This window comes from Hippopotamus amphibius, chromosome 1 (genome assembly GCF_030028045.1).
Source record: "Hippopotamus amphibius kiboko isolate mHipAmp2 chromosome 1, mHipAmp2.hap2, whole genome shotgun sequence".
Lineage (NCBI taxonomy): Eukaryota > Metazoa > Chordata > Mammalia > Artiodactyla > Hippopotamidae > Hippopotamus > Hippopotamus amphibius.
The window spans coordinates 107,800,499-107,928,482 of NC_080186.1; the positions used below are offsets into that span (position 1 = coordinate 107,800,499).

General features: G+C 42.0%; 1 protein-coding gene and 2 non-coding genes across 3 annotated transcripts; 1 reads left to right on the plus strand and 2 right to left on the minus strand.

Annotated features, from left to right (window-relative positions):
- Positions 1-51,842: 51,842 nt before the first annotated feature.
- On the minus strand, positions 51,843-112,943 carry LOC130834836 (myomegalin-like). Its single transcript, XM_057705815.1, has 10 exons — positions 112,553-112,943; positions 70,104-70,223; positions 68,463-68,652; positions 67,733-67,857; positions 59,009-59,248; positions 57,540-57,656; positions 56,758-56,984; positions 55,479-55,622; positions 54,256-54,394; positions 51,843-51,988 (listed from the first exon to the last, which is right to left on the minus strand). Exons 1-10 carry the CDS (start codon positions 112,941-112,943, stop codon positions 51,843-51,845), a joined length of 1,839 nt encoding a protein of 612 aa, XP_057561798.1.
- On the minus strand, positions 112,886-112,957 carry TRNAQ-CUG (transfer RNA glutamine (anticodon CUG)). The gene has a single exon. It is a non-coding gene; the product is annotated as a tRNA-Gln (tRNA).
- A 1,738-nt stretch (positions 112,958-114,695) lies between these two features.
- Positions 114,696-114,862, plus strand: LOC130842112 (U1 spliceosomal RNA). Its single transcript, XR_009050355.1, has one exon. It is a non-coding gene; the product is annotated as a U1 spliceosomal RNA (small nuclear RNA).
- The last annotated feature ends 13,122 nt before the right edge of the window (positions 114,863-127,984 follow it).

The window sequence follows — 127,984 nt, forward strand, 5'->3', positions numbered from 1 at the left end:
GCTTTTGATTTCTCTGTCAAATCTGAATGAGAGCCTTGCTGGGTAGAGTATTCTTTGTTGTAGGTTTTTCCCTTTCATCACTTTAAATATATCATGCCACTGTTTTCTGGCCTGCAGAGTTTCTGCAGAAATATCAGCTGATCACCTCATGGGGATTCCCTTGTGTGTTATTTCTTGCTTTTCCCTTGCTGCTTTTAATATTTTTCTTTGTATTTAATTTTTGTCATTTTGATTTTTTAATACATTTATTTAGTTAGTTATCGGCTGCATTGGGCCTTCATTGCTGTACATGGGCTTTCTCTAGTTACAGTGAGTGGGGGCTACTCTTCATTGTGGTGTGCAGTTGCCTCATTGCAGTGGCTTCTCTTTGTTGCAGAGCAAGGGCTCTAGGCATGTTGGCTTCAGTAGTTGTGGCATGCAGGCTCAATAGTTGTGGCTCATGGGCTCTAGAGCACAGGCTCAATAGTTGTGGCTCATGGGCTTAGTTGCTCCATGGAATGTGAGATTTTCCTGGAGCAGAGATCAAACCCATGTGCCCTGCACTGGCAAGTAGATTCTTAACCACTGAACCACCAAGGAAGTCCCTGTCATTTTGATTAACGTATATCTTGACATGTTCCTCCTTGGGTTTATCCTGTATGGGACTATATGTTCTTAGTAGATTTGGGTGACTGTTTCCTTTCCCATGTTAGGGAAGTTTTTGGCTATAATCTCTTCAAATATTTTCTCAGGCCCTTTCCCTTTCTCTTCTTTTGGGACCCCTTTAGTGTGAATGTTGGTGCATTTAATGTTGTCCCAGAGGTGTCTGAGACTGTCCTCATTTCTTTTCATTCTTTTTAATTTATTCTGTTCTGTGGAAGTGATTTACACCACTCTGTTTTCCAGGTTACATATTCATTCTTCTGCCTCAGTTATTTAGCTATTGATTCTTTCTAGTGTATTTTTCATTTCAGTTATTCTGTTGTACATCTCCATTTGGTTTTTAAATCTTCTTTCTCTTTGTTAAACATTTTTTATCTTCCCAGTCTGTGCATCCATTCATTTTCTGAGATTTTGAATCATCTTTGCTATCATCACTCTGAATTCTTTTTCAGGCAGATTGCCTATCTCCTCTTCGCTTAGTTCTTGTGGATTTTTATCTTGTTCCTTTTTCTGTAACATATTTCTCTGTCATCTCATTCTGTCTACCTTTCTGTGTTTGTGGTCTCTTTTCCAGAGGCTGCAGGATCATACTTCCCCTTGCTTCTGGTGTCTGAACCTCTGGTGGGTGAGGTTGGTCCCGGGGCTTGTATAGGTGTCCTATTGGGACTGGTGCCTGCCCTCTGGTGGTTGGAACTGGATCTTCTCCCTCTGGTGGGCAGGGCCATGTCAAGGGGTGTATCTTGAGGAGGCTTTGAGCTGAGTAAGACTTTAGATAGCCTGTCTTCTGATGGGTGGGGTTGTGGTCCTATCTTGTTGGTTGTTTGGCCTGAGTCTTTCCAGCACTGGAGCCTACAGGTTGTTGGTGGGGCCAGGTCTTGGTGCCAAAATGCAGACCTCTGGGAGAGCTCACACAGGTCAATATTCCCTGTGGCCTCTCCTACTGGTCTCCTTTACTCCACAGTGAGCTACAGCCAACTTTTGCCTCCCCACAAGACCCTCCAAGACATCTAGGTATGTCTAGCCCAGGTTGCTATGGAGGCACTGCTTTGTGCTGGGTCCCAGTGCACATGAGACCTTGTGTGCACCCTCCAAGAGTAGAGTCTCTGTTTCCTCCAGCCCTGTGGAGCTCCTGTACTCAAGCCCTGCTGGCCTTCAAGGCGGAATGCTCTGGTGGCTCTTTCTCTTGACGCCAGACCCTCAGACTGTCTTGGAGGGCTATTTTTATGTTGGAACATCCCTGTGTAGTCTGTGTAGGTTTAATATTTTTTGCTGCGAGGGCAGTTTTTAGTACAGATGTCTGCCACCTCTTTTCTCAGTGTATACAGGCCATTATCCCGTTGATAGATGTGACTCATGCTGTGATAACCAGAGCCTGTACTGCATATTAAGCAGGCCCTTCCCTTTGCTCTGTGGTTGTCACTGCCTTGTCAGTGGTGGGGGTTGCTCCCTACTTGTTGGAGTGGAGGCCCCGATATCTGTTTCTTAGCTGTGTTTCTGACCTGCTGTGTGAGGTAGGGGGATTGGAGCACACCCACTGTGAGAGAAGCCACTGAGTATTCCTCCTCTGGAGTTGTTCATCCATGGATGTGCTCTATTGTCAACTTTCATCCATTATGTGGGCTCTCAGATTGCACTGCTGTTGGTATTGCTCTCGGCCCCACCTTAACTGTGGTTATGCAGGCAATTGGTCCTGGTGCTTCTCAGGTGTTGTTTTCACCAGACCACCAGTGTAGATCTACTGAAGTCAGGTCCCAGGATTGCAGTAATCATGGATCTGGACCTGCTGTAGGCACTATGAGGGCAGCTCAGACTCTGGTCTGACCCAACCCCATTGTATATGTGCTCACAATGTCCATACACACAAAAGCTAAAGCTAGACCCCACTTGGCTGCTAAAGCTAGACCTGTCTTGACTGTGGGAGCACTCATTGTATGTTCAGATGTTCTACAGGTACTGAGTTTACAAAGCCAGTTGCGAGGGTGTAAATCTGCAGTTTGTGCAGTTGTGAGGAGAGATTTCAGTACTTATTCCTTAGTTGCATGGCCCCTGGGGATCAGCTGTGGTTTCAGCCCTACCTCTGCCTGTGGGCCATCCACAGGTGTCTGCTCCTGAGGCTGCCCTGGAGCACATGAGCCCACCCCGGCAGGGAGGGGGAGTGGAGGCAGTGGCAAGTGGGGGCACAAGAGCTCACCCCTGTGGGGAGGGGATATGGAGGAGGTGGTAGCCAGGGACATGAGAGCCCTTCTTGGTGGGGATGGGGTGTGGAAGAGGTGATAGCTGGGGACACAAGAGCCTGCCGTGGTGGAGAGGGCGCACAGAGGAGGCAGTTTCCTGGGGTGCAAGTGCCCACCCCAGTGGGAGCCCTTCTTAGTGCCAGGGAAGCACAGGCTGGTGCCTGGGGAGAGAGGTCACAATGGTGGCTCTGCCCTTTGTGCATCACTCAGCAATAGTGCTTCACTTCTATGGTGGTCCAGGCTTCCTCCACAAGCAGTTGTGGAGGAAGCCTGGACCACCAGTTGTGGAGCTCCTCACTCCCATCCCCTCATGTTGTCTCCTCATAGCCAACATCAGTCCTCTCCCTGGGCCTGCCCCACGTTCCAGCACACAGCCCCTGACCACACTGGCAGACACATGTCTCAGGCTAGTGCATAATGGGCTGTGGCACAGACCATCTGTGTAGGTCTTACTCTGTCATGCCTGCAGCAGACCATTTGCTCTGCTTTCCTCCAAGCCCATGAAGCTCTCCTTCTGTCTCAGCCAATATCCCCACCAGTGTGGGGACTTCCCAGATGCAGGAACCTCTCCTCTCCTTCAGCTCCCCACACCAGGGATGCAAGTCCCATTCCACTTCCTCTCCTTTTCTTTTTTCCTTCCTACCCAGTTATGCAGGGATCTTTCCTGTCCTTTTATGTGTCCAAGGTCCTCTGCTAGTGTTCGGCAGGTGCTCTGTGAGAATTTTTCCATTGGTAGGTGTATTCTTTTTTCTTTCTTTCTTTCTTTCTTTTTTTTTTTTTTTTTTTTTTGGATTGGGTTTTTTTTTTTTTTTTTTTTTTTTTTTGATATTGAGCAGCATGAGCTGCTTGTATATTTTGGAGATTAAACCTTTGTCGATTGCATTGTTTGCAAATATTTTCTCCCATCCTGAGGGTTTTCTTTTCATCTTGTTTATGGTTTCCTTTGCTGTGCAAAAGCTTTTAAGTTTCATTAGGCCCCACTTGTTTGTTTTTGTTTTTATTTCTGTTACTCTAGGAGGTGGGTCAAAAACGATCTTGCTGTGATTTATGTCAAAGAGTGTTCTGCCTAGGTTTTCCTCTAGGAGTTTAATAGTATCTTGTTTTACATTTAGTTCCTTAATACATTTAGAGTTTATTTTTGTGTATGGTGTTAAAGAATGTTCTAATTTCATTCTTTTACATGTAGCTGTCCAGTTTTCCCAGCACTGCTTATTGAAAAGACTATCTTTTCTCCATGTATAGTCTTGCCTCCTTTGTCATAGATTAATTGACCATAGGTGCATAGATTTACTTCTGGGGTTTCTATTCTGTTCCATTTATCTATATTTCTGGGTTTTTTTTTCAAATACCATACTGTTTTGATTACTGTTGCTTTGTAGTATAGTATAGTCTGAAGTCAAGGAGTCTGTTTCCTCCAGCTTCATTTTTCTTTCTCAAGATTGCTTTGGCTATTCAGGGTCTTTTGTGTTTCCATACAAACTAAAAAAAAAATGTTCAAGTTTTGTGAGAAATGCCATTGTTAATTAGATGGGGATTGCATATAATCTGCAGATTGCCTTGGGTAGTATAGTCATTTTGACAATCCAAGAACATGGTATACCTCCATCTGTGTCATGTTTGATTTCTTTCATCATATAGTTTTCAGAGTACCAGTCTTTTGCCTCCTTTGGTAGGTTTATTCCCACGTATTTTATTCTTTTTGACCTGATGGTAAATGGCATTGTTCCCTTAATTTCTCTTTCTGATTTTTCATTGTTAATGTATAGAAATGTAGGAGATTCTTGTCTATTAATTCTTTTATCCTGTGACTTTACTGAATTAATTGATGAGCTCTAATAGTTTTCTGGTAGTGTCTTTAGGATTTTCTATATATAGTATCATATGATACGAAAAGAGTGATAGTTTTACTTCTTTTCCAATTTAGAATTCTTTTATTTCTTCTGTGATTGCTGTGGCTAGGACTTCCAATACCATGTTAACTAAAAGTGGTGAGAGTGGGCATCCTTGTCTTCTTCCTGATCTTAGAGGAAATGCTTTCAGCTTTTTGACACTGGGCATGATGTTAGCTATGGGTTAGTCATATATGACCTTTATTATGTTGAGGTAGGTTCCCTCTATGCCCACTTTCTAAACAGTTTTTTTAATCATACATAGATGTTGAATTTTAGCAAACATTTTTTCTACATATTGATATGATGATATGGTTTTCATTCTTCAGTTTTTTTAATGTGGTATATCACACGGATTGATTTGTGGATATTGAAAAATCCTTGCATTCCTAGGATAAATCCCACTTGATCATGGTGTGTGATTGTTTAATGTATTGTTGGATTTGGTTTGCTAGTATTTTGTTTAGAATTTTTACATTTATGTTCATGAATTATATTGGCCTATAATTTTCTTTTTTGTGCATGTGTTATCTTTGTGTGGTTTTGGTATCAGGGTTATGGCAGCCTCATAGAATGAGTTTAAAAGTGCTCATTCTTCTGAAATTTTTTTGGAATAGTTTCACGTATGGGTGTTAAGTCTTCTCTAAATGTTTGATAGAATTCACCTGTGAAGTTACCTGGTCCTGGACTTTTGTTTCTTGGGAATTTTTATATTACTGATTCAATTTTAGTACTGCAATTGGTCTGTTCATATTTTCTATTTCTTCCTGGTTCCATCTTGGGAACTGTATATTTCTTAGAGTTGTGCATGTCTTATAGGTTGTCCATTTTATTGGCATATACTTGCTTGTAGTAGTCTCTTATTGTCCTCTGTATTTCTGTGGTGTTTGTTGTCACTTCTAGATTTTCATTTCTAATTTTATTGATTTGAGCCCTCTCCCTTTTTTCTTGTTGAGGCTGACTAAAGGTTTATCAGTTTTGTTTATCCCAATCTACATGTCCATCAACAAATGAATGGATAAAAAGACGTGGTACATATATACAATGGAATATTACTCAGCCATAAAAAGGAATGAAATTGGGTCATTTGTAGAGACATGGATGGCCCTAGAGTCTATCACACAGAGTGAAGTAAGTCAGAAAGAGGAAAACAAATTTTGTATATTAATGCATATATGTGGATTCCAGAAAAATGGTACAGATGAACCTATTTGCAGGGCTGGAATAGAGACATGGACATAGAGAACAAGCATGGACATGGGGGAGGGGTGTTGGATGAATTGGGAGATTGGGGTTGGCATATATACACTGCCATGTGTAAAACAGATAGCTAATGGGAAGCTTCTATATAGCACCTGGAGCTCAGCTCAGTGCTCTGTGGTGACTTAGATGGGTGGGATGGGGGTGGGGTGGGAGGGAGGTCCAAGAAGAAGAGGATATATGTATACATATAACTGATTTACTTTGTTGTATAACAGAAACTAACACAACATTGTAAAGCAACTATATCCCAATTTAAAAAAAGAACCATCTTTTAGTTTCATTGCTCTTTTTTTTAAATTTTATTTATTTATTTATTATTTTGGGGGGGTACACCAAATTCAATCATCTGTTTTTATACACATATCCCCGTATTCCCTCCCTCCCTTGACTCCCCCCCACCATCCCCCGAGTCCCCCCGACCTTCCCCGTCCCAGTCCTCTAAGGCATCTTCCATCCTCAAGTCGAACTCCCTTTGTTATACAACAACTTCCCACTGGCTATCTATTTTACACTTGGTAGTATATATATGTCTGTGCTACTCTCTCGCTTCATCTCAGCTTCCCCTTCACCCCCTGCCCCCTCCCAAACCTCGAGTTCTCCAGTCCATTCTCTGCACCTGCGTCCTTGGTTTTGTCACTGAGTTCATCAGTACCATTTTTAGATTCCATATATGTGAGTTAGCATACAATATTTGTCTTTCTCTTTCTGACTTACTTCACTCTGTATGACAGACTCTAGGTCTATCCACCTCATTACATATAGCTCCATCTCATCCCTTTTTATAGCTGAGTAATATTCCATTGTATATATATGCCACATCTTCTCTATCCATTCGTTTGTTAATGGGCATTTAGGTTGCTTCCATGTCCTGGCTATTGTAAATAGTGCTAAAGTAAACATTATGGTACATGTTTCTTTTGGGATTATGGTTTTCTTTGGGTATATGCCCAGGAGTGGGATGACTGGATCATATGGTAGTTCTATTTGTAGTTTTTAAGGAACCTCCAAATTGTTTTCCATAGTGACTGTACCAACTTACAGTCCCACCAACAGTGCAGGAGATTTCCCTTTTCTCCACACCCTCTCCAACATTTGTTGTTTCCAGATTTTGTGATGATGGCCATTCTGATCGGTGTGAGGTGATACCTCATTGTGGCTTTGACTTGCATTTCTCTGATGATGAGTGATGTTGAGCATCTTTTCATGTGTTTGTTGGCCATCTGTATGTTTTCTTTGGAGAAATGTCTATTTAGGTCTTCTGCCCATTTGTGGATTGGGTTATTTGCTTTTCTGGTATGAAGCTTCATAAGCTGCTTGTATATTTTGGAGGTTAATGCTTTGTCCGTTGTTCCATAGGCAACTATTTTTTCCCATTCTGAGGGTTGCCTTTTAGTCTTGTTTGTGGTTTCTTTCGCTATGCAAAAGCTTTTAAGTTTCATGAGGTCCCATTTGTTTATTCTCGATTTTATTTCCATGATTCTAGGAGGTGGGTCAAAAAGGATGTTGCTTTGATGGATGTCATAGAGTGTTCTGCCTATGTTTTCCTCTAGGAGTTTTATAGTGTCTGGCCTTACATGTAGGTCTTTCATCCATTTGGAGTTGATTTTTGTGTATGGGGTTAGGAAGTGTTCTAATTTCCTTCTTTGACATGTTGCTGTCCAATTTTCCCAGCACCACTTATTGAAGAGGCTGTCTTTTTTCCATTGTATACTTGTGCCTCCTTTGTCAAAGAGATGGTGCCCATATGAGTTTGGGCTTACTTCTGAGTTCTCTATTCTATTCCATTGATCTTCTTTTCTATTTTTGTGCCAGTACCATACTGTCTTGATCACTATGGCCTTGTAGTATAGTTTGAAGTCAGGAAGCCTGATTCCACCAACTCCATTTTTCCTTCTCAAGATTGCTTTGGCTATTCGGGGTCTTTTGCGTTTCCATACAAATCGTAAGATTTCTTGCTCTAGTTCTGTGAAAAATGCCATTGGTAATTTGATCAGGATTGCATTGAATCTGTAAATTGCTTTGGGTAGTCCAGTCATTTTCACGATGTTGATTCTTCCAATCCAGGAACATGGTATGTCCCTCCATCTGTTTGTGTCATCTTTGATTTCTTTCATCAGTGTCTTAAAGTTTTCTGCATACAGATCTTTTGCCTCCTTAGGCAGGTTTATTCCTAGGTATTTTCTTCTTTTGGTTGCAATGGTGAATGGGAGAGTTTCCTTAATTTCTCTTTCTGCTCTTCCGTTGTTTGTGTATAGGAATGCAAGAGATTTCTGTGCATTAATTTTGTATCCTGCTACTTTACTAAACTCATGAATTAGTGCTAGCAGTTTTCTGGTAGAGTCTTTAGGTTTTCTATATATAATATCATGTCATCTGCAAAGAGTGACAATTTTACTTCTTCTTTTCCAATTTGGATTCCTTTGATTTCTTTTTCTTCTCTGATTGCTGTGGCTAACACTTCCAAAACTATGTTGAATAATAATGGTGAGAGTGGACAGCCTTGTCTTGTTCCTGTTCTTAGAGGGAATTCTTCCAGTTTTTCCCCATTGAGAACGATGTTGGCTTTTGGTTTCTCATATATGGCTTTTATTATGTTGAGGTAATTTCCTTCTATGCCCATTTTCTGGGGAGCTTTTATCATAAATGGATGTTGATCTTTGTCAAAAGCTTTTTCTGCATCTATTGAGATTATCATATGGGTTTTATCCTTCAATTTGTTGATAGGATGTATCACATTGATTGATTTGCGTATATTGAAGAATCCTTGCATCCCAGGGATAAACCCCACTTGATCATGGTGTATGATTTTTTTAATGTGCTGTTAGATTCTGTTAGCTAGTATTTTGTTGAGGATTTTTGCATCTATATTCATCAGTGATATTGGTCTGTAATTTTCTTTTTTTGTGACATCTTTGCCTGGTTTTGGTATCAGGGTGATGGTGGCCTCGTAGAATGAGTTTGGGAGTGCTCCTCCTTCTGCAATATTTTGGAAGAGTTTGAGAAGGATAGGTGTTAGCTCTTCTCTAAATGTTTGATAGAATTCGCCCTTGAACCCATCTGGTCCTGGGCTTTTGTGTGTTGGGAGATTTTTAATCACTGCCTCAATTTCCGTACTTGTGATTGGTCTGTTCATGGTTTTATTTCTTCCTGATTTAGTCTTGGAAGATTATATTTTTCTAAGAATGTATCCATTTCTTCCAGGTTATCCAATTGATTGGCATATAGTTGCTTGTAGTAGTCTCTCATGATCTTTTGTATTTCTGAGGTGTCCGTTGTGACTTCTCCTTTTTCATTTCTAATTCTGTTGATTTGCATCTTCTCCCTTTTTTTCTTGATGAGTCTGGCTAATGGTTTATCAATTTTGTTAATCTTCTCAAGGAACCAGCTTTTAGTTTTATTAATTTTTGCTATGGCTTCCTTCCTTTCTTTTTCATTTATTTCTGCTCTGATCTTTATGATTTCTTTCCTTCCGCTCCCTTTGGGGTTTCTTTGTTCTTCTTTTTCTAATTGTTTTAGGTGTAAGGTTAGGTTGTTTATTCGATAATTTTCTTGTTTCTTAAGGTAGGACTGTATTGCTATAAACTTCCCTCTTAGAACTGCTTTTACTGTGTCCCATAGGTTTTGGGTTGTTGTGTTTTCGTTGTCATTTGTTTCTAGATATTTTTGGATTTCCTCTTTGATTTCTTTAGTGATTTCTTGGTTGTTTAATAGTGAATTATTTAGACTCCATGTGTTTGTATTTTTTGCAGATTTTTTTCCTGTAATTGATATCTAGTCTCATGGTGTTGTGGTCAGAGAAGATGCTTGATATGATTTCAATTTTCTTGAATTTGCTGAGGTTTGATTTGTGACCCAAGATGTGATCTATCCTTGAAAATGTTCCATGTGCACTTGAGAAGAAAGTGTATTCTGTCGTTTTTGGATGGGATGTCCTATAAATATCAATGAAGTCGAGATGGTCTAATGTGTCATTTAAAGCTTGTGTGTCCTTATTTATTTTCTGTTTGGATGATCTGTCCATTGATGTAAGTGGGGTGTTCAAATCTCCTACTATTATTGTGTTCCTGTCGATGTCCCCCTTTATAGCTGTTAGCATTTGCCTTATGTATTGAGGTGCTCCTATGTTGGGGGCATGGATATTTACCATTGTGATATGTTCTTCTTGAATGGATCCCTTGATCATTATGTAGTGTCCTTCCTTGTCTCTTGTAATAGTCTTTACTTTCAAGTCTAATTTGTCTGCTATGAGTATTGCTACTCCAGCTTTCTTTTGACTTCCATTTGCATGGACTATCTTTTTCCATCCCTTTCCTTTCAGTCTATATGTATCCCTTGGTCTGAAGTGGGTTTCTTGTAGGCAGCATATAGAAGGGTCTTGTTTTTGTATCCATTCAGCCAGTCTGTGTCTTTTGGTTGGAGCATTTAATCCATTGCCGAGACCAGCTCGGCGACTCGAGGCGAGTGACGGGTGCCGCAAGCTTGAAGAAGACACAGACACAGACTGAAGAGAAAAGTGGGACCGGGGGGCTCAAGACCTCTCGGATCAAGAGCCCTGCTGACTCATCCCAGGTTGCTTTTATTGAGTTCCTCAGCTAACATTCTCAGGTTACACTCATAAACAATCAAAGGCCTCACATGACTGGGGCAATGATCCTTGTTTGCCTCCTGGGTCCGAGCTGAGCAGGTGTGGATTTGAGCTGGGTGTGGAGAGCAAAACAGCCCTGGGGGCAGGAGACCTCTCTCAGATATTGGGGGTCTGTGCCCCATCCGTGTTGGCCCCTCTGAGACTGTGCCTGTCTTAGGTTGTTCCTCCCTTGAGGAATCTTACCCATCTCTGGCTAACCAGTCATCCTCTAGGGCCAAACAGGGTGATACAAGGAAGGCTCTATGCACCACCCCTGTTGGCCCCTCTGCGGCTGTGCCTGTCTTAGGTTGTTCCTCCTCTGAGGAATCTTACCCGTCTTTGGCTAACCAGCCATCCTTCAGGACCAAACAGGGTGATATTAGTCTCCACGCCCCGCACCCTCAGCTCCTCCACTGCTCAAGCAGGACATTCTGAATCCCATCGCTCAGCCCACATACTTCAACATTTTCAAGGTTACAAAAAGGTTCCCGAATGTCTTCCCACAATCCATTTACATTTAAAGTGATTATTGACATGTGTGTTCCAATTACCATTTTCTGAATTGTTTTGGGTTTGTATTTGTAGGTGTTTTCCTTTTCTTGTGTGTCCTACTTAGAGAAGTTCCTTTAGCACTTGTTGTAAGGCTGGTTTGGTGGTGCTGAATTCTCTTAACTTTTGCTTGTCTGTAAAGCTTTTGATTTCTCCATGGAATCTGACTGAGATTCTTGCTGGGTAGAGTATTCTTGGCTGTAGGTTTCTCTCTTTCAGGACTTTCAGTATGTCCTGCCATTCCCTTCTGGCCTGCAGAGTTTCTGTAGAGAGGCCAGCTGTTATCCTTATGGGTTTTCCCTTATATGTTATTTGTTGCTTTTCTCTTGCTGCTTTTAATATTTTTTCTTTGTGTTTAATTGTCATTAGTTTGATTAATATGTGCCTTGGTGTATTTCTCCTTGGGTTTATTCTGTATGAGACTCTCTGTGCTTCTTGGACTTGGTTAATTATTTCCTTTCCCATGTTGGAGAAGTTTTCCACTATAACCTCTTCAAATATTTTCTCAGACCCTTTCTTTGTTTCTTCTTCTTCTGGGATGCCTATGATTCGAATGTTGGTATGCTTAATGTTATCACTGAGGTCTCTGAGACTGTCTTCTATTCTTTTTGTTCTTTTTTCTTTTCCTGCTCTGTGGCATTTATTTCCCCCATTCTATCTTCCAACTCACTTATTCGTTCTTCTGCCTCAGTCATTCTGCTGGTTATAGCATCTAGAGTATTTTTAATTTCGGTTATTTTGTTATCCATTGCTGTTTGTTTTTCTGAGTTCTTATGAACTGTTTCTTGTACTTTCTCTATTTTGTTATCGAGATTTTGTATCATTTTTACTATCATTACTCTGAATTCTTTTTCAGGCACTTTTCCTATGTCCTCCTCATTTATTTGGTCTTGTGGGGTTTTTTTCCTGCCCCTTTGCCTGCATGGTGTTTCTTTGTTTCCTCATGGTTGTCCAAGCTTTTGGGGTTGCTTGTCCTGGCGAAAGAGGTGTTTATAGAAGACTGTCCAAGCCTCAGACTAATGTCCAAGGATTGAATTAAACAAATACTAAGTCTAGGAAACACATACATGTATATGACACACAATTACTGAATCCATTAGGACATAAGGCTCTGGAAAGACCTGACAGAACCCCAGTATGCTATCAGATATTCATAAAGAAACCCAACAGAAATTGACAACTGAAACAGAACAAATCAGAGACAAAAGCAAAAGCAAGCAAACAAACAAATAACACCTTACACATACAAACACTAATCCAGGGAGATTTTGTAAGCTAGGATCAAATATAGAAAAGAGCTAGGGTACCACCAGACAGAATGGAGATTCTCAGAATGAAATTAGACAGTTGTACTAAGAAGTAAGATAAAGACAAAAACCTAATATTAAATACCAAGGTTGTGCATCATCTGGAGAATAGAGCAAGGAGTCTGAGCAAATCGATAGTGTTGCTTATAAGTATGTAAAGAGAAAATAAACTTAAAATGGCTGGAAGAAAGGGAAACAGAAGAGCACAGTGTGGTTGGAAATATGGAAATAAAAAGAAAGGAATAGAAATGTATAAAAGATAGGGATGAAAGGAAAGTATGTGAACTATATTGTCCATACTACCAAAAACTTAGCTAGATACAGAAGTATATAAAAAGGCAAAAAACTGAAAATAGAATAAAAATATCATTAAAAAATTATGTTATAAAACTTGTAGATCCCTTAGGACTAAGATTGTAATTAATAAAGAAAAAAAAAAAGAGAGAGAAGAAAAAAAAAATCCAGAACTGATCCCAGAATGGAACAGTTCAATAGGATCAATACAAATATTTCTGTTTCCTTAGAGTCTCAGCTGTAAGTGTCCTTCTACTCGCCTTGAGTTTTTTTGCATATTCTGTGACCAGCAGAGGTTCCTTTATTGTTGTCTGTAAGCGTCAGTGTGTGGGGAGGGAGAGGGTACAATAGTGGCTCCTTCCCCTGGGAGTGAGTGAGCAGTGGTGCACTGTTGTTTCAGTCGGGCTTGGAGGTGCCTGTTGCAGAGGGACGCCGGTGGCTCAGGTGTAAACAGAAAGTCTTAGAATTGGGCCTCTCTCAGGTTTTTTTTGTTTGTTTGTTTTCTCGGCAGCCTCCGTGCTGCCGGCTTTCCAAGGGGTTTTAATCTAGCCCCGCCCAAGTGCCTGAGGGTGCTTGTTATCTCTGAGCACCTTAGGTGGCCCGCAGGGCGTCTCTCCACTGCCCGCTGCAGAGGTGCCCGAAAGAGAGAGAGAGGCTATGTGTGCGGCTCCTCCCCACCACCTGTGAGCCTGCAGCTTCCAGCCACCATCATGGCCAGGCAGCTCTCAGGGATGGGCACTCCTCGCCGCGGACCTCTTCCCTCCTGTCCTCTCGGCCCATCACCTTATTGGCAACAATATTTCTCACCCTGAACCAGCTCTCCGGTTCCCACGCTCCCTCTCCCGGACCCTCTGTTCAGCTGTAAGTCTATGTCTCAGTCTGGGAACGCTGAACAGCGGTGCGGACCTTCCGTATGTTTCTCACTCCTTCCCATCTGCCACAGCTCTGCCGCTTCACCCTCTTTGAGCCATCGTAGATGCCTCCCTACCAGTTATGTCGGGCTCCTTACAGTCCTTTCTGGTGTCTGAGGCCGTCTGCTGGTGTTCAGCTGGTTGTCTGTGGGAATTATTGCGTCCTTCTGTGCATTCCCAATGCATCTGTGGAGAGGGATGCATTCCACGTCCCTCTACTTCGCCGCCATCTTTTTCCATCCATTGCTCTTTTCCATTGTTTTCTTCATCTCTTTATTTCTGCTCTGATTTTTATGTTTTCTTTCTTTCTACTAACTTTGCATTTGTTTGCTCTTCTTTCTCTAGATGCTTTACATGTAAAGTTAGGTTGTTTATTTGAGATTTTTCTTGTTTACTGAGGTAAGATTGTATCACTATAAACTTCCCTCTTAGAACTGCTTTTGCTATAGGTTTTGGATAATTGTGTTTCTGTTTTCATTTGCCCCTAGGTATTTTTTGATTTCCTCTTTGACTTCTTCAATTATCCATTGGCAGTTTAGAAGCATATTGTTTAGCCTCCATGGGTTTGTGTGTGTGTGTGTGTGTGTGTTTTGTTTTTGTTTGTTTGTTTGTTTTGCAATTTTTTCTTGTAGTTTATTTCTAATCTCATAGTGTTGTGGTCAGAAAAGATGCTTGATATGATTTCAATTTTCTTAAATGGACCAAGGCTTCCTTTGTGGCCCAGCATGTGATCTATCCTGGAGAATGTTCCATGTGCACTTGAAAAGAATGTGTATTCTGCTTTTGGATGGAATGGTCTAAAAATATCAATGAAGTCCATCTGCTCTAATGTATCATTTAAGGCCTGTGTTTCCCTACTGATTTTCTGTCTGGATGACTGTCCATTGATGTAAGTGGGGTGTTAAAATCCGCAATATTGTGTTACTGTCAATTTCTCCTTTTACGCCTGTTAAAATTTGCCTTATATATTGAGGTGCTTCTATGTTGGGTGCATATATATTTACAGTTGTTATATCTTCTTCTTGGATTGATCCCTTGATCATGATATAGTATTTTTCTTTGTCCCCTCTAAAGTCTTTATAAATTTATTTACTTATTTGCTTATTTATTTATTTATTGGCTGCATTGGGTCTTTGTTGCCTCACACAGGCTTTCTCTAGTTGCAGTGAGTGGGGGCTACTCTTCATTGTGGTGCATGGGCTTCTCATTGCAGTGGATTCTCTTGTTGTGTAGCATGGGCTCTATGTGCATGGGCTTCAGTAGTTGTGGCACACAGGCTCAATAGTTATGGCTTGCAGGCTCTAGAGCACAGGCCTAATAGTTGTGGCACATGGGCTTAGCTGCTCTGCAGCATGTGGGATTTTCCTGGAGCAGGGCTTGAACCTGTGTCCAATGCATTGGCAGGTGGGTTCTTAACCACTGTGCCACCTAGGAAGTCCCCTGAAGTCTGTATTTTAAAGTCTATTTTGTCTAATATGAGTATTACTACTCCAGCTTTCTTTTGATTTCCATTTGCATACAATACCTTTTTCCATCCCATCATTTTTGGTCTGTATGTTTCTCTAGATCTAAAGTGGGTCTCTTGTAGGCAGTGTATATATGGGTCTTTTTTTTTTTAATTCATTCAGCCAGTCTATGTCTTTTGGTTGGAGTATTTAACCTGTTTGCATTTAAGGTAATTATCCATATGTATGTTCTTATTGCCATTTTATTAAATGTTTTGGATTTGTTTTTGTTTGTCTTTTTTCTTTTCCTCTTCTGTTCTCTTCTCTTATGATTTGAATACTATCTTTAGTGTTGTTTGGATTCCTTTTTCTTTTCTGTGTGCATATCTATTATAGATTTTGGGGTTTTGGTACCATGAGAGTTTGTTTGTTTGTTTATTTTGCCATACCATGCAGCTTGTGGGATCTGTTCCATGACCAGGATTGATCCCAGGCCAAGGCAGTGAAAACCTAGAATCCTAACCACTAGGCCACCAAGGAACTCCTTACCATAAGGTTTTGATATAGCAATCTATATATATACAACATTGTTTTAAATTGCTGATTTCTTACTTTCAAATGCATTTCAAATATCCAGCATTTGTACTCTCCTTTGTTGATTACTGGTTTTGATATATTTGTGTGTGAATGATTTCCTACCTTTATTGGTTGTTTGCATTTACCAGTGAGCTTTCTTATTTTGTAATTTTTTTGTTTCTAGTTGTGGCCTTTTCTTTTCTGCTTAGAAAAGCTCCTTTAGCATTTGTTGTAAAGCTGTGTTGTGGTCCTGAGTTCCCTTAGCTTTTGCTTTTCTGTAAAGCTTTTGATTTCTTCATCAGATCTGAATGAGAGCCTTGCTGGGTACAGTATTCTTGGTGTAGGTTTTTTCCATTTCATCACTTTAAATATATCATGCCACTCCCTTCTGGTTTGCAGAGTTTCTACTGAAAAATCAGCACTTAACCTTATGGGGATTCCCTGTAGATTATTCGTTGCTTTTTCCCTTGTTGCTTTTAATATTTTCTCATTATCTTTAATTTTTCAATTTGATTACTGTGTGTCTTATTGTATTCCTCCTTGGGTTAATCCTGGATGGGACTGTCTGCACTTCTTGGATTTAGATGACTGTTTCCTTTCTCACGTTAGGGAAGTTTTTGGCTATCACTTCTTCAAATATTTACTCAGGCTTTTTCTTTCTCTCTTCTCCTTCTGGGACCCCTATAATGTGAATGTTGGTGCATTTGATTTTGTCCCAGCAGTCTTTTAAACTGTCCTCATTTCATTTTAATCTTTTCTTTATTCTGTTCCATGGCAGTGGTTTCCACCATTCTGTCTTCCAGCTTACTTATTCGTTCTTCAGCCTCATATTCTGCTATTGACTTCTAGAGTATTTTTCATTTCAGTTACTGTATTCTTCAACTGTGTTTAGTTGTTTCTTTATGTTTTCTAACTCTTTGTTTAAAAAAAATCTTGTAACTTCTCACTCTGTAATCCATTCTTTTCCTGAGGTCTTGGATTATCTTTAAGATCATTACTCTAAACTCTTTCTTAGGTTGATTTTCTTATCTCCACTTCACTTTGTTGTTCTTCTGGGGTTTTATCTTGTTCCTTCGTCTGGAACATATTCCTCTGCCATCTCATTTTGTCTAAATTTCTATTTGTATTTTTATGTGTATGGAAGGTTAGTTATGTTTTCAGCTTTGGAGAAGTGGCTCTTTGTAGGGATGTCCTGTGTGTCCCAGAAGTACACTCCCCTCTTGTCACCCAAGGATCAGGGGCCAGCTGTTCCCAGGGTAATGTCTGGACTGTGTTTGCAGACTCAGTTCTGCAGGCCTCAGGCTTGTAGTTTTCTTCTGGTGTTTTACCCTTGGTGGGTGAGGCTGGTCTAGAGGCTTGTGCAGGCTTCCTGATGGGAGAAGCTAGTGCCTGTCCACTGAGGGGTGGAGCTGGATCTTGGCCATCTGGTGGGCAGTGCTGTGTCAAGGGGTGTGTCTAGAGGTGGCTGCAGGCTCAGAAAGTCTTTGGCAGCCTGTCTGCTGATAGGTGTGGTGGTGTCTCCACCCTATTGGTTATCTGGCCTGAGGCATACCAGCACTGGAGCCTACAGGCTGATGGGTGGGACTAGGTCTTGGTGCCAAAATGTCAGCCTCCAGGAAGGCTCACAGCAATGCATACCATTCTAGTGCCTCCACCACCAGTGTCCTTGTCCCCAGAGTGAGCCATAGCCACCCTCTGACTCCTCAGGACACCCTCCAAGACAAGCAGGTCGATCTGGTCCAGGCTCCTATGAAGTCCCTGCCTTTGCCGTGGCTCATGGTGCACACAAGACCTTGTGTACACCCTCCAAGAGTGGAGTCTCTGTTTCTTCCAGTCCTGTGAACTTCCTGCAATCAAGCCCTGCTGGCCTTCAAAGCCACATGCTCTGGAGTCTCTTCCTCCAGACCCCACATCAGGCTCCCAGAATTCTCACTCCTGTGGGAGAACTTCATCCATATAAATGTTCTCCAGTTTGTGGGTCACCCACCCAGTGGGTACAGGATTTAATTATATTGCAAGTGCACCCCTCCTACCATCTTGTGGTTTCTTCTTTATGTCTTTGAAAATAGACTATCTTTTTTGGTAGGTTCCAGTCTTTTTAGTTGATGGTTGTTCAGTAGTTAGTTTTTTGGTGTGCTCATGAGAGGAGGTAAGCTCAAGGTCCTTCTACTCTGCTATCTTGTCCCGGAAGTCTTGAGTGAGATGTTTAATGATCCCTCCCACTTTATTATTGTTTCCATTTGTATGAAATATCTTTTTCCGTCCCCTCACTTTTAATCTATATGTATCTTTTGCCCTAAAGTCTGTCTCTTGTAGGCAGCATACTGTAGGTTCTTTTTTTTTTTTTTTAATCCAATCTGCTACTCTGTGTCTTTTGATTGGAACATTTAGTTTTTTGATCTTTAAAGTAGTTATTGACACATTTGTATTTATTGCCACTTTAAACCTTGTTTTCCAGTTGGTTTTGTAGTTCTTCTTTGTTCTTTTCTTTTTTCTTTGTTTTTCCTCCTGTGGTTTGATGGTTTTCTTTTGCATTATGCTTTGGTTCCTTTCTTTTCATTTTTTGTAAATCTATTGTATATTTTTGATTTGTGGTTACTGTGTTTTTCAAGTATCTACTTGCCTTAGACTGATGGTCATATAAGTCCAAACATTTTCTAATGATTCTACATTTCCTTACTCCCCTTTCCCACATTTTGTGATTCTGAAGTTCTATTTTACATCTCACTTTCATCCTTTTGCTGTTCACTGTAGTTACAATTACATTCACAAGTTTAAAAAAAAGTTTTTAAAATCTGTATACTGGATTACTTAAGCAATCTTCAGTCCTTTTATGTGTTTTCCTTTCCTATTGTGTTTTCCACTTTCTATAGATTCTTGCTCCTTTATTTAGAGAAGACTTTTCAATACTTCTTTTAGGTTAGGTTCAGTGTTGCTGTGTTCTTTTAGTTTTTGCTTGTCTAAGAAATTCTTAGTTTCTCCCTTGATTCTAAAGGATAATCTAAAGGATAACCTAGACTAGTCTAGGTTGTAGGTTTTTCCCTTTCAGGACTTTGAATATATCATACCACTCCCCTCTGGCCTGCTATGTTTCTGTGGAGAAATCATATGATAGCCTTGTGGGGGTTGCCTTGTAATTGACTCTGTTTTTCTCTTGCTACCCTTAGAATCCTCTTTTTATCTTTAACTTTTGCCATTTTAATTATGATATGTCTTGGTTAGGTCTGTTTCAGCTCATCTTGTGTCAGACTCTCTGTGCTTCCTGTATCTGAATATGTGTTTCCTTCTTTAGGTTTGGAAAGTTTTAAGCCACAATTTTTTCAAATACATTTTTAATACCCCTTTCTCTTCCTTCTCCTTCTGAAATCGCTATCACACATAGGTTGCCATACTTTACATTATCTCATAGGCCTTTTGTGTAGTTTTCTGGGTTTTTTTTTTTTTTGTCTTTTTAAATTGAAGTACAGTTGATTTACAGTGCTGTGTTCATTTCCAGTGTATAGCAAAGTGTGTTTGTGTGTGTTTGTGTGTGTGTGTGTGTGTGTGTGTGTGTGTGTGTGTGTGTGTATGATATTATGGTCTATTACAGGATATTGAAAATAGTTCTATGTGTTATACAGTGGGACCTTGTTATTTCATTTGTCTTTCTGTCTGGTAATCTGCTTTGGTGATTTCTATTATTCTATCTTCCAGATCACTTATTTGTTCTTCTGCATTATTTAGTCTGCTATTTATTGCCTTTAGTTCAATTTTTATCTCAGCAGTTGAATTGTCTAATTTTGATTGATTCTTCTTCATAGTTTCTAGTTCCTTGTTACAGAGATCTGCATTTCTGTAGATAGTCTTTCTTAATTCAGTTAGATTTTTATTATCTCTTTTTTGAACTCAGGGTCTGGTAGACTGGAGATGTCTGTTTCATTGTTTGTTCTTTGGGGAATTTCTCTTGTTCTTTTAATTGGGAGTAGATCCTCTGCTTTTTTATTTTAGTTAAATGTTTGTGACTTTATGAATTTAGGAGAAACAGTTATCTACTGTGGTCCTGAAGGGCTGTTTTTATATGGGAGTATTCCTGTGTAGACTGTGTGAGTCCAGTATTTTTGGTGCACAGGCTGTTTTTGGTATGGGTGGATGCCTATCATGTCTTTCCTGAGAGCTGCTTGCTGTTGTGCCCTGATAGGAGGTGTGTTTCATGTTGTGGTGAGCAGAGCCTGCACTGGATGTTGGGCAGGCCCCCTTTTTGCTCTGTGGCTGTCACAGCCCTGTTGGGGGTAGGGACTGCTCCCCAGTTGTTGGAATAGAAGCCCCCAGATCCAGTTCTCAGCTGTGGTATGAGGTAGGTGGGACTGGAGTGCTACTGATGGGAAAAGTTGCCATGTATTCCTTCCCAGGGGCTGTCTGCCAGGAAGTTGGACTCTGATGCTGCCTGCCAACCAAAGTGTGCACCCACAAAGTACGCTGCTGCTGGCACTACCCCTAGGCCCACCCCCATTGCAGGAACTCCAATAATCAGCTTTAATGTCAGGTCCATGTTTATGCTATCAAAGCCCACCAGGGATGGAGCTATGCCCCAACCTTGGGCACATTGACAGTGGAGCTTCTATGGCAGACCTGTGCTCTGTTCTGTGTGCACACTTAATGGTGGCCTGGACCACACTGCAGGCCCTTTGGGCTGTCTCCGTGAAGCCAAACAGTCCTTTCCCCAGGTCTGTCTGCTGAGGCTTGAGTTTCAGCACCTAGCCACTCCATGCACCAGCAGCATATGGCTTGGGCTGGGAAGTGTGGCAACATCGCAGCCGTCAGTGCCAGTCCATCTCTACTCTGCCTGGCAGCAAGCCAGCACCCACACATTTCTCTTAAACAAATTCCCGGCCATTCCAGCTTCCTAAGAGTTGCAGTGGACCTTCCAACCAGTGCAGGAGGTTCCCAGGGTGAGGGGACCTTTCCTCTTTTACAGCTCCCTCTCAGGGGTGCAGGTCCCATCCTGATCCTTTTTTTTTTCTCCCCCCCCCCCCTTTTTCCTACCTGGTTATGTGGAAATCCTTCTTGCAGCTTTGGTTGTGTGAAAGATCGTCCAGCTTTCAGTTGATATTATGTGAGAATTGTTCCACAGGTAGATGCGTTTTTGATGTGTTGTGGGGGGGGGGGGGAAGGTGAGCTCAATGGTGTTCTACTCCACCATCTTGATCTCCTTCTCACCTGACCTCTTTAAACCATTGTTTCATTTCATCTCATCTGCACGGACTTGGAGAAAATTGGGTCGCTGATAAGATGCCTAATGCAGCTCTTCTCCATCTCTCCCAATAGAAGAAGCAGTAACCCTTGTTTTTAAGAAAACATTCTTCCCCTGAATACTGACAACCTCCAGCACTAAGAGGAAAAGGGATAAGCTGAAGCTGGACTGAAAGAACTAAAGGCTCAGTTTGAAGAATCTACTCTGGACCCTTGAGGTAGGTCCAGCTTCCCTGAAGGGGGGAATCTTCTTGTGAAATGCCATAAGGGACAAAGGACTACAACTGATGAGTCCTTCTGCCTTGTTTGGTGTCATGTATAGGTCTTTACTTTCAGATGACATTCACTACAAATGCACACATTTAAAATATACAGTTCACACAATGACTTTCATGGGCCCTAGCCACTTTTGACTTCATGGGTCCCTTCATTCATAAAATATTTTAAAAGTACATTTTTGCCACACTCAGAAAGAATGTATTAGTGTTATGTTAAAACATTTTGTTTACCTAAAAGAAAATTAACTTCTTATCTTAAAATGAATTAAAACCTTTTCCTGTGCTTCCTGGCCCCCTATGTGCCATGATGAGATAGAGGAGAAAGGGAAGGTGGATGGAGATGCAAGACTTGGGAGGAGTACGGGGGGCAGAGGAGGAGGGAGAACTGAATACCAAGGTGGTTTTATTCCCTGGCCCCAGAATGGCAGCCCATCTCTGCAACTCCCCCGTACCTGATGCTGCACAAACACATCCTGCCCTGGTCCCTTATCCTCCAGCTGCCTTTCTTCCCATATAAACAGCCTCTCATTCCTCCTCCCATGCCCTGCTTCTGGGGATTCTTTTCTTTTCCACTAGGTCTCTCCAATCTTAGGCCCAAATTCCTCACCCATAGCAGACTTGTCCCCACTAAACCCTCACCTGCACAGACGTTCATTGCTACCCTTGTCTTGTGGTTCTGGAGAGCCCAAAGCATAAATATCTCCCAAGAGAAAAGGAAGTGAAGCCAGATCTTCTCATGGAGTCATAGGGTCTCCCTGCTGTATTGACACAAGCAGTCCCAGGACATTCAGGTGGATTTCTGAAGATGTCAAACTTTAGTGGAGTGGGAAGTATGTACACAGTAAAGACATTGACTAGAGCTTTAATATGTAACCTTGAATCTATATATCCAACATATCACATACATTCAGTTTTGTTTTTTGATGTTCATATGAATTATATAGCCTGCATACTTTGCTTCATAGGTTTTTTTAACCTCAGAAAGGCTTGGATAGGCATAACACAGGACCTCAAAATTCCACTCCATGTTCTGTAATCTACTGTGTCCAGGACACTTGCACAAGTAGAGCCATATCTTTCTCTGTAAAAGAGCCCCAAGTTGGAAACAACTCAAATGTCTATCATTAATGGAATGGATAACTAAATAACTAAATTCTGGTATATTTAATTAGAAACAAAAAGGGAGGAATCACTGATGACTATTGAATCTATAATTTTTTAGTGAAAAAGCCAGGTATAAGAGCGTATATACTGTATGATTACAAGTTAATACACAGAACTGGTTGAGGAGTGTATAGTAAACAAAATTATGACATAGAAAACAAACCAGGGGTTACCAGTGGAAAGAGGGGAGAGGAGAGGGACATAGGTGTAGGGGATTAAGAGATACAGACTACTATGTACAAAATAAACTACAAGGACATATTGCACAGCACAGGGAATATAGCCAATATCTTATAATAACTGTAAATGGAGTATAACCTTTAAAAATTGTGAATCACTATGTTGTATACCAGAAACGTATATAACATTGTAAATCAACTATACCACAACTAAAAACAGAAGAAAAAAACCCACGAATTTGTTTTCTGTATCTGTGACTATATTTCCTTTTTGCTATATATTTTTTAGATTCCACACGTAAGTGATATCACACAGTATTTGTCTTTCTCTGACTTATTTCACTAAGCAAAATATTCTCTGGGTACAGACACATTGCTGCAAATGGCAGAATTCCATCCTTTTCGTGGCTGAGTAATATTCCATTGTGTATGTGTATATACCACATCTTTATTGCTTCATCTGTTGATGGACACTTGGGTTGCTTCCATTTTTGGCTATTATAAATGGTACTGATATGAGCATTGGGGTCCATGTATCTCTTTGGATTACTGTTTTTGGTGATTTTTATATATGCACCCAAGAGTGAAAATGCTGGGTAATATGATAGTTGTGTTTTTAGGGTTTTTTTTGGGGGGAGGGGTGAGCTCCATATTGTTTTCTGTAACGACCACATGAATTTGCATTCTCACTGGCATTGTACAAAGGTTCCCTTTTCTCCATATCTTCACCAACATTTGTTGTTTGTAAACATTTTGATGATAACCATTCTGATAGGTGTGAGATGATGTCTTGTGGTTTTGATATGCATTTCTTAGAGATGTTATTGGTGTTGTTGAAAATGGTTTCACGTGCCTGTTGAAAACCTATATGTTGTCTTTGGAAAAATATCTATTCAGGTCTTCAGTCTATTTTTAGATCAGGTTCTTTGTTTCTTTTGATAGTGAGTTATATGAGCTGTTTTTATATTTTGGATATTAACATCTTGTCAGCCATATTTGCAAGTTTTTTTTCCCCATTCCATAGGTTGTGTTTTCATTTTGTAGATGGTTTCCTTTGCTGTGCAAAAATTTTAAGTTTAATTTATTTTTGCCTTTATTTCTTTTGTTTTAGGAGACAGATACAAAGAAATATTTCTATGATTTATGTCAAAGAGTATGTTGTCTTCTAAGAGTTTTATGGTTTCAGGTCTTACATTTAGGTGTTTAATCCATCTTGAGTTTATTTTGTATATGGTGTGAGGAAATGTTCTAATCTCACTTGTTTACATGTAGTTGTCCACTTTTCCCAGCACCCTTTATTAAAAACTGTGTTTCCTCCATTTTTGCCTCCTATGTTGTAGATTAATTGACCATTGGTGTGTGGATTTTTTTCTGGGCTCTCTATTCTGTGCCATTGATCTATGTGTCTGTTTTTATGCCAGTATCATGCTGTTGTGATTACTGTATAGTGCAATCTGGGAGTGTTATACCTCAGCTTTATTCTTTTATTCTCAGGATTGCTTTGGCAATTTTGGTCTTTTGTGGTTCCATATCCATTTTAGGATTATTTGTGCTAGTTATGTGAAACATGTCCTGGGTATTTTGACAGGGATTCCCTTATATCTATAGATTGCTTTGGGTAGTATGGCCATTAATATTAATTTTCCAACCCAAGAGCATGGCATATCTTTCTATTTCTTTGTATCATCTTCAACTTCCTTCATCAATGTTTATAGTTTTCAGCATATAGACCTTTCACCTCCTTGGTTAAGTTTATTTCTAATTATTCTATTCTTTTTGATGTGATTTTAAATGGGATTGTTTTTAAATTTCTGATAGTTCATTATTGTATAGAAAAGCAACAAATTTCTATATATTAATCCTGTTTTCTTCAATTTTACTAATTTCATTTATTAGTTCTAAGTTTTTTGGTGGATATCTTAGGGTTTTCTTTTTTGTTTGTTTGTTTATTTATTTATTGACTGTGTTGGGTCTTCATTGCCGCATTTCTCTAGTTGCGGCGCGTGGGGACTACTCTTTGTTGTGGTGTGCAGGCTCCTCATTGCCATGGCTTGTGTTGTTGTGGAGCATGGGCTCTAGGCATGTGGGCTTCAGTAGTTGCGGCACATGGGCTCAATAGTTGTGGATCCTGGGTTCTAAAGCACAGGCTCAATAGTTGTGGCACATGGATTTAGTTGTTCCACGGCATGCGGGATCTTCCTAGAGCAGGGATTGAACCCGTGTCCCCTGCATTGGCAGGCAGATTCTTAACCACAGAGCTACCTAGAAAGCTAGGTTTTTCTATATAAAGTATCATGTCATCTGCAAATGAGACAATTTTAATTCTTCCCTTCCAATCTGGATGTCGTTTATTTCTTTTTCTTGTCTAATTACTATGGCTAGGACTGCCAATACTATGTTAAATGGAAATGATGAGAGTGGGCATGCTTGACTTGTTCTGGAATTTAGGGGCAAGGCTTTCAGCTTTTCACTGCTGAGTATGATGTTATCTGTAAGTTTGTCATAAATAGCCTTTATTATGTTGAGATATGTTCTATCTGTACCCACTTTGATGAGAATTTTTAACATAAATGGATGTTGAATTTTGTCAAATGCTTTTTTTTTTGGTGTCTCTTGACATGATCATGTGGTTTTTATCCTCCCTTTTGTTAATGTGGTGTATCATATTGATCAACTTTTGCCTGTGTTGAACCATCCTTGCATCTCTGGAATAAATCCAACTTGATTTTGGTATATGATCCTTTTAATGTGTTATTGGGTTCTATTTGCTAATATTTTATTAAGGCTTTTTCATCTATATTAATCAAAAGTACTGCCCTGTAATTTTCTTTTTTGTAGTGTCTCTGTCTGGTTTTGGTATCAGGGTAGTGGTGATACCTTAAACAATGAATTTAGGAATGTCCCATCCTCTTCAATTATTTGGAATAGTTTGAGAAGGCTAGATGTTGGCTCTTTTTTTTATAGATTTGGTAGAATTCCCCTGTGAAGATGTCTGGTCCTGGACTTTTGATTGGTGTGAGTTTATTTATTATAAGCTCAATTACACAACTAGTGATCAGTCTGTTCAAATTATCCATATCTTCTTGATTCAATATTGACAGGTTGTGTGTTTTTAGAAATTTGTCCATTTCTTCTAGATGGTCCAATTTGTTGGCACATAGCTTTTCATATTAATGTCATGATTTTTTGTATCTTTGTGGTATCAGTTGTTATTTCTCCTCTTTCATTTATTTTGTTGTTTGGGTCCTCTCTCTTTTCATTTTGGTGAGCCTGGCTAAAGGTTTACCAATTTTGTTTTTCTTTTCAAAAAGTCACCTCTTGGTTTCATTGAACTTTTCTATTTTTTACTGCTTTTTTATTTATTATCTTTCTGATCATTGTTATTTTTTTTTTCCTTCTGCTAACTTTGGGCTTGGTTTGTTCTTTTTCTTTCTTTTATAATATTTATTTATTTATTTATTTATTTATTTATTTATTTATTTATGGCTCTGTTGGGTCTTAGTTGTGGCATGTGAGATCTTTTGTTGTGGCACTTGGGGTTCTCTGTAGTTGTGGCATGCAGGTTCCAGAGCATACAGGCACAGTAGATGTGGTGTGTGGGTTTAGTTGCCCCAAGGCATGTGGGATCTTATTTCCCTGACCAGGGATCAAACCTATATCCCCTACATTGGAAGGCATATTCTTAACCACTGGACCACCAAGTCCCCTGTTCTTCTTTTTCTAATTCCTTTAGGTGGTAGGTTAGTATGTTTATTTGAGATTTTTCTTGTTTCTTGAGGAAGACCTGTAATGGTCTACATTTCCACCTGAGAACTACTTTTGCTGCATACCATGGGTTTTGGAGTGTAGTTTCCACTTTCGTTTGTCCCAAGGTATTTTCTGATTTCCTCTTTGATTTCTTCGTTGAACCATTGGCTTTTTAGTAGCATGTTGTTAGTCTCCATGTGTTTGTTCTTTTCCAACTTTTCTCTCAGCAATTAATTTCTAGTTTCATACAGTTATGGTTGGAAAAACTGCTTGATATAATTTCTGTCCTCTTAAATTTGTTGAGATTTGTTTTGTGGTCAGCATGAAATCTATCCTGGAGAATATCCTATGTGCACTTGATAAGATTGTGTATTCTGCTGTTTTTGGATGTAATGTCTTAGTATCTGTTAAGTCCAGCTGCTCTATTGTATCATTTAAGACTACTATGGAGTTATTAATTTTCTGTCTGGATGGTCTGTCCATTGATGCAAGTGGGGGGCTCAAATTCCCTTACTATTATTGTATTTTTTTGACATACAATAAACTGCATATATCTAAGGTGTACAATTTGATTTTTTTTTCTTTAGTCCATGAGAGGTTTGGTTTGTAACAATAAAGAGACATTATTTCAACACCTGCAATTTTCTTCGTAGTGTCCTACATGTTACAAGGGCTTAAAAACAGTCACATGAAGGTGAGCACAAGCTTTTTCCTGTGATTCTTTGAATTTTTTGTTTGTTTGTTTTGGTGGGGGGTTCTTTGTTTTGTTTTGCTTTACAGGGACTTGCATACATATTTCTAAAAATGAAAAAATCAGGAGAGTAGAGATAAGCATCTGAATTAGTCCCTATCACTGCATATTAGCAGATTACAAAGCGTGTTTAATGCAATGCACATTTGTTATCAATGTTCTATAGAGCAAAAGTCTGGAATGGCGTGGCTGTGTTCTCTGCTCACACAATTGGCCAGTATGTCCTACCCACCTGAATAGGGCTGATATTGACCAGGTTGTGGTGTCACCATCTCCCACGAGGCGCTGCCCTCATGGTCTCGTGCTCCTCTGGGATCCTCTTTATTGACCTGAATTCTATCCCCCACAATTTCTTGCAGCTCACCTGAAAGAAAGTGGCTTAGGAGAAAGCCTGGAACTGTTGAGGCCCAGAACTGATCTCTGCCATCTCTTTCTCCAAGAAGAGAATAAAATAACAGAGGTCTTCATAAAACATGACCCATATAAGGGCTGAGATGCCCCAGTGATTAGAGCAAGGGAGAAAAATCTAAAAGACAGTGGAGGCACTAAAAGCCCAGACTGGGGAATCAAGGTCCTCTTTATTTTTCATCACAGGTGGGGATACATCTTGGGAAAGGGGACATTTCCTCTTGAGAGGCCACCATGACCAGGGACTTGTTTTGATCCAGCTGAATCATTCTTATTTCCACTAGGCTTTTGGGATCTACATTCTAGACTTTATTTAATGGTCAGGCTTTTTCTTTGCATGAGAATCTCCCTGGAATTTTAGCCTGAGATGCAGTTTCTTGGGCCTCATCCCCAAAAGTTTTTAACAGGCCCTGTAGTGACTGTGATGTAAGTGTTCTTTAGTTGTGCAGCCAGTTCCCAAGGATTGGAACCCTGTCTGCTGCATGATACCACAGTTACTTATACAAGGTTAATGCTGCCTTCTCTGTTTTACATGATACATTCTTCTCTATTATACATGAGTTCAATATGTTCAAAAAGGGTAATGAAATCATCACATGATGCATAAGTGGTACTTGGTGGAGTTGGTGTTTACATTTTGGACGGCTTTTCCTAGGACTGTGTTTTTATTGCTTTAGCACCGACCTAGGATAAAATCTGAATGGAAATATGGTTGGGACTAGAAGACATTGGTAAAAGTTAGTTACTCTTGGTACCTGGTATTTACCTGCTTGACAAATATTTAATGAATGTTCTATCTGGCAGGCTCTTGAGGAGGCACTGGGGAGGAGGGGTCAACAAGGCACACAGAGCACCTGCTCTCAGGAAGATGACCTCTAGCACAGGAGCCAGATGTTTTACAGAGAATCACATATATATTTTAATAATGACTGTGATGTATTTAATACTTGTGTATTCCTTAGTTCTATTGTGTCAGGAGGATTGAACACTGAGTATAAATATGGGACTGTTGAACAGTGATTAAAAAAATTATTTTTATAAATCGTCCTTAGATATTTTTGTTTTAATGGTGGAAATACACATTTTGATCTAGTGTCCACTGAAACTCAACCATTGTTGGTTCGTGGCGCTCATGGATAGAAAAGCCTGTGGCCGAGACTTACTTGTGTGGTGGCTCTGCTGCCACCAAGTGGTGTGGGAACGTGGGAATCTGCATATCTCTCTGGGCATTATTTTCCTCATCAGTAAGAGAAGGCTGTTATTCAAAATTTCCAAAGTCCCTTCCTGTTCAGCTTTTTTTTTTTTTTTTTTTTACTTCTGAGTGGATGAAGGACTGAGATGTGTGTGAAATGTGCCTAGGAACTGCAGGCAGTTCCTTGTTTGTGTGTCTCCTGAAGGAGGCTGAACTGAGTCCATACACTGAAAACACAGAACTGAGGCAGGAGATGTAAGAAAGAAAATCAGCAGGTTTGGAAGATAAGAAAAACCCAAAGGAAAGAAAGGTAATGGTGGAGGAGGTAGTTGCCAAGGAAGGTGAGAATAAGGACCAGTTGAGTTCAGAAAAGTCAAGAGAAAATGAAGAATGCACACAGCATCATCCAGATCCTCAAGGAGCAGCCTGAGCTGAGCGGGTAAGCCTGGGGGAGTAACTCCACAGTGGACTTGTGTATATGCCAGGGAGATCCACAGGATGGATGAGGGTTGGTCTATACTGCTGGGAAGCACCAGTTCCAAGAGGAGGGGGATACACCATGAGGCTCTACCCTAGACACCACAGTCTCGAATTGGATCTGCCCTCACGTGGATGCCCACCAAGTAAGTGTGGGCTAAGATGGACAAATGATGTTTGGAGAAGAGTCGGAGATGTTCATTCTTACTCTAAATAAAGGGCCAGGCTAATGGGACCCTTCCATCTGAAACAGAGATAGTAATAATATTCTGCATTTACGGTTTGGAAGGCTTTACATACAATATCTCTTAAATATATGGAGAGCGCTTAATTTGCCTTATGCTGTGTTAAGTACATGGAGTTCAGTTATCAGTAAGATTTCCCTGAGGAAATCAAAGCACTGAGAACAAATACAAATTGACAGTTTTAACAAAATGTGGTGGCCCTCCTCAGTGGGGGTGTTGTGGCAGCCCAGAGGATGCGAGGGTAGGCTGAGGACATCTCTTCCTAATGACAGTGAACCATTGAGAGGAATCCCTGAGAACAATTGTGTCTTCATCAGAGTTACTACAGGTGAGTGTCATAGGACAAGGATAACGTAGGCAGTCTTCTCCCTAAGGAAAGGGATTGCTACATCTGGGAGTAATCAGAGCATCCCCGACAGGACAGTTGGACAGGAATGTAGTTGAGATGATTGGAGATTTGCAGCCACTTTTATTCAATCAGTGAACTAATGTAGCTGAGAACCTGCACAGTTCTTGACTCAGTGACAGGAGTCATAAACATAGAGGAATAAAATATGATCCCAAATTTTCATGGACCTCTCCATCTAGTAACAGGGAAATCATGAGAGATATAGTGGTGGTGGGTTCAGCTAGGCATGATCTGCTAGGCATGATCTCTTGGATGGTCTTGGTCTTCCTTCTGTTTTCCCAACAGCTATATGGTCTCTCGTGGTCCAAGAACCCTGGTCCTCAGTTAGCTTTGAGCCTCTCAGGATACAGCTAACACCTGTGCTCCAAGTTAGCTTAAATCAGTCAACACTGCCAAGGTCTCCAGAGAAAACTGCTAATATCAGTAGCTACTGACTATGTCCTGGCCAGTTGGAGAAATAACAAGGCAAGTTTAGTATGTCTTAAAGTTTTATACTTGCCATAATGATTAGTGATTAACTGTTTTCTCCCTGAGAAGTTAAATGCTTTCTAGACTTCAAGATTCTCTTAATATCAAAAATAATTTAAATATTGACCATATTCCTAGCATTGAAGAACGTGATGTTTTAACCCCAATTTTTAGGTCAAATGACTAAAATAAAAAAGGAGTAAAGCAAACTCCTGGGACTAAACTCCTGGCTTTCAATATTCAAGTGGTTGAAAAACCCACTGACTTGTGTTCTCTTGATAAGAATAACCTAACACTTCCTAATTCCCTCCATTTCTTATTCTATCAAGTTCTATAAAATATAACATTTCTGCTTATCTAGATAACTTGGATTCTAAATTAATTGAGCTCCAACGAAAGCATTTACTGAGCCCTTGTGGGTAAATCATTGCTAATTCCACTGGGGGATACAGAAAGAGGGTATATAAATCTTTACTGAAAAGAGTTTAAAGGTGATGGTTCTCAGCTCAGCCTGGGTGTCTGTAGGTGAGAATGTCAATAGCAGATACCAATAGGCTCCTCCTGATCAAAGGGAAGATACGGCGAGGAGAAATGACAGTGCCTAGCTTTCTACCTCCTGAAGAGTCTGGTCAAAAGCATCTAGAGAATCTCCTGCAGTAAGTGTCCTGGGTGCCAACTGTCATCCTTGACTGTCATGAATTCTTAATATGGGCTCCCTCCTTGTGTTTCATTTCATAGATTCTATTTAGATTTTAGCAAATTCAAGAGAAAAGGCAGAGGGATAGGCTTGAATGAATAATGCATGATTGGGCAATGATGAAAAATTAGGATCACACTTAGTAAGTGAGGTTTTAGGGAATACAATGCATCAGGGGAGTTTAGTGTCATGTATTGAGAAGAAATTTACTGTATTTAGCAGTATCTAATGACTTGTGAAGGCAACAAGTTCCTCAAGTGAACCAAATGATGGCCCTATCTACCAAATAAGGCAGAGAGCAACTCACTTCCATTGGTTTTATGGAAAGAAGAGGCCCTTTAATGCACTTAGATAAGTCAGAAGTCTCTGGACATGGACAGCTAACATCTGGTCCACAGGATCCCAGACATGTTATCTTGACACCTGCTTCTTTACAAGGCAAGTTCCAAGAGAAGGACCACAGTATGCTCTCGTGGCTTCCTGGGGGAGGCACACAAGGATCCCTTTGTTCATGCTAGGGTAGGTCTGAGAAAACCATCCCATATGTCACATTCAGACCAATTGAAAGTTCAAAGTCATAAGTTACTGGGGTCCCAAGTACACTGACTCTGCTGCGAGCTTCACATCCTCCGTCACATGCTCTTTGTCTTGCATGAGATTTCTACCATTATAGGTTTTTGAGAGGGAAAAAAAGCCACATCTGGAAAAAAGAAAACAACATAATCTAAAGAGACTAGTACTTGTGCAATTTTGTGGACATCAAGGGAGGACTTCTAGGGTTTTACTTTGGCTTTGTCTTGATTTGCTGTTCTAGATTGTGCCTTTTGTTAGTGTCTTAATTTTACTAAACTTTGTTGACCTTAGAAAAGGTGTTTGTTTATTTCTTTTGTTTTTTGTTCCAGTATTAGTTGGCACCTAATTTAATAGTATTGTGACCAGCAGAATTGTGGCCTCCCAGGATATCCCTGTTGCAATTCATGGAACTTGTGAGTATATCACATCACATAGCAAAGGAGACTTTGCAGATGTGATTAGACCTTGAGATGAGGAAATTCTCCTGGACTGTTCAGGTGGGCCCCATGTAATTACATGAGGCCTTAAAAGTGGGAGGTAGAAAAGAAAGTCAGAATGATGTGTAATGAGAAGAACTCTATCTGCTGTTGCTAGTATTGAAGATGGAGGAAGGGGCCATAAGCCAAAGAATGTGGGAGGCCGCTAAAATTTTTTTAGAAAAAGCAAGGAAACAGATTATTCCCTAGAGCCTCCAGAAGTTAAGGCAGCTCTGTTGATCATTTGATTTTAGTCCAGTGAGATCTTTGCTGGACTTCTAAACTATAGCACTGAAATATAATAAATGTGTGTTCTCTTAAGCCACTAAACTTGTGATTACTTGTTACAGCAGCAATAGAAAACCAATTCAAGTATCTCTTTCATTCACATTAGCAGTATGAAACGCTGTATACATTCTTCAGCTTGTTTGTCTGTCTTAGATTCACAGATCAAGAGATATTTGTACACGTTTAAAGCATTATATTAGGTAACTGCCATCTTCTTTCCTTTCCATTTTTTTCTAGGGGATTCTCACTCTATTTTCTGCACAGGATCCAACATAGTTCTTATTTGAATTAATGGCAAATCTGAAGACACAGGTAGCCACACAGGTTGATTTCTTTTGTTTTTCAGAATGGGCTCTTTCTCTGACACATGGAAGGAAAGAATATAATTTATGAAAAGTTAAATATTGGAGAATCATCCATTTAAAAGATATATTTTTAGCAACTTTTTTTTTTTAGAGTGAAGTACTACTTTTCAAAGAGTGAAACACCAGTATGGCTTTTAAGACTTTCCCCCCGAATAATTTGTGACCAGATCCTGACAAGGTCTGAGATTTATATGATTAAATGCTGTTGCTTTCATAAATGTTATGTCCATCCAATGAAGTTCTTAGAAGTAATATTTGAGTTCTCCATTGATTACTGATCATATCATCAATGCCTTCCAGCCTTGGAGGCACAGGGATGAGGGAAGAATTGCTGGGATGCTTGAATAACTGCAGGGCAAGAGGCACTCAAATTTGCCTACTTTGTCTTTAAGTAATACTTCATAGTTTGGCTGACTTTTCATCCATTCTGCTGATTCTTCCAATGAGTTCCTCTGTATTGACAGCCAGGGGCGCTCATGGAAAATACTTAAAAAGACCAAGTCTAAAAGCAGAAGTCGAGGTCACTCCATCTACTGTGAAAGTGGAGCATGTGTCTACCTCAGGGCTGAGTCTACTGATGAATCTTATTGTTATTGTTGGTGGTGGTTGTGATGTTCATGGTTGAGTTTTTTGTTCGTGTTGTTGCTTTAATTTATTACTGCCTCTAGGATATAAATGCAGGGTGATAGTTTTATTTTAATTCTGGAAGGCAAAAGAACATAACTGAGAACTTTTTCCCAAGGAATGTTTTAAGATCTCTATGTCAATATTTATGGTGTGACTTATACACTTTTCAATTAAAGTTTCTTAATGAAAGGAAAATGTATTTATTTATAGTTTTGTTTCAGTGTGATAGAATTATATGTTTTAGACTATGGTCTGCAGCCCACCTGCATCAGAATCACCTGGGGAACCTCCAGACTGTTTTCCATAGAAGCTGCATCATTTTACATTTCCTTCAATAGTTTAGGAGGGTTGCCTTTTCTCCACACCCACTGCAGCATTTATTATTTGTACGCTTTTTTTAAAGCTCTTTATTGGAATATAATTGCTTTACACTCTTGTACCAGCTTTTAAGGTACACCAAAGTGAATCAGCTGTATTTATACATATATCCCCATATCCCCTCCCTCCCACGACTCCTTCCCACCCTCCCTGTCCCGGCCCTCTGAGGCAACACCCATCATCAAGTTGATCTCCCTTTGTTATACAGCAACTTCCCACTAGCTATCTATTTTACAGTTGGTAGTGTATATAGGTCTATACTACTCTCTCACTTCGTCCCAGCTTCCCCTTTGCTCCCCACCCCCTTAACCCCGTGTCCTCCAGTCCATTCTCTGCATCTGCATCCTTATTCTTGCCCTGCCACTGGGTTCATCAGTACCTTTTTCTTTTATCTTTTTTGATTCTGTATATATGAGTAAGCATACAGTATCTGTTGTTCTCTTTCTGGCTTACTTCACTCTGTATGACAGACTCTAGGTCTATCCACCTCATGACATATAGCTCCATCTCATTCCTTTTTATAGCTGAGTAATATTCCATTGTATATATGTGCCACATCTTCTTTATCCATTCATCTGTCGATGGGCATTTAGGTTGCTTCCATGTCCTGGCTATTGTAAATAGTGCTGCAATAAACATTATGGTACATGTTTCTTTTTGGATTATGGTTTTCTCTGGGTATATGCCCAGTAGTGGGATTACGGGATCATATGGTAGTTCTATTTGTAGTTTTTTAAGGAACCTCCAAACTGTTTTCCATAGTGGCTGTACCAACTTACATTCCCACCAACAGTGCAGGAGAGTTCCCTTTTCTCCACACCCTCTCTAACACTTATTGTTTCTAGATTTTTGGATGATGGCCATTCTGACCAGTGTGAGGTGATACCTCATTGTGGCTTTGACTTGCATTTCTCTAATGATGAGTGATGTTGAGCATCTTTTCATGTGTTTGTTGGCCACCTGCATGTCTTCTTTGGAGAAATGTCTATTTAGGTCTTCTGCCCTTTTGTGGATTGGGTTATTTGCTTTTTTGGTGTTAAGCTGCATGAGCTGCTTGTACATTTTGGAGAATAATCCTTTGTCTGTTGCTTCATTGGCAAGTATTTTCTCCCATTCTGAGGGTTGTCTTCTTGTCTTGTTTATGGTTTCTTTTGCTGTGCAAAAGCCTATAAGTTTCATTAGGTCCCATTTGTTTATTCTTGATTTTATTCCCATGATTCTAGGAGGTGGGTCCAAAAGGATCTTACTTTGATGGTTGTTATAGAGTGTTCTGCCTATGTTTTCCTCTAGGAGTTTTATAGTGTCTGGCCTTCCATGTAGGTCTTTAATCCATTTTGAGTTTATTTCTGTGTATGGTGTTAGGAAGTGTTCTAATTTCCTTCTTTTACATGTAGCTGTCCAGTTTTCCCAGCACCACTTATTAAAGAGGCTGTCTTTTCTCCATTGTATATCCTTGCCTCCTTTGTCATAGATTTGTTGACCACAGTTTATCTCTGAGCTTTCTATCCTGTTCCATTGACCTTTATTTCTGTTTTGGTGCCATACCATATTGTCTTGATTACTGTAGCTTTGTAGTATAGTCTGAAGTCGGGGAGTCTGATTCCTCCAGCTCTGCTTTTTTCCCTCAAGATTGCTTTGGCTATTCCGGGTCTTTTGTGTCCCCATACAAATTTTAGGATTTTTTGTTCTAGTTCTGTAAAAATGCCATTGGTAATTTGATAGGGATTGTGTTGAATCTGTAGATTGCTTTGGGTAGTATAGTCATTTTCACAATGTTGATTCCTCTGATCCAAGAATATGGTATATCTCTCCTCTGTTTGTGTCATCTTTGATTTCTTTCATTAGTGTCTTGTAGTTTTCTGAGTACAGGTCTTTTACCTCCTTAGTTAGGGTTATTCCTAGGTATTTTATTTCTTTTGTTGCAATGGTGAATGGGATTGTTTCCTTAATTTCTCTTTCTGATCTTTCATTGTTAGTGTATAGAAATGCAAGACATTTCTGTGTGTTAATTTTGTATCCTGCAACTTTACCAAATTCATTGACTAGCTCAAGTAGTTTTCTGGTGGCATCTTTAGGATTTTCAGTGTATAGTATCATGTCATCTGTGAACAGTGACAGTTTTACTTCTTTTCCAATTTGGATTCCTTTTATTTCTTTTTCTTCTCTGATTTCTGTGGCTAAAACTTCCAAAACTATGTTGAATACTAGTGGTCAAGTGGACATCCTTGTCTTGTTCCTGATCTTAGAGGCAATGCTTTCAGTTTTTTCATCATTGAGAATGATATTGGCTGTTGGTTTGTTATATATGGCCTTTATTATGTTGAGGTAGGTTCCCTCTATGTCCACTTTCTGGAGAGGTTTTTTGTTTGTTTGTTTGGTTTTTTTTGTTTTGTTTTGTTTTTTTTTTGTTTGTTTGTTTTTTTACCATAAATGAGTGTTGAATTTTGTTGAACGTTTTTGCTGCATTGAGATGATCATATGGCTTTTTTTGTTTTTCCTATAGGCAAGAAGTTTAGTTTCTTTGGGGACTTCCCTTAAGATCATATGGTTTTTATCCTTCAATTTGTTAACATGATGTATCACATTGATTGATTTGCATATATTGAAGAATCCTGCATTCCTGGGATAAACCCCAGTTGATCATGGTGGATGATCCTTTTAATGTGCCATTGGATTCTGTTTGCTAGTATTTTGTTGAGGATGTTTGCATCTATGTTCAGCAGTGATATTGGCTTGTGACTTTCTTTTTTTGCAACATCTTTGTCTGGTTTTGGTATCAGGGTGATGATGGCCTCATAGAATGAGTTTGGGAGTGTTCCCCTCTGCTATATTTTGGAAGAGTTTGAGAAAGATAGGTGTTAGCACTTCTCTAGATGTTTGATAGAATTTGCCTGTGAAGCCATCTGGCCCTGGGCTTTTGTTTGTTCGAAGGTTTTTAATCACAGTTTCAATTTTAGTGCTTGTAATTGGTCTATTCATATTTTCGATTTCTTCCTGGTTCAGTCTTGGAAGGTTGTACTTTTCCTAGAATTTGTCCCTTTCTTCCAGGTTGTCCATTTTATTGGCATGTAGTTGCTTGTAGTAGTCTCTCATGATTGTTTATATTTTTGTGGTGTCAGTTGTTAATTTCTTTTTCACTTCTAATTCTGCTGATTTTAGTCTTCTTTCTTTATTCCCGGATGAGTCTGGCTAGTGATTTATCAATTATGTTTATCTTCTTAAAGAACCAGCTTTTAGTTTTATTGGTCTTTGCTATTATTTCCTTCATTTCTTTTTCTTTTATTTCTGATCTAATCTTTACGATTTCTTTCCTTCTGCTAACTTTGGAGGTTTTTTGTTCTTCTTTCACTGATAGCTTAGGTGTAAAGTTAGGTTTTTTATTTGAGATTTTTCTTGTTTCTTGAAATAGGATTGTATTTCTAAAAAGTTCCCTATTAGAACTGCTTTTGCTCAATCCCATAGGTTTTGGGTCATGATGTTTTCATTGTCATTTTTTTCTAGATATTTTTTGATTTCCTCTTTGATTTCTTCAGTGATCTCTTGGTTGTTTAGTAGCATATTGTTTAGCCTCCATGTGTTTGTAATTTTTACAGCTTTTCTTCCCTGTAATTGATATGTAGTATCACAGCATTGTGGTTGGAAAAGATGCTTGGTACAATTTCAGTTTTCTTAAATTTACCAAGTCTTGATTTGTGACACTAGATGTGATCTATCCTGGAGAATGTTCTGTGTGCACTTGAGAAGAAAGTGTATTCTGTTATTTTTGGATAGAATAACCTATAAATATTGTTTAAGTCCATCTTGTCTAATGTATCATTTAAAGCTTGTGTTTCCTTATTTATTTTCTGTTTGGATGACATGTCCATTGGTATAAGCGGGGTGTTAAAGTCCCCTACTATTATTGTGTTACTGTCAATTTTCCCTTTTATGGCTGTTAGCATTTGCTTTGTGTATTGAGGTGCTCCTATGTTGGGTGCATACATATTTACAATTGTTATATCTTGTTGGATTGATCCCTTGATCATTATGTAGTGTCCTTCCTGTCTCTTGTAGCATTCTTTATTTTAAAATCTATTTTTTCTGATATGAGTATTGCTACTCCAGCTTTCTTTTGATTTCCATTAGCATGGCATATCTTTTTCCATCCCCTCACTTTGAGTCTGTATGTGTCCCTAGGTCTGAAGTGGGTCTCTTGTAGACAGCATATATATGGGTCTTGTTTTTGTATCCATTCAGCCAGTCTGTGTTGTTTGCTTGGAGCATTTAATCCATTTACATTTAGGGTAATTATTGATTTGTATGTTCATGTTACCAATTTCTTAACTGTTTTGGGTTTGTTTTTGTGGGTCTTTTCCTTCTCTTGTGTTTTCTGCCTAGAGAAGTTCCTTTAGCATTTGTTGTAAAGCTGATTTGGTGGTGCTGAATTCTCTTAGCTGTTGCTTGTCTGTAAAGCTTTTGGTTTCTCCTGAAAATCTGAATAAGATCCTTGCTGGGTAGAGTAATCTTGATTGTAGGTTTTTCCCCTTCATCACTTTAAATATATCCTGCCACTCCCTTCTGGCCTGCAGAGTTTCTGCTGAAAGATCAGCTATTAACCTTGTGGGGATTTCCTTGTCTGGTATTTGTTGCTTTTCCCCTGCTGCTTTTAATATTTTTCTTTGTGTTTAATTTTTTTTAGTTTGATTAATATGTGTCTCACCATGTTCCTCCTTGGTTTTATCCTGTATGGGACTCTCTGTGCTTCCTGGACTTGATTAACTATTTCCTTTCCTATGTTGGGGAAGTTTTTGACTATAGTCTCTTTAAATATTTTCTCAGACCCTTTCTTTTTTCTTCTTCTTCTGGGGTACCTATAATTCAAATGTTAGTTCACTTAATGTTGTCCCAGAGGTCTCTGAGACTGTTTTCAATTCTTTTCATTCTTTTTTCTTTATTCTGTTCCATGTGAGTTACTTCCAGTATTCTATCTTCCAGCTCACTTATCCATTCTTCTGCCTCAGTTATTCTGCTATTTATTCCATCTGGAGTGTTTTTAATTTCAGTTATTGTGTTGTTCATCACTGTTTGTTTGCTCTTTAGTTCTTCTAGGTCCTTGTTAAACATTTCCTTGTATTTTCTCCATTCTACTTCTGAGATTTTGGATCTTTAATATCATTACTCTGAATACTTTTTCGGGTAGTTTGCCTGTTTCATCTTCATTTATTTGGTCTTGTGGGGTTTTATCTTAGTCCTTTGTCTACAAGATATTTCTGTGTCTTCTTGTCTAATTTATAGTATTTGAGATCTCCTTTCCCTAGGCTGCAGGGTCGTAGTTCCTCTTGCTTCTGTTCTCTGGCCCCAGTGGTGAGATTGGTCCAGTGGCTTGCATAGGCTTCTTGATGGGAGGAACTGGTGCCTGTGTTCTGGTGTGTGGGGGTGAGTCTTTTCTCTCTGATGATCAGGGCCATGTCAGGGGTTGTGTTTTGGAGTGTTTGTGAGCTTAGGGTGACTCTAGGTAGTCTGTGCTGATGGGTGGGTTTGTGTTCCTGTCTTGTTTGTTGTTTGGTGTGAGGTGTCCAGCACTGACAGTTGGGTGGAGCCAGATCTTGGATTCAGATAAAGGCCTCTTGAGATCTCTTGGTGATTAATATTCCCTGGGGCTAGGAATTTTCTAGTGGTCCAGCATCCTGTACTCAGTGCTTCCCCCCCCCAGAGCTTCAAGCCTGATATCTGGTCAGGGAACCAAGGCCCCTCAAGTCACTCATCACAGCAATAAAGGGGATTAAAATTAAAAAGGCTAAGAAAACCCTAGACAAATGATAAACAGTAAAATCAAACAAACAAAAACAGAAACAAGGAAACATGCACATACACAAAAGAAACAAAAATAGAAACAAATAAAGCCAAAAGAGAACAATCAGAGAAACAAAAGAACCCAAGAATGAAATCAAACGATTAAAAAGAAAACTAAGGAAAACACAAAAACAAAATACAAAAGCAAAGTGCCAACTGAAGAATAAAGCAAAGAAACAAACCAACAAAAATGATTTAAAAAAAAAATCAAAGAAAAAGGGGAAAGAAAACAGAACAAGACAAACGCAACATAGAAATATTAAGAAAATTTTAAATATACTAATAAAAAGGGAAAAACACAGAAAAGCAAAGTAGAAATGGGAATATTAAAAAAATAAAATATATATTAAAGAAAGCAAGAAGAAAAAATAAGGGAAAAGAACACAGAACAACAGAGAAACAAATTAAAAATAGAAATACATTTAAAAAAAATGTTAATAAACATGAAGATCCCAAAAGCCTAAATTAAAAAAAAAATACTAAAACAACAACAAAAAGCCCCAAACCAGCAACATAATAAATCAGAACATAATAAAAATATTAGTAATATTTATATTTCCCTGAGGTCTCAGCTATAAGTGTCCTTGCATATGCCATGATCCACAATCCACCTCTGCCTCCCCAAGAGGCCCTCCTCTGTCTCTGGGCTGGTCCCTGGACCTACTGTGGACCCTGTGGGGACCACTGAGACTCTCATCTGGCCCAATTCCTGTGTGTGCTTGCCCCTAAAGTTCACAGCTGCCAGAGCTAGACCATTTTCATTTGTGGGAACACTCATTGTTTACTCAGATATTCCATAGACACAAGGTCTACCTAGCTGATCATGAGGACTTAGTCTGCAGCTTGTGCAGCTGATGGAAAGATTTTCAATCCTCTTCCTTAGTCGCCCCATCACTGGGGTTCAGCTTTGGTTTTATCTCCACCTTTGCATGTGATCCACCCACAGGAGCCTGGTCCTGAGGCTGCCCTGGAGCTCTTGGGTCTGCCCCAGTAAGGACAGGGTGCAGAGGTGATATGACTGCTTGGATCACAGGAGCTCCAGTGGCACCAAATGTGCAGGAAGCCAGTGGCCACAGGCGCAAAAGATATGGCCCTAATGAGGACCTTTTCTGGTGTAAGGCATGTGAGGGCCAGCCCTGGCTGGGCTTTTTCTGGAGCCTGGAAGCAGGCTTGTGAAGGCTATCCCTGAGAGGGCTTCTTTTATTGTCTGTCAGCAGACATTGGCATGTCAGGGGAGAGAGAGGCTACAGTAGTGGCTTCACCCCTGCATGTGACTCAGCAGTATCACCCTGCTTCCATGGCAGTCTGGTCTTCCTCTGAAGGCATTCCATGCTGTGGTTTTCCTCCCTCCCAACCCCTCAGTCCGTCTCCCCACAGCCAACAGCAATTCTCACTCCAGGCTTGTTCTCCAATACCCACACTCCGGCTCCCATCCCCCTCCCACACCTGTGAACACATGTCCAGTCCAGGGAACGTAGGGCCATGGAACGGACCATCTGTGTAGTTCTCACTCTGCTTCATCTGCCACAGATTGGCCACTTCATCCTCCTCTGACAGCCTCAAATGCTTCCCTTATGTCCCAATCAATCCCCCTGTTGGAACAGGCATTTCCCCAGATTCAGGACTCGCTCTTCTGCTTCAGCTCCCCCACCCTGGTGTGCAGGTCCCATCCTGCTTCCTTTCCTCCTCCTTCTCCCTTCTTTTTTTCATTCTACTGTTTTGAAGGGATATTTCCAGTCCTTTCTGGTGTCCAAAGTCTTCTGCTACTGTTCAGCTAGTGTTCTATGAGAATTGTCGCATCTATAGATGCATTCCTGATGTCCCCCTACTCCTCCATGTCCCCCTACTCCTCCACCATCTTCCTTTGTTGAAGATAGACTGTAGGTGTGTGGGTTTATTTCTGGGTTCTCTGTTCTGTTCCACCGATCTATGTGTTTGTTTATGTGTTAATACCATGCCCATTTTGATTACTATCACTTTGTAGTATTGTCTGAAGTCTGGGAAGTTTATGTATCCAGTTTTGTTCTTTTTCCTCAGAATTTTGGCAATTCTGGGCCTTTTGTGGTTCCACATAAATTTTAGGATTATTCTAGTTCTGTTAAAATTATCATAAGTATTTTGATAGGGATTGCATTAAATCTGTACAGTTGCTTTGGGTAGCATGGTGATTTTAATAATATTAATCTAATGCAAGATCAGGAGCTATCTTTCCATTTCTTTGAATCATATTGTTTCCTTAATAATGTTTACAGTTTTCAGTGTATAAGTCTTTCACCACCTTGATTAAGTTTATTCATAGTTTGTCGGGTTTTGTTTTTTGTTTTTGGACAGGATTTTATTTTATTTTTTTAAGCTCTTCACTGGAATATAATTGCTTTACACTGTTGTGCCAATTTTTGAGGTACACCAAAGTGAATCAGCTGTATTTATACATATATCCTCATATCCCTACCCTCCCATGACTCCCTTCCACCCTCCCTATCCTGGCCCTCTAAGTCATCACCCATCATCGAGTTTATCTCCTTATGTTATGCAGGAACTTCCCACGAGCCATCTGTTTTACATTTGGTGGTGTATATATGTCAATGCTACTCTCTCACTTCACTTCATCCCAGCTTCCCCTTTGCATCCCCACCACCCGTGTCCTCAAGTCCGTTCTCTACATCTGCATCTTTATTCTTGCCCTGTTAGACAGGATTTTAAATGAGACATTTTTTTTTACTTTCTCTTTCTGATATTTCATTGTTAGTGTAAAGAAATGCAACAAATTTCTGTATATTAATCTTGTATCCTGCTGCCTTACTAAATTCATCTTTTAGTCCTAATCATTTGTTTGTGGAGTCTTTCAGGATCTCTATATAAATATCTACAAATACTGACAGTTTTACCTCTTCCCTTCCAATGTGGATACATTTTATCTCTTTTTCTTGTCTGATTGCTGTGGCTAGGACTTCCAATACTATGTTGAATAGAAGTGGTGAGTGTGGGCATCTTTGTCTTGTTCCTGAATTTAGTGGGAAGGTTTTCAGCTTTTCCCCATTTGGTATTATGTTGGCTGTGGTTTGACATAAATGGTTTTTATTATGTTGAGGTGTGTTCCTTCTATACCTACTTTGGTGAGTTTTTATCATAAATGGATGCTGAATTTTGTCAAATGATTTTTCTGAATCTATTGAGATGATCATTTGTTTTTGTCTTTTGTTTTTGTGGTGTATCACATTGATTTGTGTGTGTTAAACCATCCTTGCAACACTGGAATAAATCCAAATTGATTCTGGTGTATGATCCTTTTTATGTATTGTTGGACTCAGTTTGCTAATACTTTGTTGAGGATTTTTGTATCTATATTTATTAAAGATATTGGCCTGCAATTTTTTTCCCCACATTGCATGCCTTGTGGGATCTTAGTTCCCCAATCAAAGATTGAACCCATGCCCTTGGCAGTGAAAGCATGGAGTCCTAACTACTGGATCACTAGGGAATTCCCAGTAATTTTCTTTTTTGTAATGTCTTTATCTGGTTTTCGTATCAGGGTGATAGTGTCTTCCTAGAATGAATGTGAGAGTGTTTCCTTGTCTTTAATGTTTTGGAATAATTTCAGAAGGATATTTATAAGTTTTTCTTTGTATGTTTGGTAGAATACCCAGTAAAGCTGTTCGATCATGGACTTCTGTTTGCAGGGAGTTTTTAAATTTTATTTTATTTTATTGGGGTATAGTTGTTTTACAATGTTGTGTTACTTTATACTGTACAGTGGAGTTCTCTGTGCTATACATCAAGTTCTCATTAGTTATCTATTTTATACATATTTGTATATATGTGTAAATCCCATTCTCTCAATTCATCCCACCTCACCCCTTTCCCCACTTAGTGTCCATACATCTATTCTCTACATCTCTGTCTCTATTTCTGCCTTGCAAACCAGTTCCTATGTACCATTTTTCTAAATTCCACATATATGCATTAATATTATTTGCTTTTCTCTTTTTGACTTGCTTCACTCTGTATGACAGTCTTTATATCCATCAACAGACAAATGGGTAAAGAAGATGTGGTACATATATACAATGGAATATTACTCAGCCATAAAAAGGAAAAAAATTAGGTCATTTGTAGAGATGTGGGTTTTTTTTTTTTAATTACAGATTCCACTTTACTTCTAGTGATATGTGTCTTCAAATTATGTTTGTTCTTGATTCAGTTTTGGCAGGCCATGCACTTCTAGAATCTTGTCCATTTCTTCTAGGTTGTCCAATTTGTTAGCATACAACTGTTCATAGTATTCTCTTAATATTTTTTGTTTTTATGTGCTATCACTTATTATTTCTCCTCTTTCATTTCTTATTTTTTTATTTGAGTCCTTTCTCTTTTCTCCTTGGTGAACCTGGCTAGAGGTTTGTCAATTTTTGTTTATCTTTTCAAAGAACCAACTCTTGGTTTTATAGATTTTTTTCTTTTTTAATCTCCATTTATTTCCTCTCTGATCTTTATTATTTCCTTCCTTCTGCTGACTTTGGATTTTGTTTGTCCTTCTTTTGCTAACTCTTTTAGGTGTTAGGTTATGCTGCTTGAGATTTTCTTTTTTAATGTTTCTTCAGTGAGCCTGTATCATTATGAATTTCCCTCTTAGAAGAAGAGGGAAATTTCTATCTTAGGATGCTTTTGCTGCATCCCATAGAGTTTTTTAAGCTCTTTATTGGAATATAATGGCTTTATACTCTTGTACCAGCTTTTTGAGGTACACCAAAGTGAATCAGCTGTATTTATACATATATCCCCATATCCCCTCCTTCCTGTGACTCCCCCTCACCCTCCCCATCCCGGCCCTCTAAGGCATCACCCATCATCAAGTTGATCTCCCTTTGTTATACAGCAACTTCCCACTCGCTATCTATTTTACAGTTGGTAGTGTAAATATGTCTATGCTGCTCTCTCACGTAGTCCCAGCTTCCCCTTTGCCCCTCGCCCCAAAGCCTCATGTCCTCCAGTCCATTCTCTGCATCTGCATCCTTATTCTTGTCTTGTCACTGGGTTCATCAGTACTATTTTTTTTTTTTTATTTTTAGATTCCGTATATATGAGTTAGCATACAATATTTGTTTTTCTCTTTCTGGCTTACTTCACTCTGTATGACAGACTCTAGGTCTATCCACCTCATTACATATAGCTCCATTTTATTCCTTTTTATAGCTGAGTAATATTCCATTGTATATATATGCCACATCTTCTTTATCCATTCATTTGTTGATGGGCATTTAGGTTGCTTCCATGTCCTGGCTATTGTAAATTGTGCTACAATGAACATTATGGTACATGTTTCTTTTTGGATTATGGTTTTCTCTGGTTATATGCCCAGTAGTTGCATCCCATAGATTTTTGAAAGGTTTTGTTCTCATTTTCATTTGTTTCAAGGTATTTTCTGATTTCTTCTTTTGATTTCATCATTCACCCATTGGGTTTTTAGTAGCATGTTGTTTAGTCTCCATGTATTTATCCTTTTCCCATTTTTCTTTCTGTGATTGATTTCTAATTTCATACCATTGTGGTCAGAAGAGATGCTTGAAATAATTTCTATCCTCTTAAATTTGTTGAGGATTCTTTTGTGACCTAGTATGTGATCTATCCCAGAGACTATTCCTCATGAAATTGAAAAGAATGTGTATTCTGGTTTGTGGGTATTTTTTGTTTTTATTTTTTTGGTTTTCTGGATGTAGCGTCCTGTAGATATCAATTAACGCCAACTGGTCTGTTGTGTCATTTAGGACCTCTGTTGTCTTATCGATTTTCTGTCTGGAAGATCTGTCCATTGATGTTAGTGGGGTGTTAAAGTCTTCTACTCTTATTGTATTCCTGTCAATTTCTCCCTTTATGTCTTTTAGTATTTGTTTTATGTCTTCAGGAGCACCTATATTGGGTGCATATATGTTAGTGAGTGTAATATCTTCTAGTATTGATCCCATTATCATCATATTGTGTACTTCTTTGTCTTTCTTTATGGACTTTGTTTTAAAGTTTATTGTGTCTGGTGTGTGTTTTGCTACCCCCACTTTCTTGTATCCATTTGCATGGAAATATCTTTTTCCATTCCCTTACTTTTAGTCTGTGTGTCTTTCACCCTGAAGTGTCTTTTGTAGGCAGAATATTGTGGGGTTTTTTTTAATCCAATCTCCCACTCTGTCTTTTGATTGGAGCTGTTAGCCCATTCACAAAGTAATTATTGATAGGTATGTACTTATTGCCATTTAAATCCATATTTTCCAGTTGTTTTGTAGTTCTTTGTTCATTTCTTCTTTTTTGTTTTTCTTTTGTAGTTTGATGATTTCCTTTTATAGTATGCTTAAGTTCCTTTCTTACTGATTTTTGTGAATCTATTATGTATTTTTTATTTGTGGTTACCCTGGTTTTCAAGTATGTTGACCCATAACTATATCTACTTGCTTTAAACTGGAAGTCATACTAGTTCAAACACATTATAAAAGATCTACATTTTTACAATCCCCTCCCCCACATTTTGTGACTTTGATGTCCTATTTCATATCTTTGTGCTTATCTTCTTACTGTTACTTGTATTTATAATTGCCTTCATCATGCTTTTTTATTGTTTAAAATCTCTACTGGCTTATTTAAATGATCTTCAGTCCTTTTATGTATACCTTTCATATTGTGATTTTCATTTTCTATAGATTCTTGCTTCTTTTCTATTTAGAGAAGACCCTTCAATATTTCTTTTGGGGGAGGTTTAATATTGCTGAATTCTTTTAGTTTTCACTTGCCTGGGAAACTCTCTCTCTCTATCTATCCTAAGTGATAATTTTGCTGGGTATAGTATCCTAGGTTGAAGGTTTTTCCCTTTCTGAACTTTGAATATATTATGCCACTCCTTTTGGCCTGCAAAGTTTCTGCAGAGAATTAGCTGATAGTATTATAGATGCTCCCTTGTAACTGACTCTCCATTTTTCTCTTGCTGCTTTTAGAATCCTCTCTTAAATTTTGCCATTTTCAATATGATATGTCTTGGTGTGAATCTGTTTGGGTTCCTCTTGTTTGGGATCCTCAGTGCTTCTTGTATCTGGAGTTCTGTCTCTTTCTTAGGTTTGGAAAGTTTCAAGCCATAATTTCTTCAAATACATTTTCAATCCCCTTTTCTCTTTCTTCTCCTTCTGGAATCCCTATTATGTGAAGGTTGGCACGTTTCCTATTGTCCCATAGATCTTGTATGTTGCCTTCGTTTTTAAAAAATGTGTCTTTCTGTCTCCTCTTCTGATTGGTTGATTTCCATTAGTCTATCTTCCAGATCACTTATTCATTCTTCTGTATCATTTAGTCTGGTATTCATTGCTTCTAGGTTGGATTTTTATCTTGGCAATTGAATTGTACATTTTTGACTGGTTCATTTTTATAGTTTCTAGATCCTTGTTACACTGACCTGCATTTCTGTTGATAATTTTTCTTAATTCAGTTAGCATTTTTATTACCTCCTTTTTTACTGAAGTATAATTGATTTGCAATGTGTTAATTACTGCTGTACAGCAAAGTGATTCAGTTACACATTTATATACATTCTTTATATATTCTTTTCCATTATGGCATATAATAGGATATTGAATATAGTTCTCTGGGCTATATAGTAGGACTTTGTTGTTTATCCATTCTACATATAAAAGCTTACATCTGCTAACCCTAAACTTCCATTCCATACCTCCACCAACACCCTCCCCCTTGGCAACCAAGAGTCTGTTCTCTGTGTCTGTGAGTCTGTTCCATAGGTAGGTTCATTTGTGTCATATTTTAGATTCCACATATGTGATATCATATGGTATTTGTCTTTCTCCTTCTGACTTCACTTAGTATGATCATCTCTAGCTGAATCCATGTTGCTGCAAATGGCATTATTTTGTTCTTTTTTATGGCTGAATAGTGTTCCATTGTGTGTGTGTGTGTGTGTGTCTGTCTGTCTGTCTGTGTATGTATCTCACATTTTCTGTATCATATCTTATGTATCCATCCATCTATTGATGGACATGGACATTTAGGTTGTTTCCATATCTTGGCTACTATGAATAGTGCTGCTATGAACATAGGGGTGAATGTATCTTTTTGAATTATAGTTTTATCCAGATATATGCCCAGGAGTGAAATTGCTGGGTAACATGGTAATCCTATTTTTAGTTTTCTGAGGAACATCCATACTGTTTTCCACAGTGGCTGCACCAACTTAAACTTCCACCAACACTATAGCAGGGTACCGTTTTCTCCACACCCTCTCCAGCATTTGTTATTGGTAGACTTTTTAATGATGGCCATTCTGACTGGTGTGAGGTGGTACCTCATTGTAGTTTTGATTTGCATTTCTCTAACAATTAGCAATGTTGAGCTTTTTTTCACATGCCTATTGGCCATCTGTTTGTCTTCTTAGGAGAAATGTCTATTTAGGTCTTCTGCCCATTTTTTGATTGGGTTGTTTGTTGCTGTTTTTGTTATTGAATGTAGGAGCTCTTTGTATATTTTGGAGATTGAGGTCTTGTCAGTCGCATCATTTGCAAATATCTTCTCCCATTCTGTAGGTTGTCTTTTCATTTTGTATGTGGTTTCCTTTGTTGTGCAAAAGCTTGTAAGTTTGATTAGGTCCTATTTGTTTATTTTTGCCTTTATTTCTATTAAAAGACTGACCTAAGAAAACATAGGTATGATTTATGTCAGAGAATGTTTTGCCTATGTTCTCTTCTAGGAGTTTTATGGTGTCATGTCTTATGTTTAAGTCTTTAAGCCATTTTGAGTTTATTTTTGTGTATAGTGAGAGGGTGTGTTCTAACTTCATTGATTTATGTGCAGCTGTCCAACGTTCCCAACATCACTTGCTGAAGAGACTGTCTTTTCCCATTGTATTTTCTTGCCTTTTTTGTCAAATATTAATTGACCATGGGTGTGTGGGTTTATTTCTGGGCTCTCAATTTTGTTCCATTGATCCAGATGTCTGTTTTTGTGCCAATATCATGCAGTTTTGATTACTATTGGTTTGTAGTATTGTCTGAAGTCTGGGAGGGTTATGCCTCCAGCTTTGTTCTTTTTCCTCAGAGTTGCTTTGGCAATTCTGGGTCTTTTATGGTTCCATATAAATGGTAGGATTATTTGCCTACTTATGTAAAAAATGTCATGGGTAAATTGATAGGGATCACATTAAATCTGCAGATTGCATTGAGTAGTATGGCCATTTTAACAATATTAATTCATCTAATCTGAGAGCATGGGATAGCTTTCCATTTCTTTGCATCATCTTCAGTTTTCTTTATTAATGTTTTATAGTTCTCAGCAAAGAAGTCTTTCACCTCTTTGGTGAGGTTTATTCCTAAGTAGTGTATTTTGGCGGTTGTAATTTTAGAAGGTATCATTTTCTTACATTCCATTTCTGATAATTCATTGTTGGTGTGAAGAAATGCAACCAATTTCTGTATGTTAATCTTGTATCCTGCTAACTTGCTGAATTTGTTTATCAGTTCTAGTAGCTTTTGCGTGGAGTCTTTAGGGTTTTCTATATATAGTATCATGTTATCTGCATATAATGACAATATTACATCTTCCCTTCCAATTTGAATACCATTTCTTTTTCTTGTCTGATCACTGTGGCTAGCACTTCTAATACTATGTTGAATAGAAGAGGTGAGCATGGGCATCCTTGTCTTGTTCCAGATTTTAGCAGGAAGTCTTTTGAGTAGTATATTGGCTGTGGGTTTGTCATAAATAGCTTTTATTATCTTGAGTTTATTACCTCCTTTTTGAACTCCAGGTCTAGTAGACTTGTGAGGTCTGTTTCATTATTTTTTCTTTCAGGGGATTTCTCTTATTCTTCTAATTGGGAGTAGATCCTCTTCCTTTTCATTTTACTTAAATTTCTCCGTCTCTATGATTTTAGGAGAAATATTTATCTGCTATGGGAGTGTCCCTGTGTAGCCTCCATAAGTCTAATATTTTTGGTGTGAGAGCTGGTTTCAGTAGGGATGCCAGCCATGCCTTTCCTCTGTGTGTGCTGACCATTATCCCCTTGTTAGCAGGGTGTGATGGGTGGTGTAGTATCTATAGCCTGTGCTGGATGTGAGGTGGAGCTTCCTCTCTGCACCATGTCATGGCCTGGTCAGGGGCCGGGTGTGCTCTCCAGTTGTTGAAGTAGAAGCCTTGAGGGCTGAGTTTGATCAGACTCTGTTGCACTTGGGTACATGCCCTGCCCCAAAGGAGGTGAGTGCTGAAGCAAGTGAGGCCTGTGTGGTCACAGAGGACCTATTCTCCACCTGTGTAGGCATCTACAGCTCCACTCAGAGGCAGCCCAAGATGGTGTGCTTATTGTGTTTGTTCCACATCTAGTGTAAGACTGTGGTGTGGAGTGAGCTGGGGCTGGAAGTTGGGGGGTTGTGACTGTAGGGATTGAGGTGGCTGCACTGCCACCTGAGATCTAGGCTGCCTCTCTGGCAGACTTCACCCAGGACCTGTCTGCCCCAGATCTAGTGCAAAGCTGGAAGCCCAACCACTGTGTACTCCTGAGTGTGCTCACAATGGCTGTTGCAGCCCCAACTGGACCACACCCCAGGCCCTCTGGGCTGTCTCTGCCTAGCTAGATCATGTCTTCTCCCAGGGCCTGTCTGCTCAAGATTCATTGGTTGGCCCTTGCACACTCCTGTTTTGCCACCTCCCACACTAATGTTCACCACGTCTACACCTGTCACCCTGAGCCCTTGCTGACTATGGCATCTGAGGCCACACTTGGGTCACACCCCATGTATCCTGGTCTGTCTCTGTACAGCTAGATTGAGTCACTGCCAAGATCTTGTGCCAGGTTGTAGCACGGAGTGAGTGGGGCCAGGGTGTTTGCCCCTTCGGATTGGGAAGTACAGCAAGGAAGGTGCTCCTGATGCAAGACTCTCTGCCCTGATTGTTGACAAAGCCAGCATGTACTCTTGGTGAGTAGAGTCTAGCCTTCTCCAAACCTTCTGTCTCAGCAGATGTCCCAAGAGGCAAGGGGGCCTGGCCAATCCATATAGGATCCCATGACTGGGATACCCAGATTGTGATTCTACCTGCTCACTCCCCAGAGCCAGGGTCTACACTTGTGAACCCTTTCCTCCTTGCAGATGCCTCCCAGGGACCCAGGTCCTGACCTGATTCTTCTCTTTTTTTCCTTCTGTCCTACCCAGTTACAAGCAGATCTTTCTTGCAGCATTAGTTTACAGGAGTTCTTCTGCCAGTTTTCAGTGAGAAGTGCTCTACATGTCAATGTATTTTTTGATGTGTTTGTGGGGGATGGGAGCGCCACATCCACCTCCTCCACCATTTTGATTCTGTTTCAGATGGTGAGCTTTTAAATGACAGTTTGTCTTTTCTATTTCTACACTTTCGCCCTGAGGACTGGTATAGAAATTAGAAACTAAGCAGGTAAAGAAAACTTTATTTCTTTATACACATTTTGCTTTAATAGCCACCAAAAAGACTGTTTCATTTCCTTTCACTGACCCTGTCCACCAGTTATGCTAGCCTTCAACATATCGCTATAGCAACATATATAAATATATATCATACATTTATACACACATACACACATTCGAAAGCACTGTGGAGACACAGACTAGGCTTTAGCACAACTGGGGGCCCCTCACATGTCACTTAAAAATGATCACTGGTTTGCTTTACACAAGACGTTCAGTGGGCTTGGTGTGGCCATCAGTCCCCAGTTTGCAGAGAAAATTTGGGATGACAAAATTGGACAGCATATTTAGAGTAAGGTCAGTACACTTTTTGGAGATCATAATAGAATAGAAATAGGAGATCTAGGCTAAGCATGAGATGGCATCTGGAAGTCATCCCTTTCACCATGTGGATTCAAAGCTCTCAGGTGCTGCCGTGTAGACGGACCCCCAGTGTAACTGTGACCCAGCTGTACTGACCCAGGTCAGGTCATCAGGGCCCTGCCAACACTGTCCTGCAGGGCACTGCTGCTCAGTCCTGTGCTTTTAGATCTGCCGTGGCGCTCCAGTGTCGGGACCACATGCTCCACTGCTGGGGAGCAGGTCCCATTTCCCCTGAGTTGACCTTCTGAGGATAGATGATGAGGGGTGAGAAATGTACTATTCCTGGTTCCCATGCCCCTTGGGTGTTCAAAGCAGTGTCACAAGGTCCTTACAAACTGTGCCTGTTTTGCTTAGTGCTGGGCCCAGTGGTCCTTGGCTGGTTATTCCTCAACTGCAGAAAAGCCCCTCTGCCTTTCACCCTGCACCACCAGGCCACATCTGTGACTCCTTCCAGACCCTCCAGCAGGTGAGGAGTGGGGCCCAGATCCTCCTCAGCAGACAGGGAGCTGTGAAAAAGGGGGGCAGGCCCATCCTTCCTGCTGTTTGGAGGACCTCTGGTGGCTTCGCTTCTTGCTTGGCTCCTGGAAGGCAAGGGTCACAGGACTGGAGTGCATGGAAGAGCCCTTAGGGATTTCACCTGGAGGCCAAAAGAACACAATCAAATTGAGTCCATTATCAGGCCTTGCTGGTGGCTAACTGAGGCTGGAGCGAGCGCTGAGTGGTGACAGAAGCCAAAAGCATGGTGAGAGCCTGTCAAGAGGATGAGCTGAGGGGTGGGCTGAGGTCTGGAGGAGCAACTGGTGCCACCAGGTTAGAGGACAAGCTTCCCACCACCTCCTGTGGTCATATCTCTGCTCAAAGCCACTGCACACCGGGTGGCCAGATCCTACCACCCCCTCTTCAGGTTCCAGTTCACTCTCCAATTCACTTTGGAGCAAAAGGATGGCTTTTGTGATTGCTCAGGAAAAGACGTGCTTAGTATGAAACAGGCACATATAGACAGCCTGTTGTAGGGAGGAGAGGATATTTTGCATGGAGGTCCCCCTGTTACATTCACGTTCTGTTTACTTGATGAGGAGAGGGAGGGGCCAGGTCAGCAGGGACCTCAGAGTTCATCTAAGTCTAGTGCCCCGTCTTACAGATGAGGGTCAGTGGGCTCATAGAGATTGGGTCTCTGTGAGAGACCACAAAGCCACACAGGCAGTTAGTGAGAAGCCTGGGATTAGAACCCAGGCTTCGGGATCTTTCCAATGGCCTAGGGGAAGTGGGAAGGATACTTCCAAACTGGGGAAGCCAGCGGGTAAGAGAAGCTGTTGGGTTACCTTTGCTGGGACAGGAATAAGGCTCTACAGAGGCAATCTTGTAAGTATTCTTCTAGAAAGGCTCAGGAAAGAAAGGAATCTACAGAGAAAAACAGAAGAAATTAGAAAAAAAAATCCAAACCAAAACAAACAAACAAAAAAACAGAGTTAAATTATGTCCCAAACTATTTTCACACTGTGGGGTCAACATTCCCTTAGGTTACAATTTACGAACATTCCTAGGAATACACTCAATTGCTTATGGTAAAGCTTTAAAGTCCAAGGTAAAAGGTTTAATTTTGATTTCTAAGCCATTTCTAAGACCTCAAGTTTTTCTTCAAAGTGGTTGCTAAAGAATATGTTAGTGTTTTAAATGAATGTAGAGAAATGTCTACCATATAGATAATATCTTTCCCTTTAAGTTTCAGTGTTTACTTATTACCAAATTCTCTTTTAGATCACTAAAACCCAACGATTTTCTTTTGTGTTGTTGCTTAAAGAAAAATATGTCAACATTAAATTGCTGTTTTCAGCCCAATAGTGTGCAGTGAAATCAACTTATTAGGTTGCATCTTTCCATGATTTTTTCACATAGTGGTTTAGGAAACCCCAGAACACATGAGTGCCCTCAGGATCCCTTTACTGAAAGCTCACAGGGCAGACTCCATATGTCCTCTGACCTCGATAATCAACTGAACTGCATTTCTCCCCACTCCTGACCTGGCATAAAAGAAAGAGAATTGGGATAAAGAGAGAAGATTATGGCAAAGTGAGAGTCAACTGAGAGGTCAGGGGAGATTGCCGATTGGAGTGGGAGGGCTGATGGGGATGGAATCTAGAGGGATGCTCACTGAGGACCTGTGCTCCTACAGATGGACCAGCAATCTCCTCCTGGAAGGTCAGAGCAGGTCAAGGATCGCCTGCACACTCTGATGACACATGGTGATAAGTTTGGGGTGGGCTCTATGGCTCTGACTGTTGCAATGGTTTCCTTACCTCCAGATTAGTCCTTGCCTTCTTTAAAACATCATGTGTCCTGGTCACTGAAACAACAAAACAGCCCCCAAAGGCAAAATTACCAGCATGGCCTATACTTGCCTTATGTGTTCTAAAGCCTGTATTTTTTTTTTTTTAATAATTTTTTTGGGGGTACACCAAGTTCAATCATCTGTTTTTATACACATATCCCCGTATTCCCTCCCTCCCTTGACTCCCCCTCCACCCTCCCTCGAGTCCCCACCACCCTCCCCGTCCCAGTCCTCTAAGGCATCTTCCATCCTCGAGTTGAACTCCCTTTGTTATACAACAACTTCCCACTGGCTATCTATTTTACAGTTGGTAGTATATATATGTCGGTGCTACTCTCTCGTAAAGCCTGTCTTACTGGCCACTCAGCTCGGGGTCTCCTGCCGCCTGCCCCCTTTCAACTGCCCGCATCCCCTCCTCTGCCTCCATGATTACTGATGGCACAGGAGGTTCAGGGACATCATATCAGTCTCCCCCATCCCCTAGGCTCTCTGGTCACTGTCCATTCACAGCACAAGTGGGGAGCCTGGAAGGGTCCCCTCATTCCCTGCCCCATTCCCTGGCTGGGAGCACCCACACTGGCTGAAGATGAACTGCTCCAAGCTCTCCTTCTGCTGGTTGGCGGTCTTCAGATGCTCAGCTGTGCTCTGAAGGAGACTCTCCTGTCTGGATAGTTTGGTTCTCAGTTCCAGAAGCTCCCTTTTCATGGACTCTCCCTGGGAAGAAAAACAGGCTCTCTGTCAGAAGGCATAAGCACCCTGTGTTTCGTGGCTCTTTACAACTCTAAATAGGGTTCTACAATCTTCTTAACTATTTCTGGATCAGATTCCCCTCGTTAAAGCCTCTCAAACCCTCCAGCTGGTGATGGCTCTGGATGGGCCATGAGGTGGGAACACTGAGGACCTGGAATCCCCCATGCAGATTAGCACAGGCTACACGCCTGTTGCTGCAGAGAACCTGACTCCAGGCCACACTGAAACCCAGCTGTGAACAAGAGCTCCGATTTAGTGCTGACATGGTTATATCACTTGGGCATCACAAGTAAGACTTGATCATTAGGAATATTATGCCTGAGAGACAGGTCTGACCTGAGAGAGTCAGCAAGTTTGTAAATGTATCTGGGAACCTCAAGATGGGAAAACACTCCCTCCTTGGACTTAGCATAAATGAGTCCCCTAAAGTGTCAGTGATTTTAGTCTGGAGTTAGAACCCCTGGGAGGGATTCTCAAACCTGCCTATCTAAGTTCACCAACCAGAGAGCTGCCTGAGGTCTGAGAGCACCTTGGGGAGGCTGGCTCTCCCCAGGCCTGACCCAGAGATGCAGATTTAAGTGATTTTCTGGGATTCCAGTGGGGGGCTGAAAGAGGCTGGGCAACTGCTGGTGACATTTTGTGATCCTGCCTGACGATGTGGACCTGGGGGTGGGGGTGGGGTTAGGTTGGGAAAGGGAATGTTGATGTTTTAACATGGCCCTGAAGTTCAGCTCAGCGAGACTTCAGAAAGTTAAAGAGATGGAACATTTATGGGTTACCAGGGCTCTCATGTCTCTGCCTCCTCCATGTCCTTTCCTTTTCCTCTTTGATTACTTCTCCTGGGGGTCAGAGGTGGGGGAGAGGGGATGTAGTCAGAGCTGCACTGAAAGCAGCCACCACAGAGGAGAGGTCTCCCTCCCTCCAGGGACACTCTCTTCAAGTGCCCTTTGTTCCAACTGACCATTTGGCTCCTTATCTTCAAGATCTGCCGACCAAGGAGGCAGGGGATATTTGGGGGCAGATCCAGTAGAGAATGCTGGCTTCTTACCACTTTGCCACCCAGCGCAGGGCCATGGGAGCTTGGCAAGGCTGCTCGCCAGAACATGGTGAGGAGGGAGGCGGACTCCTCCAGCCGGTGGTGCAGGGCGTTGGCACTGCTCCTGAGCTCATGGATGGCTTCACTGCCCATCACCTGGGAAAAGAGGGTGGTAGCCATGGGCATCCCTGCAGCTGAGAGATCACTTTTTTTTTTTTTTTTTTGCTGAGCCCAGGCCTCAGCTTCCTTTGTGAGTGAGGTATGGACATGGGCCTGCTTGAACCTGTGAAATCCTTTCCTAACCTGGAAGCCAAGGTTCTTTGACCTCAGGAGGGACCACCCAACTTGCAAGAATTCATTTGATTCCAGCTTCCCGCACACTATTTAGCTTCTAGTCCTGCTTCATGCTCAAGAGTCTATGGTCCCTATTTTTGCACTGGTCCCCCTTACCCTTCCCTGAATCACACCTTATGCTTCAAATGGGCTGCACCATTTGTGGTTCAAAGGACTGAGGTGCTGCTCGCTTTACCTGGCATGTTCTCCTTCCCAGAGAACCTGAACATTCCCTAGTGGCACCCCCCACCCCATGAACCTGTTACTTTCCTTGCCTGGGATAATAGCTGATTCTGGGTTCATGCCCTCATACCCAGGGCACTTCTAACACTGCCTGGAGCTCCTTGTTGTATGGTGTGGGGCTCCCTCTCTAGTGTGGGGGCTCCAGGGGGCAGGGCTGTCCCTGCATGCCTGTGCATCTCCAGTAGCTCAGATAGCAAAGCAGCTGGTACCTGGATCTCTCCCTGGGAAAGGGCTCTGAGAAACCTTGCTGCCTGCTCTCCTCCCCTCCTCAGTCTGCCACACTCCTCACCCCTTCTACACATCTGCCCATATGGATGCAGATTCTCCATTTCCAGCCAACTAAGTGATTTTATGCTGCCCACAGATGGTCATATGCCAGCGTGACTTTAGCAGATAATAAGCTACCAAAGGGTACTGGGTGCAGCATTGTATGTATGTTGATGCTTAATGTGCTCTACTGATGAGGATGGCAATGCTGCACCTGCTATTCTGTGGTTCTGAGGGGAAATATCAAGTCAGCTGCATCTGGAACCAGAACAGAGCTTGTAGTGAAATTAGCAGATGGAGATGAAAGGCCTAGCTAGATTAAATGGAAAATGTATCCTCAGTTGGTAGGAGATGTGGAGCAGGCAAAAAAATAGTGGGAGAAGGAGCTAAAATCAGAAGAAGAAATGGCCTAAGGAAAAGGTGCACCTAAGAGCTCAAACGTGATTACCTCTGTGCCTAGAGCTTCAAGGCCAAGGAAGTTGCAGGTTGATCTCATGAGGGATGCTACCTTCTTGACCAGCAGTATGCCCTCTTCAATCTGCTGTCTTAGGGCACTATAGTCATCAACGTGGCCAATGACATGGCGGCCATGCTTATTGGCAAAGGAGCCATCAGTAGCATCACCCTCCAGCTTGGGAGGGTTCTTCATTACTGGAGAAGCATCCAAACCCAGCTCTGAAGATAAAACCACAATAACACAGAATACACTGTTATTTATAGTCATCCTTAGTTCAATCCAAAAGGGACATCAGATAGTGAAAGAGGCCACAGACAAGAATGACAGTCTTGGAAAGTACAAGGGTGAAGTCCATAGATATTCTGGGTTCTAGATTTTTATAATCTTTCTTACATCATCTCATAATGATAAAATTGCCAGGAGGCAAATTTTATCCTTATTGACAAATGAAATATTCAGGACAGATATTTAAAAATTTTAAATTTGGGGGTTGAGAAGACACAGACAAGGAAATTAAGCTGGATACAGAGAGCACTTTCAAGAAGGAAGAGATTATAGTGCAATGAAACAATACCAGAGCAATAGGAAAACCACAGGAAGAAGAAAAATGACCAAAAAGGCAGCCACAGAAGGTGGAATGAGTAGGGCTAAAGGCCTTGGGACATGTGGAGAAAAATCTCTAAATTCAGATAATGTGCCTATAGAGAACCAAAAGTTACTTGCAGTGTCACTTTCCATCATTAGACCCTGAATCCCATAGTTGCCCTATTTACCATTTTTCCTGTTGAAGGTTGTGGTCCCTGAGCCAGAAGCAGCAGAAGAGGAGCTGGGGAGGACCAGAACTGGAGAATTCATGCCCACATCCCGAACTGGAGGGGAGGCAACTGAATCTAGGGAGTACAAATAACCACAACTTTAGAAACCCTGGAACACACTGCTCCCCAAACACATGCACAGCCTGTTTTCACCACTGGGGTCTACAGCAACATGACTCTCCTCTTACAAAATCATCACCCATGTACCACAATCAAAACCAATAGCAAACAAATCACTTAGTTTGGATCAAGTTCCTATAGTTGAGGGCTGTTCCATGAGAAAGCAACTTCTAGTTTGAAACATTATTAGGTATATTTTTCTAACCCCAGATTTGAATATAATATTGTATGTAGTATGTCTAATACAATGCTTTGTAATTAAATATAAATATGCATAAATATATGCAGTATACATGTTAAAAATATTTGATCAAAGAATGAATGGATTTATGGGCAGATTAAACTCAGCACTCTAATCACCATTCTGGTGAGTCAGTACTAGAAAATATGTAGTAGTATAAGAAGGGAGACATACTAGAAGGCATGTAGTAGTATAAGAAGAATAGGAGACATAAGCCTTGGTGGATTTGAGGTGCCCTATTGGAGACCAGACAGCAATCCTCCAGGGGAGTAATTGGAAAATATCTGAAGAGACAGAAATAATCCTGCTCAGGCAAATGTGACTTAGAACCTGCTTTCCAGCTCAGGCCTCTGTGCTGTAGGATGGGGAGGAGGAGTGACTGAGCCAGTGGGGATGAGTCCTGGCTGGTGTTGCGCAGAGGCACTGAGAAGGGAAAGCCTGAGAGGGAGCAGAAGCAATACCAAGACAGAGCATAGGGAGGCAGAAGGAACAGACAGGAAATCAAAACCTCTGCTTCGAATCCTGGGTTGGCCTCTTAACTCCTTAGCACGTCAGTTAATTGTCTCAATGCCTAAGTTTTCTCATGTGAAATACAGAGATAGTAAATCCTCCCCTAGCTCTGATGAAATTATTTGAAAAATTATCTGAAAACATGGTAAATTTTAAAGCACTCTGCAAATATAAGGAATAAGCATTAACATATATAGCTGTTAATTGTTGAGTACTTATTGTGACAGGCAGTTGTAAATTATTTCATTTAATGCTCCATATAACTATGCACAGTATATATTATACATATCTTCATGTTAAAGATGAGGAAACTAAGGCTTAAATGCCTGAGGAGTTTAAACACTTTTCCCAAGGCAAACAGCATGTAAGTGGCAAACTCAGAATCTGGAGCCAGATCTGACCCTAAATCCCATCATCTCAGGCACTGTATCAAAGCATCTTCGATTTCACCATGATCTTAAGGAGTGTGGAAGAAGTAAGATTGTCCCTTCCACCACAGACATCCTGGGGACCTCCTCATTGGCTGAGGGCTTGCTGATTTCCTTTTCCTTCCTACCTTGGAAGAGCAGCTGCTTGTTTCCAGGGTCAGTGTTGTTGGGGAATTTCTGGTTAACAGAGGAGGGGCTGAGGCTGGCTTTGCTGGCACCACCATCCAACTGCTGTTCAAGCTGCAGTCGCAGACAGTTGTTCACCTGAATGCTCTGCTCCAGCTGCCCTCTCAAAGCTCGGATCTCTGCCACCAGGCGGCTCAAGTCACTGCCCAAAGGGACTTGGTGACAGGCATCCCAGGTGTAAGCTGAAAGTAGAGAGAGGAGGGAGTCTGGTGGCACTGAACCAAATATTTCCAAGCATTTGTCAGAACACTCCTCTCTGACATTCCTTCCTACCAAGGTCCCAGGAACACACCTATGACAGATGTCACTTTTCCTGTGTGGGGTCTGGCACACACAGAAATGGCATACACTCCAGCATGGAGTTTCCTTGAGGCTCAAATGACCCTTGTGCATCTAGAGAGCATTTGATTGGCAGATGAAGTCAAGCCTATTATTTCATCTCCTTATTAACCTTAGTCTTGCAGGCTAGAGAGCAGGGTCTTCTAGGGCAGGAGATCAATACCGAACTAGAGAAGGGAACGGGCTGAAGGAGAAGGAGATGGATGACCTCCACATTTAGGAATCAAAAGGACAGGAGGAAGACATCAGGCCTTTGGGCAGCAAATAATAATGGGAGTGGGGTACCACAGAGCAGGGATCATAACTAATTGGACTTCTCAAGTTCTTTTTACCTTCACTCACCACTCATAGCCTGTTTCTATGTACTGGGGGAAAAAGAGATCTAAGAAATATTTTACAAGACCATAAGTGCTCATCTAAAAATGTTGAAGTCAAATGTATTTAAAAAGGTAAAATTTGTTTTGGTTTTTAGCAAGGCAGTAGGATGCATATACCACATAATACATGTACCCAGTTGTATCAGGGCCACAGGCCTTAACCAAACACATCAATATTTCTGCAATGAGCTATGTGAATATTCCCACTAAATGGGATAAATGAAGAGGAGTGCAGGACAAGATGGCAGAGTAGAAGGACCTGAGCTCACCTCTTCTCATGAAAACACCAAATTCACAACTAACTGCTGAATGACCATCAACAAAAAAAAATCTGGAACCTACCAAAAAAGATATTCTGCATCAAAGACAAAGCCACAACGAGATGGTAGGAGGGGTGCTTTCATGATATAATCAAACCCCATATCAGGTGGGTGGGAGACCTGCAAACTGGAAAACAATTATATTATTTTATATATTATAATATATAATTATTTTATATATTATAATATAATTAAAATAATTATAGGAGTGAGAGTTCTGAGCCCCATGTCAGGCTCCCCAGCCTAAGGGTCTGTAATAGGAAGGAGGAGATATCAGAGCATTTGGCAAGTGGGGCTTCAGTGTAGGATCGCCACAGGACTGAGGGAAACAGAGACTCCAGTCTTAGAGAGGGCACACAAGGTTTCATGAGCACTGTGACCCAGGGCAAAGCAGTGACTTTATAGGAACCTGGGCCAGACCTACCTCCAGGTCTTGGAGGGTCTCCAGGGGAGGCAGGGGTTGGCTGTGGCTCACTGCGAGGACATAGACACAGGTGGCAGAAGCCCCAGGCAATAGTCAACAGCGTGAGCTCTCCTGGAGATTGCCATTTTGGCACTGAGACCTGGTCCCACCCAACAGCCTACAGGCCCCAATGCTGGGTTGCCTCAGGTTAAACAACCAAGGGGATGGGAACAAAGGACCACCCATCAGCAGACAGGCTCCATAAAGTTGTCTGGAGTCCAGTGCTGCCTCTAAACATACCCCTTTACCTGGCCCTTTCCACCAAAGGGACAAGACCCAACTGCACTGACTAGTCAGCAGGCACCAGTCACTCCCAAGAGGAAGCCTGCACAAGCCCCTAGACCAACCTCACCCACCAGGAGTCAGACATCAGAAGCAAGAAGAAATAAAATCCTGCAGCCTGCAGAAAGAAGACCACAAACACAGAAAGTTAGAAAAAATGAGACAGCAGAGAAATATGTTCCAGATGAAGGAACAAGATAAAACCCCAGAAGAACAACTAAATGAAGTGGAAATAGGCAATCTACCTGAAAATGAATTCAGAGTAATGACAGTAAAGATGACTTGAAATCTTGGAAAAAAGAATGGCGACACAGATTGGGAAGATACAAGAAATGTTTAACAAAGAGCTAGAAGATACAAAGAACAGAGTTGAATAATACAAGAACTGAAATGAAAAATACACTAGAAGGAATCAATACCAGAATAAATGAGGCAGAAGAATGGATAAGTGAGCTGGAAGACAGAATGGTGGAAATCACTGCCATGGAACAGGATAAAGAAAAAAGAATGACAATAAATGAGGACAGTTTAAGAGATCTCTGGGACAACATTAAATGCACCAACATTCGCATGATAGGGGTCCCAGAAGGAGGAGAGAGAGAGAGAGAGAAAGGGCCTGAGAAAATATTTGAAGAGATAACAGCTGAAAACTTCCCTAACATGAGAAAGAAAATTATCACCCAAGTCCAGAAAGCACAGACAGTCCCATATAGGATAAACTCAAGGAGGAACATACTAAGACACATAGTAATCAAACTGACAAAAATTAAAGACAGAGAAAATATCAAAAGAAACAAGGGAAAAGCAACAAATAACATATAAGGAAATCACCATAAGGTTATCAGCTGATTTTTGAGCAGAAACTCTGCAGGCCAGAAGGGAGTGGCACAATATATATAAAGTGATGAAAGGGAAGAAACTACAACCAAGAATACTCTACCCAGCAAGGCTCTCATTCAGATTTGACAAAGAAATCAAAAGCTTTACAGAGAAGTAAAAGCTAAGAGAATTCAGCACCACAGACCAGCTTTACAACAAATGCTAAAGGAATTTCTCTAGTCAGAAAAGAAAAGGCCACAACTAGAAACAAGAAAATTATGAATGGGAAAGCTCACTGGTAAGGCAAGCATACTGTAAAGGTAGGAAATCATCTGCACACAAATATGATATCAAAACCAGCAATTGTGAGGAGAGTACAAATGCAGGATATTGGAAATGCATTTGAAAGTAAGAGACCAGCAACTTAAAACAATCTTTATATATATAAAGATTTTTATATGTATATAAATTTAATTTTTGTCAATTTGATTACAATCTTTATATATATATATATATATATATATATATATATATATATATATATATAGACTGCTATCTCAAAACCTCATGGTAACTGCAAATCAAAAATCTACAATTAATATACAAACACACAAAAGGAAAAATCAACCCAAACACAACACTAAAAACAATCATCAAGTCACAAGAGAAGAGAACGAAAGAGGAAGGGAAGAAAAAAGACCTACAAAAACAAATCCAAAACAATTACCAAAACAGCAAGGAGAATATACATATCAATAAGTACCTTAAATGTAAATGGATTAAATGTTTCAACCAAAAGACACAGACTGGCAGAATGGATACAAAAACAAGACCCATATATATGCTGTCTACAAGGGACTCACTTCAGATCTAGGGACACATTCTTACTGAAAGTGAGGGGATGGAAAAAGATACTCCATGCAAATGGAAATCAAAAGAAAGCTGCAATAGTAATACTCATATCAGACAAAAGAGACATTAAAATAAAAATTGTCATAGGAAACAAAGAAAAATACTACATAACGGTCGAGGGATCAATCCAAGAAGAATATATAACAATTGTAAATATATATGCACCCAAAATAGAAGCACCTCAATGTATAAGGCAGATGTTAACAGATATAAAAGGAGAAATCAACAGTAACACAATAACAGTGGGGCACACTCCACTTACATCAATGGACAGGTCATCCAGACAGAAAATCAATAAGTAAACAGAGGCCTTCAATGACACATTAGACCAGATGGAATTAATTGATATTTATAGAGCAATTCCATCCAAAAGTAGCAGAATATACATTCTTCTCAATTGCATACAGAACATTGTCCAGGATTGACCACAGGCTAGGCCAGAAAGTAAGCCTTGAAATATTTAAGAAAATTGAAATCATATCAGGCATCTTTTCTGATTACAACACTATGAGATTAGAAATCAGCTATACAGAAAAAAAAAACTGTAAAAAACACAAACACGTGGAGGCAAAACAATATGCTTCTAACCAACCAATGGATCACTGAAGAAATCAAAGAGGAAGTAAAAAAAAAGAAACCAAGAAACAAATGAAAACAAAATTACAATGATTCGAAACCTATGGGACACAGCAAAAGCAGTTTTAAGAGGGAAGTTTATAGCAATACAGTCTTACCTCAGCAAAGAAGAAAAAGCTCAAATAAACAACCTAAACTTACACATAAATTTATTTATTTCTCCTCTGAAAAATAAATAAAATAGAGATAAAGAAAACAGTAGAAAAGGTCAATTAAACTAAAAGCTGGTTCTTTGAACAGATAAACGAAATTAATAAACTTTAGCCAGACTCACCAAGAAGAAAAGGGAAAAGGCTCAAATCAATAAAATTAGAAATGAAAAAGAAGTTACAATGGACACCACAGAAATATAAAGATACATAAGAGACTACTGCAAGAAACTATATGCCAATAAAATGGACAACCTAGAAGAAATGGGCAAATTCTTAGAAAGGTACAATCTCCCAGAACTGAACCTGGAAAAAATAGAAAATATGAATAGACCAATCACAATTACTAAAATTGAAACTATGATTAAAACAATTCCAGCAAACAAAAGCCCAGGACCAGATGGTGTCACAGGCAAATTCTATCAAACATTCAGAGAAGAGTTAACACCTATCCTTCTGAAAATATTGCAAAATATTGCAGAGGAAGGGACACTCCCAAACTCGTTCTATGAGGCCACCATTACTGTGATACCAAAACCAGACAAAGATACCACAAAAAAGAAAATTACAAGCCACTATCACTGATGAATATAGATACAAAAATACGCAAGGAAATACTAGCAAACCAAATCCAACAATACATTAAAAAGGTCACACACCAGGATCGAGTGGGATTTATCCTAGGGATGCAAGGATTTTTCAATATCCATAAATCAATCAGTGTGATAAACCACATTAACAAATTGAAGGATGAAAACGATATGATCATCTCAATAGATGCAGAGAAAGCTTTTGACAAAATCCAATGCCATTTATGATAAAAACTCTCCAGAAAGTGGGCATAGAGGGAACCTACCTCAACAAAATAAAGGCCATATATGACAAACCCACAGCTAACATCATACTCAATGGTGAAAAGCTGAAAGCATTTCCTCTAAGATCAGGAACAACACAAGGATGTCCACTCTCACTGCTTTTATTCAACATAGTTTTGGAAGTCCTAGGCATGGCAATCAGAGAAGATAAAGAAATAAAAGGAAACCAAATTGAAAAAGAAGATGTAAAACTGTCACTGTTTGCAGATGACATGATACTATACACAGAAAATCCTAAAGATGCTACCAGAAAACTATGAGAGCTCATCAATGAATTTGGTAAAGTTGAAGGATACAAAATTAATGCACAGAAATCTCTTGCATTTCTATACTCTAATGACAAAAGATCAGAAAAAGAAATTCAAGAAACAATCCCATTTATCATCACATCAAAAAGAATAAACTACCTAGGTATAAACCTACCTAAGGATGCAAAAGACCTGTACTCTGAAAACTATAAGATGCTGATAAATAGAAGATGACACAAACAGATCAAAAGATATACCATGTTTTTGGATTGGAAGAATTAATATTGTCAAAATGACTATACCACCCAAGGCAATCTACAGATTTGATGCAGTCCCTATCCAATTACCAATGGCATTTTTTGCAGATCTAGAACAAAAAATCTTAAAATTCATATGTAGTTACAAAAGACCCCAAATAGCCAAAGCAATCTTGAGAGAGAAAAATGGAACTGGAGGAATTGGGCTCCCTGACTTCAGACTATACTACAAAGTTACAGTAATCAAAGCAGTATGGTATTGGCACAAAGACAGACTTATAGATCAATGGAACAGGATAGAAATCCCACAAATAAACCCATACATCTATGGTTAATTAATCAACAACAAAGGAGGCGAGATTATACAATGGATAAAAGATAGTCTCTTCCATTAGTGGTGCTGGGAAAACTGGACAGCTACATGTAAATGAATGAAATTAGAACATTCTAACACTATACACAAAAAATAAACTCAAAATGGATTAAAGATCTAAATGTAAGACCAGATACTATGAAACTCTTAAAGGAAAACATAGGCAGAACACTCTTTGTCATAGGCTGCAGTAATATCTTTTTGGATCCATCTCCTAGAGTAATGAAACAAAAACCAAAATAAATAAAAGGGACCTAATTAAACTTAAAAGCTTTTGCACAGCAAGAGAAACCATCAACAAAATGAAAAGACAACGCACAGATTGGGAGAAAATATTTGCAATCAATGTGACCAACAAGGGATTAATCTCCAAAATACACAAACAGCAAATGCAGCTCAATATTGAAAAAAATAAACCACCCAATCAAAAAATGGGCAGAATATCTAAATAGACATTTCTCCAAAGAAGACATACAGATGACCAAAAAGCACATGAAAAGATACTCAACATTGCTAATTATTAGAGAAATACAAATAAAACCACAATGAGGTCAGAATGTCCATCATCTAAAAATTTACAAACAATAGATGTTGGATATGATGTAGAGAAAAGGGAACCCTTCTATACTGTTGGTGGGAATGTAAATTGGTACAGCCACTATGGAGAACAGTATGGAGGTTCCTTAAAAAATTAAAAGTAGAGCTACCATATGATCCAGCAATCCCACTCCTGAGCATATATCCGGAGGAAATCATACTTCAAAAAGGTACTTGCACCCCAATGTTCACCTCAGCACTATTTACAATAGCCAAGACATGGAAGCAACCTAAATGTCCATCAACAGATGAATGGATAAAGAAGATATGGTACATATATACAATGGAATATTACTTAGCCATAAGAACAAAATAATGCCATTTGCAGCAGCATGGATGGACCTACAGATTATCATACTAAGTGAAGTAAGTCAGAGAAACACAAATATCATGATATCACTTATATGTGGAATCTTAAAAAATGATACAAACGAACTTATTTACAAAACAGAAACTGACTCATGAACTTAGAAAACACAAACTTACGGTTACTGAAGGGGAAAGGAGGTGGGAGAGGGATAAATTAGGAGGCTGGGATTAACATATATACATTCTAATATAAAATAGATAATCGACAAGGTCCTACTGTATAGCACAGGGAACTCTACTTAATACTCTGTAATAACCTATATGGGAAAAGATTCGGAAAAACATAGATATATGTATATGTATAACTAAATCACTTTTCTGTACATCTGAAATGAACACAACATTGTAAATCAAATATACTCCAATATAAAAAATAAATTTTAAAAAATTTTTAAAAGAGAAAAAAAAATAAAAAGAGAAAAAAGTGTGAAGACTTAACCTGATTTCAAAATTTACTATAAAACTAACAATGAAGACAGTTTGGTACTGGTGTAAGAATAGGCATATTAATTAACGGAACAGAATGGAGAATTCAGAAGTAGACTCACATATATTGGCTAGTAATTTTTTTTTTTTGCCTTGGCAATTGTTTTTCAATAGAGATGCCAATCAATGTCATGGTGATGAAAAATCAATTGTGTTTCTATATCTTAGCAAAAAATTTTATTTGGCAATTGAAATAAAAATGTTATCCCACACACATGTATCCCACACATGAGAAATATTTATATATAAATTAAAATAAGAATGATGAGTATACCAAAAATTACAAAATCCTACTAACAGCAGTTATGGTCAACTGATTGTCAACAAAGCTGCCAAGGTAATTCAATGGGAAAAGGGTAGTCTTTGTAACAAATGGTGCTGGAAAAACTGGATATCAATATGGGACAAAAAGAACTTTAACCTTTTTCTCACATCATATGCAAAATTAACTCAAAATGAAATGTACGCCTAAACATAAGAGCAAAAGCTATAAAACTGCAAGAAGAAAAATACAAGGAAATCTTTATGATCTTGAGATAAAGATTTTTTAGCTACAACATGAAGAAAAGCATAAATGATAGAAAAAAATTGATTAATTAACCTTCAACAAAATTTAAATGTTTTGCCTTTCAAAGACACTAAAAAGACTTGGAGAAAATATCTGCAAATTATTTTTCTGGTTAATTATATCCAGAATAAAAATTTCTTTAAAAAATCTTTGAATTTTCTCACTGGGGAAAGGTCAGGGTGGGAGCAGGTTGCCTGCAACATTGGCTGCATGGGTGATCAGAATTCACAACATTTGAGACGTCTTCAAATGATGATACCATCAGGACAGTTCTTTGTATTTTTTTTTTTTTTTGAATCATTGTATAATCTGGACTTTGATTAACTTGTCTCAGACCATCCAGGTGGGTGAAGTTTGACTCTTGTGGCCTATTTTTAAGGATGTCTAGGCTGTATCTTGCTCATGTCACCAACCTCTGGGCTTTGTGTGTGAGAGCGCCCCTCTCTTCTTATTGGGACCCTCAATGACTGAGGTTTTTTTCTGAGACAGAACAAGGTAGGTTTCCAAGATCTCCACAACTCCCAAGGTAAAGAATTCATCAGGATCCTTAGCGAGAGCAGGGAAGCTCATAGGGTGGGGAAGAGGGGAAAACATACCTTTCAGCCCCTTCTTGGAATTGCCATTAAGTGCCTCGTGGATCTGCAGCTCTGACTGGAGGGACTGGAAGAGCTGCTGTTTCTCTTCACACTGTTGCTGCAAGAGGGCCAGCTTATGCTGCAGCCTGTCAGGGGAGAAGCAAGGGACCACTGAGCTGGTAGGGCCCCACCAGGGCAAGAGGCTATGAGCCAACTTTGGCATCATAGAATTTCAGCCCTAGATGTCAACTCAGGGGTCATGAAAACCATTGCTTTTAATTTACGGATGTGGCAACAGAGGCTCAGGAAGGTAAAGTAACTTTGCTTGGAGTCATGCCATTAGCTACCATACCTAGGACACACTACCTGGTATTCTTACTGCCCCACAGTGCTCTTTTCATGTTGTCAAGAAGTTACAAGGTTTATGCTGGGGACTACCATTATGGCTGGTGTAGAAGCTTCCTAGGTTATGGAGGGACTAACATCCTAAAACTAACTGGAAGCACAAGAATGTACTTTCTGTAGAATCTGATATGCTGAAGGCTTCCATAACAGGGTTTTACTGTCTCAACTTTGGAGTGAAAAAGGCATTCCCAGAGAAGTCCTTCCTTCTGTTCAAAGTTACCCATAAATCCAGATTAGCAGAGGGGATATTGAGGTTTCCAAAAAGGACCATTAACTGTCTTGCCAATATCCCTTTTTCTAAATCCGAAAATGGGGCCACCTTCCTTATCAATGGGCTCCCTCTAACCTGGAGTCTTTCTCCTGGAGAGATAGCCGTTCCTCCTGGAAATGCAAGATCTCCTGTTGCTTCTCCTTCAAGTCTTCCAAAAGCTGCTGTCGTTCCACCTTTTGGTGCTCTAGCTCCATTTCCAGCTCTTGAAGTTGGGACCGAGAGGTCAGCAGAGCCTCCCTCAGACATTCTGTTTCCTGGGAGTGCTCTGGTGAGCAGAACACAGGAGTACTTATATTGTAGGGCCAAAGGTCACAGGAAGATGAGCCCAAGCATATCCATCATGACAATCAGAACTAAGGCAAAAGGAAGGCCAGCTTATGCTGCCAGGGGAGGCAAAGTGACTGTCTGACTGTCCACACACTCAGGGGAATGGGAACCTCTTTCTCTGCAATGCCCTTCGATCCCCTGATTTAATACGGCCCACCATGCTTTTAGAGAAAACACTCTGCTTCCTAACGCTCTTTATTTTCTAACCGCTCACGTACCTACTGTGCAATAATCCATTCTTGAGTTTTTCCAGGGATCAACATAAAAATTTCTTGACTACAGTTTTTAGTATATAGTATTTTCATCATATTGAAAAGAGAGCCATCTGTTCTTTCCTGGTCTGGCAGCATCTCTCTGATCTTCAGGATTTCTCAAAGGCTATTGACAGGGACTCTGAGAACAGGGCTCTGGTGCTGTCAGTCATCTGGGGTGGAATCACCTGGGCCTGGCAGACTGAGCTCATTTAAATCTTCCTGTCTTCTCACCTGTGAGGTCTGTTCTGGTCTTTCCAGGCACACAGTGGTAGTTTAGTAGTTCTACCTTCTCCCTTATCTATGGCTTTTGTTATCTTCCCAAATGGTGACCTTTCCTCTCACATCTCTTGCTCCGAGGAGGCTAACTTGGCAATATCTCTTGATGTCTTTTTCCTTTCCACAAGCATTCTTTCATTCTGGGCTTCATCCTCTTAGCCACTATTCTTTGTCTGTTATGGCTATTCAATAAATATTTGTAAATAAAAATAATTTGTGATTGAAAACATTGATTTCATTAAGTCAACTAACACTAAGGTCAGCTGTCCCCCAGGCCACACAGGAAATGATGCCCACACGTGGATGCCCACTGAATAGTGTTGGGAACGCTCTGGAGGACGTTTTGGTAGCACCTCCAGACACAGAGTCATGAGGACTAGGGACCAAAGAGGAGCCCTGGGTATATGAGTAGGGAGGTGGTGAGGAGACATGGGGATAGCAGATCAGCACTGGGAGGGACACAGAGAGCTGCAGCAAAGTCTGGAGAAACCTGAGAGAGCACATAGGCTTCATGTTCCTTCCTTTCCTGGGTCCAAACTAGCTGTGAGTTGTGTGCAGGTAGAACAGGCACTAACTGGTATCCAGTTTGATAGCTAATGACCGAATGTGGGTTGCACAGAAGTGGTGGGTTTACTAGAGCTCCTCATCCTTGGAGCCTAGGAGTCTAAGGACCCATGGGTGGGAATTGTCAGGAAGCAGCCCTTTCTAGGCTGATAATAGCTCTGGGAGTTGGGGTTGGTGGGTCTGGGTAGCTCAGTTCTCTCTTTCTTGTCTCTTTGCTTCTCCAGTTGCTGACTGGTGTGGCCAGGGAAAAAAGGGACCCAAGAGTGACCACAGTTTGTGGCTTTTGACCACTCACCTCTGGAAAGATGACTGAGCTGAGCCTGAAGGCTCCGGTTTTCTTCCCTAAGGACTCTGTTCTCACTGCAGAGCTGAGGCGTGGACTCCAGGCTTGGATTGTAGAAGTTAGAGGTGGGTCCTGTCTCGGGAAGTGCAAGCAGGCAAGTCACACAGTTGGGTATCAGAGCCTCCCTGTGTTGCTCACTCTGTGTCTCCAAACACACTGTCTCAACCCAGCAGAAAACCCTGAGGACTTGAGTCCTGGGCCTAAAGCCTGTTGGGCCGAATGCCTGGCTTTCGAGGGGCTCCTCTGTGGGTTCTTTGCATGCATTTCGCATGCCCTGGCTGCAGCTGTTCAGGAGGCTCTCCTCCCTAAATAGCGGCTGCTGCGGTGTGGGCAGGACAAGGGCGTGTGGAATGGACAGCCTCCAAGTGTCAGCAGCCTGGGGGAGAGTGCGGGGAGGAAGGCCACCTCGGGAAGCGGCTGGGGGAGGCCCTGCAGACCTGGCTCTACCACTTGCCAATCACAGGACCAGGGCACAGAAGTCAGCAGGCAGCATGTGAGCAGGTTAAGGATGGATGAGAGAGAGGATTCTGGGGACCATAGCTGGTTAGATGTGCAGTGAGGAAAGCTACTCTCTGAGCTCAGATGCAGCTGCAAAGGGAGGAGAATAGTACTTACCCCCCTGCCTTGTTGACTGTAAGGAGCAAGTGGAGGGAAGCAGACCAAGGTGCTTTGAAAATTTTGAAGCTCTGCCCAAGGGCAACTTTCATATTCTCCCTAATTTATGACCAGAAATAGGAAGCCGAGGGCCTCTCCTTCCGCTTCCGTGGGCAGCGGAGCTGAGCCTGTGTTCCAGCCGCTCCCCCAGGCAGTCGTTAATGCAGATGGACTCCTCCAGGCGCTGGCGCAGGTTCTGGATTTCACCAAGATGCTCATGTAGCAGGTCAGTCCCTGCAGCCACCCAGCAGGGCAGGAGGAGGTTGGAGATGAGAAGCTGGCCCCCTGCCTTTGGAGCCCACGTTAGGGGCTGGGGCTCTGCCAGCAAGATCCCTAAACATCACTGTCCTCTCACAGGGGCATCTAGAAGCTCAGGTGACTGGTTTAAAGAGTCAGTTGGCTTCAAACACAGGACAGCTGATGCTAACCAAGCCCCATGGGCCTCCTCCATACAGGGGTGTGTGTAAGGGAGTTGTAAGTGCACATGTACAGTTACTAGGGTAGGTGCTAAGTGTCAGGGGTTTCACATGGTTTAAAAAAAAATCACTGAAGGGACTCTCTTGGTGGCACAGTGGTTAAGAATCCCCCTGCCAGTTCGGGGACATGGGTTCGATCCCTGGTCTGGGAAGATCCCACATGCAACTAAGCCCATGCACCACAACTACTGAGCCCATGTGCCACAAGTACTGAAGCCCATACGCATAGAGCCCCTGCTCTGCAACATGAGAAGCCACCACGATGAGAAGCCCACGTGCAGTAACAAAGACCCAATGCAGCCAATAAATAAATACATTAATAAATAAATTTTTAAAAAATCACTGAAGGCTGTGGAAGTCGGCCTAGCACTTGCTAAACGTCTGGCCATCTCCTGAGCTAAGTTTGCACGTAATGAGGCAGGCCTCTCCTCTGCCCTACTACCTTTCCTCTTACGACCCTTGACTGAACATTTGTTAGCAAGGGACAAAGCCCTTCCTCCACCCTTAGAGAGAAGGCTTAAGGTAAAAGTTAGGTCCTCACGTCAGCTCATCCTATGTGGTTAATGACTACTACTCAATGCTTCCCTCAAATTACTTTTAACGTGAAAGAAAGAAAGCCCACTTAACTGTTTCCACAGGGACATGTCAGGTGGTGTCCACTGCAGAGGAGCTGGAGTGATTGTACTACTGCCTTCCCTTAGTGTTTCAACGAACCGTTCCATTGCCTCATCAAGGCCAGTGCCTTTGGTGGCTGAAGTTTTCAATACTTGCCATTCTTAGTCCTCCAAGCTGGTAACCCAAGTGAATATGCCATCTCCAAGGGAGACATGGCCTGGCCCATGTCTTTTTTACTAGCAAACAGCACTAAAATGGCTTTTCTCTGCTCTTCTTCCTCCAACACAGAAACTAACTCTGATTTAGAAAAGCCAGTTAGGTCTCGGTCACAACTGTCCACCACACGAATGGCTGCATCTGTGTTTGCCTAATAACATCTCCAGTAGGGCCTGCTCCTTGTCAGTATGGCACCAATCCAGGGGTCTGAAAGCTGATTAGAGAGTTGGGAGAAACACCCCCAAGAAAAGAAAAAGGATGCAGAAAAGAGCAGTGGGGGGGTGCTCATGACAGACTACGTCAACTGCCTCATTTTGCTTTAGACACAGCCTTTTTCTGAAGATCACAGTTCTCTTGCTGTTGGCACTGAGCTGCATCCCAGCGTTCTCCCGTACAGCTACACCTGTCCAGGTGGTGAGATGCCTCTTGGACCTGACCAGGGGAGCTAGGAGTGAGAGGGAGAGTTTGAATTGGGTTTTCTCCACAATACATGTTTATGGGGTGGGGATCTGTGTAGAAACGCCTCCCTTTCTGTACAACTCCTGACTGATGGAAGAATATTCTGTGACTGTTGGTGCCTGGCATTCTGGAAGGGTCTGAGAGTGGGCTGCGAGGGGCCCAGGCTGCAGGGACAGAGAAGGACATGAATGTGAGAGCACAGAGGTCTCCGCGGACTTGCTCCTACCCCTGCTCAGCACCGAGGCCCTGGGCAGGGAGGATAACGGATGCACTCAGGAAGGACTAAGCACTGAAAGGGCCCTTTCCTTTTATCCCCACGCCGTGAGCCAGACACCAGGGGAGAAATGGAAGAGCCACCCAGGTAGGAAAGGGGTGGCTCCTCAACGAGATTTCACTTCACAGGCTGAGCTGCTCTGCTTTGTGCTTTACCTGTGGGTTTGGATCTGGGCTGATACCCGCAGGAGCCCGGGGAGAGGTCCCCACATATGCTCTCTGCAGGAAGCCACATCCTGTCCCATGGCCACTGCTGACCAGCGCTGTGCTGCCCCTGGAGGAGAGTGGGGCTGGGCGGGGTTGGGCCCCCATCCTGGGAAAGGAGACATTTCTCCTTGAGAGGCCACCTTGCCAAGGGACGTGCTGTACTTAAGCTGCGTCATCCTTGTTGCCACTGGGGATTCCTAGGCTGTTTCTGTAATGGTTCGGCCTTTCCTCGCGTGAGAATCTCCTTCAGATTTTTGTCTGAAATGCAGTTTCTTGTGCCGTCTCCCCAGAAGTTTTTAACAGTCCCATAGTGACCGTGACGTAGTGTTCTATAGGGTGCATCTAGTGCCCAGGGATTGGAGCCTGTCTGCTGCATGATATCACAGTTACTCATCCAAGGTTAATACTATTTTCTCTCTTTTACATTGTACAGTGTTCTCTATTAAACTTGCGATCCATATGTTCCAAGGGGGTAATGAAATCACCATGTAAAGCAAGCTAGGTGCCTGGTGGAGTTGGTATTTGCATCTTGGACTGCTTTTCCTAGGACTGTGCTTTCATTGCTTTTGCACAGACCTAGGGTAGAAACTGATCGGAATTAGGGTAGAGAGTAGATGACACTGGTAAAAGTTAGTAACTCCTGGTAACTAGCAGTACATAAATACTGCTTGACAAGTATTTACTGAATGTTCTATGTGGCAGGCTCTTGAGCAGGCACTGGGGAGGAGGGGGGAACAAGGCACGCAGAGCACCTGCTCTCAGGAAGATGACCCATAACACAGGAGCCAGATGTTTGTAGAGAATCACATACATATTGATATATTTTTTAAATTAATGACGATGATGTATTTAATACTCATGGGTACCTTGGTCCCATTGTGTCAGCCAGGATTGATAACTGAGTATCAACAGAAGACTATTGAACAGCAATAAAATTATTTTTGGAGAATGTCCTTCAGTTTTTTTTTTTTTTAATTACTTGACATTTTTTGGCTGCATTGGGTCTTTGTTGCTACTTATGGGCTTTATTTCTAGTTGTGGCTAGTGGGGCTACTTCATTGCAGTGTGCAGGCTTCCCATTGCGGTGGCTTCTCTTGCCGCAGAGCACAGGCTCTAGACGTATGGGCTTCAGTAGATGTGGCTCGAGGGCTCTAGAGCACAGCCTTAGGAGTTGTGGCGCACCGGCTTAGTTGCTCTGCAGCATGTGGTATCTTCCCCGCCCAGGGATCGAACCCGTGTTTCCTGCATTGGCAGGTGGATTCGTAACCACTGTGTAACCAGGGAAGTCCCCCTTCAGATATTTTTGTCTTACTAATGGAAATACGTATGTTTGATCTAATGTCCCCTGAAATTCAACCATGGGTTCCTGGTGCTTTTGGACAGAAAGGCTTATGGTCAAGGTTTGTGTGGTGACTCTGCTGCCATCAAGTGGTATGGGCATGTAGGGAACATCTCCATACAGATCTCAGCTTCCTGGTCAGTAAGATAAGGTTATTCAGGTTCTCCAAACTCCCTTCTTGCTGAATTTTTTTCCGAGGGCACGAGAGACTGAGATGCATGTTAAATGTGCGCTGGGACCCGCAGCCAAGAGCTGACCTTGGTCCCTTCTCTGTGTGTCCCCTACAGGAGCCTCAACTGAGCTCACACTCCAAAAACACAGAAATGAGGGAGGAGATGGAAGAAAGAAAATCAACTGGTCTGAAGGATGAGAAAAATCCAGAGAAAAACAAGGTAATGGTATGGGAGGTGGTTGCCAAGGGAGGTGAGACGAAGGACAAGCTGAGTCCAGAAACATCAAGGGATAGTGGGACGTGCACAGAGCATCGTCCAGGTCCTCAAGGAGCACCTCAGCTGAGCAGGGAGGACTGGGAGAGTAAGTTACTCCACAGTGAACTTGTGCACCTGCCGAGGAGATCCACAGGATGGTTCAGGGTTGGCTTATACTTCTGGGAAGCACCAACTCCAGGGGGAAGAGGATGGGACCTTGATGCTCTGTCCTAGACCCCCCAAACTCAAACTTGGACCTTCCCAGTGGTGGATGCCCTCCCAAGTAAGTGTTCACTAAGACGGATAACTAATGTGTGGAGAAGAATTCGAGATATTCATTCTTCCCAGGGACCAAGCTAATGGGACCCTTGTTTCTGAAGCAGAGATAGTAATAATATTCTTCTGCATTTACCGTTTCAAAGGCTTTACATACAACATCTCTGAACTATATGTTGAGTGCTTAATTTGCCTTATGTTGTGTTAACAATTTGGAGTTCCTATATGAGTAATATTTCCATGAGGAGATTAAAGCAGTGAGAGGAAGAATACAAGTGCATAGTTTCAACAAAACGTGGTGGCCCTCAGTTGGGATTTTGTGGCAGCCCAGAGGATGGGAGGGGAGGCCAAGGACTTCTCTTCCTAATGACAGAGTGAACCATTGAGAGGAATCCCTGAGGACAGTTGTGTCTTCATCAGAGTCACCACAGGCAGGTGTCCTAGGATGAGGATAGCGTAGGGAAGGCTCCTATTAAGGAAAGGGATGCTACATCCTGGGAGAAAGCAGAGCATCCCTGACAGGACAGTTGGACAGAAATGTCGTTAAGATGAGTGGAGACTTGCAAGCATGTTTATTCAGTCAGTGAACAAATATTGCCGAGAGCCTCCTCGGTTCTTGACTCAGTGCCAGGAGTCATGCACACAGACGAATCAAATGTTGTCCCAAACTTCATGGAGCTCTCCATCGAGTAACAACAAAATCATGAGAGGTGTAGTGGTGGTGGGCTCATTGGAAGAGATGATCAGCGCTGCTTAGGGATGACCTCATGGGTGGTCCTGGTCCCCCTTCTCTTTTTTCCAACAGCTACATGGTCTCTCCTGGCCCAAGAACCTGGTTCTCAGCCAGATTTCAGCTTCTCAGGATACAACTCACACCTGGGCTCCATGTTGGCTCAAGGCATTCAACACTGTCACGGTCTTCAGAGATAACTGCTAATATCTGTAGCTACTGACTATGTCCTGGGCAGCTGGAGAGACAACGAGGCAAGTTTGATTTGTCTTATAGGTTCATCCTTGTCATCATGATGCGTGATTAGCTGTTTCCTCTCAAAGTTAAATACTCTCCAGTCTTCAAGATTCTCTCTCCATATCAAAAATCATTTAAATATCAGCCATATTTCTAGACTTGTAGAATTTGGTGTTTTATCTCTAATTGTAGATCAAATAACTAAAGTGAAAAGGAGTAAAGCAAACTCCAAGTTTGCAGTGAGATGTAGGATGGTCTGGGATTGAAATCCTGGCTTTTGCTATTCAGATGGTTGATAAACCCAATGACTTTTGTTTTCTTAAAAACGGAATTATCTAACACTCCCGAATTCCCTCCTCTTCTTTGTCCTATCAAGTTCTATGAAATATAACATTTCTGCTCGTCTAGATAACTTGGATTCTCAGTTAGTGGAGCTGCATGAAGACATTACTGAGCCCTTGTGAGTAAATCACTATGGTCATTCCACTGGAGGATACAAAAGGAGGATACATAAATCTTTACTGAAAGAAGTTGAAAGGTGATGGTGCCCAGCTCAGCCTGGGTGTCTGTAGGTGAGAACATCAATAGCAGACAGCAATAGCCTCATCCTGATCAAAGGGAAGATGTGAACAGGAGCAATGACAGCACCTGGCTTTCTCCCTCCTGAAGAGTCAGGTCACAAAGCACCTAGAGAGTCTCCTCCAGAAAGTGTCCTGGGTACCAACTGTCATATTTGACTGTCACAAATTCTTGGCATGGGCTCCCTCACTGTGTTTCCTTTCCCAGATTCTGTTTAGATGGTAGCAAATTCAAGAGAAAAAGCAGAGGGTTGGACTTGAAAAGAATGAATAATGTGTGGTTGGGCAATGAATCTTTAAAAGATCAAGATCCCATTCAGGAAGTGAGGTTTTAGGGAATGCAGTGCATGGGTGGGGTTTAGTGTCATGCAGTGAGAGAAAATTTATTACCTTTAGAGGCATCTAATGACTTGTGAAGGCAGCACATTCCTCAAATAACCCAAATGATAACCCTTCCTACCAAATGACAAAGAGAGCCTTTCACTTCCACTGGTCTTATGGAAACAAGGGGCCCTTAATGCACTTAAATTAGATAAGCTTGAAAATGGCTCTTCCTCTAGGGCCATGGAATGAAACAGATCCCATGGTCGGTGACCTAGGAAGAGGCAGAGCAGGTTTTATGACAATAGCCACAGGTGGTGGCGAAAAATGTCTTGAGCTTTTGGAGCTGCAAATGAGTTCACTCAGAAGAACCTTCCATGTAACTAAAACATGTTTAGCAAAATTTTGTATCCCATGGACACTAACTGTTTAGCCCATTATCTGCAATCATCCTGTACATAATTAATCTGTATTGTCTTGGACCACCAAGGACCTTTGAGAGGAGTTCAGGAACCTGCACATCAGCACACATACCTGAAATGGAAATGGCATATTTTTTTCACAAGCTAAAAATAATAAAGTTCTTTCTCATTTTCAAATTATAGTCTTTGACCTAACTGAAGAGCTGACTACCAAAATATTAACGGGTAATCATGCTCACTAATATGCAGCTTTACACACAGCTTATGATGATTTTGATAAACAACAATGTATAGCAATTGTTTGTACAGATTGCCACAATGTCATCCTGGAATGTCAGTGGAAGTAGTGAGTGACATTATACCACCTGTCAGACCCCCCACAGGAAACAGGTAAAAAGGACGGGGTCAGCCAGCTCACTGTATACAATGGTATGTAATGTACATAACTCTTAAATTGGTTGATCATAAACCACTGAGAGTAAATCTATGTTTATACTGAGTTTTGGGTCCAGTCAAATAGGCAGAACATTCAGAAACAACTGTTTGGACTGTGAAAAGAATGGAAATAAATTCTTTGCTCATGAGTTAGAAGACTCACTATTTTTGAGGTGTCAATTTTCCCCAGTTTGATTCAGTGCAATCCAACTAATAAACACAGTGAGCACCTTTGATGGTAACTGATCAGCTGATTTTAAAATGAATTTGTAAATGCACAAGACATAGCAGAGTCAAAACACTTTCTATAAAATGAGGAACAAAGTTGGATGGCTAACTCTACCTGGTTTCAAGAACTATTTTCAAGTTGTAGTAATCAAATCACTATGGTATTCTGTAGTGGTCAGTCAACAGATTAATGGAAGAGAATAAAGAGTCCCCAAATAAACCCATATTTATAAAGAGCCTGACCTTTTTTGACCAATGAAAAAAGGTAATCCAGAAAAGACACTCTTTTCAACAAATGGTGAAGAAATCTTTCAAATGGTGATGATCTCTTTCAACCTTTTCAGCTAGTGGATATCTATATCCATATGAAAAGTAGTTAACTAAATGAGCAGAATCCATATCTCACACCATGTACAATAAGTAACTCAAGATAGATCATAGATCTAAATATAAACCTGAAAACTGTAAAACTTGTAGAAGAAAACATCGAGGAAAGTAGTTGTGACTTCAGCTTAGACAGAGATTTCTTAGCTCAATACCAAAGATATAATCAATAGAACAATACGTTGATAAAAAAGACTTCATAACCATTGAAAACTTTTGGTCTTTAAAAGGCACTAGGGGGCTTCTCTGGTGGCCCAGTGGTAAAGAATCTGCCTTCCAATGCATGGGACACAAGTTCAATCCCTGGTCCGGGAACTAAGATCCCACATACCATGGGACAAAGAAGCCCACGAGCTGCAACTACTGAGCATGCAAGCCACAACTAGAGAGCCAGTGTGCCACAACTACAGAGCCCACGTGCCGTAACTACTGAGCCCACACACCACAACTAGAGAGAGAAGCCCACATGCCACAACAAAGAACCTGTGCGCCACAACAAAAGATCCTGTATGCCACAGTAAAGATCCCGTATGCCCCAGCTAAGATCCAGTGCAGCTAAATCAATATATACTTAAAAGGCACTGGTAAGTAATGGCAAGTCAAGCCACAGTTAGTAAAAAATATTTATAAATTGCATATCTGATAGAGGACTTATACCCAGACTATACAGAAACTCTTAAAACTGAAAAAGAAGACAAAGAGATCAACTTTACATTGGGGAAAAGATTTGTATAGTAATTCTGGAAACAGGCAATGTAAGTCATCCACCTAAATCTTCTCTTGTAAAACTGCTTTGATGAATCAAGAACATTCAAATTTCTATATATCTTTTAGATTAGCTTATAAATGTCTACCAAAATATCTTCTGGAAGTTTGGTTGGGTTTGTAGAGATCTGTTGATTAATTTGGTGAGAATTGACATTTAAAACATTGAGTCATCTAATCTACAAGTTTCCCATTTATTTATTCTCCATTTATTCAGTTCTTTAATTTGTCAAAGTAATGTTCTGGGTTTTCATTGTACTGTTCTTACACATGTTTTGTATGATAAGACAGTGCAATAAAAAAATTGGTCGGGGGTTGGGGTGGGATGAATTGGAAGATTGAGATTGCCATATATACATTACTAATAAGAAAATAATTATCAAATTGTACACTTTAAATATATGCAGTTTATTGTGTGTCTATTGTACTTCAATAAATGTTCTAAAAAAATTAAAAATATTAAAATAAATAAATAAATAAATAAATTAAAAAAAAAAAAAGAATTGGTCAAAAGACCTGATGAAATATGAAGTTTTTGCAGAGTCTCGACAGTGTGGGCAGAAATGTGCAGATGTGCATTGTCATGCAAGATTACCATGCCCTTGGATAGCAGTCCTCTGCATTTAATCTGAAGTTTAGGCTTCAGCTCTTCAATAAACATCTCACTGTAACGAGCACTGTTGATTGTTGAACATTTTTCCTGGCAATGTTCCAATATTGGCCCTTGGGAATCGCAGGAAATTGTAAGCATCAATTTTCCTGATGATGGTTGAGTTTTGAACTTTTTCTTGGTCAGTGGTTGAGGATGTTTCCATTCCATCCTCTTCCATTTACTCTGAAGCTCGTAGTGATGAATCCACAGCTCATCACCAGTAATGATTCTCTTTAAGAAACTTTCACCTTCCTTAGAGTATGGCTCCAAATTTTCTTTGCAGATATCCAAGCACTTCTGTTTATGCTGTTCCATGAGTTGTTTTGGGTGCCCATCTCACAGACACTTTTTGAAACCTAAGTCTATCATGGATTACTTTTTTTGAGGTGTTAAAGTGGCCTCCCTATAGTTCTGATCTTGCTCCATTGAACTTTCACCTGTTTGGTCCCCTGAAAACATCCCTATGAGGACGAAGATTCACTTCTGATGAAGAAGTGAAGACAGTGGTGCATTCGTGGCTCGCAGCTCAGCCTAAAACATTTTTTAATGAGGGAAAATGAAAGTTTTTTAACACACGGACAAAGTGTATTGAAAAGCAAGGAGATTATGTTGGAAAATGATGTATTTGTCTTTTCTAAAAGTTAAACTAAATTCTACAGCCAGAACGTGGATAATTTTTGACTCACCTTCTTGATGAGTCTACAAAGCTACAGTAGTCAAGACAGTATGGTACTGGCACAAAAACAGAAATATAGATCAATGGACCAGGATAGAAAGCCCAGAGGTAAATGCACGCACATACGGGCACCTTATCTTTGACAAAGGAGGCAAGAATATGCAATGGAGAAAAGAGAGCCTCTTCAATAAGTGGTGCTGGGAAAACTGGACAGCTACATGTAAAAGAATGAAATGAGAACACCAAACACAGAAATAAATTTGAAATAGACTAAAGACCTAAATATGAGGCCAGACACTATAAAACTCTTAGAGGAAAACATAGGCAGAACACTCTATGACATAAATGACAGGAAGATCCTTTTTGACCCACCTCCTAAGAGGAATGGAAATAAAAACAAAAATAAACAAATGGGACCTAATGAAACTTGAAAGTCAAGAAGATGAAAAGACAACCCTCAGAATGGGAGAAAAAATTTGCAAATGAAGCAACTAACAAAGGATTAACCTCCAAAATATACAAGCAGCTCATGCAGCTCAATATCAGAAAAACAAACAACCCAATCCAAAAATGGGCAGAAGACCTAAATAGACATTTCTCCAAAGAAGACCTACAGATAGCCAAGAGGCACATGAAAAGATGCCCATCACTTATCGATAGAGAAATGCAAATCAAACCTATGTATCACCTCACACTGGTCAGAATAGCCATCATCAAAAACCCTAGGAACAACACATGCTGGAGAGGGTGTGGAGAAAAGGGAAAGTAAACTGTTGGTGGGAATATAAATAAATACAGCTACTGTGGAAAGCAGTATGGAGATTCCTTAAAAAACTAAAAATAGAACTACCATATGACCCAGCAATCCCATTACTGGGCATATACCCTGAGAAAACCATAATTCAAAAAGATACATGTACCACAGTGTTCACTGCAGTAGTGTTTACAATAGCCAGTACGTGGAAACATTAGCACTGTTTACAATAGCCAGGACATGTGTCATGTCTATCGACACATGAATGGATAAAGAAGATGTGGCACATATACACAATGGAATATTACTCAGCCATAAAACGGAATGAAATTGAGTTATTTGTAGTGAGGTGGATGGACCTAGAGACTGTCATACAGAGTGAAGTAAGTCACAAAGAGAGAAACAAATACCATATGCTAACGTACATATATGGAATCTAGAAAAATAATACTGGCGAATAGCATGGCAGAGTGGGAATAAAGATGCAGGTGTAGAGACCAGACTAGAGAACACAGAAGGAAAAGGGAAAAATGAGGTGTAGTGAGAGAGTAGCATTGACATATATACACTACCAAAGGTAAAATAGATAGCTGGTGGGAAGCTACTGCATACACAGGGAGATAAGCTCGGTCCTCTGTGACAATCGAGAGGGATGGGATAGGGAGGGTGGGAGGGAGGCTGAAGAGGGAGGAGATATGGGAATATATGTATACATATAGCTGAGTCACTTAGTTGTATAGCAGAATTTAGCACAACATTGTAAAGCAATTATACTCCAATAAAGGTGTATAAACAATAACCAATAAAAAGAAAAGATGCATGTATAAACAGAGCTGATATATTCATACAAATGGAATACTACTTAGCAATAAAAAGAACGCACTGTTGATGCATATAATAAGATGGATATACTTTAATCATTATGCTGCATGAAGGAAAGCAGACAGAAAAGAGTATGTATATGGATCCACTTATATAAAGTTGTTAAAATGGCAGATTCATCTATTCTGGCAGTGGTTGCCTGTGGCTGAGAGTTGAGGGAGTGCTGGACTGCAAAGGGGCACAGGAAAGTTGTGACAGAAGGGAAATACCCTGGATCTTGATTGTAGCTGTGGTTTTAATAGTATATACATCTATCAAAATGCGTTGAATTGTATACTTTATTTTTTTCAGCATCTACCCAGAAGTGAAGCATGCCACTTCCACGCATATTGCTTTGGCCAAAGTAAGTCACAGAGCTATTCCTAACTCTTTTTTTTGGCAAAAAATTATTTATTTATTTATTTATTTATTTACTTACTTACTACCTTACTTACTTACTTATTGGTTGTGTTGGGTCTTCGTTGCTGCACACAGGCTTTCTGTAGTTTTGGTGTGTGGGGGATACTCTTCATTGTGGTGTGCAGGCTCCTCATTGTGGTGGCTTCTCTTGCTGAGGAGCACAGCTCTAGGTGTGCAGGCTTCAGTAATTGTGGGACACAGGCTCAACAGTTGTGTTGTACAGGCTTAGTTGTTCCACAGTATGTGGGATGTCATTGGGACAGGGATCGAACCCGTGTCCCATGCAATGGCAGGCAGATTTGTCACCACTGCACCACCTATGAAGTCCCTTATTGTATACTTTAAAGTGGTGCAGTCTCTTCTACCTGTATCATATCTCAAGAGGATCCATATAAAAATCCACTGCAAATCTTTCTTCATACTAGCAGTGTTTAGAAAATAAAATTCAGTGAAACATAATAGAGATTCACATCCATAATCATTAAATGCTTAAGAACACATATACTGAAGACTCCTGAAAACCATTGCTGAGAGAAATTAAAGACCTAAATAAATGGAAACATATGTCATATACATAAATTAGATGAGTCAATATTTTTAGAATGTCAAATCAATGTTATTCCGAATAATATTGCAGCAGGCATTTTGTGGGGGAATTTGCAGGCTAATTATGAAATGTATATGAAGTCAAAGTATGTAGATTGGCCAAGACACACTGAAGAAAAATTAAGTTGGAAGACTTACTCTACTGGATTTCAAAATTCAGGTGAAAACTATAGTAATTAAGACACTATACTATTGGTGTATGTAAACACAACACAATTATATCAATGTGAAAGAGTAGTAGAGAGTAAAAAAGTTACCCACATCCGTATGCAATTATTTGATTTTTTAAATAAAGTCACCAATATGCATAGCAGAGTAATGAAAAGCTTTTCTGCAAAATATGATAAAACAAATGACTATTCATTTAGAAATAATTTAATATTAAAAATCACTTCTTTATAAAAACAGATGATTGAACTTGGTGTACCCCCCCAAAAAAAAAAAAAAAAAGAATTCCAGCCAACACATGGGACAGGATAACAGAAAAAAAAAAAAATCACTTCTCTCCATATACTAAAGTTAATTGGAGATGTTCTTTTTAAAATTGCAATGCTTTTTAAAGAATGATGGAATGTTTTCTTGACTAAGGCATAGACAAAAATTTCTTATACAAAATGCCAAGGCACTCACCACAGATTAAAAAATTGAATAAACTGGATTTCATACATTATTGAATCTTTAACTTACCATAATTTCCATTTAAAAAGTGAAAAGGCAACCCATAGACCCGCAGTTATTCCTTGCAATACATATATCTGACAAGAGACTTCTGTAAAATATATAAAGAACTTTTATATATCACAAAGAAAATTACTAACAATGTAGTGTATTTTTGAGCAGGAGATTTGAAGCAGCATTTCTCAGTAGAAGATAGCCAAATGACCAATCAGCTTTTGGAAACCGAAATGGGAAGCCACTATAGACATCAGAATGGCTAAAATTTAAAAGACTGAATATATAAAGTATGTGGGAACATACAGAAACTGGAACAGCTCTATATTGGGGGGAGAAATGTAAAATGACGCAACTATTTTGCAACCTCTGTGTCAGTTTCCATTCATTGACCAAGCAATTCTCTTCTTAGGTGTATGTACCTAGGAGAAACACGTGGATGTGTGGACAAAATAATTTGTGCACCATTATTCATACTTACTTTGTGCAGAGTAGCCAAAAACAAATCTGTTTATTACCTGAAAAATGGATAGTCCAATTGTGCTATAATCATAAAACAGAATATTTCTTAGCATAAAAATAAAGCCAAATTATCGACGTGGCCAATTAAGATTGAACCTCAAAACCAGATATCGTGTGAAAGAACCCAGGAAAAAGAGAACATACTGCATCATGCCATTCATATGAAGTGCAAGAGTAAACAAAATTATCTATGATGAGGAGATCAAAACATGTTTGTCTTTGGCAGAAGGGGATGGTCTGGCAAGTAACGCAACAGAACTTTGGGGAACGGTGGGGAATGTTCTATACCTTGATCTGGATGGTGATGATACAATGCATCCGTATGTTAAATTCACTGATCTGTACTTCTAGGTTTGGTGCATTTTGTTCTAGGCAAATTACACCTCAATGTAGAACTGAAGGCATTGAAAAGAGGGATGACAAAGGGTAAAACAAGTGATAAACGACAGAAAATAGATGAGATATTCAACATATAAATAACAGGCTCCCTTGAGAAGAAACCCAAAGCAATGGAACAAAACAAGCACTAAAAAGTATACTTAATGAGAAAAGTAATAAAATTTAAAAGTCCAAATGATATTAAAATGACACACTGCCCCCTTGGGAAAAATCACCCTAGAACAACTAATGCAGATGTAGTCTTGTAAAAGTACTGCCATTCAGTTTAATGTAAAGGTACAGGGTTGCCTTTGAAGGACAAATTGAAATGGTTTCTAATGATCAAAGCTCTCCTTGCCAAATTTTGATGTCAGGAAGTTTTATAACCATTCTGAGCTTTTGTGTCATGAGGAAAAGAACAACACCTGACTTATAAGATTGTTCAGAGGATTAAATATGATCACTTGAACTATAACAAGTGCTAAGAACATACTTGACTTTGTTCTCCTTTATTCACCTTAAACTGATAGAATGCAATTGGCAGAGAACACATAATGTGTCCTAAAATAAGTATTTTCCCACCATTTCTAGAAAGAAGTCCTGTTAATAGTAGAAAGAATTGGAGAGGGACAAGAGCCTTTTGAACAGCCATCCTTCAACCCTGGAGCATGGCTAGTTTCCTTCTAAAAGAGAGATGAAAGTCTTGACCAGGGCTCACCCCTGCAGTCTTCCCTGTCTGGAATGAAATGAGGAAGTCCACTATAGCTTTAGAACAACCTTGACTCCCAAGTGTTCCTCAGAAAAACAATCAGTTGTTCCACTCTAAAGATACTGAACAATTTTTGAAACCAGGAGGGGTCAAGGCTAAACTGAACCACATCACCAGAACTCTCACTTGAATCACAGCCAGGATATTAATACGGTTTCCCAGATCGCTGTTATAGCACATGAAGGCTCCACTGCAGTGGGTGACAAGCCTGTGGATATCAATCAGGTCTGTCACTGTATATATACAATGTATATATATTCATTGATAGGAAACAAAATTCAAACATGTCCCCCATCCTAAAAACCCAAGGAAGTTCTCATTCGAAGCAATGCGTTGGAAAACACCCAGGCATAATCTTTGTGATCTTTGATGAGGTAATGATTTCTTAGATGGCATCTTAAGCAAAAACAACAGTGAATAAATAGATCAAAGGATTTCATCAAAATTAAAATCTTTTGTGCTTCATGGTGTCTTAACCCTGTGAGCTACCGAGGGGAGTGGTATGATTTGTCAATAAGAACGCTGACCAATACAAGGTCTTTATTTTCCAGCCCTGACAAGTTTCTTCAGCCTCCCTCTTGGCCCTTTCCCCACGTGCTTCATGCTATGATCTGACTGATTAAAAATATCTGAAGTCACCAAACACTTCATTCTTTCTCTGGCTCCTGGGTTTTTCTACATGATGTTCCCTGTGTCTGAGACATTCTTACCTGCCCTTTATTTACCTATTTATTACTCTTATTCAGTTTTCAGGGTCTATCTTGTTGTCACTTTGCCTGGAAATTCTTTCCTGACTCTCAAGCCTGTGTGAAAGGTCCCTTTCTGACCGGTACTTCCTGAACTGCAACCCATAAACTATTGCATTTTCATAGACTATTAACTCATTTATATCTACCTCTGGATTATGAGAAAATAACATGTTTATATGATTCATCCTTTGCAATGAACACCTATTGTTCTGCCTGCCCATACTTGCTCTTATTCTGGAAAATATTCTGTTTAATTCAGAATGGGACTGCTATCTTCTTACTGATTCCAACCTCCCTGGTAATTAGTAGGGTGGAAACCTGATGCAAGCTGGGCCATTCAGAGCCCTCTGTTAGGATTTTTGAACAAGAGAGGTGACAAAGTGGCCTTCAGATCCATTCAAGTTCCAAATTTTGAGATGCGGGTCTGGGGATTTTAGAGGCCATACCTCTTGTGTTATTTATCTATTGTACAACAAAATACCACAAACCAAAACACATTAAAACAGCACACATTTATAAAAAAAAAAATTAAAATCTTTTGTGCTTCAGTGGATACGAATAAGGAAGTGAAAAGACAATCCACACAAGCAGAGAAAATTGTTGCAAAACTTATATCTGACAAAGTGTCTAGTATCCACAAGATGTAAAGAACTCTTACAATTCAAGAGGAAAAGGAGAAAAAACCGAATATATTAATGCAAAAGGGATTTGAACAATCATTCTCCTTAGAAGACTTAAAAATGGCCAGTAAGCATGTGAAAAGATGCTCAACACCATTAGTCATTAAGCAAATGGAAATGAAACCCACAATAAGGTACCACTTCACCCCCGCTAGTATGACTGTGATAAAAACATACACAGGGAGATGTGAAAGGTGTGCAGAAACTGGAATCCTCTTACACTGCTAGCGGGAATATAAAATGTTGCAATTGTCTTGGAAACAGCTATCAGTTTCTCAAATTCAATATAGAGTTGACACTGACATACTGGGAGCAGTTCCACTCCCAGGTTTGTACCCAAGAGAATTGAAAACATATGGTCACAAACTTGCACCTGAATACTCAAAGCAGCATTATTCATAGACGTCAAAAGTAGAAACAACACCAAATGTCCACCAACTGAGGAATGAATAAACACAATGCAGTAGAGTCATAAAGTGAAATATTATTTAGGTGTAAAAAAAAATAAAATAATGAGACATGCAAAAACATGGATGAACCATGAAAACGTTAGGGTAATGAAGAAGCCAAATACAAAAGGCCATATGTCTGATGATTGCATTTTGAAGATATGCCCAGAAAAGGCAAATCCATACAGAGAGAAAGGAGATTAGTGGTTTCCAAGGGCTGGAAGAAGGAGGGAATAGGGAGTGACTGCTAATAGGACCAAGGATTATTTGGGACGTAATGCAGTTGTTCTGGAATTAGATAGTGGTGGTGGTTTCAAACCTTGTAAACAGACTGAAAATCACTGACTTGTACACAACATGAATGTTATGGTGCATGAATTATGCCGCCATCATCATCATCATCAACAAGGCATCTTTGCAGGTTCCATGCCCTGTAGTTTCATTAACCAGTGTCTCAAATTAATAGCCAGTGACCAGAATGTGATGTTGTTAGCCTGTTGAGAAGAAAGATATCAGAAAAAAAAACAAAAAGTAAATTTAGACAGTTTTTGGTAGAAATGCAGTATAGGTGAAGGAAGCACCTACTTGGAAAGATCTGACAAAAGATTGAACTGGACAATGTGGGATGGGATTTTGGGGTGGAGGGGCACTCTACCTGGGTTCTGGCTCCAGCACTTACAGCAAGGGGGCCTTGGCCAGTGACAGACTCTCTCTCTGCCTCCGTTTCTCCATCTGCAAAGCAGCAGAGAGTAATGATCTCTGCACAAGTCAATTGTGAAGACTAGAATTACTCATATATATGATATACTCATGCCCACAAATCATGAGGAAGGTCACTGAAATCAGTGGGTAAATCTAACTGCACATCTGAGTAACTTTATCAAATAGATTCCAGGTCCCACCTCAGCCCAATGAATCAGGATTGCTACAGATGAGGACTGTGAACTTGTATGGGTACTAACTCTCCCAGGTGATTCTTACAGGGATCAACTTGAGGGCAGAACCGACCGAGCTGCATAAAATTTACCCAAAACACAGAAGTAGGACAGAGCAGAAGAACAAAGATATTTCCAATCCAGTGACTAAAGCAGACGAGAGCTATTGGAGGACTCTAGAATTGAAGGGACCTGGCCTATCTGACCCCATTTTACCCTTGTCCAGTTTACAGCGGAGACATAAGCCCTTGGGGACACATGGCTGAGGCACCTGACCACCCACCTTGAGAAAAGTGAGAGCCCTAATTTCAAATTCAGGCTGGTTTCCAGTGAAAGTTCAGTTTACCTTTTCTTTTTCCTTATTGATGGGACCAGTCTTCTTCAAGCTGCCACTTTATACAAATAAATCATATTGCTATAAATGCAACCTTTTCCAAAGATGTTTGTTAGAAAACCTTATAAATATTCTAGCCACCTAACAAGAAACCAGAACGTTAGCAGGTGCATTCAGTTTCAGCACAGGTCAGCCCAATAGACCACAGTCCCTGAGATTTGAGACTCCCAAGTTAAAGGGAGATGATCCCTTTCTGTCATGGGACATCATGTCAACTTCAAGGAGGTGGGAAAGCAGCCATTCTAAAAGATGGGCTGCTTTTGCCTCCAGACTTTGGTGTCCTGACACCTGTAACCACTTCAGGGAGCCTTTGCAAGGGCCCAGCCATCACTTCTGCATTGGACTGTGTATAGAAATGGTTTCGTAAGACAAAAGTAGGGGTCTGGGAACAAAGCCAGGTTACAGAGGAAAAGAGGAGAACTAAGTGGCACAAATGAAGGATAAAGACGAAAGCAAGTTTCCTTTACTTACAAAACACAAAGCAATAGCTTACTTGCTTTGGTAAATAAAAAGCATTTTCTTCAATTCTTAATTTGGCCAGATAGATTATTTAATGTCCTCTTCTGTACGTTTCTTATTATTTACTTAGCACAATCATATTACCTTAGATGATTATACGGAAAATAAAATATCATAATCACAGGATTATACAAATTGCCTGACCCCAATATCAGTCAATGAACTAGAACTGTTGTGATAACTTTTATTAGCACTGTAAAAGCTAATCCGTGTTTGACTTCAAGTACATCAGGTACCTTTTGTGAGCCTTCCATTCCATGATTATTTGAATGAAGGAATGTGATACATTTTTCTTTCCCCCACAAAATGTCAGGCCCACAGACACCAGAAAATAGATTTCCTTAATGCATTTGCTTAATCTCACAAACCAGTCTCATTAAGAAGGGTAGGGGACTTCCCTGGTGGTGCAGTGGTTAAGAATCCGCCTACCAGTGCAGTGGACATGGGTTTGATCTCCATAAGATCCCACATGCCTCAGAGCAACTAAGCCCATTTGCCACAACTACTGAGCCCAGATGCCACAACTACTGAAGCCCATGTGCCTAGAGCCCATGCTCCACAACAAGAGAAGCCACCACAATGAGAAGTCTGTGCACTTCAACCAAAAGTAGCCCCCACTCACCTCAACTAGAGAAAGCCCGTGCACAGCAAATGAAGACCCAACACAGCCAAAAAGATATAAATAAATATGTTTTGTAAAAAGGTGAGAATTAAAAACAAAAAAAAGGAAGGATAGTTGGAGTATGGCTTGGGGTGCGGGGACGAGGAACTTTCATAACTGGTTGATCCAGTCCTCCATCTTTTACCTTGACACATATGACCCCTGCTCACATCCATTTCACCCTCAATCCAGGTTAGACCAGCAGCTAAACTGAAGAGACGGATGTTGCAAAGGGGTCTCCCAAGTCACAGGCTCACAAGACCCGGCTAGGAGCAGATGCTGAAGAAGTGTGGAGTTGGTTCAGAACATAACTCCCTTCGGGCCTGCCTGTCCCTCTCTCCTCAACCTCAGCTTTTATGTCACTGAACACATCCATATGTTCCCTGTGGATCATCAGCCATCCCTGACCCAAGATCTTGAACTTAACCATATGCTGTTTTGGGAGTACAACCACAGGTCAATGGCAGGAGGACAACTCAAAGAGATCTATCAAGCAGTGTCCCATAAACTCCGCCCTGGATCCCTGGTCTGTTCATGATGTGGGTGAATTTAATCAACACAGATCAATAGCCTCAGGCTCCCAAGTCTTTCCTAAACAGATGGTCATGCCAGGTAGCCAAGGATATACATGTAAACTCTTTTAATCACTTTGACAGCTTGGAAAGAGCTCTTCTGGGACTACAAGGAAATCCATAAGCGAAAGTATGAACTGTCCTGTTTAGTGACATTTAAAAAAAACCACACGTAGAGCAACCCACATACAGAGGAGGAGCTTAGAAGGTAGGGATGTCAAACTTAAGTTTATTCTAAAGCCATCATGCTGCCCAGGGAAGATAAGAATCTGATACAACACTGTGATGCAGCAAAAGAATATTACATTGGGACAGAAAACAGTTTAAGAAATTAAGTATGCATTCACATAGCATTATACTCTGCTTTTTGTCCTACAGATTTCAGGATATAGACAAACCTGGAGAAGACCCAGTGAAGAACTTCATGACAGTCTCAAAGTTTGACATCTCTCACTTGTGGAAAAACCTTAAGATCCATGTAAAGAGAAGGTGGGATGGCTTCATGACAGCCCTATGGAAATTAAGACTTGTTGGCAAACTATTTCTCTCATGAATTTTTTTTATGCACAGAAGAATGAACAGGGAGAACTCAGCTTAGATATGTTTTGGAAGGAGACGGGTAAGTGGTATCAGGACATGTGTGGACAACTGAAGAGTGGCTGCTGAGGGGTTGGGTGCTATCCAGGGTGACCTTCACAGGACCCCAGGCAGCCTTGTGTACCAGCATGGCCAAGGCAACTGGAAGGCAGGGGCCCCCAAGATTCCGTGACCCGCCCCCACCTACCAGTTCTGTTATTGCAACTCCAGATGGTTACCTGGCACACTGGGTCCCCTTCCGTCACTGCTGTCTGAGTCTGAGCTACAGGCAGTACCTCTGGCTCTGAGCTCTGGCATCTTGAACCTTATTTTTGCAGTTGTGAACCCTCCGTTGTTCCCAACAGTAAGTTAAGAACGCCAGTTTTTGTCGTCCCTCAGTCCTGAGTAAACCTATGTGATTTCACCTGATTTTAATCCAACATATGTTTGGCTTTCTTTTCCCCAGCCCCTGGCTCTACCCCTTCTACCACACATCACCATGGCAGTATCTCTTGGCCCTTTATCTGATCCGAGGGCAGAACTTACACTGACGGAAATCAACCGGGAGCTTCAGTTGCAGCTGGCAAAGAACAAGCAGGACTTCCGAGACCTCACGGAGAAATTCCTTGTATCCCAAGCAACTGCCTACTCCCTGGCCAACCAGCTGCAGAAATACAGTAAGTCCTAGGGGTCACGGTCACCAAAGTGATGAATGATCACCGTCTTCCCTCCAAGAAACTAAACTCTCTAGACTTTATCTCCTATTTCCTTTGTCATTTTGAATTTCATTCTGACCACAATCCAGGAAAGGTAGAAGTGGCTGTTTTACCCTCAGTTGCCTGAGGATGGGAAAACTGAGGTACAAAGAGTGTAGTCCCTTTTCCAAGTTTGCGGTGCGTTGTAGGGTGAGAATCAAGTTACAATTCTAGACATTGATTCCTGATGCAGTCACAGAACCGCCTGTTTCTCTCAGCAACAAGCTAAAGTGTGTCAACTGGAATCTTTTCTGTGCTGTATCTGATCCTGCATCACTGTTGGCTGAACGTCTGGCACTAATGAACTGCATCAGTCCCAGCTCCCCTGAGGTCCCACTGGCAAAGCCCCGTGCTTGTTACGCTGGGGTCACGTGGTGGTTACACACTGGGGAAAGCAGAGGATAGTATCTGCTTTAAAGGAGCTTAAGGGTGAGGTTGCTCCTCACTGAAACTGTGGGCTACTTGTTTCAGTTGTAATGAATAATGAAGAAATTCTGTCAAAGCTGTGAAAATAGTGCCTGTCACAGTGTAAGCACAGTACATTCACACTATACGATTTCTAATCACAAAAGCTTTCATAGTGTTTGGGCACATTTTTTTCTAGGTCCTTATACTTTCGCATATTCTATTTCACACAAGTGTATCCAGGTGAGTTTTTACTCAAAGGTGAAAACCTTTGAGACACTTGTTCATTAGTAAATCCCAGCAGAAGGGAACCATCAGGCCTATAGTTGCATGGACCCCATCAGGGGTCTTCCCGACCACACAGCAATCGCCACCTCATGGCCCTGTTCCGCGTGTCACCCAAGAGGCTGCAGGTCTTGGTAAAGTGGCCCAGGATTCAGAGGCAGTCTCAGGGGATGTGAATTCTGACTTTGCCAAATGCCAGTTCATCTTGTCTAGTTACTTTCTGGGCCTTGGAGCTTCTCTTTCCTCAGTTCTCAAACAAGAAGTAACCGAAGGCCACGCAGTTGGGAGGCTGAGGGATCAGATGTGGAGATCGCTGCATAGAGCCTGGTATTGGAGTTACATCTGCCCCTGGGGTGGACCCTGCCTCCTCCCTTGAAGGCCGTGACCACAGCAGCAGGTCCAGCTTTCCCCTGAGGCAGCGTCTCTCTTTCCTCAGAGTGTGAAGCCTGTAAGGACATCATTGAATCCGTGTTGGGGGAGAAGCTGTCGTTTGAGGCGCTGAGGCTGGCAGAGAAGCTGGCAGAGAAGCCAACGCTCGATGAGAGGCTGAGGTAAGGAGGTCAGAGATGTGCGTGGCAGGCACATGGGCACAATATTTATCAACCAGGTGGAGGACACCAACTGGTGAATTATGGACTCTGATTTTATTCAGGGCTCCAGTTAGTCTGCTTTGAAAAACACTATTAATTTGAAATCACATATCATGCATGAAATTCACCAAATTCAAGTGAACAAGTCAACTCAGTGGCATTTGGTACCTTCACAGTGTTGTTCAATCAGTACCTCATTGACCTTTAAATCACAATGTCCTCCTGACTGACTACAGCTTGTCATCCTTTTTTGACCCTGTTATTCTCTTGTTCTTTCCAACTCACACCTGCTGTACCTGTCCACGCTATATGTGGCTGTGTGTCATCCACTGTACCATGCCCTCTGTCTATTTTTATATGGAAATGGGCATGGCTGAGTGAGGAAATGAAGAGACATCTTCATGTAGGTTTAGAAAGACCCTAGGTTTTGTTTACAGAACAAGATGAATGGGCAATCTTATAGGAGCACACCCTGTCTCAGGGGAGTCCTTTGTTGTCCCTCTTTCTCTTTGGCACAGGCTGGCCACCAGATATGGGCCACAATGCTGCTTCGATGGCTCCTTGAGGATGTTCTCACAGGAATCCCTCGCAGTCATCATGCAACTCTTTGCATTTTAAAATTATCTTCTGTCCCACCTTAGGACGTGTGATATCCTAATTCGAAGTCAGGCCCGAGAGCTGACCCAGTTACGGCAGACATTACGGGAAGGGAAAGATGACTCTGTTCTACTCAAGCAGCACCTCAAGGACCTCGTCACCCACAATGACCTTGACAACCACCAGGGGCAGGGCTTCCGAGAGCAGCTGACTGAGGGACATAGGCTGGCAGAGCGCCTTGCCCGCAAGCTCAGCCCAGGTAAGGGGCCCACAGAACCTGATAGCACTGAGCCACTCACAAGAGACTGTGCACCTCGACTAGGATGTGGTTTTCTTTTTTCTCAGCTTTCCTGTTTCATGGCCCATTTGGGGCTCTGATAGGAGCAGGACTGGCTGAGTGGGAGGACGGGGAGTAATGCACAGGGTAGAGGGCATAGTATTGCAACTGATTCCTTCCTGATGGACCATGGCCTTTGGGGCAGGAGGCAGCATCCGCCCAGTGTTAAAGCACAGAAAGGACGATGTGACAGGAGGCAGCTTGTGAGAGTGGAAAGAGCCCTGGACTAAGCATGCAAGTTTCCAGGTTTAGCCTGAGTGCTGCCTTCAGTAACAGCGAGCGAGTGACTGACTTTTCCTCTCTTAGCGTCTGTTTCCTCCTCTGTAAAATAGATCAAATAATCTGTTGATGGTAGCTCTAGTGATAAAATGAGGAAATATGTATGAATGCACAGCAGAAAAAGAAGCCCTTCACTGTGTGGTGTCCGATAAGGTACTTGATATAGTCAGCCTTGGTGCTGGGAATGTTGTTTAGACTGGACCCCTTTCCATAGAGAGACTTTCCCTTGATAACACACAGAAGCCACCTTGAAGAGCCCAGGATGTTCCCAGGTGGAGGGATGCGGGACGTGGTTGCTCTCCTCAGAGGAAGGAAGGGATCTTGGGAGAGCTGAGAAGGTTTAGAGAGCCTGTGTCTTTGGCAGAATTTGTGGCAGGATGGATGATGCAGATGTAGAGGTCGAGATGGAAGGTGGACAAGTGTGCAGCGATATAAGGAAGAAAAGACCTTTTAAATGTCTGCCCAGTGGCAGGCAGAAGGTGCCACAATGGTGATCCTCTGGTCTAGAGTCAGACGTCCTGATGGGTCAGAAATCCATGCTGGGGGCGGGGTGTGTAAAGACAAGGCACCAGAACTTCCGCACAGTACCAGTTCACACACAGACAGTCATGACTCTACGACCATACGGGTTGCTGTGTTTGTCGTGGGTGAAGTGGCAAGAAGCTGACTGGATATTTCTGAATTTGCTTGTAGAAACTGATGAAGATGAGGAAGGTGAACCAGCAGAAGAAACACTCACGCCCAGGTACCAATGAACCGTCAGGAGCAGGTAATGTGTAGGTAACATATGGACAGGGTCACAGAAAGAGTAAGTGAGGTCAAGAGAGTCACAGATGCCAGATGCAAGCATAAGCAAACCTGCAGGCTGTACTGAGTTACTTCACTCAACCCACCTGGAGATGGCCTGGTAACTTGGTTGTCTGTGATCTCTTGTGCTACTTGTACATGTGACCCAAGCTGAACGCACCATCCCTAGGATTTCCTGCACACACAGAGGATAGCTGTTCTCTCCTAAAGGAGCTCCAAGGGGAGATGCATATCTATTCCTACACAGTTGTTTTAGGTCCTTGGGAGGAAGGTACCTAGCAAAGGAATTATCAGAGAAGTAACTAGAGAAACTAAAGATCAGGAAAACTATCTAGACAAAACATTGGTTGCTATTTCACAAGAGTAAGAGAAAGAGGCCTTGGAGGCCTTTCTATTCCTAAAAAGAAGGCCTAACGTCTCTGAGAGTGTATACTGCCTTAATAGCAGTATTCACTTGACTACTTGATCTTACATTGAACATGGCGTAGGACCAGGGGGTAGCACCTGGCGTGGAAGCTGATTTGTGCTTCATGTTCCTGAAGGTACCATCCTGGGAGGGTTGAGTCTCATTCCTCATCAGAGGGTACGTGGCCAGTGCACGGAGCACCTGCTGGTCTCCGTCTCCCACCCCATGGCAGCCACACTCCACTTCACATAAGCAGGATAGTTCCTTCCCTCTCTAAGGGGACTGCCCTTTTGCTTTCTGTGACCACTCCCTAGGCCTCCCATCAAAACCAACCAGGACGGCAAGGGGTCGGATCCTTTTTGTTTACTTCTCTGTCATCCCTCTCCCACTTGACACAGCTTGGAGCTGCAGGAGGTTGCAAAGGAGGCAGTGCGTCAGGAATCCCAGGATGAGTGTGTTTTGACTCCTTCGCGTCTCCCAGGAAGTTCTGACTGCAGCCAGCCTTGCAGGGATGGCAAATTCGCATGTGATGCCTGGGAGGTGGGCCCTGCTCTGGACGGAGCCTGTGGTTGCTCCCATGCTGCAGAGGATGGAATGCCAACCGATCTGCCAGGTAGCCTCCATGTTCTTTGTTCCCCTCAACCTGTGTAGACTGAGGAAACTCGTCTCTGAAGACAGGCCCTATAGACACATCTTGATTTAAACCAGGGAAAAGGATCTATTAAGACACACAGACATCGGGTGGACCAGGGAGCCTTCACCCCTTTCTAGGCCCTGGTCATGCCTCTGTCACCCTGGCCCCAGTGTCAGGCATTTGGACCCAAATCAGTGTGACAACTCTCACCCACCTCGGGTGGACATCCACAGGAGGTGTCTATTAGACTTGCTTTAGATCAGATATGCCTTGTCACCTGCAATGATCTAACTTTGTTTTTGTAAATGTCCCTGGCCTTTCTCTTCTGATCCAAACACAACGGCAGACTGGCTTATACCTTAGGAGAGGTGATTTCTCTTTTTGGTATCACTGCTCTCAGCCGCAGTCTCCATCTTCTCTATGTTGGCTTCTCTTAGCTAAGCAGTCATCTGAAAACCAGGACAGAAACAACTGTACCATTGTCTTGCCTGGATGTTTCCATGAAGCAAGGCTGGCCTCTGGCAGTCCCTCCAGCCTTGAATGGCCATGGTTTCTTTGTAGCACCAAAGATTCTTTTTAGTTTGAGGGTTTGTAAAATTCATCCATCACTCTAGTGTTAAGGATAAATTTCTCTAAAGTATCAACAGCAACAAAATCTGATGGGCCTAACCAATATTGTAGAAACAATTCTAGAAAATAATTCAGCTCACTTTCTAGGATCACTGGGGAAAATTAACTATTTCCACAGACTCAGAACAAAGGATATTGGGAGAGCACTCCTGAGGATTTCCCTGATGGGTCTGGAAGTGGTCCCCCCTGATTCTAGGAGTTAAGTGTCCTGGAATATCGTATTATGTTCTTGCACTGAGAGTATGAATGTCCTTGTGGTAAATGTGTTCACTGAGTTGGTACGTGTGCAGTGTAATTTGTTTCTTGTGACCCACTGTGTCTGAATTTCTTACTAGACAATCAGCATGATCATGTGCAAGTGGATGGACAAGAGCCAGTGTCCCCCAGGTAATTCTGAAGATCTGTGGGCTGTGAATGTCAACAGTGACATCAGGAGACCTCAGATCCAGGGGGGAAAAATTACTAAATATAACTCTTTCATCCACTCAGTCAACAGCGAAATATCCCTTTTAAGAATGTTGTCTATTTTCACTTCAGAAGTTGTGTGTGTTTCAATTTCTTAATCCTTCAAGTACAGTGAGGTACAGTGAGTTGACCCAGGTGGAACAGGCAAACTTGGGAGCTCCTGTAATCAAGTGTTCTTCCCCGTGTGGTTAACAGTAGGGCGAGAGTCAGCTACTTTGTGCCTGTTTGGCGTCAGCATGTTGGTAAATACTTGACTGCAAGTGAAGAAGCTAGAAAAAAATTCATGTTATAACAAAATATTGAGAAAATAGTTACTGAAGGGAGAATATCTAGAGTCTGTAATTCCTCAAAAGCTGTATCACTTTGACACTGCAAGTACAGATCAATACAAAGCATGCAAAAGAGTTGGAACCACTGTCTGAGTTCTCCGTGTGGGCTGGGGGTCATGACTAGAGCGTGCAGGGAGCATTCATTCTCCTCCTTCAACAGCCGGTTGTGTGGCCAGTGCACTTAGGATCTGCTGCTCTCTCCCTCTCCCACCCCATGGAAGCCACACTCCACTGCACACACAGAAGGATAGTCATTTCCGTCTTTAAGACCACTTCGCCTTTGCTTTCTGTGACCACTCCCTTTGCCTCCCATCAAAACCAGCCAGGATGGCTTGGTGTCTGATCCTCTTCATTTAATCTTCTGTCACCCCTCTCCCACCTGACACAGAGTGGAGCTGCAGGAGGTTGAAAAGAAGGAAGTGCTCCAGGAATCCCAAGATGAATGTGTTTTGGCTCCTTCAAGTGTCCAGGAAGGTGTTAACTGCTACCAGCCTTACAGTGATGGAAAATGTGCATTTGATGAAGGGAAAGTGGGGTCTGCTCTGGAAGGAGCCTGTGGTTGCTCCCATGCTAAAGAGGATAAAATTCCAACTGGTCTTCCAGGTAATCTGCATCCTCTTTGTTAGTCTACTTGAGAGAATGAATCTCCTTAGATAGACAGTATACGAACATACTGAAGTTCAAACCAGGCACTACAATGGCATTTAAAACAAGACATTCCACAGGTTAGTGAAGTTTTCTCAGTTGCTAGTCATGCACGACCCTGTGGCAAATCACTGGACCCAAGGTGGTCCTGCCAGACTCACATGTACCACTACAATTGTGGCACAGGAAGTACCTTTCAGGCCTCCTAATTTTGAATGAATCTTTTATATCACATGAAATGCTCTAATCTTCATTCCTGAGCAATGTCCCTGAGTTCCCTTACCTGTTCGAGGCTGTTGGCAGTCTTGTTTATATCTATGGAGTTGCCACTCCTTGGTTTCACTTCTGTCAACCCATATTCCAGCTCCTTTCATTTGTATTACCTTGTCCAGAGTTTTCTGAAACCAGAACGTAAGCCCCACTGTCATCTTTGGTATGTTTCTCTGAAGCAAGGCAGGGCCCTGGAACGTCCCAACCTGACAAATGGCCACTGTTTCTTTGCAGCTTTGAAGATTCTTTTGACTTGATGGTGTATGGATTCCACTCCCACCTAATCTCAAAGTATAATTCTTCTAACCCATTAACAAACAGCATTTCAGATAGAAAAAGCCTGAATGTTACAGCAGTGCTCTAGGTAGCTCGGTAGTTCCGCAGGATCTGTAGGGAAAGGATTTGTTTAGCTGTTTGCACAGACTCAGGACATAGGATACTGTGCTGATGACCTGTCATATCAAGCAGATTTGTCCAATGGCTCAAGAAGGAAACCCAGCGCCTTCTTATGAGGCTCCATCTGGGGTCTCTTAGGATATTTCCCTCAAAGCCTGTTAGGACAGTGTGAAGGTTGGCATCGAATTGGGCTTTTGTGAAAGGGTTTTGCCCCATGTAATTGTCCTGTTAATTTATTTGCAGAAAACCAAAGTGATCAGGATGACCTTGAAGGACCAGAGGCTATTGCCCCCAGGTAGTTATGAATATCTGTGGGCTGTTCATACAATGATGACATCTGCAGACCTCTGATCCAGGGGAAAGCAGAAAGTGCTGAATATTTTGTATCATCAGTTTTGCCAACCATGAATTATCCTTTATCATAATGTCTTCTGCTTTCATTGTGATACTTACACTGTTTTCCATTTCTTTGTAACATCTCAAGTTCATAATCCAAGTCGGTTGACCCAGGTGAACTAAATGAGAGTGATTTTCTTGCATAGACTTGTTATCTCCAGGATGGTTTAGAGAGTGAGTGCATAGCTCTTTTCTGCCTGTTTGGTATTAGCACGTTGACAACATGTATGTCACAGTAAGAAAAGTGAATAGATAATAATATTACTATATAATGCTACAATATTTAGAGAGGCCTTGGTGGCATGAGATGTCTGGGATAGCAGAATGCCCCAAAAGCTGTATGCTCGTGGCCCCTGCATGTGACACTCACTGCAATGTAAACGAGAAGGTGAAAGGCACTGTTACGTGACCCTATATGTTGTGAGTCATGGCTGTACCATCTGGAGATAACTCAGTCTCTTTCTTCACCAGCTTGTTATTTGGCCAGAGCACTGAGCACCTGCTGTCCTTTCTAGCTCCTGCCCCTGTAGAAACACACTCTGTCCCACACCCAAAAGGGAGTTGCTCCATCTTTAGTGGATCAGGTCCTTGGCTTGCTTCACCACTCCCGTAAACATGCCATCAGAACCAGATAGGACTCTAGGATAGCTGATCCCTCTTGGGTTAATCGTCAGTCCTCCCTCCCCCACCAGGCTCAGCGGGGAGCTGCCGCAGATGGGAGAGAATGGTGTCCCACGGGACTCACTGGATGAATACCACTTGACTTACTCAGTGCTTCCTGGTCAGTCAGACTCCTTCTGGCCTTATAGGAGCACCGCCATCTTCTCATGTGAGGAAGTGGATGTCCCCTATGCTCCAGATGTAAGCAGTGAGTATTCTCTTGCCGATGTGATAAAACTCCAACTGGACTCCCAGGTACACTCTGAATTCCTTGTACCCCACGCCTCAGGTGGTGCTGAGATTTTTCCCCACTGTGTACAAGCTCCGTAGACAGAGTGATCTGAATCAGGCTTTGTGGTAGAGTTTTAAGCACAGACATCAGGTGGGTCAGGGAGCAGCGTCTCTTCTTCATCCTGGCCGAGCCTGTGGGTCAGGCCCTGTGTTAGATCACTGGACCCGAGGTAGGTGTGACAAACTCACTCAGTTGCAAATGTGCAAGTGCGCAGAGATGACTGTCTTCTTTCCTGATACCCATGAAATGTCTCTTCTTACCCCAAATGCTCCCATTTCCATACCCCCAAACATCCCTGGATGTCTGTGCCTTTCCAGCGATGTTGACAGCCTTAACTCCATCTTTGGATCTGTTGTTTCCCTGGTGTCACTGCTGTCATCCCCAGTGTCTGTCTCCTCTAAGTTGGTCCTCTTAGCAAAACCGTCATCTGGATATGAGGATACGAAGACCCCTACCCTCACCTTGCTTGTATGTTTCCGTGAACCAAGGCAGAGCCCTGGCATTCCCCCCACCCACCCACCCATGAATGGCCAAAGATTCAATGGAGCAACAAAGATTCATTTTCATGTGAGGTTTTGTAGATTCCAATCATCATTCAGCTAAACCAGCCAGCATATGATGAGAAAAGCCTGAATATGATTCTGTTAGAAGGCAGGTGGACTGTTCCCCAGCATCTGTCTAGTTTTTACTGAGACTTGGAAGGGGATGCTGTGGTGGGGATCTGCCAGGTCAGGGTCTGAGTTTCAATGAGGAGGATGAGTGATGCTCAGACACAGGTCTCACGAGTGAGATGTGTGTGATGTGGCCCAGCCCTGCCAGGCCCTCATTCAGAACGGCCCCGGAGAGGCCAAGTCACCCACACAGATGGGCTGAGAGGAATGAGTGGAACATCTAAATAATCCACGGATCCATCCTGTGTCTGGGTTCTGATGATAACCTGAGAACAGTGTGGATATAAGAGTGTGGACAGCTGTGATGCAGCGGTGTGGGCACAGGTGGTCGCGTCTGCCCCACCCTCTCTCTGTATAAGGAGAAACCCTGTGGAAACAGTGCAAACACTATATTTTTAAATTACAACATGAGCTTTTCTTAGGGCCTCTTCCCATCATGCCAAACTAATAATATGAGGCAATAGTGTCGATGTTTGATGAAATGTTTGTCTTTTTCCCATGCAAATGCAAAGAATGTTCAAAGCATAAATTTAATAAAGCCCACTAGTCTGCAGAAGAGGGTAAGGAGTGATCACTGAAAACAATCCTAGGGACTTCCCAGGTGGCTCAGTGGTTAAGAATCTACCTGCCAATGCAGGGCACAGGGGTCTAATCCCTGGTCCAGGAAGATCCCGATGCTGTGGAGCAACTAAGCCCGTGCACCACAACTACTGAGCCCATGCGCAGCAACTACTGAAGCCCTCACACCCAGAGCCTGTGCTTCGCAACAAGAGAAGCCACTGCAACGAGAAGCCTGCACACCACAAGGAAGAGTAGCCCCCACTCGCCACAACTAGAGAAAGCCTGCGCACAGCAATGAAGACCCAACAAAGCCGAAAAAGAAAAAAAAAAACCCTTCAAAACTACAACTACAACAACAAACAATCCTAGACCTTGATTGAAAATCACATTGGAGAATGGGGATACCTGGTTTTGATACATCTTTCACCCACCTAATTTGTTAAATTAAAAGGTTTGACCCATATGAACTGTGAATTACCATATGATCTGATGAAGTGTCCTAACATTGATGATTAATGATTAAAATACTCTGCCTGGAGGAAATATGAAGGGCACACCAGGCTAAGAGAAGTGCTTGTGAAAAAAGCCCTGGAGGCTCAAAGAGGCTCCTGGTGCAGGGCTGGGGTCAGGGAGGGGCCCGCCTGAGTCTGGGAGGATTTGTAGAAGGGAGATGTGGGAAATGATTTTGCAGAAGAGAGAGGAGCCAGATGACAGGAGGACTACAAAGGCGTGAGGAGTGCAGAGCTCGTGTAGTAGAGAAGGGAGGATGAATTTCCATAAGCCAAGGAGTGTGCGATGAAACAGGATTTGGGGGTAATAAGACAGGTGACCTTTGCCAGTGTGGAGAGGCCAGAATCAGAGAAAGCAAATAGAAGGAGATTGGATGAATCATTGTTGAGAGTCAGACATAGATGCTCTCTGGAAGACTCAGTGGTAACAGATACATGAGAGACACTTTAAAGAAACAGTTAAACAAACCTTGTTGAGGATGCGGATGTATAGGAGAGAGGCCAGACGGGAGCCTCACAGCAATGTGGAGCAGGTCCTGTGGGGCACAACCCCACCTGAGCCTGACCTGGACTGGATGAGGGTACTTGATATCTTTGCTTAGCCCACGTTCTGAGAATATGTATTCATTTCACAGGAGAAATAGCAACACATTTGCTTAGGGGCACTGCCCAGACCCCACTGGAGGGGAGTGTAATATAAGGATTGTGCATTGTGTTACATTGTCCCTAAAGAAGCAAACACTCTGATTCTGTAGCCCTTCTGCACCTAAGCTTCCAATAAGGGATTCGGGCCTCTGCTACAACTGCTTCTATCTGCTGATACCATCCACGCCCACTCTGCCCCATGTGGCAATAGAATATATATATGTATGGGTGAGTGGAAAGGTAGACAAAAATTACAAGTAAGGAAGTTAAAAGGTTCCAGAACTGTGAAGCATTCTCTTAACTTGGTTCATATACTGTCGTTACCCAACTCACTTTTCTAGTGGTACCTGAAGCCTTTAGGCCATACTTCTTCCCCTGTTCTTTTATTCTTGTGGGTAGATATCAACAACTCTTTCTCCTCCATGCCTTGAGGCCTGCCTAGAGCTTTGTCTGTAAGCTACAGGATTAAGTTTAGTAATAATTTAGTAACAGATGGGACCACATCTGCCATCCAAAACCCTCTAGACTCAAGTGGGTAATTTTTCATTTCAAGGATGTTGCAGCCTAGCAACTGCCATCCCAGCATCTGCCCAGCCAGAAACATGACCTCTTCTTCATGGACACGATTTCTGCCTTTATTGTTGGGTCACTGGATGGTCTCACTGATAGGAAGGCACATCCGTTCTGGGAGGGATTAGCAAAGGAAAACTTGGATTGGTCCTACTGCACACTCTTTCCCTTTCAGGTGACACATGGGAGGACTGTCACCGAGGGCCTGTGAATTTCCAAGGGTCAGAGGTGCAAACTTCACAAGCACAGTTGCAGAAAAGCACCCAGGATACCAATTATCTGCAAGTACGGCTGGACCAGGATTTCGATTGTGGTGACAGCAAAGCCTCGCTCAGTCTTTCCTTCACCATTGGGGGCTTTAACACCGACACTGATTATGTAAACCAGGGACCACTCTTCCTAGGTAAGAAAAAAACAAGGATTAGAAGCTCTAGTCAGCAGAGGGTTGTGGGTGGAGGAGGCAATGGGGCCTCTTCCACACCTGCTGTAGGTCAAGTTGAAATCTGTGATGCTCTAACAGAGTGAGTGAGCAAGAACCTGGGATTTAGGACCAGCTCTGCCTCAGGTCCTGGGTTTGCAAATGCCTGGTATTTAACTGGTGTCTCCACCTCACATCTCTCATCTGAACTCTTGAAGAATTCTATCTTCATTCCATGGTTGTTGAGAATATTAAGCAACGTAATGTCTAGAGTGCATGATTCAGTAAAAATGGCTTCAGAATTACTATGAATATATAATCCCTAACCATTAGGTCTTTCTGGTGCTTAGCACTTAGTAAATGCTTGCACGTGCATTGTTTCTCCTGCGGTAGCATAGTTTTTATGATCTCCATTTTCTCTGGACCCCATCTACCTTTGCTTTTTCAGAAAGGCATGTTGGCCAATATTTTTCTCTCCCTTCAACATCTATGCTCAAGCCAACTTTTCCCTGCTAGATGCTCTCAGTAACAGTGTATTAGTAACATTCTGTAGCAATGTAAACAGGGCCCCATAACTCAGTCTCCTGTTTGCTTTTCATATCCAGGTTATTTTCCTCTTGTTTTCCTCTCCTTTTAAAATAAAGGGCCACCCTCATCCTTGAAGTGCACTGATCAGTCTCTTTGACGACACTCCCTGTGATTCACCCTCTTCACTCAGCTCTGTGGCCGTGTCCTCAGTTTTCTTCTCCCCAGGATCCACCACTGCTCAGATTGTCTTAAAAGAGCTTTGAAACCCTCACATCCATTTCACCTGGGACGAATGTATCCTTACCCTCCACCTCTCTCCACATCTGCACCGGAGCCTGGGGCTGCGTGGGGCTTATCCCTCAGGTGATGGCCTCATCTGAGAAATGAGGAGAGCCCCACATCCTCGGTGGGGGTGAGATAAAAAGGAGCGCCCCTGTGGCACCAGGGAGAGTCTCATAGAAGGTGCTCAGGGAGTGCAGGGATGCACAGCCCTGCCACCTGCCAGTAGGTCTTGTGGTATTTAGTTGTCTCCTCTTCCCTCTAGTCTCTCCTTTTCTTGTCCTTGGCTTCCCACATTTCCAGCCAAGACCTAACCCCGCTGGCTCAGTCACTGTCTCCTACTCAATTTCCCCAGAGGACTCAGCATAAATCCAGGCTTTGCATCAGACTTTGCAGCAAAGGATAATCTTCGTGGACTTTATGTTCATCCTCCTCCACCCTGGGATCCCTGCCCCCCCATATATAACAGTTCATGTTTCCCACCAGAGCTTCATTTTTTCATTCTTCTTATTTTCCTCCTTGCTTTTTCAAACTCAGCTCATCAGGAGGCCGTTAGAATGATCCAGTCGATATCTCATCACCCTCATGCATTCGTTCCTTTATACACACACACTTGTGAGTGTTGTTGCATTGTATCATATCTTCCATGCCTTATTTAGATTGACTATGTATAAATATTACACATAGTATGTGTGCATATATATGTGAAATATATATTGATGTATATTTTTAAATTTTCCAGTTTGAGACTTCCTGCATTCTCTTCTATCTCAAGGTTTTCCTTCAACTGTGACTTTGCCTGATCTCTACACTCTCTTTCCTCCAGAGAGTACAATCTGTATCTGGAATGATTTCCTTGCCTTTACCTTTTCTAGCTAGGGACTTTTTATCAATTCTATTTTTCTTGACTTTTTTTTATTATTTGGGAGCATGTTTGCCTACTGGCAGTCTTACCATTTATGGGTAGTGTAAGGAATATCAAGAAAAAAGAAAATACTCGTGTCGCCATTGGCTTCACCTGACCATGGCCTTTCAGGTGGCCTTTCTTGTTCCTGGACACTTTCCTTACTTGCTGTCCCTCTTGGGTGGGGGAATAAGTCATAGGAAGGTCATGAGTAACAATGGATCCTGTTGTCTGTGGTTTTATGTCAGAGCTGGGTTTGGATGCCTCCATCGGAATGAAGACCCCTCCCAAGCTGGAGGGTGAGGGCTCAGCTGCCAGCAAGCATGAGTGTCTGGTCTGCAGCAAGATTCATGCCTTAAGTGTCCTGAAACAGAAGATTATCAGAAGAAAACTGCTGTTCAGCACCTGGAGACTAGCATGCAGATTCCCTGGCCTTCAAGCTTAGGGTACAGAGGTAAGCACACCTGAGGCTCTTCCATGCACTCCTGCCTTTTACTCTTCACTTAAGGTTACAGCTCAGTCTCACACTAATTTTCCTCTTCCTCCTTTGTGCCCTCAACAGCTGATGCTACCTCGTCTGGTCTTTGCTCTGTTTCCCATGGGGGCTGCCTCCCTGCCAGGCCCTTCCATCTCCTTCTCCTGTTTGCACTCTGAACCCTGTTCAGTCTCTGTAACTGCTCTCCTGATATTCCCTCTGACCGTTCCTTTCAGCCATAGGGAGGCTCAGATCCATGGTCCTCCATCAGAAGAGCATCATTTAAGACACTGAAGACATGATGCTTCGCCTGATACCACATATTGGTTTCTTCAGCTTCCTTTCCTTGCCCATCCCCCCCAAATCCACTGCCTCTTCCTTCCAGGATCGCGACTGAATGAATTACTTGCATGTGGGTTGGCTTTTGGAGGACCCAACCTCGGACAGCCCTTAACCCTCAACTTCTCCACCTGAATAAGAAATGCTGAAACTGAGGAAAAGAGCCCTGATTATAAAAACTAAATAAGAACCTGGGTCATAGGTGAGAGTCCTGGACTGGCCTGGAGTCAGGGCTCTCCTCGGCTCCAGGTGGGCAGTTCTGTGCTGATGTGCATGGGGCTTCCAGGGACTCAATGGAGCTGGCAGTAGTTGGAGGACAGTAGATGGAGGACAGTAGATGGCACGCTAAAGGGACAGTGGCCAAAAGGAGATGCAGAGGCCAGGTTTTCAAAATGCATAGACGTGAGGTGCATAGGCATTCAGACCTCTCCCTTTTTGCAAATGACTGCTTCTACATGTTCAGTAAGAATCCAGAAAAATGAACTGAGTTGGAATCTGAGGCCAGGGAATGGAGGAGAGCATTGGAGTGAATTACCTTTGGGCCAGATGTATGAAGACCCAGTTAGATACACAAGAATATAAGATAATCATTGCTTCAGACAAATCTAATTGAGAAGGCAAGTTATTTATATGGGAGTGTCGGAGAAAGGCCAAAAAATCTTTAGGGCCAGTGGAAAAGGAGTCCATGGTGGACTAGATGGAGAGAAGAAAAAGAATGGTATGAAACAGTGTAGGTCTAGTGAGTAGTTCTCAATCATGCAATTAGAAAACAAGAAGTGGGTGAGTTTTGATCTAACTTGAATGCCTTAACCCAATCTCTTCAAATTCTGATTGTAAAGTTCTGTGGTGAGGTTTGGGTATCAGTATTTTTAAAAGCTCTGCTAATATGCGTCTAGGGATTAGAAGGACTATGGATCTGGTAGGACATCAGTAACCAGTATGGCAGTGTCCATCGTGTGGCTACTTCATAGAAAAGCTGAAGATCAGCCTTTAAGGGAATTAGCATTCTTCTCTCAACAGAACTATTTGTATAGCTCAGAGCAAAGAGAAAAAAGATAGATACGTAGGTTCGATATATAATCTCTCTGTTTGGATCCAATGTTTTTTACAATTTTTATAGTACAAGATAGAATAAAAAATACACATTACATAGAAACCCACAGTATAAAATAGTACCTCCCCTTACCACAATAATGAACTGGAGTGTTTTCATTTCTACTGTAAAATGCAACTTGCAGTTCACTATTTACTAAATGGATTTCACAGCCTACTAATTGGCTCAGAACTGCAGATTCAACAAATGCGTTTTTTAATTAAATTCTTTCTTTATGCAAAAGCCCCATAATGAATCTTAGGCCTCATTCTCCTATGTGTATCCTTTTTCATGCCCGTCTATACACTAATGTAAAATACTAGGAGAGACTCTTTCTTTGGGCAAAGTTAGAGAAAACAGTGATGAGAATCTAGTATAACTAAAACTAATGCTTTTTCCCTTTCACTTCAGAGTTGTGTTTGTCTAGAGGTTGAGAACGTTTCTAGCAATGCTCTCGGGGGATCCAGCATGAAATCACCTTCATAGACTGTTGGTGTCCATGGGATGCAAAGGGGTTGGGCTGCCTTTACACTCCCTGCTCTCATTTTGCTAATTTCATTTTGAGTTCTCCCTGTTTCCATTCTTTCCTCAGCCCCTCTGGAGCAGGATTTCTCTGTAGAGCCTGATCCCTGTCCAGGAGGGTGACCAAACAGCCTCTATTAATTGCTGGCACCTCCACATGGGAGCCTCTCCTCTCTGTTCCCCCAAGTGTATGGAAAGGGCCTGTGGCCTGGGTCCTAGACCAGGGTTGGCAACCACAGGCCACGTGGTTTTAGTTAGTCCTTAGTTCCTTGGCACCAGAGCTCCTCATCTGTAAAAGGTGGAACTGGACTTGGATACCTTCTGAGGTCCCTGTTGGCTCTCATACTGCAGGGCTCTCCCTGTAGCCGGTCCCTCCTCCTCAGAAGGCAGGGATGTAGAGGTAGAAGAGAGTGTATTTCTCCAGCAAGCATCTCTGCTCCCATAGCAGTCCGTTTCTGAATGTGTACGAGGGATGCTAAGTACATCCATCCCTGGTACATGTGAGAATGTCATCATTCGATTCAGATGAAGGGGTTCAAGAGTAAAGTGGCTGCTGCGGATTGGGTGGTAGGAAGCTGGCTAAGGCTCTGCAGCAGCTTGAGCTGCAATATGACCAAGCACTGGTGGGGTGAGGACAGGGGTCCCTAGATTCTGCTCCACAGGCTGGATGAAAATCTCAGGAGCTATTTCTGCTAACTTATGCATCTCACTTTCCCCTTCAGCCAGCCTGTGGCTCCCCCTTCAGCTCCTCCTGTCAACAGGAGCTCAGCCTGCCCGGGCCTCTGTCATCATGTAGCCATCCCTCCAGGCTCAGGTATCAGCAGGACCTAGGAAAACTCCCGTGTCATCTCTCTCTCTCCCTCTGTCTTTTGCAGATACCAGTTTCCCTAGGAACTAAGAAAAGATATTGCCAGTTTGGATGAATCCATATTATAAAATGTACCCTTTCCATTTGATGAAAAAAATCTACAACAGCAAGTCAAGTTCAAGCCTCAACAGAATATTGGAGGGATCCTTTCCTGAGAATCGACATCCCAACCAACAACCACTTTCCACACTCCAAAAGACAGATTTGATGGAAGAAATCCCAGCCATCAGCCTCCAAGTGTGATCAGTCAATAAGGAGACCAATGCTTTGATGGACACACAGTTTGGAGAGACCTTAACTCTTGTTCCTCTCAATACGCCTCCTCCACACACCAGCATCAGGAGCAACTGGAAGAAGGCAACATGTCAACCTGGTCATTCTTTGCCACTAGATGGACTGGACCAGGAGTAGATGGCATTAACTATGCAGTGTTCTTGCTGAAAATGTTTAGCCTGAGTTTCATTACAAGGTAGTGATCAGACAACTGCAGAATTTAGGCCACTGAGCAAGACAGCTGGCCAGTCTTTCTTCAAACAGTCAAGGTCTCCACAACTAAGACCACAAAAAGGAGAAGAGATGTTTTGGGTTCCAAAGGCCTAAAAAGATTGTGCTGCTATATTTCTTTAGTCCTTGGGAACCTCAAGCCTCTCCTCACCTTTTGGTAGCTGTCTTCAATGGTGGTGGCATTGACTTGTTTGCAGAGGACAGGTCAGTTGTCTGGCTCAAAGGCCTACAGTTTGCCATTGTCTGAGCATTTCCTCATGATTAAATTCAGGGGAAACCTTTTTGCCTAGAACACCACCTAGTGCATGCTGTGTGCTTCCTAGCGCAGCCCCTTTGGAGGCTGAGAGTGTCCACTTTGCCTGTCACCACTATTGTCATTTTAGCATTGGACACTGTTGTGCAGGGCTTCATGAGATCCATTCATTGGAAAGACATGTTTGCTGTCTATAATCAGTAATTTGATTAGTGGTGCTTTGAGAGTGTATGAATATCTTATTCTATGATGCTTTCTCTAAAATTTTACCAGCCCTTATCGATCCCTGATGTGTGTCAATTATCTTTGTGCTCCTCTATGTGCAGAGTCTTTGCCGGTTCCTCTACTTCTGTGTGGCTCCCACACCTGGCTAAATACAAACCAACTGGAGTCCACGGTGTCCTCTGGCCCTTGGTTGGGGCAGGGTTATGACTGGTGTCCTTGACTCTCTCTGTTAGTCCCTAGCCCTCTGAAATGCACGTGGAGAGTTCCTGCTGCCATTATCCTAGGTGGACCTGTGCTCTCCTATCATTCTTTTTCAAATGCAGGTTTTCAATAGTACACAAAATAGAATTATATAAGAACATCCCCATCTTTGTTAGCCACGACCAACAAATATCAGCTTATGGCTGCCCTTGTTTTACTACAAGCCACCCACTTACCTTTCCCTATATTCTGTAAAGCAAATCTCAGATATCATATTTCGTCTGTCATTTTGCCAGTATGTTTCCGTAAATGAGGACTCTTTTTGAAAGTATTCTCATCATAGCATTATAATTGTTCATAAATTAATTCAGCATCTTTAATGTCATAAAAGAGTGCTCAAATTTCCCATTATTGTTTTTAAGTTATTCTTTCTTGGGACCCAAAGAAAATGCACAAACTGTAATTAGTAGGATATGTGTTGAAGTCTTTACACACATATTTACTCTGGGTTTCTTCCTCCCTCCCTCCCTTCCTTTCTTCCCCTGCCTCTTCCTTCCTCCCTCCCGTTGTCCCTCCCCCCCTTCTTTCCTTGCTTCCTTCCCTCTCACTCTTGCTCCAGCTCTCTTGGTCTCTTGCTGTCCTTTTCTTTTCCTTTCCTAAATCATTCATTTGTTGAAGAAATGGAGTTGTTTGTTCTGTAGCATTCCCACAATGTAAATTGTATAACTGGGTGTACTTTAATAAATTCTTCCGTCCTCCATACTTTCTTTTTGGTGGTAGAATCTAAAGCAGTGCTGGAATATAATGAAATTGCAAACCACATATGTAATTTCAATTTTCCGAGTAACCACATTGAAAACTGAAAAGTATAAGCACACAATGATACAAATATTATCTTCTACACAGCTAATTAATGCTGCACATTAAGGGAAACATAATTCCACCAAAGCTTTAAAGTTGTGTTTAATAGAAAAATGTTGTGCATATCTTCAGCTTTTAAGTTTACATTCACATGAATTATAAATTAAATATAATTAAAATCCAGTTCCTTAGTCGTCCTAGCCACATTCTAGGTATTCAATAGCCATATGTGTCTAGTGGCCCCTATTTTGGACACAGTAGATACAGAGGCAGAGGAGATTGTGTTTGGTATCCTGGCAAGGGCACCTCAGAAGTGGTGTGTGCTCTCTGATCAGGAGGCACATCAACTCCTGTGTGTTTCCTCAAATAGTGTTAGCAGCCCTTGGAGTTCAAGGCCTAGATCCGTGAACTAGTTATGTGGAGCAAAATGGTGATATTCCATGGCCATGTGTTATCTAGCTGGTACACTTGCATAAAAAAAAAACTTCCCCTTAGTACTAAATACTGTTTAGTTACTTAGTGGTTCCCTCTGTAAAGAAAACTGCAGCTTAATGAGCAATTCCCCAAGCATCCTCCATGGTCACCAACTAGTTTCTTTTATTTCTTTTTTTTCCCCCTGTGCTAATATGAAATCAAAGTTTCAAACACATTGAAGTATTTCAATTCATTGCAATAGAGTCCTTACTGATACTCCAATGATCCTCTCTTTCAGCAGTGAATGTGCCTTTAAGCTGGCTCCTTTCTCCTTTTCGTAAGATTTTAACAGTCTTTGAGACCTTTGTAGATATCACTATGACAAGGTGCTTCTGTCGCATCTGCCCCTGACCGGGACTCAGTCATATCTCTCAAAATCTCTGATTCCTTTCTGTGAAAAACATTATTCCCAAATCAAATTGTGTAACCTAAAGACACTCAATGGAAGTGGTTGAATTCTAGACCCTTCCAGTGGACAGAGCTAGCAAATACATACTCATATTTGTATGTGTTCATGCATTCACATATATTCACATTCATAATTCAAACTCAGAACTACAGGCTTTGATTGAATGTCTGTCTTTCAGCTGAGACTCTTTTCTCTAATACCACTAGTTTTGTTTTTAAGGGCACTGGGAGTAATAGAAATACAACACCTTATACCGCCTCCTTTGCTTTTCCCCACACTATATTGACAAAAGAATAAAGAAATACCCAACAATGCCAATCATAACACAACTGACGAAAGCAGGTTTTAAAATTTTGTCACTGTTCTGGGGTACACATAAATTATTGTTTTATACTCTCTTCGGCTAGTTCTTATCCATGTGGCTGTTCCACAGAAGGCCTTGCACAAAAGGTTTATGTGTTACATTGTGTTTTCCATATCCAGAGGCAACATTTGAAAAAGGAATTTAAGTTTATAATGATAAAAAAATAAATCTGGTTTCCACCCAAATCTAACCAAAGTATATTCGCTACAGGCTAGCCTTGATGATAAGCTCTGCAAGTGTCTCAAAGGCCTTGGGTGGAGAGGGGTCAGGGAGCCCTGGTCTCCCCAGACGCTGGAATCCTTGGCCTTTCTCCTCTTTCTGGCTGAGCTTGGGATGAAAGCACGGGACTTCCTGGGGTCAAGATTGAAATCTCAGCCTAACAGCGGCTTTTCGTGTCCAATGGAGACTTAGGAGCTAGAAATTCTGAATAAAATCGGAACACAGTGGAATAGGATCAATCAAACTTCAGAATAGAATAGGCACCTCAATACAGCACTACCCATTCGGGTCTGGAACCATAAGAGGCTGTCACCCTGTCTGACCAGCGACATCACAGCCCCCCACAGCGACCCCTGACTCACAGGGACAAGCGCGCAGTTACGCCTGCGGTGTGACGCCCCCTCGCGGGGCAGGACTCAGGCGGCGCAGCCTCTGCCTTTTACCCCCGAGACCCAGGGGGCCCCGACGGCGGGGTGGCACTGGCTCGGTCGCTGCGCCGCTTGGCGGCGGGGCCGGGCCTCCGATGGCCAGAGACGGGCTGACCGCCCGGGGCCAGCGGGGACAGCCCGGGCTCGTCCCCCACCTGCGCGCCACCTGCCCATGTGGACCGCGCAGGTCGGAGAAGCCGGTTTTCTTGAGAAGGAGCCGGCAGAGGTCAGGGACGCGGCTGCCAGGTGCCTGCGGTGGCAGGAACAGGAGCCGGAGGAACGCGGGCTTCGGCAGGAGACTGAGTTCTGGCTGCGGGAGTAAAAGACGCCGGCGCGGCCTAAAGGGAAAGGTCCCACCGAGACTCGAACTCGGATCGCTGGATTCAGAGTCCAGAGTGCTCACCATGACACCATGGAACCGCCGCAGGCCCGCCCCTCCCGCCGCGGAGCCAGGCCGCGCGCAGCCCCGCGGGCCCAGCACCCGCCTCCCGCCGGGCGCTCTCGTCCCCCCGCCCCGAGCCCGCTTCCTCCGCGACGCCAGGAGGCGCCTGACTCGCCTGCCCTCAGGTTTGTACGTCGTGGAAAGACACGAAGTCCATTCGGGAGGAGCGACAGGGGAGGGCTTGGCGGCCTCCCCCAAATGCGCCTGCTCTGCCGGCATTTCTAGAGTTTTCTGCCCTGAGGTAAAATTCCCGCCGGAAAAAAAAAACCCAAACGCCAAAAAACCCCCAAACTTCCTTTCCCCTTCTTTGCAGTTGTCCTCTCGCCGCTGCCCTGGGACCTCTGAACATCCTCAGGACAGGGCTAGGCACGTCGTGGGGTGTCCCCTCCCTGGGACCCAGGTGCAAGGGTAGACGCGCGGGGCGCTGCCGGCTTCGTCGGGGGACGGCGCGTCCTCTCTCTGTTGGGAACCGGATGGGAGCCGAAGCGGCCGCGGCCCCACCCGTCGCACCGCGAGCACCCAGGCCGCTGGCGCCCTGAGGGGTGAGGTCGGGTGTGAGCAGCTGACAGTGTTTCTTCTGGGCTCTTTCCTCCCTCCCCTTCGTGCTCCTCCTCCGCTTTCCGGGTTCACCCCCTCTCCGCCCACCCGCGTCCCCGAGACTGAGGCGGCCGCTGGGTCCTGGGAGCGGAGCTCAGCGCGGCCCACGGGCTCCCCGTCGACGTTTCCAGCCTCCGGACGTTTATATGGCTCAGCGGCCAGTTTTAAAGTTTTGAACGTCGGCCACTTTTGAAAGCCTGTCCCAGCCTCCCATTCGGCGGAGGGGGACGCGCAGGGAAGAGGGGCACAGGGCGGGCTGCAGCCCCAGAGGCTGTGGCGGTCCCCTGTCACCTGAGCGGAGGCTCCCGAGGCGGCGAGGCGCAGGCGGCCTGGCCCATTCCCTGGTATCAAGGCCCTCATGTGCCCCATGTGAGAACAGCGTGTCCTGAGTGGCCAGTCTGAGTGTGTTTTCAGAACCGGAGGGAGGGGTTGGGGGGCACGTTCTCACCCCGTGGCAACAGCAGAAGAGTGTGTAATGCGGCTCTGTGAGTACAGTATGCGAGCGTGCTGTTACCTGGAAGACTGGTGGCTCAAGCCACCACGGAACATGCGAGTCGTACTTCAACTCATTTTCCTGCTTCCCATTCTCAAAATTGACCAAAGCCTCCTGAGCTGCTTTTATCTTTCAGGCAGCGACCTCATCCGGTAGCTCTCAGTTCCTGTCCTCCCTGTCCTTTGCTCTGTGGCCGCGGGTGGGGCAGCTGCTGAATCTGAGTCGTCCTGGATCTTCACCGACCTCGGCCCTCCGATGGTTTCTCCCCGCCGTCACCACATTCCAGTGTTCTCTCTGCACCATATGGAGCTCTGCGGCCACCTTGACCTACATGTTTCCACAGCCAGATTCCAGGGGAACTGCCAGGCTGCAGAGGCTGATGGCATAGGCCTGGTCAGACTCCAGGTTGGTGCACCTCAAGGGCTAGTATTAACTATGCAGTTATAGGATGCCAGCAACACTTTGATTTGAGGGTGTTGCATCATTACATTTTTTAAAAAATTTATGACATTACTTGTAAGAACAGTTTTAGGTTTACAGACAAATTGAGCAGATAGAGAGTTCTCACATATGCTCTGTTCTCTCTCACACAATTTCTTCTATTATTGGTATCTTGCATTGTTGTGGTACAGGCGCCGGGGAGATCCCATGATCAGGAAGATGGTTTTCCAAAAAAAAAAAAAAGGCTTATCCATTGCACTCCGGATGTACTGAGCCCTTTGATTTCTCCAAATTTAGGAAACTCGACTGCACAATTTGTGGTAATGGGGGACAGTGTTTGCATACTCTCCTGACAGGTAATGGTTAATAACAGACCACTGTAAATATATTCAGTAGTTTGGGCAAATTCTTGGGGAGCATTTCCTAGATACATTTTCCTGGAAGATAAACCTTCCTACTCCCCTTCTAAGTTTGTTTTGGGGAAAAATGGTGTATTCCTTTCCAGGGCCAGACTGAATTGACAACCATCATAGTTGATGAGGATTAAGGCCCTAATCAGCCAATGAAGAACACTTTATTTCAGACCAGTCCCATTCCCCATTTTCTGCTGGAAAGAAAGTGGACCAGCTTATTCCTTTACTGCAGAACCACCACCAGAGGTCTTAAACTCAGGGAGACCTGTGTGGCCAGGTGACTGCCTCTTGCAGCCCTGGGAGGACAGATATTTCTAATACCTCACCTAGCTTTCCCGTCTTTCTTTTCTTTTGTATAACTGGCATGGCAATACACCCAAGAAACAGTAGTATCTAGCGCTGTGTCCCCTGCTTAGCAAATAAGGCACAGGGTCATTTTATACCACCAAGAGGAGGAAGATCCTGTGAGTGGAGGACTTTGTGGGGTCTCTTTTGGAGCAACCGATGAGGTTTCTGAGAGAAGGTCTGGGAATCTCTGCCCCTCTTTCAGTGCCTGGGTTGTAGCCCACCAATTTGAAATGTTTGGTGTCTCTCCCTGGTTCCTCAGGGAACATAAGTCAGCCTGGAAGCAGTGTTTCCTAAGAGATACTCCACGAAAGCCCCAAAGCTGGAACTTTCCATTGGGCCACTTTGTAGTCACGTTCACCCTTCCTTTGAAGGACCTTTTGGAGAATAGGAATAATCAAGGGTGACATGCTTTTAAAGAGGCATCTCCACTCACAAAGGACTGGTTTTCACCACAGACCTCAAGGGAACATTCCCTCAGCCTTTGGGCAAGGGGCTATGGGGTTTGCAATCCCCAACATAGAGTCAGGCCAGCATTGTCCTTAAAACGGGTATGGTGCTTTTAAAATACACTTTTTTTTTTTTTGGTCGTAGAGTTGATATACATTATTATATAATTTACACATGTACAATATAGTGATTCACAACTTAAAGGTTATATTCCATTTATATGTATTATAACCTATTGAGTATCTTCCCGGTGTTGAATAATATACCCTTGTAGCTTATTTTATTCATAATAGTTTGTACCTCTTCATCCCGATCCCTAGGTTGCCCCTCCCCCTCCCCTTCCCCACTCCCCTCTGGTAACCGCTAGTTTGTTCTCTATATCTGTGAGTCTGTTTCTGTTTAGTTTTATTCACTAGTTTGTGGTATTTTTGAGGATTCCACATATAAGTGATGTCTGACTTATTACACTTGGCACAGTACTCTTCAAGTCCATCCATACTGTTGCAAATGGCAAAACTTCATTGATTTTTTTAAGACTGAGAAGTATTCCATTTACTACATATACCTCATATTCTGTATCCATTCATCTGTTGATGGACACATAGATTGCCTCCCTATCTTGACAATTCTAAATAACCCTGCTATGAAAACTGGGGTGCATGTATCTTTTCAAATTAGTGTTTTGGGGTTTTTTTGGATGCATACCCAGCACTGGAATTGTTGGGTTATGTGATAATTCTGTGCCCACTAACCATGTGTCAAGGTTCCCTTTTCTCCCCATCCTGGCCAGTGTTTGTTATTTGTGTTCTTTTCGATGACAGCCATTCTGATAGGTGTGAGGTGACATCACACTGTGATTTTGATTTGCATTTCCCTGATGATAGTTGATGTTGAGCTTTTTTCCTGTTGGCCATCTGTATGTCCTCTTTGGGAAAACGTCTGCTCAGGTTTTCTGCCCATTTGTTAATTGGGTTGTTTGGGGTTTGTTGATGTTGAGTCCTACAAACTGTTTATATATTTGGATATTAGCTCCTTATCAGTCAAGTTTAAGGGTTTTCCTTCGTTCACAGTCTTACCCTGGTTGTGACTGTGCTTTTTATTTTGTAAAAGTTTCTTTTCAGGATCTTGATAGATATTTTCCAACTGTGATTTTATAAAGGGGGTGCCGCACGAATACACACTAACAGAAACTGGATTTACTCTCCCACTTGAAACAGCAAAAGAAAGCAACAACAATAAACTGGACAAAATAGATGAGACAGAGATTTTCAAAAGACTGGCCATCAGGCAGTAAAGGTCAGTGAGTGATCCTGAGAGATGAGAAACAAGCAGATGAGCCTACATTTGCTCCAGTTTACCACCTGGAGAGAGTTTCCAAGCAAGGCAAGGGAGAGGAAACTGAAAACAAGCCAGTGGACTTCATTGAGTTGAGGACACTGAGCTGAGTCATTGCACCTCATCCTCATCTTCCCTTTCAGCAGGTGGAACCTATTGGTGTCTGCTGTTGTTATTCTACCTACAGAGAGATACCTAGGCTGAGCTGGGAACAGTCATCTTCACACTTTCTTCAGTAAGGAATGTGTACCCTCATTCGTATCCCACAGTAGAATTAGCACAGTGCTTTACCCACAGGGGCTTTGTAAATGCATTCGTGGAACTCAGCTAATTTAGGATCCAAGTCATCTAGATGAGCAGAGATATTATATTTTGTACAACATGATGGGATAGAGGAGTGACTCAAGGAGTGTTAGATTATTCTGTTTCTAAGAGCACTAAAGAGATATCAGGCACGTGAAAGCCAGGATTTTACTGCTAGACCCCACTACATTCTCACTGCAAACTTGGAAGTTGCTTTACTCCTTTACTTTGCTTACTGGATCTGAAATGTAAGGGTAAAGCACCAAGTTCTAAAATTCTAGGAATATGACCAATATTTAAATTGTCTTTGAAATGGGGAGAGAATTTGAAGTCTAGAAGGTATTGCCTTTTGTAAGAGAAGACAGATAGTCCCTGATTGTTATGACATGATGAAACTATAAGACTTATTCAATTTGTCTGTTCCTTTCTCCTACTGACCAGGACATAGACAGTAGAGACAGACATCAGCAGTTTCCTCTGGAAACGCTGGCAGTGTTGGCTACTTTGAGCCAACATAGATTGCAGATGTTAGTTGTATCATGAGAGGATGAAATCTGGCTGAGAGCCACAGCTGTTGGACCTGGATTGGTCACCAGCTGTTGATAAAGAAAGAAGGGCGGCCACGAGAAACACTGAGGTCATCCCTAGGCAGCACGGGTCACTTCCTCCAGTGAATCCACCCCCATTACACTTCTCATGACTTTTTGGTCGCTGGACTGAGAGCTCCAGGAAAGTTGGAATACCCTTTTAATCATCTCTGTGTTCATGTCTCCTGGCACCGAATCAAGCTGCGAGTAGGGTCTCAGTGACATTTGTTCACTGATTGAATAAAAGTGGTTGCAAATCTTCCACCTTTTCAACTACATTCCTTCCCAAATGTGCTCTCAGAGATACTCTGCTTTCTCCCAAGATGTAGCAAATCCCCTTCCTTAAGGACGTGCCCGCCCTACATTATCCACGCCCTTTGATCCAGACCTCTGGTGACGCTGAGGAAGACCCACCTCTCCACAGTGATTCCTCTCAGGGGTTCACTGTCATTAGGAAGAGATGTCCTTGGCCTCCCCTCCCATCCTCTGGTCTGCCACAACACCTAATTGAGAAGAGCCCCACACTTTGTTGAAAGTATCCACTTGGATTCTTCTTCCCACTGCTTTGATGTCCTCAGGTAAATCTTACTGATAGCTGAACTCCAAGTTGTTCACAAAGCATGAGGAAAAATAAACCCTCACAAATACTTAAGAAATACTGGGTGTAAAGTCTTTCCAAGTGTAAATGTGGAAGAATATTACTAGTACCTCTGCTTCAAATGGAAGGGTCCCCTTACCCTGCCCCCTCCTGACCTCAGGGCAAAACTGGTGAAGGAAAGAATGGACATCTCCATCCCTTCTCCAAACATTCTTTCTCCCTCTAAGCTCACGCTTACTTGGGGCATCTGCTGTGGGGGCAGCTGCGGGTGCAAACAGCAGGGTCCAGCACAGAGCCTCAGGGTCTCCTCCTCCTCCTTTTGGAATTGGTGCTCCCAGCAGTGCAAACGAACCCTGATCCATGCTGTGGATCTCCTCGGCAGGTGCACAGGTTCACTGTGGAGTAAGTTACTCTCTCAGTCCTCCCTGCTCAGCTCAGGCTGCTCCTTGAGGACGTGGATAATGCTGTGTGCACTCTTCACTTTCCCTTGATTCTTGTGAACTCAGCTTGTCCTTCTTTTCATCTCTGCTGGCAGCCAACTGCTCTACCATTTCTTTACCCTTCTTTGTGTTATTCTCGTTCTTCCAAGCTGCTGATTTTCTTTCTTCCATCGCCTCTATCATTTATGTCTTTTCAGGGTTTGGGCTTGGCTTAGGCTCCTGCATGAGACACACAGAGAAGATACCAAGGTCTGCTCTTGGCTGCAGTTCCCAGGTCCCATTTAATATGCATCTCAGTCTCTTATGCATTCAGAGAAATGTGAACTGAAAGGGACTTTGGAGGACTTGAATAACAACTTTTTTTTACTGATAAAGAAACTGATTCCCAAAGAGAACAGGAGATTTTCAAAACCCTGGGAACAACTTAGTGACGGTAGAACCATCACACAGGTTTGGACACAGGCTACGCTGTCCGAAGCGGACAACACACTGTCCAGGAACCTACAGCTGAAATTCAGAGGACATTGTGTCAAACATCAGTATTTCTACTGGTAAAATAAAGTCTGATTATTTATACTCAGTCAATTTTCAATCCCTGCTGACAAAATGGGAGCAAGGAACATGTGTATGAAATACACCACGGTCATCCTTAAAAAACATATATGTGATTCTCTGTAAAACACCTGGCTCTGGTGCTAGAGGTCATCTTCCTGAGAGCAGGTGCTCTGTGTGCCTTGTTCACCCCTCCTCCCCAGTGCCTGCTCCAGAGCCTGCCAGATAGAACATTCGGTAAATATTTGTCAAGCAGGTAAATATAGGTAACAAGGAGAAACTAACTTTTACTGATGTGTTCTAGTGCTACCGTATTTCCAGTCCAATCCTATCCTAGGACTGTGCTGTAGCAACGAGAGCACAGCCCTAGGAATAGCTGTCCAAGATGCAAATACCAGCTCCACCGCGTACCAAGTTTGCTGTACATGGTGATTTCATTACCGTCTTTGAGCATATGGTTCTCATGTATAATGGAGAAGAATGTATAATGTAAAACAGAGAAAGTAGTATTAACCTTGGATGAGTAACTATGATATCATGCGGCTGACAGGCCCCAATCCCTGGGCCCTAGCTGCACAGCTAAAGAATACCTACATCAGGGTCATTGTGCTGCTTCTTAAAGGCCCAAGAAACTGCATTTCAGACAGAAATTCCCAGGAGATTTTCATGAAAGGAAGAAGCCACACCTTCAAACAAGCACTTTAGAATGGAGACCCCAAAAGCCTAGTGGCAACAAGAATGACCCAGTGGGATCAAACCAAGTCCGTTGTCCAAGGTGCTTTGCCAAGGGGAAATGTCTTCTTTTCCAGGAAGGGCACCTACCTGAAGTGGAACACAAAGAGGACCCTACTTCTTCATTCGGGGCTTTTAGTGCCTCCATTGTCTTTTAGATTTTCTCCCCTGCTCTAATCGCTGGGGATCTCAGCCCTCATATGGGTCCTGTTTTATGAAGACCTCTGTTATTTTATTCTCCTCTTGGAGAAGGACATGGCAGAGATCAGTTCTGGGCCTCCACATTCCAGGCTTTCTCCTAAGCCTCTTTCTTTCAGGTGAGCTGCAAGAAATCATGGGGGTTAGAATTCAGGTCAACAAAGAGGATCCCAGAGGAACACGAGACCACGAGGGCAGCCCCTCATGGGAGATGGTCACACCACGACGTGGTCAATATCAGCCCTATTCAGGTGGGGAGGACATAGTGGCCAATTGTGTGGGCAGAGGACCCAGCTACATCTTTCCAAACCTCTAATCAACAAGATTCTGAGATAACAAAAATGGATTGCTTTAAACTACTGTTTTTGTAACCTGTTAATAGGCAGAAATAGGGAACTAATTCAGATGCTTATCTCTACTTACCTGATGTTCTGACTTTTCAGAAAAATGTATGCTAAACTTGTATGCAAAAAAAAAAAAAAAATCAAAGAATCACAGTAAAAATCTTGTGCTCACCTTCATGTGGCTGTTTCCAAGCCCTTGTAACATGAAGGACACTATGAAGGGCATTTCTGGTGGTAGAGGAATGTGTCATTAATGTTACCAAACAACCTCGAAAAGAATAAAGAGGGTACAACACTTAACTCCACATAATATTATCCAAGAATTTATCATATATCTCTGTGTCCTGTGGCAGATTTGTTTTTAGATCCTTGTTTTCCTGGGCTCTTCAGACAAGGCTTATGTGAAGTATCAGTTACCAGCATAGGCGAACCAATTCCAGGAGAGCAATACATCAGCCACTGTTATTAAGTTCCCCAAACAAAGTCCTTTGAATGCAGTCTTGTGGGAAGACATTCAGGAGCCTTTCTGAAACCTTGAAAATGTTTAAGTATGTGGGCCGAGCGATGGGATTCAGAAGGTCCCGCTTGAGCAGTGGAGGAGCTGAGGGTGCGGGGCGTGGAGACTGTGGGGGCGTAGGCAGAGGGTTGGCCGTCTCTAGGGGCACAGCCCCTTTCTCACTTGCACACCTCATATCACCCTGTTTGGCCCTGGAGGATGGCTGGTTAGCCAAAGACGGGTAAGATTCCTCAGGGGAGGAACAACCTAAGACAGGCACAGCCGCAGAGGAGCCAACAGGGGTAGGGCACAGACCCTTCCTCATATCACCCTGTTTGGCCCTGGAGGATGACTGGTTAGCCAAAGACACATAAGATTCCTCAGGGGAGGAACAACCTAAGACAGGCACAGTCGCAGAGGGGCCAACAGGGGTGGGGCACAGACCCCTAATATCTGAGAGAGGTCTCCTGCCCCCAGGGCTGTTTTGCTCTCCACGCCCAGCTCAAATCCACACCTGCTCAACTCGGACCTAGGAGGCAAACAAAGATCATTGCCCCAGTCATGTGAGGCCTTTGATTGTTTATGGGATTAACCTGGGAGTGTTAGCCAAGAACTCAATAAAAGCCACGTGGGATGAATCAGCAAGGCTCTTGATCCTAGAGGTCTTGAGTCCCCCGGTCCCATCTTTCTCTTCAGTCTGTGTCTGCGTTTTCTTCAAGCTTGCGGCACCCGTCACTCACCTCGAGTCGCCGAGCTGGTCTCGGCACAGTCTCTCCTTTTGTTTTGACTACAAATGAAGAAAAGATCTAATAGTTAATGTCCTATTCAAATGAAACGTACACTTAGAAATCTGTTTTCTAATTTTTATTTTGCTCAGGCTCAATCATGGAGATTCACTCCTCAGGATGAGTGAGTTCCCAACTGGCAGCAGCCTGGGCTGTCTGTGAAGGGAAGTCAAGTTAACACAACCTCATATCTCTTCTGTGAATCAATCCCTCACCCTCAAAATCGCGAACAATACATGAACCTAACAGGCAAGAGCATCCACCAAGCAACAGTGATATGTTTGCACTTTACTTGGCTCAGCTTATCTGAGAGAACAGAGCAGTCATAAAGAAGAAGAGAACACAGAAAAGTCAAAATATCAGCTTTTCCAGGATGTCAGTTAAACCAATGAGTGTAAACTCACTTGAAGACATCTCTCAATAAGGGGTTAATTGTTGGCAAAATAAATGGCATGTACAGAGCTATCCAGTGTTGAACACAGAGTGGCAAAAAGACTTTTCTCATAAATGATTGAGAATATGAATTTGTAAAGCTTCTTTGCAAGGCAGTAGGGCAGGATTAGCAAAATGAGATACATGTGTACAAACCATTTCTAAGCTGAGAAATTCCTTTTACAAGAATAGCTACTAGAAAAACCCTTACACCAGCAATAATGGGGATATAGTTGGCACTGTAGCCTGCTGGTTGCGCATTCCTGGACTCAAACAAACAACGACCGACAATATTTTTAACAGTTCCAAACACTTAGTTAAAGTCACTCTGATACCCTGTCAGGTTTGCATCTACAGCTTGAGGACCAGAGTGCTTGCTTTTTCTGTTCTCTCTTTTAGGGATTTCCAGTGAGAAAGAAAAAATACCAGCGTCTGCTGCCCTGAACTAATCTTACACTCACAGCCTGACTGATTTGTTTTCATGTTGGAAGTAAACAATCTCAGATACAGAATATCGGCCTCACACAAGATTATTCTGAGACTGAAAATCAAGCAAAACAAGTCTACCTCATAAACATTTCCAGGCACAGACAAAAACAAGGTCACCGTGGAACCTACAAAATCCCAAACCTCCTCTTCTTTTCATAACAAAATGACTGTTACTTCCTTACTTCAATCATAAATTGCCGGTGCTAACAGTACTCAATATGGAACATCCCCTACGTCCTCCCATCCTCCCCCATATCACCCAACCAAAGCCCAAATCTTATAATAGACTCTTTCTAACATCCTCTTACCCTGAAGTGTGTTCTTTCTGGCTACAAGGAATAAAAAACAAACAACAAACAAACAAAGAACAAAAAAGAACCCCCCAAACCAAGTTGTTCAATGAGAGACGTATTCTCGCTATTTGGCTTCAGGGAATCGGTACCAGCTGTCCAGGAGTGAGCAGCTGCAGAAAACTCAGCCTCAGGAAGAAAGGTTATATTGTCAGTGAGCTTGGAATTCCAGAACTTGTTTTTACCCTTAAAAAAAATAATTCTTTTTACCAAGCCCTTTAGAAACTAACGTGAACCTTAGGAGTAGGGGCAGTATTTTCCTGTATCTGATTGAAAGGGAGAGGGTGAGGATCAGGATCAGAGAAGTAGTGCACAGAGAATGTGCAGCACAAACAGAGCTCAAAAACACCTGGGATCAGTGACAGAACACTATCTGTTGGGCTCAAACCATCAACCATTCAAGTAACAGGTAAATGAGCTCATGGGTTACCCAGGGAAAGAGAGTCATCTTCTAACCTACATCCTATTCATGGTTTGTGAGTCTGGAACATGGGCAGTTCCCCTGATCTGTGTGTCACTCTAACTCTGCTGGGATTGGCTAGGCTGGTGGTTTCACAAGGGTGACAATGGCCACAACGTCCAGCTGTCCCTCTAAGCATTCATGACTAAGTAAAGGAAGGAGCAAGCCGATTGTTTTTCTGCACTGGGGCTCCACCTGCATCACAACCCCCATGCAAACTGAGGGGTGAATTTAGGGTGTGAGGAAGCTCAAGAGTACATTCTATGGCAGGAAAACAATAGTTGGCCAAATTCTTCCTAAACTTCAGCAATTGAAACCTAATCAAAGTTAAGTGACTTGCTTAAAGTCACATTGCAATGATTTATTTGAAGTGCTATTAAAATAGCCTAAACCCCATAGACCATATATTAAAGCAATTAAGCACCAAGCTTATTCAAAACCTCTGGAGCCCTAGGCAGAACTTGCTCAGTGCAGAAAGCTAGTTTTCGGAGTGATGATTTATTTTTTAGTTTTTGTCTCATGGAAATCATTTTCTGAATGATTCAACTAAAGTAGTATCTGTTCTGTATAAAAATGTTACCATGAATGGAATAATCAGCAAACATAATCAAAGCCATATATGAGAAACCAAAAGCCAACATCGTTCTAAATGGGGAAAACCTGACAGAATTCCCTCTAAGGACAGGAACAAGACAAGGGTTTCCACTCTCACCATTATTACTCAACATAGTTTTGGAATTGTTAGCCACAGCAATCAGGGAAGAAAAAGAAATCAAAGGAATCCAAATTGGAAAAGAAGAAGTAAAACTGTCACTCTTTGCAGACGACATGATACTATATATAAAAAACCCTAAAGACTCTACCAGAAAACTGCTAACACTAATTGATGAGTTTAGTAAAGTAGCAGGATACAAAATTAATGCACAGAAATCTCTTGCATTCCTATACACTAACAACGGAAGAGCAGAAAGAGAAATTAAGGAAACTCTCCCATTCACCATTGCAACAAAAAGAAGAAAATATCTAGGAATAAGCCTGCCTAAGGAGGCAAAAGATCGGTATGCAGAAAACTTTAAGACACTGATGAAAAAAATCAAAGACAACACAAACAGATGGAGGGACATACCATGTTCCTGGATTGGAAGAATCAACATAGTGAAAATGACTGTATGACCCAAAGCAATTTACAGATTCAGTGCAATCCCGATCAAATTACCAATGGCATCTTTCACAGAACTAGAGCAAGAAATCTTACGATTTGTATGGAAACGCAAAAGACCCTGAACAGCCAAAGCAATCTTGAGAAGGAAAAAGGGAGTTGGTGGAATCAGGCTTCCTGACTTCAAACTATACTGCAAGGCCATAGTGATCGAGACAGTGTGGTAGTGGCACAAAAATAGAAAGGAAGATCAATGGAATAGAATAGAGAACTCCGAAGTAAGCCCAAACACATATGGGCACCTTATCTTTGACAAAGGAGGCACGAGTATACAATGGAAAAAAGACAGCCTCTTCAATAAGTGGTGCTGGAAAAATTGGACAGCAACATGTCAAAGAAGGAAATTAGAATACTTCCTAACACCACACACAAAAATCAACGCCAAATGGATGAAAGACCTACATGTAAGGCCAGACACTATAAAACTCCTAAAGGAAAACATAGGCAGAACACTCTATGACATCCATCAAAGCAAGATCCTTTTGGACCCACCTCCTAGAATCATGGCAATAAAATCGAGAATAAACAAATGGGACCTCATGAAACTTAAAAGCTTTTGCACAGCAAAAGAAACCATAAACAAGACTAAAAGGCAACCCTCAGAATGGGAAAAAATAATTGCCTATGAAACAACGGACAAAGGATTAACCTCCAAAATATACAAGCAGCTCCTGCAGCTTCATACCAAAAAAGCAAATAAGCCAATCCACAAATGGGCGGAAGACCTAAATAGACATTTCTCCAAAGAAGACATACAGATGGCCAACAAACACATGAAAAGATGCTCAACATCACTCATCATCAGACAAATGCAAGTCAAAGCCACAATGAGGTATCACCTCACACCGATCAGAATGGCCATCATCACAAAATCTGGAAACAACAAATGCTGGAGAGGGTGTGGAGAAAAGGGAACTCTCCTGCACTGTTGGTGGGACTGTAAGTTGGTACAGCCACTATGGAAAACAATTTGGAGGTTCCTTCAAAAACTACAAATAGAACTACCATATGATCCAGTCATCCCACTACTGGCCATATACCCAAAGAAAACCATAATCCCAAAAGAAACATGTACCATAATGTTTATTGCAGCACTATTTACAATAGCCAGGACATGGAAGCAACCTAAATGCCCATCAACAAATGAATGGATAGAGAAGATGTGGCATATATATACAATGGAATATTACTCAGCTATAAAAAGGAATGAGATGGAGCTATATGTTATGAGGTGGATAGACCTAGAGTCTGTCATACAGAGTGAAGTAAGTCAGAAAGAGAAAGACAAATATTGTATGCTAACTCACATATACGGAATCTAAAAATGGGACTGATGAACTCAGTGACAAGACAAGAACAAGGATGCAGATGCAGAGAATGGACTGGAGAACTCGAGGTTTGGGGGGGCGGGGGGTGAAGGAGAAGCTGAGACGAAGTGAGAGAGCAGCATAGACATATATATACTACCAACTGTAAAACAGGTAGCTAGTGGGAAGTTGCTGTATAACAAAGGGAGTTCAGCTGGAGGATGGATGATGCCTTAGAGGACTGGGACGGGGAGGGTGGGGGGGGGAGTTGTGGGAGGGAGGGAATATGGGGATATGTGTATAAAAACAGATGATTGAACTTGGTGTACCCCCCCCCCAAAAATAAATAAATTTAAAAAAAAAATAAAGAAAGAGAAGGATATTTTCAAAGCTAAAAATTATTGGCTAAAGATACAGACCAATAATCAGGGGGAAAAAAAAGAGTAATCAACAATTCTTGAGGAAAAAAACTCTGAGAAAGCTTATGTGGAACAAAGAGTGCTATTCAACTCCATTGATCCACAGAGAAACAGGAGTCTCTTGCTGCACTTAAACAAACTATACATTCCATCTCTGTCTCTCAAATCATGTAATAATACAGAGACCTTCAATGTACAGGATAAAGTGACTGAAGTTGATGACAGTGACCACAAGGTATCGGGCAAAGATGGCCTTGGGATTTTGGAGCTGCTCATGGTACCTGCAGAAGAACAGTAGTGATTTTGGAAGACACTCTAGCAAAATACGTGGTTATAAAGGCCATTGAATGTTTAATCCGTGATGTGCCAATCAATTTGTACACTGATTAGCCTGGTTTGACTTTGGCCAACAGTGACTTTTAACGAAGTTAAAACTGTGATATATAAAATGTCAGTGAATGGTATACGAGCACATCCACTTGAAATGGAGATAACATGAAAAACACAAAAAATCGTAAATCTTGCCCAGTGTCGAGTTTTACTCACATTTTCAAGGAGGAAGTTAATTGTGAAGGATGAGCAAAGCAACAGAACGTCTGAGCTCACCAGCACTGACTGCAAGGACCTTCTTGCCACATTAGCACATGCTCTGGCCCAGCCTCAACACACGTGGTCTCTAAGTGATGTATGAGGTCATCAGTTACACAGAATGGAGCTCTTGGGGTCATCTCCTATGCTGACACTTACTTAATCAATGTGACAGTCTCCAGGGAACTAGTCCACTTAAATCCCGGGATTCTAGGTTTGATCCCCTAAAGAGTTCAACACAGACTAGATACATCCCACTGAAAGTATTCCATAGGTAAATAGTCTCCCAATAGTAACCAGCATTAATGCATTTGCCAGGAGATTCCTCGCTAACTATTTACAAGGGAAGTTGACCAGGATATTTTTCTTTCTTTCCAGGCCATCCCCCACTGAAAGGAAATGATAGCAACTAGAAGAAATACTGTTTCCCTTCTATCCCTAAACTGTCTAGGTGGAGATTTTAGGCACAGTTTATACATCAGTAGGGATTTACTTGTCTTTCTTTGAGAGAAGGTACAGTGGTTTCTCCCAGCATCTCTGATTAGTCAGTGCCATATTTCAGAGAGAGAGCTAGACATGTTTTTCTTCACAATAGCATGATCACACTCCTCTCTGGAATCCTAACTCACTTA

Coding starts and splice junctions, on each gene's coding strand:
- LOC130834836 (XM_057705815.1), bottom strand. CDS start 112,943: ATGGTGAGCACTCTGGACTCTGAATCCAGCGATCCGAGTTCGAGTCTC. Junction 56,985..57,539: donor AACCTTCAACAGGAAAAATG/GTAAATAGGGCA, acceptor TTTTATCTTCAG/AGCTGGGTTTGGATGCTTCT. Junction 54,395..55,478: donor CTGCGCTGGGTGGCAAAGTG/GTAAGAAGCCAG, acceptor TTTTCTTCCCAG/GGAGAGTCCATGAAAAGGGA.